This window comes from Mytilus edulis, chromosome 5, assembly GCF_963676685.1.
Source record: "Mytilus edulis chromosome 5, xbMytEdul2.2, whole genome shotgun sequence".
Taxonomy (NCBI): domain Eukaryota; kingdom Metazoa; phylum Mollusca; class Bivalvia; order Mytilida; family Mytilidae; genus Mytilus; species Mytilus edulis.
The window spans coordinates 92,154,723-92,298,901 of NC_092348.1; the positions used below are offsets into that span (position 1 = coordinate 92,154,723).

Sequence of the window (144,179 nt, forward strand, 5' to 3'; positions counted from 1 at the left end):
CCATGATAACACGATTAGACGACTATTCTGAAATCTAAAATCTAAAGATTTCAGACGGCGAAAACAATTCACTAGTGAGTTGTGGAGGCAAATATATCATATCCATAGGCGGATCCAGGGGAGGGGGGGCTGGGGGGCTGGGGGGCCCGGGCCCCCCTTTCGTGGGAAAAATTTGGTTGATTATATAGGGAATCACTGAAGCATGACTGGAGCCCCCCCCCCTTAGGTCAGTCAGCGGGCCCCCCCTTAGGCAAAGTTCTGGATCCACCACTGATATCGGTCAACCAATTCATGCTGGCTACCGTAAAACTTTTGACTTGTCGATTTAAGTTTTTTCTTCCTCATAACTTTTGGAGCATTTTTGTGTAAGGATTACACTCGTGCAAGTAAAGTCTGTGTAGCTTCAATCATATTTTTTTTAATCAAAAAACGCTACTCAGTGACCTGTGGAAGTGTGTATGTGCTTCTTTCGAGCGTAGGTTCAACTTTCTAAACTCGATGCATAATCATTATATCACGTCTTGGCGACTTATGACTTTAAATAACTAGCTTTCAAATGAAACGGCATTGATTAAACAGAACAATTGTAAACTTCAATAACCGTACATAGCGTATGTTTAATAAAATGTTCTCCAGTGGAGCAGGGTCTGGCATTTTTTTTTTACCTATGATGTCCATTTGTTTTGTGTACGCATCATTGTCAATATAATTGAATTTTATGCGACTGTCGTACAAGTGCGAGGTTTAGCTAGATATAAAACCAGATGTTAACCACCATTTTCTACATAATAAAATACCTGTACCAAGTACGGAATAAGACAGCTATTATCTATTTGTTTGATGTGTTTGGGCTTTTGATTTTGCCATTTGATTAGGGACCTTCCGTTTTAAATTTCCATCAGAGTTCGGGTTTTTTGTTATTCTACTCTTTTGCCATTTTGGAGCACCTAAAGGTTTTTTGTGCTTATTCTTTAATTTTCTGTGTAGTGTTTTTAAGACTTTAGTTCATTTTCATTGAACTATGAAATGTTCTTTTCTTTTAGTTATCATTTTTCTTTTTATACACATATTTTATTTCAGCTATGTCTTACTTGTCAGTTTAGTCGAGTCAATTTCCTCCTTCCATGGATAAAGTATTATGTAAATCCAAATAGTTATGACGTCGTCACAGCATTTATTTTTCTATACCCTTTCAATACCGTCATAAGCATGATAATTATTTGGACTAGTATTGTTAAAATAATTGTATGATTTCAAGATTATATATTCGTTACAAAAATACTTCTTGTTTGTGATTCCTGTGCTGTCGTTAATAGAAGATGTTTGTTATTATGCGGTTTACTGGTTGTAACGACAATCATATTATTTAAGTGTACTTTTATCTGTGCTGAGTGTTCTTGCGATTGTTTGTGCTGTATTTCTGTCATGTAGTGATATCATTTTAGTGATATTTTGTAACGCTACATAAGTAGGAGGTTTGGCTAGCAATAAAACCAGGCTCAACCCATCATTTTTTTCCTAAATCGTCCTGTACATGATCAAGTCAGACAGTTGTTATCAAATAGTTAGTTTCTTCTGTATGTATGTTGGCGTTTGTTGCATTTTAGTGTTTCTGTTGTTCTGTTGTTTACCTATTATGTTAATGTTAGCTTGGTTTTAGTTTGTATAATTCGTATTTGTGTTCTCTCAAACGATATATGACTTTTGAACAGCGGTATACTACAGTTACTGTTGTCTTTATTTATCCAGATGCGATTCATGCATTCACAATGCAGGCGCGGATCCAGAGGGGGGGTTCCGGGGGTTGGAACCCCCCCTTTTTTTGGACCGATCAATGCATTTGAATGGGAGCATATAGCTGGAACCCCCCCCCCCCCTTTTACTCTGGGTTGGGAACCGGCCCCCTTTTTAAAATGGCTGGATCCGCCCCTGCAATGAATATGAACAAATGTACATTACTCAAGAGTGTCGTCGGTTAAAGTAAAAAATAACCTGATTGTTACAAAAATTTGCAACTTTCAATGCAAAATTTGTTCTTCGTATCTTTATTACGAATATTCACTTTGAATAAAAATTGATAATCAGGAATTACTTTTCTGACTGTTTGTGCACTTTCAATCACTAATAATCCAATAAAACAAACAACTAGAAAAAACTACTAAAGTTTAACTAATGTTTAGGATTTTATTGTGATTTACGGTGGGTCATTTGGAAAAAAAGTGGTATACAATCATGTGATAATCATATCATGACACAAAAACCCTAATCCATAACCCCCCCCCCCCCCCCCCCCCTTTCACCACTTCACCAAAGGCAAAATATCATTTCGTCACAGTGTTAATGAATTCCAATAAACAATGGATAAAAGCTCTCCAGCAGAGACAACATTTGTCATTCTGGGTAACAAACTCTTGGTAATGTAACTTCGGATTATGATTTAATACATTAATCCAAACTTAAATGTTCTATTGAAATTTAAAGTTATACGTCATCGAAAACGTCAAAATATGAAAAGACATTTAATGGAAATATATGTCGACATTTGACTGCAAAATGTGCAATTCTTATATTTAAACGTCCTCACGAAAGGACAAAGAAACACGATAATTTTAGACTCTATATTTCATGGTCAGGTTGAAGAATCAAATATTGACACATCATATATACGTCATAACAAAAGGTCAACAAACAGATCTCTGACGTCGCTCCACATATCACCCAAGTTCATCGTCCTTCACATGTGTCCATGCTTTTTCTTATAGTTTATCTTCGAAGAACATTACATGCAAAATGGAAGCTTTAATCATGGTGCTAAATAACAAAAGATATATCAATGTTTAGCCAGTGTTTTATAGTGATTGCAAAAGCCCTCTTAAAAATTAACCTTTTATTTCAGTAACAAACAAGAATGTGTCCTCAGTACACGAATGCCCCACTCGCACTATCATTTTCTATGTTCAGTGGACCGTGAAATTGGGGTAAAATCTCTAATTTGGCATTAAAATTAGAAAGATCATATCATAGGGAACATGTGTACCAAGTTTGAAGTCGATTGGACTTCAACTTCATCAAAAACTACCTCGACCAAAAACTTTAACCTGAAGCGGGACAGACGGACGAACGAACGGACGGACGAACGAACGAACGGACGCACAGACCAGAAAACATAATGCCCCTCTACTATCGTAGGTGGGGCATAAAAATTATCAAAGTAATACTAAAAAAAAAACATCAACGGGAATTATCTGCAACTATTTGTCAGTAGATATATTTCACAAAACGTAGTATAAGCCTACTTTTATGAAAATCAGAAGAAAAATAATGAAGTATCAAACACCGTGGCTAAGTCAGTTGAGTCAATCAGATTTATAAGAGTAGTATCACACTCAGTAAGGTGATAAAAAGCAATCAGCGAGTAGCATATTATATCACATGGTATACCTTCAACTGGTATGTAATATCAGGGTTTTCAAATCCAAATCTTTAAAGTTAATTTAAGATCATCCGAAGATAAATAAGGTATTGAAACAAAATAGTCAAAATTCGTATAGTACGGTTGACTTTGGCCGTTTGGGTGGGAGTTTTAACTTTACTCTAAAGATAATTTAATACTTTAATATATCATTAAACATAGATGAAAAGTCATAGGTAGTGGGTATGTGTTGTCTACATGGAAGCTCAGCTTGGAAGATGGTATCATGTATATATCATATAGAAGAAGAAGAAGAAGATGCTTTATTTCCATAAAATGGGCTCACAAGGAGCATAATATAATATCATTGTAATATAATATTCTTTTACAAATATAATAAACAACACATAGTTACAAACACAAATAAGAAACAACAGTTAACACATATTAGTATATATATAAAACCTTTGTCTCAGGCACACCTCTGGAAAGTAACAAAAAAGAATACTGTGAGTAGGCTAAATATATCTAGCTGAACTGCAAGAGGCACCTAGGGACAATGCTATATATATATATATATATACCATTTCAAGGAACTTCCAGTGGTACTGGTTCAGCTCAGTGTAATACTAACGGCACTTCATTTCTATCTACCAAAAACGAATCAAGGAACATAATACACTACAACTGCATTGAATATTAATCTTTTTCCATAAAGAATAAATGAAATCGAGACACTATCTCGAAAACTGTACCGTCAGGCTATGTCATGGAACTATTCAGTATCATTTACTAATTTCTAGAGTCTTTATACGCAAATAATGATCATTATGATGTAGATGTACATGTACATCTATACGGACTCTGATGTACAGTAGTTGTCGTTTGTTTATGTAATATATACGTGTTTCTCGTTTCTCGTTTTGTTTATATAGATTAGACCGTTGGTTTTCCCGTTTGAATGGTTTTATACTAGTAATTTTGGGGCCCTTTATAGCTTGTTGTTCGGTGTGAGCCAAGGCTCCGTGTTGAAGGCCGTACTTTAACCTATAATGGTTTACTTTTTTAAATTGTTATTTGGATGGAGAGTTGTCTCATTGGCACTCACACCACATCTGCCTTTATCTACTTAATCATAAAAATAAAATTGTTTAATTATCATTCATCCCCCCACCCCCAATTTGGAAAAAAAACCAACATAAAATAACAAAGACCTTAAATTTCCTTAAATTATTCAGTTTTGGGAAAAGTTTGTATCAAGTTGCTGATTTTTAAATTTACAAATATTCCCAGCAAATATTTTGTCAACGAAACGAAACGGAAACGTATAAACCAAATAGTAATAGGTCTACGATCTAAATATTCCTGTATTTTCTATTGCACAATGTAAGCTTAAGACTAATCGACATACTGAAATATCTTTAACTAATAAATGAAATAAAATTGAACCAGATTACAGACATTCAACAGTGACGAATAAATTATGACAAAAAAATGTAATTTATCTATAATTAGCGTTGTTCAAATTTTGCAACACCACATCATATTTTATAATAAATATTTGTGATTCACTACCAGCTAAGACCACTTTGTTCAATACGTCATTCGAAGAAGCTACCTTAGCAACAAAGGATACGAAACTATCGTTCAAAGAAAACCGGTCAATATCTAACCAGATTTACGTCAGCGCTTACGTCACAGACCCGGTCTCGCACTTATTACCGCCATGCGAGTTACAGAAGGATTGTACAAGATTTATGAAACACTGGATAACATTTCGAATGCATATGAAAATCAAAAGGAATTTAAAAATAAAAATTAAAAGATGGTCATGGCGGAGAGACCCAAGGGACAAATACGGGTGGGGTTTTATGACATCGAGAAAACGATAGGAAAAGGAAACTTCGCTGTTGTGAAACTAGGAAGACACAGGATAACAAAAAGTGAGGTGAGTGTTCTAATCCACAGGGTAAAGCAGATGAAAAGAATGCATTAAACAATTCTAACAGAACCGATTGCATGAAAATGTATTGACTATTGTGCAAACAAATTTGGGTAAAGTTAGCAGAGATGCCATTATTTCTGCCAACTGCTGACACAGAGAAGTTGTGACGTCACTAATGTCAAAGCTGGTAGAGTAACTTTGCTTGATTTAAACCAATTAAAACTTAAAAAAATCTACAATTAAAATAAATTTCCTGATGTGGACATGCAGTTCTTGAAAAAGTCTTGTAAAATAATGTAAACAAACATTAATTAAGATAATTTGTCATATTTGTGGATAATATATAAGAAATTAAGATAACTAGGTAAATCTGTAATGTCACACTGCAAGTATTTATGCTTAATCACAAGTCCTATGGCATTGACTGGAAAAATTGATTTCAGGCTTGTTCAAATCTTCTCTACAAGCCAACAGAATCCAACTTAAATTTTCCAAAAATTTAGCTTCCGCCTTGTGGACTCAAAAAAGTTAGACGTGAATGCTGCTGACTACCGTTATACACCTTACCGCTATATATCTGCCATTACTAGACATTGCACAGGTTCTAAAGTTTTACGTCATAATACAAAATATCCGTCCCCACAATGCAAAAGTGATTGTTGTATATATGACATCAATAGTTCAAGTGGGACAGATTCTAGGGTCAGCCGGGAATAGCGATAAGGTCTTGCACCAATACACCTTATCGCTATTAGCCTTATCGGCTGACTGACTCGGCCGCTTGAACTTTTGATGCATACAACCATCACTTTTCCATTGTGGCGTCAGATATTTTGTTTTATGACGTCAAAATTTTATGGGAACCTGTGTGATATCCAGTAATGTCGGACAAATAGCAATAAGGTGTATGCATGATCTCTTAGAGACTTAACATTTCATATTTTTATGATTTGACATATTGGGCATGGCTAAATATTTTAAAATACTAATATAGACACAAATTAAAGTGTCCACAGTATAAACTAATAGATGCTGTTACTGGAAATAATCACTATGTACTATAATGTAAATAGGGATTCTTTTGTACATTTACATCTTAAACACAGAAAAGAAACATTTTTTTAAGTCATTGATAAACATTAGTGAAAAAACTGTCCAAGTACGGTCCCATTAAACAGTAACTCATGACAATTCCTTTTACCCGAGAATCTGTCCCACTTGAACTAAAGTTATTAAATTTAAGTAATACATGTACAGTAATTAAAACATTTATTTATGGTGCAGTACACAGTGCCAAAAATAACACTTACATGTACATTTGTGCATGAAATGATGTACATGTACGTTACATTTTTTTGTACATTGTTTGTGTCAGAAATAAAAGTGTATTTTATTGTAAAAAAAATTACACAACAGTACACACTACATTGTTGTACTAAAGGGAATTTGGCAAAACAAAAATACAGACAAAATTGATGTTGCATAATGTTTTAATGTTAGCCTATCTTCAAAATGACAACATTGCACACTGTAACAGAAAAACTGCATACTGTACATGTACATTATCTATTACTGCTATTGCAGTTGTAACAAGAACTACTGATTTATGGTGCAAGACAGTAATTTTTGGCATAAAACTATGGTTTATGGCTACTTTAGTGCAAAGTTGGCCACTAGTCCATGCCCCAGACAAGTAAAATTTCATTTGGACTAGTAAGTTTATGGTGCAGACTGTATTTGACTGCTACTTCATTTGCTACTACTACATGTATTGGACCAGGAAGTTATTAAACTTTTAATCAATGAATTATTTAGGGTATTTTATGGAAGTTCTCTCTCCGGTCAAACTTTTTTGTAATTTTGATTATATCTGCCTTCCTGTTAAAAGCAATGAAATCCACTGATAAAAACAATTTATTCAAGATAAGTCATAATTTAAATTTACAAATGTACATGTTTCCATTGAAAGGAAATTTAAGGTCATAGAATATGATTCTTTCATTCTCTAATCATGCTAACGCGCTAAGCCTTTAATAATCAGGGATTTTATTAGCATTATCTCGTGATGAAAATAAATGCAGATTATTAATGCAAGCATGATAAAAAAAAAATTCTCTCAGGAAATTTATTGATTGAACCTTTTTTTATGTCAAAAATATAACTAATTCATATTAGTTCACATGTCCTAACTGGCCATATAATTTTTTTTAGATTAAATGTAAAATATAAAAGTATTATAACAGAAGAATAACATTCCTAATGAACATTGTAGAAATGTGTGTTTCAAGATACATTTAGTTGAAAATGTACAATGTACTTTGAACAGGCTTAGGCCACACTTAAAATATTTTGGTTTGCCCAAACCCTACCCAAAGGTTGAGACAGTGGGTAGGTAGGTAGGCATTTTCTTTTTTTTTTCAAAAAAAGAAATTGAAGTATTCTTCATGCCTATTTGATTAAAAAAAACCTTCTTCAAATCAGGACAATAAAAGAATTTGAGTAGGCAGCTTTTTTCTGGGTAGGTAGCGTTTGGGCAAACAAACCTATTATTTATTATGGCCTTAGTGGTCTGAGTGAAATTGGAACCTTGAAATTTATGTATTCCCAGGAAAAAGTTTGGATCAGTTTTTCTTGTACATTTTACATGTATATTATACTATATAAGTTTTAGTTTGTTTATCTACATGTACATGATCTATACAAGTCACTATATATATAAAAATGTACATGATTTTTCCAAAAATTTTTCATCATGTAGTCTAAAATTATAATACCATTTTTATTATACATTCTATTATAAAATCTTTTTTCGATTCATGTAAATCCCTGGAAGAGATATTGCACCATGATAAATTTGTACATGTACTGTTGTGATAAAAGGCCCTGGGAAGGACACTACCATGTACATATTTTGTACATGTAAGATTTAACAGAGTATACTATATGTATAGACCAATACAGGATTTTCTTGTTGTGTTGAAGACCCATTAGTGGCCTTCAGCTGTTTTCTGATCTTTGGTTGGGTTGTTGTCTCTTTGACATAATCTCCATTTTCATTCTCAATTTTATGTGTATATTAATATTTATAGGCAAAAACTAGTTGAATGTTGTAACCACAATTGGGTCTCTGTTTCAAGAAGTATCTCTAATTGTCCGAGTACAATAACTGTACATGTGAGCAGGTACTTGTAAACAAATTTTGACTGACTATATACATGTACAATGTACGTCATGTACTACATGTATATAACATACCAAAGTGTTATCATGCTTGAACTCCTGAGGTTTAATTTTGTCGATTGATGTATGAGATATAGTACAAAAACCTATGTTAGGCTTCACTATTTGACAGGTGTATGATAGTACTTTTAAAGACAATTGATTGGTTGATATTTTAATGAACGAATACAATGTATGTTAAGAATTAATAAACATGTGTGGTTGTCAGTACCGGAAGAAACAATGTACTTTATATACATTGTATATATATATGTCTGTAGAATTAATGAAGGAAACTGACTTGCATTTTTTAATATTGATATTTATTGATAAATAAAAAAAAATGTTTTTAAGGAAATGTTAATTGCGTAAATAAGCATATTATGTTTCCGGTAGAAAACAATCCCTATGAATGGTTTACAATGCACAACACAATACTAGAAAATGTGTAAGGAAACTTCATATATATGACAATTCAAAAATACCAATCACATTGTTCATGTACATGTGACTTGCAGAAAGAAAAAAAATAGTCAAAAGAAATTTATACAAAAACATTTTTTGGTACATGTACCCTAGGTTAATTTCTTAAAGTGTAGTGTAAAGAAATTGCATGACAAGTAACTTTATTCTTTAAAAACTTTTCAACAATTCTGATTTAAATATAGAGCTTTAATTCAATTATGTAGAAAAAATATTTGTTATTTTAAGTTAAACTTCTGCTTAATTAACTTTATACTTTAATTTAGTCAATAGCATTACTTCAGTCAAAAGAAAAGTTTGGTATTCCATAAATTATACTTTAAATATGAATTGATATTTTAAAAGAATGACCCACATGTACATGTACTTTCAAGTACATTTGTACTATAAATAAAAAAAATGACCTAAATTGTTTGAAAAATATTCTGGAATACTTGGTTGATTCCTTTGTGATTTTGCCGTACTTTCATCAAGAAGTTTCTGTTGAAAATTCATCTACTTTTAACCACATTTACTTAACATTAAACTCTTGAATCTTAATAAAATACAAGTAAGCAGGGATAAAGATTTAGTATTTTCCCTGAATTAGCAAGCTGGACTATAGCTAGTTTTAATCATTTTTTTTGTAGCCCATAGTGTAGGCCAAAAAATCTATGTAGCCAACAGACATGTAGCAAAGAAGAATTTTCTGGTTCCTATATAGACTATTAAAGCATGAGATTTGTCATTAGCCCATACTGAAATTAGGGACTTGGGCTACTTAGCTTAGTCACTGGTAATTTGCATCCTTGATACCTAAGACATTTCTATGTTGAAAAACCATGATTTTGTGAGTTTCAAAACCACTGCATATATACATGTATATATGACCTTTGTCTGATTAGGGATGGCATCAAAAGTTCATTGTAGGATTAAAAACTTAATTTTTGATAAACAAAACAAATTTTTACCCCCAAACTATTTGAATTAAGTTTTTTATCCTTCATTGATTTTTTATATTCCTCATAAATTTAGCAGAATTTATGACTTGCAAGCAAGCAATAGTCTTGACAGTGTGTTTATTTATATATTTTATACTTTATTTTCAGGTTGCTATCAAGATAATAGATAAAACACAATTAAATGAAGATAACTTAACCAAAGTATACAGGGAAGTCCAGATCCTAAAAATGGTCAATCACCAAAATATCATTAAACTCTATCAGGTAAGGTTATCGTCCAATCAAATACTTTCTTTTCTCTGTTGCTAGTAGAATAGATGCATGACGTATCCTGACATATTTTGGGGGGGATTAACCGTTACATTATATTGCAGACAGTATTTTTCTTGTAAAATGATCAACCATCAGGGTACCTGCAACTCTAGTGTTAAAATGTGTATTTCCATCAGGATACTAGGTACATTGATAGTTTCAATTACCTATGTGCATGTGTTATCAGCTGGCTATGGGTCAATGACAAACAAAACATGCCATCTCATTCTGGACATAAACATTTCCACTCTTTTATTGCCAACCTTATACATTAAATTTCATGTTATGTCTTATGTGATATCATATGTACATGTACAACCAGTTGGATGTTATTTTGATACATGTATTTTATGGATGTTCTTGTCTATATATGTTATACATTATTCTAAATTAAGGGAATGTTTAGCACTTCCTCTTTTGTTGTAACTCATCTGCATAGGTGCAAAGTAAAGCCCGACCGATGGGTTAACTGAGATAGTCTGTAGATTTGTCATCCCTGGGTCAATTGCTAGCTCAAAGTGGGGCCTCTATTTGGCTGTTCATGGTGTATTAATTATTCCCAAGATTATCAGATCTGAATGGGGACCTTAAATCTAATGGTTTGTTAAGGTGGTATGCTTCACTCTTCACAAATCAGGTTACCCTTTCAACAAGTCTATGGAGTCTGTAAATGGCTTGCAGCAATTTCTATCCTTTATATATCCAACAGTATCATTTTACTTATATTCTATCCAAATAATTTTCTTTGAATTTTTTGAAATTTAGTTGTTTATACTCTATTCTCAATTATGATGTGCAAAAAAGTTGCATTTAATTGGACTCTGGAACAGTATAATTACTGGTACTCATTGCATAATATACACATATGTACATGTACATGTATTTTAGACTTTCAGGAGATGCACCAGTTGACTGCACAATATCCACATAGTTTCATAGGTTTATTATCATGATTATAAATAAACAAGTACCTTGTATTTGATATACAATTACGTTGTACTTCCTAACATTTCTGCACCTGCATTGTTCATGAATATACAGAAGATATGCATGTTACATCAGTGTTGTTATTTTAAGAAGTGAATAGTAGAATATTATTGTTTGAAGAAAAAAAGATATATTGAAATTTTCAATTTTTTTGTTTCTGTATGCAGGTTATGGAAACAAAGAACATGTTGTATTTAGTATCAGAATATGCTCCAAATGGAGAAATATTTGGTAGGTACAAATAAGCTTTATAGCTAAGGCCAGACTTAAAATATTTGCTTGCCATAGTAGGCTGAACAAAGGAATCAATAGATTTGGATTTTTTTTAATTTTTAAAAAATTGGAAAGCTCTATAATGTAAAAAAACCCAACTTTACCATAATTCTGTAGAGTAAGGCTGATTATTAATAAAATTTTAAGTAAAAAAAGCTTTATTAAGGGTCCTGGTGTCACCCTGGCTATGGCAAGTAATCTTAATTTGAATAAAAGTAGCTCTTTTTCATGCAGAGTATACACACATATATATACATATTAATTTAGATCTTTAACTTATTTAACTGGCTAAAAGAAATGGAAAAAAGTTAAGTTATACATTGAACTTTTAGTCCATACAGCATGCACGTTATCACCAACATGTTATAAGTGTTTGAACTTAAATTTTGCATTCACTAAATACATTGAATACTCTCAGTGTTTTCCTAAGAAATCAGATTTAAACAGCCTTCTGCTTAGTGATTTTCATAATGTATATACCTACCTTTCTGTCAATTGCAGAAGTTGTCATAAAAAACTTTTTAATGCAGACCTTTTTAGAAACTTTTTAAAATGAGCCTACTGATTAAAAATTTAGTATTGCCATTATTGTAATGATATAAATGAAATTCACTAATCCACACATTTGTAGAAAGTAGAAGTAAACTGCTTTATTAAAGAACCAGTAAGAGCTACACAATTGTTCATTTAAGAAACATTTGAATGTCTGAACTTTATCTACATCATAGAAAGATAATTTATAAAACAGTCTTTCCACATTACAATTTTCTAATAAAATTAATTACTTCTGAAAATATCTTTAGAATATTGATAGTTACATCAGATCTTATATTGTGATTTATTTTCCATCTTTAAATGATTTATAATTGTATTTGCAGATTTTATAGCACAACATGGTCGTTTGTCTGAAAGGGATGCCAGGAAGAAATTCTGGCAGATAATACTGGCTGTAGACTATTGTCACACTAGACATGTTGTACATAGAGATCTTAAGGTTAGTGACACCATGTACCAAATATATCATCAAGTACAACAATCAGTTGAGGAAATTTCTCCTCATGCAATTCTGGATATTTCTGCACAGAGGCATTTGCTGTCATACTTGAAAGAATTCCTAACTTGACTTTGAGACTCAGGGAATAAGATTTAAAATTTCACTCCATGGGCCCAACTGAAAAAATATGAAAATTTTGTTACACCATATGGGAATATTCTGTTCAAAGTTTGGGGCAAAGCCAAATTTCAAGAAGTATTGACTACTGGGCTCCAGTAAATCTTATTCCCTGAGTGTACTGCATGGCTTTGAAACCTAGTACTATATAATATTGCTGAACTTTCAAGTCAAAAACATGTATGAGATTATCTTCTGACAATTATCAAAATACAATGTATGAATATAATGAACAAGATTAGTGCATTTACATATATATTTGTTATAAAATGAAAAATTCTCAAGACATCAATAACTTTCTTAAAGATATATAGTTAATTTCTTGAGTCACATATTGAACTTTGCTTTTGGTATGAAAAGAAAGAAGTAACTTTTATATCATTTCAAAATAAGTGGGTGCTAAGTTAACAGAATTTGTCCATTGTTATTTCTGAAATGATTCATATAGACATAGTTTAAAGGCAGGTAAGAATCTAGTTAAAACTGGGAATATGATCAATAAAATTTGTTTCAAATTTGCAAAAATTACAGTCATTTAAAAAACCATAAATTTGAATTGTAAAGTTGGGGATGTTTAAGGGATAGCTATATTTAGTAAAACATGTATTACTATGAGGACTGATGGGTTTAAGTAGTAATAATGATGGCTTAGAAGAGATAATATCCAGGTTGACCTGTGAAAGCTGTGTAAAGCCGCTCTTTTATTCATCAGCTATATATATGTACATTTATAAGCTCACTTCCTTATCTACTAAGAGCTCAACTTAAAACTGAATATATTTAACTTTTATATATATCAATGTGCCTTATATTACAAAACTATTTTCAACATTAGTAGAAGATAAGTCATACTGAATTAGATATATTTTGTTCTTCGTCTTTTTAAAAACTTGATATATAAGTTTGTGTCATTAAAATTCCAATATTTCTGCAAAGTAAGTACCTTTGATTGGGGTTCATTTGGGAAGAATGTATACTTCTATAATCAAGTGTCTATCTATCTATTAAAAGTAATATAAATATTTGAGAAAGCGATTGTGAATGAACAAAAAAATAAACTCAAAATTCCATGTCCTTTTACTAGTTTTAAATATTTACATATGTGGATCTTTTAGTTTTTATTGAATGTAGACAAAATAGATATACATGTCTGACTGACGAGTGTATATAAATATAAATCAAGATTCAGCATGAGGGAATAAAAGATAAACACTAGTTTACATTTCTTGGAGTAATTTCAATAAAAAGTCTTAAACTGTTATTATTGATGCTTTTGTTACCTATAGTCCCTGTTTGTGCCTCAAGCCCAGTTGGTTTTAAGGTCATGAATGACGTCAATCTACTAGTTATATTATGTTGTAAACAAGAAAAATCTAATGTAATTGTCAATCAGGTTTTTGCCCATCATATTACACTGGTTATTAACTTGTGCTTTAATTAAGAATTGAACCTAAGCTATTTAAACGAACGAACGTAGAAAAAAAATGAGGTTATTTTAAATGATGTAAATGTTACCATTAAATTCCATAATGATTTGAACTGGTCATAACAATTTATTTAACATTTCTGCTTATCAGTTTAATTTTAAAGGTTTATAAAATGAAGTGAAGTCGATCAAGTGAAAAATAAATGTGGACAAAAAATTAAAGAGATTTGTAGACTTTGTAAAAGAAGGTTTTGGTTCTGTCTAAATATTTTTTAGGTTGACTTGTAGTAGGGAAGTAGTAAAAAATCTTCCTGGGGGATATCTATGACTCGGTTGATTATGTGAAGTATGATAAAAGCCACTTTAAATTGAATAATCAAATAAGGGTATGTCCTTATCCTGTACTAGATACCCCCTATAGAGGGCATTGTTTGCATTCATTACGTTCATTGTTGTCAAATATCAGATTACATGCAGGTGGATTGAATTAATCTCTAAAAAGTAAAATAATAAATACATGTGTCAAAAATCTATAGCAGAAAACAACATGTCCTCAATGAGCTATAACTTTTATGCAACAGTACCAGGTATATGTATAGTTAAAAGGTCATGTCAAATTAATTACCATAGTCTATCTATAGAGTATTGATAATTCAATAAATGTTATGAGAAAGGCACAGAAAATGACTTATTAATTTTTTGTGTTCTTTGAAATTGAGAACATCTGCTCAGTGCAAATGCACTTAAAGAACATTATCTGTTTGTTGAACTTTGTTCTAACTGTTAAATGTGTAAAAATGTATGTGAAGGCAGGAAAACTGTGATTCAAAAGGATCTTCTTTTTTTTTATCTCTCTCTCAAAACCTGGATCAGAGGATATTGTGGCCAAGGCATTAAACACAAACTTTTACGTATCCAACTCAAGCTGATGTAAGAATTTGCCATTTAAATAGTGAACTTTGATATATACATAACAAGTTTTATTTCTTCAAATAAACAATTTCTTGGTATTCGTTATATAAAGCTGTAAATTGTGTAGGAAGATATACAACTGTATATGTGTGGAGGTGGATGTAATATATAACTTGTAACTTCAAACAAGATCATTAATCCAAATTGTAGCCCTCTCTTTACATGCTTTGCATTTTAACTTTTCCCTATGTTTGTCACACTAGATCATTAAGGTGAGACGACATTAGATTTGTCATTGTTTTTCAATATTTCCAGCCAATGAATGAACAATGAAAAAGATAAAGTGTTTTTATAAACATGATAAAGATATGGAGAGAATTTTGTACAAGTAAATAGTCAATCTTCCTGATTTTTGTTATGGTTTTAATTAGTTGTTGCATGTCAGTAAATAAAGACTTGTAAATTAGAAGATCAAAGGTTAGAGAACAAAAGGTTCAATATCTGCATACAATAACTGATTTCTATGGAAACAGTCCATATGATTTGTCAGTTTTTGCATTGGTTTTCTCATTTGAAAGACCATGATTTGAATTATTTTTTACAGAAGATGCACATGTAGAAAAAGTACAATATTTTCCTTTATCAAAGCCATTGAAATATCTACATGTATGCTGCTTTAAAATTTTAGTTTCCTAAAACTTTAAATCTCACCTTCAAAGAAAATGTAAAAAGAGGTTCCTGCTATTACAGATTTGTCAATTATTGTGATTGGCAAAAGATATCTCTATGTCAACAGTTCAGTTAAAAATAATCTTTTAGCTTTACATTGGACAATTTAAGCCTAGGACTGTGGTCTTTTTTTTTTTAGCATAGTATAGATTATTAAAAGATAATAGTCTTTTGTTTCATATCCCTTTGAAATAAAAAGTATACGTCCTATAAATGAGATTGCCTGTTTAAAATACTGGGTTAAATTGTTAGGCTTACTATGATAGTGAACTAAAATTGATCCATGATGTTTACAAACATATCTTGTATAAATACTGAATCAAATATGTTGCATCCGGTGAGAGAAGTTAACATGACAAGTAGCAGCTTCAGCTAGTGCTCATTTCTAACCTTTATATGAGTGGGTTTTTGTTTTCCTTCGTATCAAATGACCTTTTGTGTTATGTTATCTATTGGGGAAAGGGGGGGGGGATATATTGAATATTTACTCTGAAACTTGAGCTGTGCAATGAGGCATTGCAACTTTGAAGCAAAAAAGATTCAAACGCTGAATTTATGAAATTCTCAGTCCAAAAAAAGGATAAATCGGAAAAATTTCCAAGAAACCTGAAATGTTCCTTCATTCATATTTTGCTATTTAAACAACTTCTCACTGTGTCCCAGTTTGATGAATGTTCCATTAAAATTCTTTAAATTCTGATTTATTCATGAAGTAAATTCTTTCATGAAAAATATCACTATTCCAGGTAAAGCCTTAAACATACATGTACTATAAAATTCTGTATTTCAAAAGCAGAAATGAAAATAACTTTTTTATAAAAAAAAAAGTTTTTGCTTTCAATAAATTATAACAGTTACGTATGCATATTTATCATTAAAATGCATTGTAACAAAGGTTATTTGTTAGTTAATGTGTTTTATAACCGACTGGAAAACATTTAGAGATTGGGGTAACATACAGGGTCGTTTTTAAACTTTGTCCCATTTTACCCTGGAATTTTGATGATATAATTATATTTTTGATTACCTTTGTACTAGTATTTATGATTACCTTTGTACTAGTATTTTTGATTACCTTTGTACTAGTATTTTTGATTACCTTTGTACTAGTTTTTTTTATTACCTTTGTACTAGTAATCTTAAAGTATTTGAAACTCTTTATACTTTACCAATACAGTTACAAAACAGTACAATTACAAGTCTAAATATGACTTCTTTTGTGTAGGTGTTCGTCGACAGCGGAAATTGGAACGAGACTGTTAGATAACAAAATTGACATCTTATTTTAGTAGACATCAATTTATTTTTGGCCAACAATAGTACACTTTATTAGTAATTCATCATTTCAGTTACTTTTTATCAGCAAAATGATCTGTTATTAATTTTACTGATCGTTTAGATTAATTTTACGAAATAATAGTTGAAATTTATTTTACAAGATAATTATATCGCCTACATCTGTACAACAGTTTTCTTACCAAGATAATTTTATTGTATCATTATACAAAAATAAACTGTATCATTTTGTTTATTTTTCTTGAATTTATATATTTTGTTTAATTTTTTAATGGTGAAGATGAGGATTTAATGTATATATAGTTATAACAAGGTCTTTAAAAATCAACCATTTCTGATCTCATGCATTACTTGTTTCTGCAAACAGTTCTAAAAATAAATTCTTAAATAGATTATATATAACTCCAGTCAGGCTTGATATATATACTTGTAAGCATTAGTCTGAAAATGAAAGGAAATACCATAGAAATGACTAATTTATTACAAATGTAGGCAGGTTATAAAATTGTTGTGGTAAAATTGAATCATTAGATTTTGGATACCATAATGTTACTTTAAGACCATCTTTTGATTCACCTGATGTTTGTGGTAAACATTTGCAGTTGATGAATTTTATACAACTGGGTGGAAACATTTAACAACCCTTATTTACCTCTTTCATTTGTAAATGTGCAATGTAATTTATTACATGCATATATACTGATAGGTAATAAATGATAATTACTAAATCAGTGAATAATGATTGCTTGTAGGTTAACATTTTTCATATAATGTTTTAATTGGTCAGTTCTATTTCATTTACTACAAGAGATATTTGAAAATAAATGCATGTTGAAAATTAAACTCCTCTTCAGTCTTGAGAAAATCTTAATTTAACTGACAAGTTGCAACGACATATAAATATGGATAAAGTTGAAGAGTATTTGCCTTGTCAGATTATTATAATTATAAGTTCGATCATATAATGCCAATTCATTGTAATGAATATTGCTAAATGGAGGGTTATTAATACCATTAATGAATTATTGACTGGTCAGCATAATGGTACTTGACCATTATTGATGACAGAAAGGTTGAATAGGTTATGGCCTTGTATCATGTGTATTATACTTTAACTCTCATTCAAATAACCTGGAAGTTATAAGGCTTACTTTGTAAATAAACCAGAAAACAATATTCCAGTTATAAATTGAGAAACAGAAATCAGTACTTTTAGTTCTATTGTTGATAATTATATAGGTTGAAAAATCAAAATTCAGTTCTGTTTGGGTCATCCATGCTCTTCAACTTTATACTTAGTTCAGCCTTTTAAACATTTTTGATGCATGCATCACTGGTCCCTCTTTTGTAGATCTAACATATGTCTGGTGTACAAAACTTTATATGGAAACTTTTTAAAATCTATATAATAAAATGCCTTCCTGAAAACACTGAAATAAAAGTATCCTGGTACCCTGATTAAACAACTATCAAAGCTTGTTGGTATGCTTTACACATTATTCTGTTAAATGCTGGTTCATTTTAACTAGGAAATTGATTTTAATGTAACATTCATAATCATTTTAAATCAATTGCTTTTTTCAGAAATAGAGAAATGTAACGTAATAACAATTGTAACCCTCTTTGATCTTTCAGGCAGAGAACTTACTGCTAGATGCCAACATGAATATAAAAATAGCAGATTTTGGTTTTGGAAATTTCTACAAAAAGAATGAACATTTGTCTACATGGTGTGGCAGTCCGCCATATGCTGCTCCTGAAGTATTTGAAGGGAAGAAATATTTAGGACCACAGATTGATATATGGGTAAGTAGTGCGTTTGACGTAATCCTGTATGTATGTACGTACTGCAGTATGATTGACAGCTCTTATTACATCACTGCTGGTGTTTAGTTTGCCTCTAGCTATGATCTGACCATTTGTAAATCGTAATTAAATAATGTTGTCACATAGTTGTCTGTGAATAAAGTTTGCATTGACCTACATTTATACATGTAATATACATTGTTATTGTTTCAACCAATTATAAACATGTCAGTCTGATAACACATCCTCTGATCAAGAAAGATTTCGAAAGGGTTGAGACTTTAATAATTTTAAATTTAAATCAGGTGTTTTGTATTACATTGTACCAATTTGTACGATATTGTACATAATGTTAAAATGTCAATATTGCACATAATAAAGAAGTGTTGCTTGATCATTTATATATATATATTTTATTTATTTTCTAGAGTTTAGGAGTAGTGCTATATGTATTGGTATGTGGTGCTTTACCATTTGATGGACAGAGTTTACAGATTTTACGTGATAGAGTGCTGTCCGGGAGATTTAGAATCCCTTATTTTATGACAACAGGTAAAGAACCAGGAATTATTATTTATTGAAATAATGCACAATTATACCCTTATGAAAACAAAGGAAAACATTATAGATATATCACAAAAAAATACAAAGACATCCATTCATATATGAACACATCATCCATCCACTCTCCTCCAAAGAATATAATACTGTACATGTACACTCCCTAGAATAAATTAAATAACTTGAAAACACAAAAGAAAAATCATCATTCATACATTCTTAAATACACGTAATAAGAATTTATTAACAGTCTATTGTAATGAAATATATGTCAAGGTCTGGACAGTTATATAACAACCGTTAACCTGTGTTGGGTGCAAGAATGTTGTAAAAGGCTATCAACTAAGATTTTATCATTTACTATTATTTATGAGCTATCATAACTGTAGATATTTCTATAGTTTGAATTTTTAAAATATGTTTTCCATCCTATTGAATCAGGTTAAAGAAATAAAATTGACTTAAATCACAAAAGAACAGTAAAATGTTATAAAACATAATAATGTACTGTAGGTAATTGATATGCTATTTATCAATGTTTTCACACGGAACACTGATTTCTATTTAGAATGTACTTTTTGAAAAAGCACATGTTTTTGATGAACTATTTATGATTATTTTACATGCAGAATTAATTACCTGGCTCTGACAACTATTTTTGGAAAAAAGGTGTAAATATTTCTTTGAACTCGTTGCTGAATTTTTCTCCTTACAATACATCATTTGCAATAGATATCAATTGATATTATTTCAGCTTGGTTGTAGATAGATGATTTCATCAATATATATTTTCATCTTTAATTAATTGAATGCAGGAAAATAAATTTGCATAAGAGGCTTAAAAGTATAACATTCAGTTATTGTCGAGCCTGCAACTTTTGTTGCAGAATGCTCGACATAGGGATAGTGATCCGGCGGCGGCGGCTACGGCGGCGGTGTTAGCTAACTTCTTAAAAGCTTTATATTTTAGAAGGTGGAAGACCTGGATGCTTCATACTTTGTATATAGATGCCTCATGTTACGAAGTTTCCGTCAGTCACATGTCCAATGTCCTTGACCTCATTTTCATGGTTCAGTGACCACTTGAAAAAAAAGTTCAGATTTTTTGTAATGTTGAATTCTCTCTTATTATAAGTAATAGGATAACTATATTTTATATGTGCGTACCTTGCAAGGTCCTCATGTCTGTCAGACAGTTTTCACTTGACCTCGACCTCATTTCATGGATCAGTAAACAAGGTTAAGTTTTGGTGGTCAAGTCCGTATCTCAGATACTATAAGCAATAGGGCTTGTATATTCGGTGTATGGAAGGACTGTAAGGTGTACATGTCCAACTGGCGGGTGTCATCTGACCTTGACCTCATTTTCATGGTTCAGTGGTTATAGTTAAATTTTTGTGTTTTGGTCTGTTTTTTTCATACTATATGCAATAGGTCTACTGTATTTGTTGTATGGAATGATTGTAAGGTGTACATGTCTAGCGGGCAGATGTCATGTGACCTTGACCTCATTTTCATGGTTCAGTGGTTATAGTTAAATTTTTGTGTTTTGGTCTGTTTTTTTCATACTATATGCAATAGGTCTACTATATTTGTTGTATGGAATGATTGTAAGGTGTACATGTCTAGCGGGCAGATGTCATGTGACCTTGACGTCATTTTCATGGTTCAGTGGTCAAAGTTAAGTTTTTGAGTTTTGGTCTATTTATCTAATACTATATGCCATAGGTCAACTATATTTGGTGTATGGAAATATTTTATGATCTTTATGTCAGTAGGGCAGGTTTCTTTTGACCATGACCTCATTTTCACGGTTCATTGCACAGTGTTAATTTTTTGTGTTTTGGTCAATTTTTCTTAAACTATAAGTAATAGGTCAACTATATATGTTGTATAGAAGCATTGTTAGCTGTACATGTCTGCCTGGCATGGTTCATCTGACCTTGACCTCATTTTCATGGTTCATTGGTCTTTGTTTAGTTATTTTGGTTAATGTTAAGTTAATGAGACAGTTGTAATAAAGCTTTATACTTAGGACTATCAACATAATATCAATGATTAATATAGAAGGCGAGACATTTCAGCGTGTGCACTCTTGTATTTCATATTAATATTTACATTTTTTGCAACCTGTATTCTAACATATGCAATTAAATATTTATTGCTATATTTTCATGAATTTCAGATTGTGAGAATTTAATTAGAAGAATGTTAGTGCTGGACCCTAACAAAAGATTTTCTATTAATCAAATTAAGAAGCATAAATGGATGCAGTCTGAGGAAGGACAGCCAAAATCTACCCCTCCCAGTCCCATGTTAGGGATCAATGCAAAGTTAGGGGAGTTCAACGAACAGATACTTAGACTTATGCAGAGTTTAGGTATTGATCAACAGAAAACAAAAGAGGTATGGTTAACATGAACTTTATCACACATTTATAATTGCTGGTAAAGGGTGAGGTGATAGTTATCCTAAAATTGATTATTTACATGTTTATGTATACTGATGCAACATAATAAATTGCTGAAGTGTGGAATACATTCCTCTTCAAGGTACATGCTCCTCAAAGGAAAGAACACATGGTTAGCTGCAGTCACATTTGATACTACAACTTCTGGAAAATTAATAATATCAAATGTATAATGAAGAGAAAACAATATCACACACAATTCTGTCAATAGAGAAAATGAAACTTTGCAATACAAAGTACATTGTGTATCCAAGAATCAATATTTTAAGCATTTGTCTAAGTAAAATGACCTGATTTATTTTTAGTCATTGCATGATAACATTGACAGGAACTTTAGAAGCAGTGTGTGTGTGTGTGTAATAGATATTATGAACACGTTTTGTGTTACTTGATACAAACTGTATCATATAGATGTAAACGGAAATAGATTCATATTTTCTATAATATATTGGAAATTTTCATCAAAGAACATTAAAATGTGAAAATATAGAAGGTTAGACATTAAAACTTATGTAAAAATTACAGCACATTCAAAAGATGAAATGGATTTGATGTTGCTGAACATGTGTACAAATTCTTTTTAAAAAATAGATTTAACTTTGCAATAGTATTAACAAAGAGTTATAATTACTTTTGTAATATGAACTACATATTTATTATACAATAATAAATTTATTTTTACTTTTTTCAGGCATTAGAGAAGGACTCTTATGACCATTACACAGCAATATATTATCTTCTTATGGATAGATTAAAACAACATCGAAGTAGTTTTCCTCCTGAAAACAAAATAGACGCTCGTCAGAGGCGACCTAGCACTATTGCAGAACAAGCTATGTCAAGAGTGGTTCCTTCTAGTCAAACCGGTGTTCAAACAACAGAGACTGAAGCACAGAACACAGCTAGTTCTTGGCGGCCGCAGCCTAATCCATATGAAAATACTTTTAATCGTGAAATGGACGTTCCAACGCCTCACGGTGTAACAGGCTGCATGGTTGACACATTACCTCAGCCATGTGTGAAATCATACATATCGGGTCACATGATAACTACATCGATAGACGAAGGAGTTGAAGCAGACATTTTAGAGGATGACGATGACTCGAGTAAGGATCAGTTTGTACCTGATGGATTTGGGATTGGTCTGATTCCTAGTTCAGCTTACGGTGATTTGTCTCAGACTCCCACGTCCAATCAAACTAACACTAGTGGTTCTCCGTTTGCAAGTTTTGATTCCTCATTAGGATCGGATATTATGTCTAGTTTACAATCATGTGCACAGGCCAGTGGTACTGTTAAACAGGAGAATGAATTATCAAATGGAAGTGAAGAAGAACAAACTGGAGAAGATCGTAGTCAAACAAAATCTCCTGTACACTTTCGTGAAGGGAGAAGGGCTTCTGATGGACTTGTTGCACAGGGTATGTTTGCATTCAGACAGTTAAGACAGGGCATGCGAGCCCCAGGAATGGTGGACATACAACAGGAACAAATTCATGTACAGAACATGTACGAGCAGTACAATATCCCGCAATCTCAGCAAGAACAATCAATAGATGGTGCTAAACCTAGTCAAATTGTACGGCCCCGTCCACTGATGAAAAGAATGAGTCTACCATCAGAGACATTTGACATTCAGCCTCATAGGTTGTTAGCTCTAAAGCAGTCTCTTCAAGTAGAAAGGCAGATTGACGGGTTCAGTAACAAGCCTTTACAACAACAATTACTTCAACATAGATTTCAACAGCAACTTCACTGTCCGTTACAAAATCAATTTCAGCAATTACAGATTGATTCTCAGTATGCACAAGGTGACCAGCAACAAACTCTTACCTATATGCCTGTATCTATGCCTCAGAGGTTGACCACCAGTGAATTAAATCAACTAGGTCGACCTCAAGTCATCAGGAAAATATCTTACAAACTTGCACAACAGCAGCCATTTGATCCTCCGAGTGAAGAAGTGAAACAGGCAGTGGAGCACAAACTGTCCTTTAGTTCTGCACCTACCTATCAGACCTCATCCTGTCCAACTACTCCTAGTCGTAAAAATGCTTTTATTCCCCAAGGTGTAGACATAGCCGTGTTACAGCATCAGTTATTGATGCAGCACGAACAGAACAAACAGTTTAATGAACAGAAACATGGGGATTCTCAGATGGATTCCTCCTTTGACTCCTCCTCCTCTCAGTATAATCCGGCCTATAATTATGTTCCTCAAGGACTAGAATATCAGATCACTCCTCAGGAGAATCAGTCCGTCATGGGAGGCCACTCTGATCCTAGTCAAATGGCTTACGTGGAAGAAGACATGGATATGTCTTAGCTTTGTCTCCTCATTTTGTAAATTTTCATTATTCATTAAGATCAAAAAGTAAAATATTAAATTGTTTTCCTAAACCTGTACTAAACGTTTAGATCTACTATCCTGTACCTAATTATTGTTTAACATAAATTATGATCATAGGCAATCCAAGCTAAAAATATTGACATATTTTATAGAAAAGAAAGGAAAATTTAGCTGATACGATTTCACATTGTTCAAAGATCTGAATTTTAAAATGTTTCCCTAATATTTTGCCAGACTTAAATTATTTGTCTTATGAAACTATGTTTTTCACTATTGTGAAATATCCTCAGAAAGAAAAGAGTTGGAATTTTGCTAAACTTGGTCAGGAAATGGAAAACAATGATTGTTTTATTTAAAGTAATTTATCATTCAAAATCTTCATTTGTTGTCATTAATCATTATCATAAGAAGTTTTCATATTTTTCAAACTCATGTTGTTATGGATACCACAATCAGATGGATTTGTTGACAGGATATTTTGTATGATTTGAAGAGTTAAGACATTTGTTAATTATGTTGACAGCGTGCCTCCTATAATTGGTTTCAATCTAATCAAACTCTTTTTTTCCACTTCTTACAAATTCAAATAAGTCCTAGCTATACGAAATCTTTTATATTTTTTCCTATTTGTTTTTTTTTTCTCCTCTAATTTTTAACTGGCCGCTTTTTTTTTCAATCATTAGGGGGTTATAATTAAACAAAATTGCATTAACAGAAGAATTAAAAGTCCATTTCTTTAAATGAAGACATACCTTCATTACATGTACAAGAAACTTGTTGCCCCTAATAATTGTTAAGTGTTTTGTTTGAGTTTTTTTTTTTTTTTTTTTTTTAAACTTGGAAACAATTGAGGAAAAAAATGTTTTAATATGTCTAATTGGTGTAATATGAAAATTGAGGGAGGGTCTTGCCACATGTATAGTGAGAACTTTTATGATTGAATTTGATTGGTATTTCTTTTGTATTTAGAATACTAATGTAAGTTGTATGAAATTATCTGACTAAGTGACTCCATGGTAAATGTTGGTCACAAATGAAATTTGTGGTTCTAGTCATGTCGAACTCATTGACTGCTCTTATAGAAAAACTTTGCTATTTGTTGAATATTATTTTGTTCTATTTAATGTTAGTAGTCATTCCGTTGTTGTAATATTAGTTCAATAAATGTTCATGTATTTTGTATATTTTTGTTATAATTTATGAATCAAAAGCATTTTACTTAATTGTATTTTTGTAATGATTTTGGCTCTTTTATCTGTTGCTGTTGAACAGAATGAGAAATGTATAATTGAATTTTTGCATGGTCAATAGGAACTTTAATGATTTAAGACTGATATAATAAGAAATTGTTTTTCTTTATTAGAATTCAGTATTAAATGATTATTCATTTCTTTTCTTTTAATCTAGAATTGGTCTTTTTTATTATATACCATTTTTGGCAATAAAAAGGTTTTAACAAATTAAGGATTGTTAAAGTCGGTAAATTTTCAATATTTTTTTTTAACGTTTTTGAGAGATACATGTGTTTCTCTACAGTTTTTACGTTCTTTAAGAGATTTTAAGTGGCTCACTTTTGTAAAAGAAAATTAAAATGATCTATTTAAGTATGAAATTCTGACATAGATTGGCTGTTGATGCACTGTGTTGTTTTGTTATAGTTATCCATGATATGAAGAATGTTATGGAATTGTGAGGACATGTTTATATGAAAACAATATATAAACATTGAGTTTCATTAAGCCATTCTAGGTAAAAGATTTCAATTGGTTTGTAAAACAAACAAAAAACTATAGGGAAAAATAATGAAGCACTTTACTCGTAAATACCCTTTGTGAAGTGAAATAAATTGGAAAAAAATAAAAAATGTGGCATCACAAAGCTGTTCAAAACTGGCATTAAATATTATTCAGAATTTTACTTCTAAAGTTGAAATCCATTTCATTTTCTTTTTAACTTACAAAAAAGGACGTTTTCTTTAAATTTTTGCACAAATGTTTAACAAAGATCAAGGAAATCTATGATGATGAATCTGACGTCATCCTTTATGCAAATAATTTAGACGATTCTGCAATGGTTTTATAATTCTGTGTAAAATCTGTCAATAATTTTTTTTTCAGATAAGTATAACAAAATGTTATTAGTTTTTAAATATTGATGCTTTTAAATGCCATACACAAATGTATGTATTGAAAAAAGTTTTTAAAAAATCCCATTTTGCACATATTATTATATCAGTTATTGAACCATTTTTATGTTTGTGTCTAAAGTATTTAAACTTGTATTAAATTTCCTGTCTGACACAAGGGAAGTAATAACTAAAAACAAATACATTACTTTTGGTTCAATTTTTCATCAATTTTACATGAAGAATGCCTTTCAGAAAAAAAGGTTTGCATATTTATTTATAAAAGTTTGTAAATTATTTTGTAGCCATTCCATTATTTATTGATGTTTCATCAGGGATAAAAACAATGTTTAACAGCTTTAAAATTCTTTCTATGTAGAATATATACACTCAATAATACACAGTATTGTTTTCAAAGTGCCTAAATGGTGTGACCTTATCAAGAGATGTGTTTATCTTTAAATGCATGTTAAAAACAAAACAGAGAATGTAAAAAATGGTAATGAAAATATATATTTTTTATTCTAGACCATACATCTTTTATTTTTATCCTTGTGTTAAAATGCACGTTAAGCAACATCTGAGAGAGAACAGGCTGATTAAAATTTCTATGAAGAATAAAATTTTTGAAAAATTTGTTAAGCAATTGATTGAAATCTGAGTCTTTTATTTAAATTAACATTATTGTTGCAGAAAAATAAGTGGAATTTTAATCATGAGATTAACTGAAGTGTATCAACTTGCATACAGATCAGAAAATTTATTATTCCTTCCTGGTCTTGTACAAAAGTTAATTGGTCTTGTACAAAAGTTAATTGGTCTTGTACAAAAGTTAATTGTTTAGAGGTTTAAGCAATATAACAATATTTTGTTTTTTCAATTGGTCTGCCCTTAATTTAACAGAGATAAACCTGTATTAACCACTTATTTTTCTACTCTTGTTTGAATGAATGGTGTGATTGAAGGGGTAAATTGGTGCATATTCATTTTAGTGTGTTACAAGATTGATATTTGCTATATGTTATTCTTTGATAGTTTCTTACATGGCTTTAACCTTTAATAATTACTGAATTTATAACTTAGTAATACCTCTAACATTTTATGATCCATTTTGCAGCAAATTTTAGTTGATTTCATTTAATTTTGTTTGTTTTAAGATTCAATTCCTTGGTGAATATTTTATACCTGTTTTACTCAGATAACTCTTTCAATTCGATAGTGAATATTTTTCCAGTTTTATGGAGGAAAGAATCAAGCAAAATTTTGGAAGTATTTTAAGTATTACAGAATGATTTTTTATGGAGGATATAAGCAAAAGGGAGTCATACATATGAACATATATCTTGGTTCCAATAGTAGTACAATGATAATCATAATTTGTTGTGTTGCTTTAGAGGGGTTGTATCCCCTTAAATGTAAATTTATTATTGTTGATGCACAAAATTATGGCAAATAAATTTATCATGCAATGTATTGTTGCAGGAATAAAATGTTGAATATAAATTTGTTAGTATTTATAGTATGTTCTCTGTAGTCTAGGAAACAAAATAATATAAAACTGAGAAAAACACATTAACTATAAGAGGAAAACAATGGAAGAACAAAAGCAAACGCCGACATACATAGAAATGGATTGTCTAATAGCAATTTTTATATTCTTGAGTTGATACAAGACATTTAAAGAAAAAAATGGTAGGTTGAAAATGATTTTATTGGCAGCCAAACCTTCCGCTTATATGGAAATGTTAAAAATACCACAATAGTAAAAACCTTGAACTTGATGACTCAATGAATTTTAACCCTTTAACTTGTTGACTGAACTTAAAACCTCAAACTTGTTGACTGACCTTTAAACCTGTAACTTGTTGACTGATCTTAAAACCTTCAACTTGTTGATGGATTGATCTGTAATCCTTGAAGTTGTTTACATCAGTCTTGTAGAAAAGTGCAGAGTGTTGCTGTTGTTTCAGTAACATTTTGTATTCAGACATTGTCAAAACATGAACAAGAAATATCTACAAAGTGCAATATTTCCCCAATCCATAATCATAAATGAATCCATAGTTGGTATCCACCAAAGACACAAAAACAAGGCTGTAAACGTCTTTGATGGTCTAGAGAAAACAAAAATATAAAAAAATTATTCACTGAACGTGCACCATCTCTTTACAATGTCAGGTTTTGGTTTGAACAGGGATTTGGCAGAGGAAATAAAAATTACCATTGAGTTCAATTGATAAAGAGTTGATTGAACATTGAAGTAGAGGATTGCCAACACTCAACTATTGCTTACATTCTCATTTTGATTTGTGAATAATTCACAAATAATTACAACATCAGTCAAATGGTCTTCATTCATTCATGTCTTTATTTCCACATAATTGAGATACAATGAATACATACAATTAACTAAATATCAGACAACAAAAAAAAAAAAATAAACGAAATAGGTACACAACAGTTTTTCTCATATACAGACAAATATATACACTTTGGTCTCTCAGAATTAAGGCCTTCTATAATCTCGATTGATGACATATCATGTATTGCATAGCCTGACACAACGGCCATATAATGCTAAGCACTGAACCACATGGGCGTGACATAGTCTCTCAAACTCAGAATGTTCAACACTTAAATTTAATGGAATTCTTCCGAGCAAAATTTGATATATCTCCTCATCGTCATATTCACTTAGCTCAGAATAAAGTTGTAGCGGAAAATTCTCGATGATAATACACCACCACAATTCGCGCAGCTCTAAAGTGCAAATGCAGGAACAGCATGCATGTACATATACATCACTAAAGTCATTTTCGCATTCGACGCACTTATCTCCTGATGAATTTGGTATATCAGCTAACAGTTTTGTAATAAAATATGAATTTCGTATTTCTGCAAACGATTGTGCTTTTTTCCAGAAGTTTGTCATAGAAACTGTTTTATGAATATTTCTAAAACGCATAAAATTGTCATCTAACGCAATACGGTTTACCCAGTTGACTGACTGTTGTTCGTTAACTGTTTTGTGAACAATCGATTTCCACTGACTTTTTGATGGGAAACTACCAGTATCAATATATTCAGTAAGATACTGAATAAGTCCATATATTACGGATTACAAATGTGTCGAGGTTTCTGATTGGATAACAACACAGAGATGTCAGTATATATTCAGGAAACTGCCGGGGTATATACGACGTTTTTATCCCCAATTGGAAACTCAAAAACGTCATCATAACACCGGTTACTATGTGGCGTAGTCATAAGCTATCAGACTGTCAGAGGTTCACAGAGGGAAAATAATGACGTGCTTCAGTCAATAATACATTTTTGATACAAAATCAAGCAATTAACACTTTTAATACTTTAATTTGATGTTAAAAGTGTTATTATAAATTATTACATACACGATAAAATTATGTTCACAGCAAATTAGAAAATCCTTCACGTATGCCGAACATATCAGGTTGGGTTTTTCAATATATATGTGTTGTCAACAAATACCTGCACTGGAAAATAACATTAAGTCAGGGGTAATCCGTAATATATGTGTAATTCAGGTCTCAGAAAGGGTATATACTGTGACATTCCCGGCTTAGGGCTTATATCCCCTTCGCCTTCGGCTCAGGGGATATAAACTCTAAGCCGGGAATGTCAAAGTATATACCCTGTCTGAGACCTGAATAACATATAATGTTCTTAGAATGTCAATAATATCCGGGATGTATCCATAGTGACGGCGGTGAGGGTCTATGAGGAATGAAAATAGACGAATCAAAAATATTCTTTTTGAAAAAAGAACAGTTTTCTTTTGTGAATAAAACTCATAATCGGATGAATTCCAATAATGCTCTCGCACATATCAGATCTGGTAGAAGTTTTTAAAGCTAAAATGTGTTTGACAATGAAGTGCTGAAAACAATTAAGCGTCGTTATATCAAAGGATTTGAGGTTACACCATGTTTCACAGCCATAAAGAACGCTTGGTAAGACAACAGTTTTGTACAATTTAACTAATACAGACGGATTAGTTGCTCTTGACATTACTCCTTTCAATGCGAAGAATGCGTTTTTACCTTTTCTACAAGCATTTATAGTTCTGTTCTTTGTTTTGAATCGAGAATTAAGTTCAATACCTAAATGTGTATAGTTGTTAGATAATGGAATATTCTTATTTCCAATACACCAGTGGAAGTTAACATTGTTTTCTCTCGTATTTATGGAGAATTGTATAATACTTGATTTGCTTGCGTTAAAACCGAACCGCCAGTTTCTAGAGTACTCGAAACACACATCAAGCATGCGTTGGAGAGACAGTGGGGTCGTGGCAATACATGATATGTCATCGGCAAGAGCAGGTGCACCACAATTGATACTGTATATACCTGTGTTTTGATTGCATTTCTCAATTTCACATATTAAATCATTAATAAAAATTAAATACAGTAAACCAGACAGCACACTGCCTTGTCTTACACCTTCTAACACTGGGAAAAAATTTGACTGGTGCTGGTTAACAACTATAGCACTCTTTGTATTTGTATGAAAGTCATTTACTATTACCCATAATTTATTGTTAACACCTAGTTGAAACAATTTGTACATAAGACCAAGTCTCCAGACTGTGTCAAATACTTTCCTACTATCAAGAAAAGCTACAAAAATTTTACTACAAAATTCAAGATTATGAAAAATGGTCTCATGTAGATTAAAGGAAGCTGTCAGGCAACCGAGGTTCTTCTGAAATCCTTGTTGTTGACAGTTAGGGAAGTTTATGTTTTCCAATATGATTAGCAAACGGTTTTTTATAACATGCTCAAAGACCTTTGAAACACACGGCAAAAGTGTAATCGGACGGTAGCTGTCAGGAGATGTTTTAGGTTTATTGTTTCCTTTAAAAAGTGGTACCAGTAAACCAAACTTCCAGTCATAAGGAACACGACCTTTCTTCACTATGAGATTAAAAAATGAAGTAAGGCAACGGATAAGAACTTCTCCGCCGTATATTAAATGTTCGTTTTGAATTTTATCGTGGCCGCTGGCTTTTTTACGCATCAATGATTTGACAATATCGCGTACTTCACTTTCTTTGATGACTCCACCAGGTAGGTTCTCGTTGGAGTTACAGCAGGTGTTTAAAATCTCTGAATACGCACTGTCAATAAATTGTTTCTTTGACGCATCAAAAGTATCAGTATTGTTTGTTGTACAAATGTTTGAAAAATAGTCCATAAAGGCAGTTTGAGTGCTTTCTGTAAAATGGTCTCAGCAGGTGTTCAAAAGATGTTATTACATTAAGTCTTCTAACTCTGGTGAAGATGGTTATATCGCAATAGTGTTACAGTATGGTTGACATCAAATGACAGCAAACAATAATATTAAGTATCAAAGCTCTCTGTTGAATAATATGGGAGTGGGAGTAGTTGCTTCCATATCTATTATTGTCTAAATGGTTCCCACAACAAGGGTACAAATGTATAAGGTATATTATTGTATAGCAATATAATATTGCCCACAGAACGTAACCAAAAGTTAGCGTGCAATAAATTCTAATATTGCACTAGTGCAATAAATTTCAAAATTCATGACGTCATCAACGCTTAAATCTTAGTTTAAACCAATTTTTACTGTCAAATATTATATTGCTATACAATAAAAGGGTTATTGCATGAATATTGGGGAATATTGTCCCTTGTAGAACATATATTGCACTCGCAAGCTGATGCAATATAAAATTCTACTTGGTACAATATTCCCCAATATTCATGCAATAACCCTATAATATTGTCAACTACGGTACTCGTAATGGCAACTTAAATTACCAAGTATGAGAGCTTTCTGTTAAATTGTCTTGAGGTGTTGTGTTCACAGGGTGTTATTTTCACAATACTAATAAAATGTTTACAAGTATTATAACTCTTGTAAACATCAGTGTTATTCCAATGATAGCACAGTATTGTTATCTACACATGATGGCAAACTTTTTTACCAAAAATGAGAGCTTTGAGGAAGAGCATTTGTGTACACCAAAAAATGGTCAAAATGCAATAAAATTGTCAAATCAAACTGAGGATAGAAAAAAAATAATTCTACCCAGCATGTCTCAAGAGTATTTGTGTTTTGGATGCATGGTTGAAGACCCCCTCACAGGCAAATAAACAGGGGACAAAAGTTTACCAATTAAGGAGATTTTATCTCAAAAAGCAACAAATTCTCAATCTGTAATGATTTCACATATTAAAAAATTTGAACTTTCCCTGAATAATTCATCCTTCCTAGATACATACCTTATCTAGAAGCATGAACATGATGACTTATGACATGTCAGACAATTACAACTTATTCACATAATAATATTAAACGTAAACCTACTTAGTACTGACTTTCAGAAAAATTTACAAGACAATGGGACATAAAATAGAGGACAAGGCTTTATAAAATATTACAGACTTATATGTAAACAGTGTTACCTTTTTTAAATAGGTCAAGCTGGAAATAAAAAGCATTTATCTCCAAAGTTAGTCTTAACAGACGTCTGTCTGCTGTACTGTTATACTGTATATATTACTGTGGCAGTGACAACATTAACTATTTGTACAAAGCTTTATATTAGGTAGAAGATCTGGATGCTTCATACTTTGTAGCTAAGTTGTCATGCCGTAAGTTCATTGACCTTGACCTCAATGGTTCATTGCTTGCATGAAAAAGTTATTTTGTTATTTGAAATATGTATACTACCAGTATATTTAGTACATGGGTTCTTTGCCTGGTCTGCATGTCCGCCAGCAAGGGTTCACCTGACCTCAAGACCCCATATCATGGATTAGTGATCATGTTTACGTTTTTTGTGGTTACTATAAGGAATAGGTCAACTATATAGGTGTATGGAGTGATCCTAAGTGTACATGTCCAGCTGGAAGGTTTCGTCTGACCTTTATCTCATTTTCAAGGTTTATTGGACAATGTTTAGTTTTTTTCGGTTTGGTCTATTTTCAGATATTATAAGCAATAGGGCCACTATATTTAGTCACTTTTGGTGTATTTAATGATTGTAAAATGTACTTGTCCGACTGGAAGGTTCCATCTGACCTTGATCTCATTTTGTTTATTGGTATATGTGAAGTTATCATTATTTTGTCAGTTCATTAGATACTATAGGCAATAGGTCAATTATATTTGGTGTAAATATTGGTTGTATGATGTACATGTATGTCTGGCAGGATTCATATGACCTTCAAATCATTTTCAAGGTTTGTTTTTCAATGTTTATTTTTTGTAGTTTGGTCTGTTTCTCATATACTTTAAGTCATATGACAAGTATATTTGATGTATTGCATGATTGTAAGGTATACATGTCTATCTGGCATGGTTCATCTGACCTTGACTACATTTTCACAGATTATTAATATAATGTTGATGTTATACTTGAAGTAAAACCTCCATATTGCAGACTTTCTCAACATAAATTCAATCATTAGATAAGCCAGACATTTCAGCGTGAACAACTTGTGTAGTTTAAAAATTCTTGATTATGCAATGAGTAAAAGAAAAAAAGAAAGATTTTTCACATTTAATGTTATCAGTAAGAAAAATATTGCCAATAAACAATCATACAACTTCTTCACCTTGGGTGAAACACTATCAGATTCAAACAAAATGCATACATTTCATGTTTGTACATTACTTATAATCAAATATATAAAATAAGCACAAATTTGTACCACTGCAACCAAATATCCATTTTAAATGCACTGCATACAAACTTTTAACTGCTTATTCTTCAAGCATTTGGACAGACTTTCCCAATAATGCCCATTGCTCAAAGATTTTTGAGAATTATTTAATTTTCTTCTATATCACACATGAGAATTCAACTTACATAATAGCAGTAGATGAGATTCAATTGAAAATCCTGTATTTATAAAAAATAATAATATATAGATATATATATACAGCTGCATCTGAATCAAAGTGCCATACCCAAAGCTTTTTTGGAATTATCCTGCTAGCAAGGGAGACTTTTTTGGCCCAAAATTACTAGTTGTCCTCAAGAATCAAAATGAAACAATCAGATTTAACCACAAAAATTGTCAAAGTACCCTTTTTTTTATCTAGAAGAAAAGGGTGAAGTTTACAGGAGCAGTCTTAATATTTATTTTGAAGTATGATTCTACATCAATAAACCTTATCACAGATATACTGTAATACGACATAGAAGTACTACACAAACTGCTAGAGTAATATATCAATAATCTAATCAGTATTTGACGATTAAAATGAGACTAAAAGGAACTAAAAAGGAAAGCTTAATCAATCAAACTTTGCTGGAGAAAGTTGGAACCTAAGCTTCTTGATATTTTCTAAATTCAACAGCTGATTTCTAACATAAAGTATGAACTGTTACTTATTTTTTCTTCAATGATAACTGCATAATATATAATTTTATCAATATATATATATATATAAAGGGAAATAACCCCAGAATGGCATATGTCTGCAATGTGATATTTATGCACCATAATAGTAATTCAAACCATATTTTATGTGTAAGAAATTGATTAAAATATATTTCAGTCTAATTCCACCACTTGTTTTAATCCAATAAGTGACATTAAGTAATTAAAAGGTTTGATGTAGAAAAAACTCCTGGAAAACAAAAAAATGGACTAGAAGGCAAGCTTTCAAATGTAAAGTTTTCTATACTGTACCAAAAGCTTGAAGAATCAGCACATATTTCATTGTAATAAACAATGATGTTCAATAATAAATACTTTAAAATTAAAGAATCTTTTGATATTGTACAAGCACAAAAATTCTATAACAATATATATCAAAACAATTTACATAAAAATAGTAAAAGTTTAACAATAACAAATATGCATACTTGACACCACTCACACATAAATAACTAAGGATATGGGTAGCACTAATAATTTACCAGTTGTGGACATTCATTCACAAAATCAGTTTTTAGTCCATTATTTCTTGTTCATCATTTTACTTTTTATGCATTTTTATATAAAAAATTAAGCTTAAAACCACTTCTCCAGCACTGAAGCTAAACTATCAAATAATATTTGACTTGTCCATTTCATGAATGTTGTAGTAAATGTAGACAACTAAACTTATACACTTACAAATTTAGTTTTTACTCCATGATTCAAAAATACTACTTTTCAATGTGGGCCTCTATTTTCTTCTTGATCATTGGGCTTAACAACAAAATTCTTAAAAAGTTCTAAAAAGAAAAGCAAAATAACTTACTTTCAAGGAGCTTAAATGGCTTACCTGGCTAATATTACTATCAAAATTTAAAATGTGATCTTTTATTATTGCCATAGTTATCCTGTAACAATCAAAGTATTGGAACTACTGCACTGTTTTTGTAGTGTTCCTAGTGCATAAATGCATTTTTTAATATCTCATTCCTTACACATAATATTAGTATGTCAATCATCAGGACTGTAGCTAGGAATTTCCAAGGGGGGTTCGATACAATCATCAGGACTGTAGCTAGGAATTTCCAAGGAGGTTCGATACAATCATACTCAACTTTAACAGTTACAATTCAAACAGAATGTCAACTTTAACAGTGCTTTTTTGTTTTCAAGGGGGGTTCGTACAAACCCCTTGAACCCCCGAGCTTCCAATATGATCATCATGTTGGTTGTTGTCAAGATACAGTTCCAATCAAAAAATAATCATCACCAGGATGATTGTGATCTACTTAGCTTCCCATTTACCAAGTGGCTTTTTGAAAGAGTTTACAACAGAGAAACAATGGACAACAAGAGATGAAAAACCTTTGACTAGGATAAGTGAGCTAAAATGTTTAAAAGCAAAAATTTCAATTTTTAATAAAAAAAAATTTCAACTACTGAACAGCTGGTAGTACTGATATTTTCAACATTACAAGAACTTTGCATAAAATCCACTGATAAATATCCATAATGTGACTATATATGTAAGAAAACTGTCCATTCTTTGACCACTCATTTGTGCTTTTATTATCAGTCTCTAGATACATCAAATCAAATAGAATCCTCACAAGTAATATCAGTCTAAAAGTAGACAGTCCAAAATTTTGATTTGAGTTGTGTGACAATTTGAGTATGAGGTAACAAGAGTCTACTGTATTTTAAAGCTGACATCATATAACACTTCTATTCATCATGTTCACAAAGTTCACATTCACACTGAGAAAGACAATAGTACAATAAAACATACATCACATATACAAGATTAATAGTGGTACAACCATGACCATTGTCAACGATCAGATCTGACTACGTAGAGAATCATAACACAATTGTTCTTTGTCCGTAAAAAAACAATGGAAAAAAAAAGAAAAGCAACCTTTGAAAAAAATATGTTGTAATTTATTCAATATCATATGAAACACTCATTTACAAAACTTCTTGTATTTTATCACACAAGTGTTAAAGCAGTTAGTGAAGATACAACCCATCACAGTTGTTAGCTGAACAGGGAACTAGAAACATGTTACAGACCAAATCATTCAAAAATAATGCCTTAGTAAACAAGGGTAAAACTTAGCGCTCCCTCCGCTACGACAGGGGGATAAAAATATAAATTGATAAAGATCAGACCGTTATGAAACTGTAGTAATAAACAATGAGGGGGAATTTATTAAACAAACTTTGTAGAGTGAAAAATGGAATGTTTAACATACATATGTATGTAGCAGTGTTAGCAAACACTAGATGGAGCTGTTTTGCAGTTATTTATTTGACATATGCTAGATCTATTATATAATGATTTGTATTAAGTACACCAGTCATAGACAAAAATTACCTGAGCAAGCCACATAAAGTGCATAAAAGCCTCTTCATATCAGAAAATATATCAACACAACAGTCTTTACCTAACAATCTTCAATGTTAAGATATGAAAATATAAGAAAGTAATTTTTGGTTAACTCGTCAATAACTTTTGAATAATTCTGAACACTGTTTAATCTTGATATTTCAAAACTGAAAACTTTTGTTTACAAAATTAACACAAAACAAAACCCAGAAAAACAAACAAACAATTTAATTTTTAAACACTATTTTTGAAAAAGAAAGAATGATTCAGAGGCATGTCACATGAAAATTATTAAAATATGTCTCAACTTTATGATATTTACAAAGAATTTTGATGTTAACATTTTATGGAAAATTTTGGCTTAATTGAGATCAAAATTAAATTCATAATGGAAATTAGAATATTAATTTTTCTAACTTATGTATGGTTGCTAAACTCAGGATAAGATCTGTATAACTTTGAATGAGTTCCAGAAGTTTTAGTTCTTTCTATTAGTTTAAATTGCTTTAAATAATAAAGGAAAATACTGGACTAAAAGATCAAAAATTCAAATACAAAAAATCAGATATAGAGTAACTGGTATAGACAAATATTGAATGCTGATGTACAACTTTATATTTATTCTTTAGAGAAAAGGAAATAGAGATTTATATGGAACTTTGAGACTAATTCCAATTTTTGTGAACCACCTTTTAATGATGACAGAAAAAAATGTTTAACCTTTTGTTTTCAAAATAGTTAAGCACACTACTGACATTGATAAAACAAAAATGTAACAGTTGTACGGATACATGATTTGTGTGCTGTATACTGTTATAATTCATTAAATGATTTAGTTATACATGTATATTACTGTTATAAGTTGATGCCAGACAATAATTCTTCACAAAGCTGAGTGTATTGTCCTTTATCGCCAGAGATCCGTCGTACCTGTAATCCATTATATGTAACCCCCTCACAAACCTCTAATTCTAATTCTACGTCAGAGTTTTCCACTTTGTAAACAGTGTCTGAACATTGATAGACTCGCTCGCGTTCTCGTTCTATGACTCGTTCTCGTTTTAATAAGATTCTTTTAATTTCTAACTGAATGTCTTCTACAGTTCGAGTTGAAGTCAAATTAATGTTTGAATTTGATTTGATACTTGGTTCTTGGGAATGAAGGCGATGAACTAAATCTCCATTGTAAAACTGATTCATTTGAAACTGTACAAAATTATTGGCATCAATATATGGTGAATGCTGTAGTTGCTGGAGATATGCTATTTGAGTGTTGTCCCAAACCGGTTCTGTGGCAGGGATGTTTGCCAAGTTTGTATTTACAATATTACCAAATACACGACAGTTTAAAGGTACCGACTGCTGGAATGTTTGATAATGCCCTGTGCGTTGATCGGATGCTTGCTGAGCGGGAGTACTATGCACAGTTGTTGCCTGTTGATGAGATCTACTCTGTGTTGTTGTATAGGGCTGATGTTGTGAGCTGTGTTGTGTTGTGTACGGCTGATGCTGTGAGCTGCAAGTTGTTGTCGTGGTAAACTGTCCTTCAGGTGAACTATGTGACGTGTCCGTGTGAGAATCTGAGTCCTCCATTGAAGGATCACTATCAGATGTCACATCAGTCACATGACCTTGTGTATCGGTAATACTGATTTGCGGCTTTTGTGTAAATTTTTGCTGTTTTTTATCACAGATATTATCTTGAACTTGCATTTCATCCTCACTTTCACATTGAGGCGACTCATCAGCATGATCCTGTGAATCTTCACGAATAGATTGCAGATTCTGGAAATTAGCTAAGTTTGGTGGTGGACTGCTCCTCTGGTGAGCTGGCTGTGGAAAGACTTGGAAGAGTTGATTATAACTCTGAGGTGGAGAGTCTGCTGTCCTCTGATTGGCTGAGGGTGGACTATTCCGATTAGGATTTTGTAGATGCAGTCTCTGTAGATGTTGATATAGTTCTTGACTAGGTTGATTGTGTCGCTGAAAACTGGGAGACCCAGGCACTAATGGGGGTGAGGGTATAGGGGAATGCTGTATTGATGAACCCTGAAAAGAAACAGATAGAATTTTATTACAGATTTTTTCAATATAAATATTTACAAAATGTTCAAAGTTTTTTCGTTTCTGCTAAATGCTCTACCTTATTCTGTGTTTACATAAGATAAAGTTATTCAAATAACTAACATATCTGTCTTGGATTACCTCCACTAAATCTGATCACATTTATCTCACTATCAGAGAACAAAAATTGTATTTTTATGTGACAAAAACAAACTAAATAACTTCCATAAACTGTGAAGCTATATGAAGCAAAACAAAAAAGAGCACATGACATTTTATGGTAGTCTGTGTAATTAACCTTCTATACTTGTACAATCCTAAAAGCAATAACTGAATTGATACAACTGCAACTATAGGAAAAGCTTGAGTAATACAGGTGTGTATAGATACTATATATATAAACAAGTGGTGTCATAAAGGACAGCAAACTAGGTTTTAATTACATTTTGTTGGTATCTCTGTAATTACTTCTCAATAACAAAAGTTATATTTTCAATATCAAACTTGACCTTCAACTTGTCATATATGTTAGGGACAACATCAAATGTTCAATGTAACCCCCCCCCCCTCTTAACTTAAGTTGGGAAAAATTGATTTACCAAAAGGGATATATGTAAAAATTGATTTTAGATATACAAAACTTGCAGAATTTTAACACCCCACCCCCAAACTTTTGATTTAAGTTTTTTATCCTACATCGATCTTTTGATATCATCCCTTACAACATACTACAATTTGATAAGCATTGGTTAAAGTCACCAATATTGAAACTGACCTTAATTTGAAGACCAGTTTAAAAGTTACATCATATAAAAAATTTTGAAAGCCGGAAATCACATATTATATCCTTAAAAAAAATTGCAAAATCAATGAAAACTGCTACCAAAGAAAATAAATGATTCTGCTAATATACTGCTGAAAGGTATCTCCTTGTTCCAAGTAAAGAATAACTTTTAAGATTTTGACATTCCTGAAATTCCTTGACGAAATATAATGTAATAACTGTCCATGTCTAAATAATCAAAAGAAAAGCAAACTTCTAAAGCATATCTTGCCTAACTTGAGTATAAAATAAAATAATAAAAAATTCACGCAAAAGTCATGCACATTTATTTTAAAGGCATGCCATAGATATTCCACAACATAAATGTATCTACCATATAAATCTAAAGTATGACTTGTTTATTCTTAAAAGCTTTTCTATTGAATATTTAAAAGCTTTTACTCTATCAATTACCCAAATATTGTGTGTACTGCTTTCAAATACTGCTTTTTGGCACAGTCTACAAGCAAATGAAAATTGTTGTTTTTTTAAAAGGATAATTCTTATTTGCCTTGCATCTAAAGACAAGTTAGTGCATCTACATCCCTCCAGAGTCTGGTAAAATTTTTAATTTACACATCCATAGACAAAAAAGTGATCTAATTTTAAATGTTCTCAAGCATGAAATTTAGGTCAAGGTGAACTCAAGTAAGTCTTGAGTAAATATTAAAGAACTGACTGAAACAACAGAAAATGACAAACAGAATGTAAGTATTCAAATTGATGAAACTGGATGGATGAATAGATTGGTGTTTAACATCTAGTGGCAAATATTTCATGCAAATCAGAACAAGAAGTTGATAAAAAGATGATTTGATATGAATCTGCAAACCCATTTAGCAAAACCTACACACCGAGCAAAAATTGTGTATGTGTTTGTTCACAAAGAAAAGAGAATGCAGGGAGATACATCACCAAAACGAATAGGAATCTCAAAGGTTTATCATTTTGAAAAAAACTCAATTCTTCCACAAATTTGACCCCAAGAATCGTCTTGAAAAAGGATACCATACCTATATATCAATGTTCATTTAAATCCTTGTAGAAGATGAAATTTCTTAAAGATGTAAGGTGAGGTTTTGGAATAAGTGTCAAACTCCTCAGTGTTTTTCCACACGATACAAGGTAAAATATTTTGCACCATAACACCTATTTATCATAAGACTTAATCATGTCAATAGCTCATAAAAGGTCATTTGACAAAATATAAGCAGATTCTTATTCTTGAAGTTGAAGGACGCCTCCGGGTGCGGGAATTTCTCGCTACATTGAAGACCTGTTGGTGACCTTCTGCTGTTGTTTTTTTCTATGGTCAGGTTGTTGTCTCTTTGGCACATTCCCCATTTCCATTCTCAATTTTATATCTTGATTTTCTTTCTTTTGATTTTAGACCCAATTAATACCAATGCAAATATAAGGTAAAAGTCTGAGTCAGCCTTTTGCTGCCATATTTAATAAATCAAATATCTCGAAAAGGAGCTCCATGACCTATCAACATTTTTAGCTTATGTCTATCCTTAAATTATACTCTTCCAGCTTAAAGTATCAATTTTGAATTCTTGATTTATTTAATTCACCCTTCGATCACCTAAGTACATCCTTAAAATCAATTTTGGTTTACCTATTTATCAATCATAGTTGAAATTCAAGTACAAAAATATATTTCTCAGTTTTGTGAGAGCACAACCTGATAAGTCTTATCTGCATTACTTATTATGATTGAATTTATGCTGCAAATGTAATATGAAAGTTTCCATTAAAATTAACATTATCAATAATCAATGTAGTTAACCAATTGTGTATGGTATAAGAAAAAGAACTTATTACTAAAATTAAACATTGAACGAAAGTTACCTCCTTTTATTGGTGTTCAACCCTACGATAAAAATATATGAAACTGTTGAGGTAATCTTGACTTATGGTACAACATAGACATGCTAAGGTAAGAACAGATAGACAGATAATCAAATAAACCGAGTGAATACAGGCACGGTCTAATAATGTCACATGACTTAAAAGGAAAATGCAAGGGTAGAAACTGATGATGAAATAGACTGGAAATTTTACCATGAGAAGAACATATTTAATGAAAACTTTAATGAAGTAAAGAATATGAATTGTAATGTCATCCTCTTTCTACAAAATTCAATACAATATTTTGGTTCTGGTCAAGAATAAGTGTGACCAATGATGTGAATGAATAATGACTTTCATCTTATTTTTAATGCATAATGTTTATAATTGCTGAGGGTCCTGTAAACCAAAGAGTTCATACATGTCTACACAATTCCCAAGTATAAATATTTTAGGCGGAGATGTCTTGTTAGGAATAATACCACATCGTCTTACATCTATAATTAATATATGAACTCTAAACAATCATTTCTGTAGGTGATATGATTCTATTAGTATTAATTCTTTTTTTGATGACATAATTTTTTTTGCATTCTATTGTAATTGAAACTAATAATGGTTTTTTTCCAAATATTTTATTTATGTGTATCCATGTCCTTTCACTAAAACCCTTGAGTCTGTGAGTCAGCACATAACAATACACTAATAAACTTATTCAAAGTAACCATTTCGATGTATTATTAAATATTATAATAAAGAGCTGCGACATGAGTGCATGATAAGCTCATCACTTTTTCAAAGACTAAAAATCCATAACTTTTCAGTGTGATCTCAGAAATATAAAAAAAAAAGGGGAGCTCACATCAATAGATATAAATAGTTCACCAAAGTTTCATTAAAAATTATCAAAGTACTTTTCATTTATTGTCCTAAAACTTGAAATCCCCATTTTAAATGAATAAAACCCCATAACTCAAAAATATAAGATCTCAAATTTATAAAAATCGAATGAGAGCTCACAGTGGTGGATATAAACAAATCACCAAGGTTTCATGTAAATTAGTTAAAATGTTTTATAGGTATTGTCCGTGACAATGGACAGACAATGGTATACCATATATGGGTGTGTAATGTCAACATTTTATGAAAAGACTGATGCTAAAATAGAAAGAAATAACATAGTGTTGGTCATTTTAGTAACTCGCATGTGACAGTGAAAAGTAGAGGCATAACAATAGATTATAACTAAAATGTTTTAACCCAAAGTTATTTATAAAGGACCTTCACCCATGCATAACTCCATTACCATAACCATACTGTGAAACAACAAGTTTTTCTGGACCAATTGGCATGCACATAATTACCAAAGAAATAGTCTTTCTTACGATATCTTATAAAATACCTTCCCATACATAAATGCAGTGAAATATTTACAACATGCCTTTCCAATGAACATGCTTAAAGCATAGTTTTATTATATTGCATTCTGGAACCTGATTATTTTGGGGAATAAAATCATTAATGGTATGCAAAGTGGTAACTTTCTACCTCAACAAACTGATATTTATCTAAGCTTTCTGGCTTTTAAATTCTATGTTGTCTTCTTATATTTCTGTTTCCTTAAAACAAATATCTACATAGCTTGAGATATTTTATATCATAACACAATGACAATGTGTGTGTGCTTAAAAGACCTGACCTGTACAAACACATCTTTGGCAATATCTTATAACAGTAATTGAATTAACTTTCAGTGTGCTTGGTTTGACAATGTTATTGGTGTCTAGAAAAATTTTAACCTCATGAAAAGTAAACATTAAATATTCTGCCGACATTGAGTTTAGACATTTTGTGTATCATCAAAAAGGATGTAACAGCTAGCACTTGTAAGACTGCTACTCTATTTTTAATTTGAAATTTGTTTACCAGAAAACAACACAATCTTCATGCTAACAACTAAAATTGTTTATTCTGAAATTTATTTGAGAGATATTTATATCTTTAAATGTATAAATGTTTAAGTTATAAAAATCACATTTTAATCTTAAATTGCAATGTGTTGTTGGTACAACCATATTTATTAAAAGAAAACAAACTACTTTTCAGGGACATACAGTTTTATCTACAAGCTATACTTACTAAGAATGAATTTCTATGTAAGATTTTAAGATAAGTATGATTTTAAGATAAGTACGATTTTAAGATAAGAGATGTTTCTACAGAATGGTGATGACACATAAAAATGTCACAAAGGATATTTATTGACAGGAAGCAATCAATTTACTTTTCTAAACAATACAAAGATTAGAAATATAATGCAAATATATTTTTTTTGTAGATTACATACATTTTAAGTTAAGATATTGAGTCAAGTTAAAGATTGACACGTTCCAGAATGCAATATAAATAGACGGGAGACGACGAAACACAAACCTGTGTCACAAATACTTAGGATAAGACTTTTGGTTGATTGATTCATAGTCCTTAAAACAAAAGATAATAATGCACACAAAAAACTAAAAAAATAAATGCATACAAATTATGAAAATATAATACACAGAAAATAATATTAGAACATTACTAGAAAACACATGATGCAATATCTATATATATATATCCTGAAATTAAATAATCATTTAAACATTTGTATGTTTTAAGGCTTGTCTCGGATAAACTTTACTACCACTTTGGCAAGCTAGAGCAAAGAGGCGTATTTTCACAATAAATCTAAAGCAGAAACTGATTATTTTTTTCTATTGCTAACTACTAGATTTTAAAAAATTAAAGTTTAAAAATATAGACTATTTTCTATAAATGAGAAATCATTTGATACCTAGAAAAAATTATGGCATTTTTTTTTTCATTTTCATTTTACATTTCTCTAGACATATATTGGATTAATAGTTGTGATGGTGGACAAGTCATTTACTCAGGTGTCTTTAAGATATTCCAAACTTAACAAATTATCTTTAAAATAAATGGAGAAGGAGCTTGTATATAATGTTATAAAGGGACATAACGAGCTAACTGTAAAAGTGAAGACACCCAAATTTAAACTTGATCTATGTTTTATGGTAACAAGAGTGCACATGCTGAAATGTCACGCCTTCTTTACTAATCATTGATATTATGTTGATAGTCCGAAATATAAAGCTTTATTACAATTTAAACATAAACTAATTATTAACCCAGAAAACTAAAAATTGACCACTGAACCATGAAAATGAGGTCAAGGTGAGATGAACCATGCCAGGCACACATGTACAGCTAACAATTCTTCCATACAACAAATATAGTTGACCTGTTGCTTAAAGTTTAAAAAAACGGACCAAAACACAAAAACTTAACACTGAGCAATGAACTATGAAAATGAGTTCAAGGTCAAACTCAATCTGAGCGACTGACATAAAGATCATAAAATATTTCCATACACCAAATATAGTTGACCTATGGCAATGGCATATAGTATTAGATAAAAAGACCAAAACTCAAAAACTTAACTTTGACAACTGAACCATGAAAATGAGGTAAAGGTCAGATGACACATACCAGCTAGACATGTACACCTTACAATCATTCCATACACCAAATATAGTAGACCTATTGCATACAGTATATGAAAAACAGACAAAAACACAAAAACTTAACTAAAACCACTGAACCATGAAAATGAGGTCAAGGTCAGATGACACCTGCCAGTTGGACATGTAAACCTTACAGTCCTTTCATACACTGAATATACTAGACCTATTGCTTATAGTATCTGAGATATGGACTTGACCACTAAAACTTAACCTTGTTCACTGATCCATGAAATGAGGTCAAGGTCAAGTTAAAACTGTATGACAGGCATGAGGACCTTGCAAGGTACGCACATACCAAATATAGTTATCCTATTACTTATAATAAGAGAGAATTTCACATTAAAAAAAATCAGTTTTTTTCAAGTAGTCACTGAACCATGAAAATGAGGTCAAGGATATTGGACATGCAACTGACGGAAACTTGGTAACATGAGGCATCTATATACATAGTATGAAGCATCCAGGTCTTACGCCTTCTAATATATAAAGCTTTTAAGAAGTTAGCTAACGCCGCCACCACCACTGGAACACTATCCCTATGTCGAGCTATATGCAACAAAAGTTGCAGGCTCGACAATAAGATTGTGTATAAGTTTCATTATATTTGGTTGAGACAAACTAAGTTACAGAACAAAAACTAATCTTATTCCGACTGGTTTAGTGGCTTTAGAGGAGATTTTCAATAACAAGTGCCATACTACAGGCCAGGTCAGCTTACTAATATGATTATCTAAAGTTTCAAGATGTTAAAAACTGGGAATGTTGAGGTGGGGAAATTTACTGATCTATTTTCTTGACGCTTTTTAAATCTAGTTCCTGTGTAATAGATTTATATGATTTTTTTTATGTTTCATGTTTGGAAAATTCTATATAAAACTTATGGTGAAATCAGTAGGAAAAAACCTTAACAAACACAAACTTATTGTGCAGAGTGCAGTTTAATTGCCTGTTTGTTTTTGGTGTAATCCCTTTTGCAAGACCACCATGACAAAATATATCTATAATGCTTCTAAAGATGACACAAAAGATGACATTGAAGCTTAAGTATAATCCACACATATGTACACACCTGTAATGATTGATGAAATCTGTGTAATGAGTGCTGTTGCTGAAGTTCTGATTCTTTCATTGGATCACGATTCCCTACATTATTCTGAAAAATAAACGATCAAGAAGGTTAACCAAATTTTTTTTAGAATTTACAGCCGATTATATTGAGTGTAGGTAAAAGTAATATATTTGGTTAGCTTGCTTGCTAGCTGAACCTAGAAGTTATTATTAAGTAAGGTAAGGTATAAATTTGCAAGTGTGTGGAAAAGAATTTAATTTTTTGAAGGCATCTCAACTAATTGAAAGGGAGATGGAGATGATAAATATTTTTTTCATACTTCAGGAAAAACATACATTTACAGTTTATTGAGTAAATCGTTTTATCTGTAAATGTATGTTTTTCCTGGAGCATGATATTAAAATGATTTGCTAAAATGAATCAATATTTGTTTTCCATCTTGATTGATTGGTTGATTGATTGGTGTTAAATGCCACTTTCAATATTATTTTACTATCCATAGCATTCAGGGTTTTTTTATGGAGCGAGCTAAAGAACTACCAACCTTGGGTAGGAAAACAAACAATCCTAGTCAATTAAAATTGGAGTTGAGTACATCTGTCCTATGTGGGATTCAAAATATTAATCTTGAAATATCAAATATGCAGGGCGCATGATGTAACAGGCTGTGTTTACCTGCAACTTTTATTTTAACATCTGTATGATCTTGTATATATTACTGTTCATATTTTGTTATCAAACATTTATAATGATCTGACCATTAAAAATATTTTAATTTACAAATAAGATGTTATACTTGTAATTCTTGGCATTCATGTTGTAACTGTTTAAGACTAGTTGAACTGTTATTTCTAGATGTAGACTGTAACGTCTGATTGTAGATCTTTTCTAAATGAAGTGACTGGAACTTGCTGAGATTCTGTAGACCATCACTAGCTCGCCGTACTGGAGAAAATCTCTCGGATGGTAAATGCAACGAATTTATTGGTTCTCTTAATGTACTACATGTAGGAGCTGCAATAAATTGACAAATATTTTAAAGATTTATCAATTTAAAATCAGATTTTATATGTCAATTATCAATAAACGAAAACAAAACTTTCAAAGTTTTTTTTTCTAATCTACATGAAATGTTATAAATTTTACCAAGCACGCTTAAAATTGATAGTGCATACCCTCATTAAATCAATGCATCTCCCTTTAGTGCTATACCTATGTGCTTTCTTTAAGTGCTAACACCCTTGTTAATATAAAAATTTCAAGCTTGAAAACTGTGGTAGGTTTTACCAAAATATTACAATATTCAACAACATGTTATTCATTGAAAACTCAAAGAAATTCAAAATTTTGACAAAATGCACACCTTAAGTTTATCTACTCACACCCTCATAAACAGTGTTCTCCCAAGAAATTTTTGAAGGAGCAAAATTCATAGCCCATAACCATTTATGTTGAGTAATTGTGAGGCAACGAAATGCTTCAGAAAAACATTATACATTTAAAAGCTGTATGACAGTCTAGGTGTTTTGGTATGTACAATGGTTATAAATTATTATAAAATAAAATATAAACAATTTACAAATCTAGTAAATTCAAGAGAATATTCTCCTGTTCCTTTGAGGGTACCAGTGCCAAACAGCTTTAGATATGAATTTATCAAAAATGTTAGTATTTTACTTTTTTTCCCCCTGTAAAACATCTTCCATTCATGAATTTCTCAGTTGTGTATTGCAAAGTTACCACTTGTTTTCGTCATGTTCATTGGTCAAATTAAGTTACAGATATAATTTGATATTTAATTCAGCAACCAATCAGGAAAGCCATGCATAAAAACATTTCATAATTCAATTTAAATCTTTTCACTTAATTGCAACCCTGAAACACTGAACAAAAGTATTCAAGAAAATATAATTACACTAGATGTATGTTTCATTATAATACGTTATTCTGATTGGCTACACTGCAATCTTGCGTTATTCCTTAAAAGCAACTTCATTACACAATAAAATTTATCATTCATGACCCAATAAAGTGCATAGGTATATTAAATAAAAACTTGATAAAAACTGTGTTTTCCTGATCCTAGCTAAAAAGCGTAATTATAAGTATTGAATGCTTCTTTTTGTAACTTCATAGGGGTGTGAAAGCGTTGACTGTGCGCACATTTTTAGAATGAAGCGCAGAAAAATGTACTTCGGTCAACGCTTTTACACTCCAATGAAGTTACAAAAAGAAGCATTCAATTCTTAAATACACAATGCATGATTATCTTTTAAGGCAATGAAAGTGTTGTGAGACAACAAAAATAGTTGGAATGCACTGCAGGACTGCATCTTCAAATCAGCATGGGGAGAACACTGATTAATATACAAGTTCTAGCATAAAAACTGTAGGAGATGTTAGCTGGAAAAATAAAATTCAGTCAAAACAGCAACACTGCACCATTATAGATATTCAACCAACTTATGTGCATGTTAGTTTTTTAAGCACTCACATTAATAAGCACTCTTACTTACAAGGAGCCCTGCCATTTCTGAGCACTGTAAGAAATATCATAATAATTGAAACATGTCCTGAACTTAAATTTTAGACTGTTTATTCTCTGTTATATTATGTTTATATAAAGAAGTAGGATGTGAAGAAATGGTGTTGGCAAGAATTAGTTGTCATGATGATGTTCACAAATACTTTGAGTTAGAAAATCATATGATATTATGTAATTCAATCTCTGCTTTTTAAATATGAGTCAAAATATAATTGAATGATTCTGATAAACAATTTTTTTTTTAACACCTTATGCAATTCAAGATACTGTCTCATCACCTTTCTATATTTATAATCTCTATGAAAATCTTGACTCTAGATATTGCAGCAACTGAAGAAAAAAAAGAACTATTCCATAAAAACATACATGAGACACAGAAGAGCACCCGATTTGTATTGACAATGGCAAATGTAAGATGGTCTCCATAATTTCTTTTTAGGGAGGCTACTCTATTTTCAAAGGGTCTTCTCTGTGAACCATATATATTTTTATTCCGGATTGTGGTACTGTTTAGACTCACCAGCCTGATCATACAGCTGCTTGTCTCTCTATTAAATGACTTCCCCTCCTGGGGTGGGGTGGGGGTGGGGGTATTATACACAGATATAGATGGTTTATGGTACCACTTAGACTTACCAGCCTGATCATACATACCAACAGCTGCTTGTCTCTCTATTAAGTGACTTCCCCTCCTAGGGTGGGGTGGGGTGGGGGTGGGGGTATTATACACAGATATAGATGGTTTATGGTACCACTTAGACTCACCAGCCTGATCATACATACCAACAGCTGCTTGTCTCTCTATTAAATGACTTCCCCTCCTGGGGTGGGGTGGGGGTGGGGGTATTATACACAGATATAGATGGTTTATGGTACCACTTAAGACTCACCAGCCTGATCATACATACCAACAGCTGCTTGTCTCTCTATTAAGTGACTACCTCTCCGGGGGGTGGGATGGGGTGGGGTAGGTATTATACACAGATATAGACGGTTTATGGTACCACTTAGACTCACCAGCCTGATCATACATACCAACAGCTGCTTGTCTCTCTATTAAGTGACTTCCCCTCCGACCTGAACGTAACGGTTGCTGTAGAGATAATTTTTTTTGTAATTCCTCAGGTATTTCACTCATAGGGTTAGACATTGCAAGTGTATGTCTCTGCCGGTGTCCTCTGTTTTGCAGATATCTACAAAAGATTTTGAAACATATGAAATTATCATTTCACTCTTTTCTATCAGAAAATAAATACATGAAATATGTATGTTTTCCTCACAAACTATCATTCCTAATACCATTTTAGTAAGAAACAAAAATTTAAGAGTGTAAGAAGAGATAATGTCAAAACACATATTTAAATTTGTCCAATTTTCTAAGCTTTCTCAGCAGATACAGTATACTGTTAAATTATTATGTGAGGTTTTTATAATTGCAAATAATGCAACTTGGTGAGTATGGCAAAAATAAGAACTCACATTCTGATAACTGATATATAGACTGCTATGCACGTTTTTTTTTTAAATTGCAACAATAAATGCACACAATATTTTCTGAATAAAACAACACCAAATATCAAATCAATATCTTCAAACATGAAGAGAAAATGTCTGGAAAACTGATAAGCCGGCCTGACGGATGGAAAGATGGACCGACAGACAGAGTGCAAACCTAAAGTCCCCTTTGACTTTGTCCGTATTAAAAAGTCTTTATTTTCATTGTTCTTATCTCCCCACCACTATAATAGTGAATATTGCTACCTCAACATTGTCACTTCAATTATTTCTGGTTGTATTGTGTTGCTGGGTTGCTGTCTCTTTCCACAGACCTCTAAATTATTAGATTCTAAAAGCTCATTCTGGGAGGGTGTATAATGATTCAAAACCAGAGTTCTAAAAATACATTTGTCACAAAGCTACTTTAAAAATGTCTTGTTGCACCAAAACAAAATTTATTTTTACTATAAATTAAAGATGTCTACAACTGATTTTCCTTGACTTCTATACAACATACCTTTGAACTGCTTCAGGATCTGGTTCCTGGTCTGACCCTTCTTCCTCCTCTACTGTTATTGAGCCATGCAGTGGAGGCGTAGGTAGATGTAAACCAGAGGGTGACAATGGAGACTGTAAAACCGATACATTCATATAGTATAAGTTACTTCATTAGTGTAATCAACCACAATATCATCAAATCATTGACGTGCTATACAATTGGAATCATAATTTTATATAACTTATAAAAACATAATTGTCCATTTTGTAAATAATAATATTTATTCTTGATTTCTGATAGTTAATAGAATTGTCAATTTTACAATGAATTATAATAGTTTTTGGTATCCGATGGATATGAGAATTGTCCATTTTACAATGAATTATAATAATTCTTGGTGTCCAATAGATATGAGAATTGTTATTAAATTCTAAATTTAATTTCAGAATTCATTACATAAACTTGTGTAATTATGCCAATTAGGGCATACATGAATTTCAAACAGGATATTGAATTTAATCATTATAATGGCGAGTTTATTATTACTATTTAAATTAAATAACTGGAGTTGAAATCAAGCTATATCCAATTTTCATCAGTTATTTCTCTTATGTTCATCACTCTCAATGATTAAATTTCAAATTCCCCTAAATGTAGATCTAGTCTTTAGTGCATTCCTGTATGTCATATGTCCTTTTCCAGTGTCAAACTTTAATACGAGACATTTTAGAAGTTTTTGTAAGCATTCAGAATGTGATAAAATTTTACAACCAGATGCTCCGCAGGGCGTAGCTTTATACGACCGCAGAGGTTGAACCCTGAACAGTTGGGGCAAGTATGGACACAACATTCAAGCTGGATTCAGCTCTAAATTTGGATTGTGATTAAATAGTTGACACAGCATAGGTTTCTGACACAGAATGAATGTGTTCTAATGAACTTAAAATTTTTGTTTTCTCTTAGAGCAATTCACTATGCTGTTGAATATTAATCCTCTCAAAAAAATGTTTGAAGAAATTTTCTTTTTTATTTATGAAATTTCAAATGAGAAAAATTGAACCCAATTTTTTTAATCACATCCCCCTTTCCCTTATTCCAAAACTAATCTCAATTAAAATTTCTAATGGAGTTTGCAACAATAACTACTCATTTAAATACATCATAAAATATTAAGATGTAAAAAAACTGCTTGTTATCACTGAATGGTAAAGATTATTTTAATTTATCAGTTGGTAGTAAAAAGTGAATATACATTGTATATTGTATATAACAAAGATTTAAGTTGATTCTGGACAAAGAAAGATAACTCCAATTAAAAAAAAATCTTGCTATTGCACAATATTTTGCAATTAGATATTTCTTGCTTACTATTCTGGACAAAGAAAGATAACTCTAATTAAACAAAAATTTGCTATTTCACAATATTGTGCAATTAGATATTTCTTGCCATTGCCCAATACTGTGCAATTGAAAAGACTTGCTATTGCACAATACTTAATATAATAATAATCTACATACACAGTTAGATTTGGTATATCAAAGAACCCCATTTATTCAATTTTTGATGAAATCAAACAAAGTTTAATTTTGGACCCCGATTTGGACCAACTTGAAAACTGGGCCAATAATCAAGAATCTAAGTACATTTTTAGATTCAGCATATCAAAGAACCTAACTGATTCATTTTTTGTCAAAATCAAACTAAGTTTAATTTTGGACCCTTTGGACCTTAATGTAGACCAATTAGAAAACGGGACCAAAAGTTAAGAATCTACATACACAGTCATGACAGTTAGATTCGGCATATCAAAGAACCCCAATTATTCAATTTTGATGAAATCAAACAAAGTTTAATTTTGGACCCTTTGGGCCCCTTATTCTGTTGGGACCAAAACTCCCAAAATCAATACCAACCTTCCTTTTATGGTCATAAACCTTGTGTTTAAATTTCATAGATTTCTATTTACTTATACTAACGTTATGGTGCGAAAACCAAGAAAAATGCTTATTTGGGTCCCTTTTTGGCCCCTAATTCCTAAACTGTTGGGACCTAAACTCCCAAAATCAATATCAACCTTCCTTTTGTAGTCATTAACATTGTGTTTAAATTTCATTGATTTCTATTTACTTAAACTAAAGTTATTGTGCGAAAACCAAGAATAATGCTTATTTGGGACCTTTTTTGGCCCTTAATTCCTAAACTGTTGAAACCAAAACTCCCAAAATCAATCCCAACCGTTCTTTTGTGGTCATAAACCTTGTGTCAAAATTTCATAGATTTCTATTAACTTAAACTAAAGTTATAGTGCGAAAACCAAAAAAATGCTTATTTGGGCCCTTTTTGGCCCCTAATTCCTAAAATGTTGGGACCAAAACTCCCAAAATCAATACCAACCCTCCTTTTGTGGTCATAAACCTTGTGTTAAAATTTCATAGATTTCCATTCACTTTTACTAAAGTTAGAGTGCGAAAACTAAAAGTATTCGGATGACGACGACGACGACGACGACGACGACGACGACGACGACGACGACGACGACGCCGACGACGACGACGCCAATGTGATAGCAATATACGACGAAAATTTTTTCAAATTTTGCGGTCGTATAAAAAAGAAGATTGTCAAGTGTTTTGTATGTTATTGAAGAAATCCCATATGTCTGTTGTTATGGACAAAATGTACATCGTTTTAACCTTTGAAAGTCATAAATGACCTAACAAATAGCCAATTGAAATGCTGTTATGTTTTCTTGTAAGCCAATCAAATTTACACAGATTTTGGTATTACTTTTTTGTATGACACTCCGTGTAGTGTGGTACGAGAAATATCTATTAATGCAAGAAATAGATAACAGGTCACAACCATAAGAGAAATTAAAATACAGTATAATTAAGAAAAGTTTATTACCCCCACCGTAGCCAGTGTTTCTTGACTTCCCGGACTTCCAGGTAAACTGTTACCATACATCTGACGATTAAATAAATGTATGTTAGCACCACCATCTGAAGCCCTCCGACCACCAAGTCCTGAAATAAAACAAAAAGGAACATGAAGTAATATATTGTACTTATCTTCATTAAAAGGGTAACCCTTCATCTTAACAACAAGAACTAAGTTGATATTTGATAGAGATAACAATTTATCATGTTAGAGAAAGGGATTTATATAAGAGCACTGCTATTGTTTCCTTATCCCAATTATTGAATCTTTAGTATATTTTCGTATTTATGTTTTTACTCTTGTAGCTATATATATATATATATCATATATTTAGTAGTAAATACAGCAGTTTTGAATATTTGATAAATAGCCTGCTGTTTAATCCGTATCGTGCAACTTTTATGTGCACCCTTTATCATACCCTTTATCGCACCCTTTATCACACCCCTACTTTTTTTTTTTTTTTTTTAAATGATTTCTTTAATAAAATATGTTAACAGTAATTTATCAAGTAACATTTCTACAATAAATATGGTTTCGTACTTATATTCATCTATTACTGAACCACCCCTCAAATACATACCTGTCAAGTGACCCGTATTCTGCGGGTGTGAGCCGAGATTTTCACAATTCTGAGGGATCACCCGGAACACCCGCCGGGTCATTGAAATAACCCGGGAATTCCGAAAATGACCCGATTCACCCGTATTTCTTAGCCTTGAGATTGATTTCATAAGTAATATTCCTTTGAAATACCGGCAAATTCGTAATTCTTCCATGAACAGGAAGTTCATCTAGCTATGTAAACTGTCAAATTAAGTGACCCATTAAGTACATGGCTTCACTTGACAGCTTTGGTGTCAAACACACTGTTAATTAACACCAATTACCTTAGCTTTAGGTCGTAAATAAATTGCACCATCGGTTACAAACTGAACTAGAGTTACTTCCCCTTATTTATCACCATTAAAAATTATTCCTTATATTTACGTTTTATGGGTGAAAAAGATTAAATCATTCAAAATATAAAATTCAAATACATATTAAAAATTACTATTCATTATTTTTATACCTTTATACAATTTTTAAAAAAAAGTTTGAAAATTATTTTTTACATTTATACTTCCTTCAACTGTATTACTATATTTTATCATAGTATAATTTCCTTGTAAAACAAAAGATATTAAGTTAAAGGCTACATAGTGAATAGTCTCAAACATTTAAGAATTACATTAAATTCTAGTGTTTGATGATTGTATTATTTTTACTCAAAAAGTAAAGCACATAAGACTGAGTTACTCAAATTTATAAAAATCTTTAAAAGTGCAATGAAATAATATTTAATAAGATTTAAAATGACTTAACAAAGTGAACATGCATTGATGTTTTGGTATCTTTGATATACATTATAAGAAAATGTACCATAAATACTGAAATTCAGCTCGAAAAAGTTCGTACGCGTTATGACCTGAGATTTGATTCTTCAATGCAGGTCATGACCTGCATTTTCATCGTCACAGGTTGACAGGTATGCAAATAGTAAAAGTCAGGAATATTACAGTTGTTATCAGTCTGTTTCTATGTATGTTAGAGTTTGTTTGTTTTTTAACAGTTTAGTGTTTTGTGTTTGGTTGTTTTCCTCTTAAATTTGATGTGTAAAGAAAATACATGACAAAAACCTACACAAACGAACAGGTGAAAAATGTTAAGGTAATATACATCATAATATATTCAATTATTTTATTTTGAAAATCTTACACTGAATGCTACTTCAAGTAGGTTATAATTTAAAATCCTATGAATTTACACTAATTCTCTATCAATGAAAATTGATATCCATGAAGTATAGTATTCAAGTTAAAAATTTCAGTAAAAACCAATACCTTTGAGGGATATAACCTTGATCAATGTTTATTTCAACCAATCATTAACCTGTGAATGAGGGATATAACCTTGATCAATGTTTATTTCAACCAATCACTAACCTGTGAATGAGGGATATAACCTTGATCAATGTTTATTTCAACCAATCATTAACCTGTGAATGAGGGATATAACCTTGATCAATGTTTATTTCAACCAATCACTAACCTGTGAATGAGGGATATAACCTTGATCAATGTTTATTTCAACCAATCATTAACCTGTGAATGAGGGATATAACCTTGATCAATGTTTATTTCAACCAATCACTAACCTGTGAATGTTTATTTCAACCAATCACTAACCTGTGAATGTTTATATCAACCAATCACTAACCTGTGAATGTTTATTTCAACCAATCACTAACCTGTGAATGCCGGTGGCTGTAATAAATGTTGTTCACCTATGCCTTGATAATTCTGCATTTGTTCATTCTGTACATACGGCAAATTGGTCTGTGGCAAATTGATATGTGGCAAGAAACTAAATGGCATGAGTAGATTGGGTTGAGGCATTGCAATAATGGGCTGATGATTGGCAAGTTTTAATCGTTCATTTTCTGGAACTTCATGTCGTGTATCACCTACGCCTACTGTATGTCTTCTCATTGCTAGATATCTTGCTAATGCTTCAGGTGATGGCTCCTCTGCCTCAGAATCAGAGTTCTGACTGTTACTGTCTTCAGACTAAAATAGTAATATATTTATCTATTATGGTGGTACCCAACACTTTCACTAAAATTAATTTGGCTCGTTTAATTTTCATAAAATTTTGACAAAGTATTTACTTTGACCCTTTGACAAAAATATAAAAATTTAACAAATTTTGAAGCAAACGTTTTGTCAGAAAAATTACACTGGTTATATAGCAATTTGACAAACACCAATTTTGATCATTGAGAAGCTTAATAGTCCTTTTACAACACAACGTAATTAAAACGTTTAGCTGACTTTACAGAGTAATCTCCCTGTAGTGTAAGGTACCACCTTAATTTCAATTGTTGATCAACCAGCAGAAAAATGTTTAACAATGCCGCTCCTAGTTAGGAGCCTGTAATTCAGCAGTTGTAGCTGTATAGGGTATTTGTTTTATTCTTGTTTATTGTTTTGTACATGAATCACGCTGTGAGTTTTCTCAAAACAACTGTTTAACATTTGTTATTTTTAGGGCCATTTATATCTTGCTATACAGTATGGGTATTACAGTAAGGTGGTACGATGAACTATAGGTGCTAGCCTTATACATGTCTCACTTAGAGAGTAGTCTCATTGGCAATCATACCACATCTCCTTATCTTTATATTAAATCACTTGGAGAGTAGTCTCATTGGCAGTCATACCACATCTCCTTATCTTTATATTAAATCACTTGGAGAGTAGTCTCATTGGCAGTCATACCACATCTCCTTATCTTTATATTAAATCACTTGGAGAGTAGTCTCATTGGCAGTCATACCACATCTCCTTATCTTTATATTAAATCACTTGGAGAGTAGTCTCATTGACAGTCATACCACATCTCCTTATCTTTATATTGTCTCACTTGGAGAGTAGTCTCATTGACAGTCATACCACATCTCCTTATCTTTATATTGTCTCACTTGGAGAGTAGTCTCATTGGCAGTCATACCACATCTCCTTATCTTTATATTAAATCACTTGGAGAGTAGTCTCATTGGCAGTCATACCACATCTCCTTATCTTTATATTAAATCACTTGGAGAGTAGTCTCATTGGCAGTCATACCACATCTCCTTATCTTTATATTGTCTCACTTGGAGAGTAGTCTCATTGACAGTCATACCACATCTCCTTATCTTTATATTGTCTCACTTGGAGAGTAGTCTCATTGACAGTCATACCACATCTCCTTATCTTTATATTGTCTCACTTGGAGAGTAGTCTCATTGACAGTCATACCACATCTCCTTATCTTTATATTGTCTCACTTGGAGAGTAGTCTCATTGGCAGTCATACCACATCTCCTTATCTTTATATTAAATCACTTGGAGAGTAGTCTCATTGGCAGTCATACCACATCTCCTTATCTTTATATTAAATCACTTGGAGAGTAGTCTCATTGGCAGTCATACCACATCTCCTTATCTTTATATTAAATCACTTGGAGAGTAGTCTCATTGGCAGTCATACCACATCTCCTTATCTTTATATTAAATCACTTGGAGAGTAGTCTCATTGGCAGTCATACCACATCTCCTTATCTTTATATTAAATCACTTGGAGAGTAGTCTCATTGGCAGTCATACCACATCTCCTTATCTTTATATTAAATCACTTGGAGAGTAGTCTCATTGGCAGTCATACCACATCTCCTTATCTTTATATTAAATCACTTGGAGAGTAGTCTTATTGGCAGTCATATCACATCTCCTTATCTTTATATTAAATCACTTGGAGAGTAGTCTTATTGGCAGTCATATCACATCTCCTTATCTTTATATTAAATCACTTGGAGAGTAGTCTTATTGGCAGTCATATCACATCTCCTTATCTTTATATTAAATCACTTGGAGAGTAGTCTTATTGGCAATCATACCACATCTCCTTATCTTTATATTGTCTCACTTGGAGAGTAGTCTCATTGGCAGTCATACCACATCTCCTTATCTTTATATTAACTATTGAGATTATAGATATTCTGCATACACATCAGGTTATCAGAATTTCACACACATGAGTTCTAAATCAAACCAAACCCATCACATCACATAATTATCAAACCAAGGACAAATACCTTGAAAAATTTCTTTTCAATAATCAGAATTTTGATGCTAAATGGTACAGTTTGAGCAAACCATGTTATCAACATCTGCTTTACCTTCTCATTTCAAAGGAAAATATAATACTGTGTTAATTCAATGATCTTTTTTTTCAGAGATAAACATTTAAGAAACAAGAATTTGTCCACAGTACATAGATGCCCCATTCGCATTATTATTTTCTATCTACAGTGGACTGTGAAATTGGGATCAAAACTCTAATTTGGCATTAAAATTTGAAAGATTATACCATAGGGAACATGTGAAGTTTCAAGTTGATTGGACTTCAACTTCATTAAAAATCACCTTGACAAAAGCTTTAACCTGAAAAACTTTAACCTGAAGAAGGACAAATGGACGAATGGACAGATGAACGGATGCACAGACTGAAAAAAATATTTCCCATAAATTGGGCATATAAAATTATGTTAATTTTCAATATTTTCATTTTTGTATAGCAAATTTCAATCATAATGAACTCTTTTGGAAAGATTCTTAAAAAGCTAAGTAACCTTATAAATTCAACTTTGCATTTGATACAGTATAATCACATTTATCTGGGAAATTACGATTTTTTTCTTTCAGCCTTATCAAATGGCTTTTTGTAGATCTCAAATTGCTGATTATTTATTGCTGCTTACAGTTCTTATCTGTTGGTTATAATCTTGATATAACTGGCAAAAACATAAAATACATCAAAAAAAGTTATTTAGAACAGTTAATGGTTGGTCATTTTGGACTTATTGTAGGTTTTGTATTGGTGGAAATTTAGTCATTAACAGTTACAACCTAATCATAATTTTTGGAATAATTGGCTAAAAAATGACAATTCGTCAAAATCATACCTCACTAACACAACTATCTTCTGTCCGTGTGTAAAATGGTAGTTGTGCTGGAATGGAGGGAAACGTTGTAGGTTTGGTATCTTTAACATCAGTGGCTGAGAACTCTGGTATCACTAAAATAATTATAATTACAAACATTCTATTATTTAATCAAGTATAAAGTATCAATATCAAACATTAATTGGGAGATAACTGTGTTGTATTTTAAGCTTATCCTGTGAAAAACAAAGATTTTAGTGTTGCAAATTGAGTTTACCTAGCGACGTGTAGCAGAGCTCAGTAATACTGTATACTGATGATGTCAAACATAAACACGAAGACGTTTTTATACCTTTTGTACGCTTCAAATTGGTTTTAACGTTGACAAAAAGAGGATTTTGAGACTCAAAATGTGACTTTCATGTTTATTTTGTAAGATTTCACATACCAAAAAAAATGGAATTCCAAATGGTGGCTTTGGTAGAATGTGGAATTTACCCCTCCAAAATATTTGTCAACGTTCAATGAAAACTACCGTTACAAACATTTTTTGAGGTATAATTATTTGACAAACATTTCTTGGGGTAAATTATTTGACAAACATTTCTTGGGGTAAATTATTTGACAAACATTTCTTGAGGTATAATTATTTGACAAACATTTCTTGGGGTAAATTATTTGACAAACATTTCTTGGGGTAAATTATTTGACAAACATTTCTTGGGGTAAATTATTTGACAAACATTTCTTGGGGTAAATTATTTGACAATTCATTTCTTGAGGTATAATTTTTTGACAAACATTTCTTGGGGTAAATTATTTGACAAACATTTCTTGAGGTATAATTATTTGACAAACATTTCTTGGGGTAAATTATTTGACAAACATTTCTTGGGGTAAATTATTTGACAATTTATGTGTTTTGCCTCACATATTGATTTTCATTATTCATATTAAATTTCTTGTAATTAAGCAGTTATACAGAAAATATGTTTATTTTAACAACTTTTTGGTTGCAACAATTTCAGTATCTTCCTAGATCGTCAATTTGAAATTATTAATAATCTGGAAAATGAAAACCTTCAATTTTTTTCTTTGATACTTTGTTCCTCCTAAATTGTGCAATTTTACAGCCATGAAAACTGTTCTATAAGGTTTTAAAGTATAATGATACATACCTATACCGGTAGTAATACTGGACCGTCTTTCTGTGGACACCACCGCTAATGGCAGATTTTGTGGAACAATCGTCTTTTGTATTGTCTTTGGATGTTTTTTATATTTGTCTTGTAATAAGTGATATATTGCACTATGGTAATCATAAGCCTGCTCTTTCACAGACTGAAATAAAAGTGTCAAAGAAATGAAAACATGAAATGTAACTTTCATATAATGTAAGCATTTAGTTTTTTCTTTATTTCTTTAATTTTTCCTTTTTTTTGATAGGCATAGGTTTTATATATACTTTTAATTCTGTTACATATATGTTTTCATAATCTATCCTCTTAATTAGAAAATTAAAAGAAAAGTTTAACTCTTTGCCAGCTGAAAATACATGTAGTAAGCTAAAATAAACCAAACCCAATTTTTGAATTCCTTCATATATTTTTGTATGATTACATTTATATGTATAGGAGCTATTTTGTTTTAAATACATGTACTACTCTCCAGTATGTTCCTTTTTGACGGGGACAAATTTGGTGGTGTTACATCGTACAAAGTTAATCAAACATTTAGCAAAGAATTCCACTCAAATCAGTGTTAGGGGGCCTTCTAAAACTTGCAGCATGGTTAGAGTTTTTATGGGTTTTTTTATCTGCTTTGAAGCCTCACTTTGACTTTGAAATCAAGACCAGCACTAAAAGTGCCGTTCCTTTGTTTTACTGTATGTTTTTTGTTGTGCATGTACGATTTTTAGTCATGAATTAATACCCCATCCTTTCTTTTCTATCATATTGGCCTACCCTTATTGCTATATGCCTGTTATTACCGGACATCACTGACATTCCATTATAAATCTAACGTCACAAGCAAATGTCTGATGCTTAAAGCAAAAGGCCTTTAAAGGGATTGTTGCATGTCAATAGTTCAAGCAGATTACAAAATAGTTCTATCTAATGAACACTGTAAATTAATAAAATATTGCAACAAATGCAAATATAAATGTGAATAATGAGTTAGGGTAACTATACCAATAAAGAACACATATTCTGATAATTGATACATTTAACTAAAAGGATATTTTCCTAAAATCGCAATATTTTGTCTCACTTATTAGTCCACTTTTCAAAATTGGAAATAATAAATGCAAGCAAAATATCTCAATAAATAGTATATAAGAACAAGACAAAGGTCAACTGTGTTCTGAATTGTCAATTTGGTGATACAATTTCTCACAAGTGACAACTTCAAAATATATCTTGTGTAATGTGTAATTATATAAAATATAAATAGAAACAATTGTAGATGACAATATGTTATGTCCATACACTGTACTTGGACAGAAACAAATGTGTTTTATTACCTTAAAAATTTGTTCTCTATTTAGATCTATACTTTCCATATGAGCTATGATATGTTCATTAAGATTTTCTAAGTCAGGATCAACATCTGATGGACGATTATTTTCTAATATTAAAGCGTCAAAGTCATTATCTTCACCAGCAAGTATCGTCCATTTATGTTTAATAATTTGCTCCATTGTTATTCTTTTGATAGGATCAACAGTTAACATCTGTTTAATTAATTGTTCACATTCTGAAATAATAATCAATAAATTAATTATAATTAAACAAGAATTCAAAATGTCAAAGGTCTGAAATTCATTTTCATATAACAAATTATCATGGCAATGCACAAGGTAGCTTAGGTCTGGTTAGAAAACAGATTCTACATGAGTTAATAGGAATTTTTAAATTTAAACTAATTTCCAATGCCCTTTGTGTTGCACATTTATTTTGTCTATCTAAGGGTAATTCCTAGTGTTTTGTTTTTTTGTTGTTTTTTTTGTTGTTTTTGTTTTTGTTTTTGTTTTTTTTTTGGGGGGGGGGAGGGGGGATGTCTTTAGGAAAAAATAGGCTTAAATTCATTTATCTGTTTTTTAACATCTCAATAGACATGACATACAAGTGTGAAATGTATAGTTCCATTTTGGCTGTCTGTTTTACCATAGTAACCAATGTATCATTTTTCATATGTTAGTCCTCCCGATACGGTTGTGTCTAATAACAAGGCCTTCCACACGTTATTGTTGGTTATTGAACACTGTTATGTATGTAATATCTGTCCTTCTCTACTTATATGTTTGAACTTAATAAATGACAGGTGTTCATTTCTTACATTAGTATTTTAACATAATATCTATTTGTTTTGGCTCTAGCAGAATTACATGACCTTGAACTAACTGAAGTATAAAACTCAATATCAGACACCAAAGCCAACAAAAAGCAGAAGGAAACAAGCCACCAGTGGAACAGAGAGTCTGGAAAACAAGAAACTTTTTGCTATCTGATATACTGTTTCTTGTGAAGTTTTGGTTTATACCATGATTTTTTTTTGTAAATTAATAAACATGATTTTTGTTTTGTAAATTAATAAACATGATTTTTTTTTGTAAATTAATAAACATGATTTACGTGGATTTGTAATTTCACAATTATAAAAAAAAATCCTTTTGAGTTCTTTGGTTAGAGATTAACTGAATTTAACAGTTCTTTAGTTAGAGATTAGTTGAGTTTTACAGAGTTAACAGTTTAAACATATAGATTACTGCTTTTGTAAACCATTAAACCATTATCACTACAAACCGATATCTAATAATGATTGACAGTTAAACTGTATGAGTGATAATGTTTCCAGGATAAAAGTGATGTAAAAAAATTATCTTTCAATCCTTTTACGCAAGCTGTCATGAAAATCAATCAGTTTACATGTGCAACACCTTTTGAAAATGCTTCCTTCTTTAACAAATAACCTTACTAAATTGAACAATAATTCCCAACAGAATAGACAAATATGTTGTATAACTTTTGTGTAATCATCATAGCGGGACAAAAACCACATAATATTTAGCTAACATAATAAATAACATTACAAATAAGACCCTATACTGCGGTATATCAATCTTTACCCACTGTTGCAATATAACTGTTACAATTTCAATTACAGTTTTTATAATATAATCGTTCCTTTTAGTCCTGTAAAATTTCAAATTTATAAAAACTTCAGCATGGAAAATAATTCTATTATATCTGTTCAAAAAACTGCACACCGGGAGACCAAAACTATACAGAGATGTATTAAAATATTATGTAACTTTTAGGAAGCTCAGTAAAATGATAAAACAGCTATATATGTACATAGACCTAACCAGATTAACTGATAATGGATCCCTGTTTACCATTTACAATAATAGGTTATCGATGACAATGTTTCACTTGTTAAGGATGAAATTGTCACCTCTTTCTATAGATTTTCAACATGTTTTTTATTGTCAATCAATACATCAATGGCTTTACATGTGATATATAAAAATAAGAACATGTGATATTATCAGATTATTACATGGCATTTTTCATATCACATGTATTATCATCCCTAGGTTCAATATCAGCCCAAGAGCCGCATGTTGTCTATATATTCAAACTGTGAAGTTATCAAATATGGACGACAATACAATTTTTCCTCAATCCACAAAAAACTGACATCCACAGTATTATTTATTAAAACAATACATAAATATAGCTTCACCAATCTTTTTTTGTTAATGGCATGTTTATTTGAAGGCAGTAATTACAAATTTTAAAGTTTTCAATGTATAAAATCCACAAAATACAACAAATGGGGCAAGCATTCTACAACAAGAACTAATTAGGACGCTGACTGCTCAACCATGTCTCCTAAATGCAGGAAAGAACCACTGAGCTTCTACACAAAACTAGCAATCTCTGTCAATTCTTTAAAATACATCATCCAATCAAAACTGGTGTAACATAAGAATAATCCATCTCATTTAGCCCTGGCTTGTGGTTCACTTAAAGTACACCCTTTTTCTAATTTTAATTCAGAATTAACACAGAACTGGCCATCTTGGATGATGGATCGGCTACAAAGTAACAACACTTGGTCAGCATCTCATCAGGAACATTCATGCTATGTTTGGTTTTATTCCATTCAGTGGTTCTCTAAAAGAAGAAATTTGTATGTATTTCCCATAGGGTACTATGTTAAACTTTAGTCCCCCCACTGGCGGCCATCTAGGACGTTGGATTGGCGTCAAAGTAACAACACTTGGTCAGCATATCATTAGGAACATTCATGCTATGTTTGGTTTCATTCCATTCAGTGGTTCTCTGAAAGAGGACATTTGTATGTATTTCCCATAGGGTACTATGTTAAACCAAGTCCCCTGCCGCCAGTGGCCATCTTGGATGACAGATTGGCTATAAAGTAACAACATTTGGTCAGCATTTCATCAGGAACATTCATGCTATGTTTGGTTTCATTCCATTCAGTGGTTCTCTGAAAGAGGACATTTGTATGTATTTCCCATAGGGTCCTATGTTAAACCAAGTCCCCTGCCGCCAGTGGCCATCTTGGATGACAGATTGGCTATAAAGTAACAACATTTGGTCAGCATATCATTAGGAACATTCATGCTATGTTTGGTTTCATTCCATTCAGTGGTTCTCTGAAAGAGGACATTTGTATGTATTTCCCATAGGGTCCTATGTTAAACCAAGTCCCCTGCCGCCAGTGGCCATCTTGGATGACAGATTGGCTATAAAGTAACAACATTTGGTCAGCATTTCATCAGGAACATTCATGCTATGTTTGGTTTCATTCCATTCAGTGGTTCTCTGAAAGAGGACATTTGTATGTATTTCCCATAGGGTCCTATGTTAAACCAAGTCCCCTGCCGCCAGTGGCCATCTTGGATGACAGATTGGCTATAAAGTAACAACATTTGGTCAGCATTTCATCAGGAACATTCATGCTATGTTTGGTTTCATTCCATTCAGTGGTTCTCTGAAAGAGGACATTTGTATGTATTTCCCATAGGGTCCTATGTTAAACCAAGTCCCCTGCCGCCAGTGGCCATCTTTGATGATGGATCGTCTACAAAGTCACAACACTTGGTTAGCACCTCATAAGGAACATTCATACTATGTTTGGTTTCATTCCATTCAGTGGTTCTCTAAAAGAAGTCATTTGTATGCAGTTCCCATAGGGTCCTATGTTAAACTAAGTTCCCCGCTGACGGCCATCTTGGATGATGGATCGGCTACAAAGTAACAACACTTGGTCAGCACCTCATAAGGATCAATCATGCCATGTTTGGTTTCATTCCATTCAGTGGTTCTCTAGAAGAAGGTCCAAATGTAAAAAGTTCATGCAGACGACGACGGACGACGGACGCCAAGTGATGAGAAAAGCTCACTTGGCCCTTTGAGCCAGGTGAGCTAAAAAGACTGACACAATTCTGGAATAGAGGAGTTAAAATAATTCTCCCACTTATCAATGTGGCATCAGTCAAACAAAGATAAGGTATTTCTTATCTTAAGATGAAAATTGTAAATAACAAATTGTCTTGTCCATGTTCTTTGTTAGTCTTATATTTTGCTTCAAGCAGACATGCAATTTTAAAATTTGATATCAGGAATTAAATCTTTATGAAACATTTTATCTGGAAGCATAAAGAAATGTGTGAGTATCTAGATCAGTAAATATTTGACTTATTTACTGCATATGAATGCTATAATGTCATTCCATTATATCTCTGTCCTTGAAAACTTGCACATCATCCAGATCAATAGAAAACATGACGTCTGTTTGCTGTTCATTGTTGCAGTTAAGATTTTAACATTTTCTAACTTTTTAGTCTGTTATTCAGTACAACAGTGCACAATATATGCAAACAGATTATTTTGTTTATTGACAAATCAAAATTATCATTCATAGTCTGAGAACATCTTGTTGGAGATCAGATATCTTATCAATAGATGCAGATAGCATTTTTCCAAAGAAATAGGTGATATAAAATCATTCTTTTGCATTATTTTTCAATTAATCAATTTTTTTTAATAATTGATTAAAGTCTGCCTTAATCATAAAATTATTGTAAAATTAAGTCAAACCTAACCCCTTTATGAGTATTACAATTTTGTATTTATTTTTTTATTATTGCTTTATTCTTTTTGTCTGTTTTTGTTTGTTTGTTCTTTCAACTGAAGGTCTATGTATATAGGTTGTGAGAGCTCAACTGCCATCCAATAAACATATTAATTAAAATTTCCTCTTTTTTCTGTTTACAAAAACTAATGTATACTACAGCATCTATTTAAGATTTAGCTAATGTTAGAAAACATAATTGTGTCATTTTCTATGATTTCATCATAAGTTAGAAATCTATCTATCTATCTGTTTAAAGAACTATTATGGTTGAGCAATGAAGACCAGATGTAGGATGATTTCTTATATGAAATGCCATATATGTTACAACTGTTATGTAATTTTATTGTGAATGTGTTAATTCTATGCAAGAATTTCAGATTACATACTGGTATTTACTATATAAAATACTGTTTGACACTGACCCATAGCTGAGATTTCAAAAAGTCCTATTTATGTTTTTAATTTTTTCCCCATTTCATATCCAATTTCATATTGTAAAATTTTATATCAAACATCCAAAATTTTAAATGTAGACAAAAACCAGATGCTCCGCAGGGCGTAGCTTTATACGACAGCAGAGGTTGAACCCTGAACGGTTGGGGCAAGTATGGACACAACATTCAAGCTGGATTCAGCTCTAAATTTGGATTGTGATTAAATAGTTGACACAGCATTGGTTTCTGACACAGAATGAATGTGTTCTAATGAACTTAAAATTTTTGTTTTCTCTTAGAGCAATTCACTATGCTGTTGAATATTAATCCTCTCAAAAAAATGTTTGAAGAAATTTTCTTTTTTATTTATGAAATTTCAAATGAGAAAAATTGAACCCAATTTTTTTAATCACATCCCCCTTTCCCTTATTCCAAAACTAATCTCAATTAAAATTTCTAATGGAGTTTGCAACAATAACTACTCATTTAAATACATCATAAAATATTAAGATGTAAAAAAACTGCTTGTTATCACTGAATGGTAAAGATTATTTTAATTTATCAGTTGGCAGTAAAAAGTGAATATATATTGTATATTGTATATAACAAAGATTTAAGTTGATTCTGGACAAAGAAAGATAACTCCAATTAAAAAAAAATCTTGCTATTGCACAATATTTTGCAATTAGATATTTCTTGCTTACTATTCTGGACAAAGAAAGATAACTCTAATTAAAAAAAAATTTGCTATTTCACAATATTGTGCAATTAGATATTTCTTGCCATTGCGCAATACTGTGCAATTGAAAAGACTTGCTATTGCACAATACTTAATATAATAATTTTAGATCCTGATTTGGACCAACTTGAAAACTGGGCCCATAATAAAAAATCTAAGTACATTTTTGGATTCAGCATATCAAAGAACCCCAAGATTTCAATTTTTGTTAAAATCAGACTAAGTTTAATTTTTGACCCTTTGGACTTTAGTGTAGACCAATTTGAAGACAGGACCAAAAATGAAGAATCTACATACACAGTTAGATTTGGTATATCAAAGAACCCCATTTATTCAATTTTTGATGAAATCAAACAAAGTTTAATTTTGGACCCCGATTTGGACCAACTTGAAAACTGGGCCAATAATCAAGAATCTAAGTACATTTTTAGATTCAGCATATCAAAGAACCTAACTGATTCATTTTTTGTCAAAATCAAACTAAGTTTAATTTTGGACCCTTTGGACCTTAATGTAGACCAATTTGAAAACGGGACCAAAAGTTAAGAATTTACATACACAGTCATGACAGTTAGATTCGGCATATCAAAGAACCCCAATTATTCAATTTTGATGAAATCAAACAAAGTTTAATTTTGGACCCTTTGGGCCCCTTATTATGTTGGGACCAAAACTCCCAAAATCAATACCAACCTTCCTTTTATGGTCATAAACCTTGTGTTTAAATTTCATAGATTTCTATTTACTTATAGTAACGTTATGGTGCGAAAACCAAGAAAAATGCTTATTTGGGTCCCTTTTTGGCCCCTAATTCCTAAACTGTTGGGACCTAAACTCCCAAAATCAATACCAACCTTCCTTTTGTAGTCATTAACATTGTGTTTAAATTTCATTGATTTCTATTTACTTAAACTAAAGTTATTGTACGAAAACCAAGAATAATGCTTATTTGGGCCCTTTTTTGGCCCCTAATTCCTAAACTGTTGAAACCAAAACTCCCAAAATCAATCCCAACCGTTCTTTTGTGGTCATAAACCTTGTGTCAAAATTTCATAGATTTCTATTAACTTAAACTAAAGTTATAGTGCGAAAACCAAGAAAATGCTTATTTGGGCCCTTTTTGGCCCATAATTCCTAAAATGTTGGGACCAAAACTCCCAAAATCAATACCAACCTTCCTTTTGTGGTCATAAACCTTGTGTTAAAATTTCATAGATTTCCATTCACTTTTACTAAAGTTAGAGTGCGAAAACTAAAAGTATTCGGACGACGACGCCAACGTGATAGCAATATACGACGAAAATTTTTTCAAATTTTGCGGTCGTATAAAAATGGTACTCTAAATTTACCTGTAGACATGAAAAATGGTACTTTAAATTTACCTGTAGACATGAAAAATGGTACTCTAAATTTGCCACTTAAGACACGACTCCGTAGACTCTGTAATGTACTGCCATCAAATGGAAGAGCACCACACACTAACACATATAATACTACACCCAAACTCTGAAAATAACACAATATAAATAACAATTATTATTCTGAAAATCAAATGGAAGAGCACCACACACTAACACAATGTATGGACACAAAATTCAAGCTTGATACAGCTCTGAATTCGGATTGTGATTAAATAGTTGACACAGCATCGGTTTCTGACACAGAATGAATGTGGTCTAATGAACTTAAAATTTATTTTTTTTGCTATTGAGCATTACACTATGCTGTCGAATATTAATCCCCTCAAAAAAAAATATTTGTAAAAAAAATTCCTTTAAATTTCTGAAATCTGACATGAGAAAAATTTTACACCCTAACCCCCCCCCCCCCCCCACACATTTTTTTCCCCTCCTAGTTTCCTTATTAAAAAATAATATTAATTCAAATTTCTAATGGAGTTGGCAACAATAACTACTCATTTTTAAAAGTACATCATAAAATATTAAAATATAAAATGACATATATACTGTGAAAGTACTTTAATTTGTGGGTATCAATTTTCGTGGTTTGAGCAATATTTACATGTTCGTGGGTTTTTAAATTCGTGGATTTTAGTTTTCTAAAAAAAATAAAATTGAAAAATTGAAGCCTTTAGAAACAAGGGTTACAAATAGTCTAGATTGAAGGAAATTGCAAAGTAAACATTGTAAATCGTAGTGATAACACTAATTAACCCATGATAAAGTGATCAACAGATTAAAGACCATCAAAGGTGTTAATTAGGCCATTAACATGTCACCTAAAGAAAACAGTAACATAAACAAATGCTATGAATTGCCAAATAATTCTTATCAAAATCAAGACCAGCATAATTTTTTTATTTCTTCTATGTACGAGAACTATGAGGATATAAAATGAACACTTTATCATACTAGCATATCAATACCAGAAATCTGACTTCCATTGATCAAAAACAAAAGTTGAACATTTTAGGTTATTAAAGATTAAATGGGTATAATCCTGCATGCGGTTGTAGTTCTGTGACTGCTATTAAAGTATTCTCAGAGTTGGTGCTATTCAATATCTTCTCTTAGACTAGATCATACATGTCATATCAGTAGTCAAACCTACCGATTGGAATCTTTCCAGGTCTTGATTTAGACAATGGTTATTTTATTTCGTTGGACACTTAAATTTGTGGATAAAGTCATCCACGAAAACCACGAAAATTGGTACCCCACGAATAAAAGTACTTTCACAGTATGCATACAGTCATGGTAAAAATTAATATTAATAAACAGTAACTTCTAAATATAAATTTACAGCTAATCATCTCAAGACAATCATCATTTCTTAATACACAATTTTCAAGCAATGTAAAGGGGTAATCAAGTAGCAGTGTTCTTTAAAATTTCATTGAATTACCTCCCCTACACTGCTTTTGAATTTAACCAGAAAAGCCCTTGTTTCCCCCCTTTTTTGTCCATAATTGCTTGATGATTTGAACCATACCCCTCCCCCCTAGCCATCTCTTTGAAGTATGAAAACTTGTGGTATAATTTCAGAGAGATTTATACACTTAAACACAAGTTATTGACTGAAAACTAAAAAAAAAATCTTATTTTGGCCCCTTTTTTGGACCCTAATTCCTACACATTTGGGACCATAACCCCCAAAATCAATCCAAACCTTCTACCTGTGGTATTAAACATTGTGGTACAATTTCAGAGAAATTGAAATGCTTATACACCAGTTGATATCCTGAAAGTAGAAAAATGCTTGCTTTGGGCCCTTATTCCAAAACAGTAAGAACCATCATCCCCAAAATCAATCTCAACCTTCCTTTTGAGGTATTGAACCTTTTTATTAAATTTTATTGAGATCCATTCACTTTTTTTTTTAAACTTAAGTTATTGTCCGGACACCAAATGTGTCTTCGGACGATGAAGCAGACGACATCATACCATTTTTGCGGTCGTATAAAAACCACAAAATATATATATATATAACAATCCTTTTTCAGTAAGTTGAATTACATTAACAAAAAAAACTTTAACCTGAAACTCCCACTTTCATTTTCTATGTTCAGTGGACCGTGAAATTGGGGTCAAAAGTCTAATTTGGCTTTAAAATTAGAAAGATCATATCATAAGCAACAAGTGTACTAAGTTTCAAGTTGATTGGACTTCAGCTTCATCAAAAACTACCTCGACCAAAAACTTTAACCTGAAACTCCCACTTTCATTTTCTATGTTCAGTGGACCATGAAATTGGGGTCAAAAGTCTAATTTGGCTTTAAAATTAGAAAGATCATATCATAAGCAACAAGTGTACTAAGTTTCAAGTTGATTGGACTTCAGCTTCATCAAAAACTACCTTGACCAAAAACTTTAACCTGAATGGACGGACGGACGGACGGACGCACAGACGAACGGAGGCACAGACCAGAAAACATAATGCCCCTCTACTATCGTAGGTGGGGCATAACAACTTGTACCAATAAATAAATTTCAAGACTTTTCCAGATGGCATTGGTTGGTGAAACAGCTTCTACTGTAAATGATTCTGTAGATTATACATTGTAGGAAACACCTTGTCAACTATCAAAGTAACAAATGTTGACAATAGTTAGCTTACTTGATGTACTGCTCAAACCTGGTTTAATTCACCAAACACCAAAAGGAGAGATTTAAAGTGAGAGTCCCTACAATCTGTGAGACATCAAAGTATTTATCTTTAAAAAAAAAAAAACTTTTCTCTGCCCCAAGAGAAATGGTAGTCATAAAGATTTTAATTCTCTTTCAAAATAAAATTTAATAAAATTTTTGAGTTGTGACTGTTGTCATTTTTAATACTCCTATAATCCCATGATAGGACATAAGTCTGTGCCAAGTCATCAATGATACAATTAACTGACTGCAGATAACACCAATACATCAAAAGATCAATTCAAGTTTAAATAAGTTTTGTTAGAAAGAAGCTGCATATTTCTTCTGCAGAAACTGTCCTGAATGTGCATGAAATTATTAACACTGGGTTATTACGCAAGCAACAAATGAATAAATTCTCTGCAAGAAACAACCTTCAACAACTATGTCAAAGAAACAGTTGGTGTTTTTAAACTATATACCTTTTAGGACCAAAAGTTTTCCCCAAAAGATACCTAAATGTGTCAAAATATATTTCTTTCAATTTTCACTACCCCTAACTATTCTAATTTTCAAGGGCTAAGGCTATTTTTTTTAAAGACTGCAGAAACCAAATCAGTTTTAAAATTTCATGAAAAAATGTAGTGAAAAGGTATTATACCTTTCAATTGATTGTGCATTGTGCATAATTTTTTTTTTTTTTTTTAATATTTCAATATGCAAAGAATCATAACCAAAGAACCATGTTGTATTAACTTCTAATGCCTTCTTAAATTTGGTATTAAATTGCAACCATAATGGAATTGGTTAGAAATGGCACAATGGGAGTGTCCCCGTAAATAAGTTTGATAAACTTCAATATACTTGTCGACAAATCTCAATGCGTTTATCACATATATGGTTTCTCCAGACAAAAGTGAAGTTTTTTTCAATCAAATTTTGTATGACTTTGACTGGTCACAAGAACATATAACAACTACATTTAATCTGGTTTATCCACACATGTCAAGGTCGTTTATCCACACATGTTAAGGTCGTTTATCCACACATGTCAAGGTCAATAATGTTCATGAACAAACAATGATACTTACATGACTTATACAATATGTAATCACCTTCCTGATAGTTATATAACACGGTATCTAACTGACCAGAAAAAAACCTCATTTCTGTACTAAAACTGTTTCTTCAATTCTTTTCTCATGTTTTTTAAAGACAAAAAAGCATATCTGATGTCCTTTTTTCTGTGTACTTTTTGATGTCAGTACATTTATTCAACCAGCTTTTTCTGAACAGAAAAATTTTTATTGTAAGTTTTTAACATGAAAAATGTAATTTTAATTCCTTTTGACCATAAGCATGATAAGTAAGAAAATTGGAGATTAAATGAATGAATTACCCATATATCCACTTTAGGAGCACTGTATTCTTTCCCTTCAAAGAGCTCTGGAGCTGCATATGGTGGACTACCACACCAAGTCTTTAAACAACAATTGTTGTTATAGTAATTACTGAAACCAAAATCTGAAACAAAAAATACACCAAGTCTTTAAACAACAATTCTGATTATAGTAACTACTGAAACCAAAATCTGAAACGAAAAATCCACCAAGTCTTTAAACAACAATTCTGATTAAAGTAATTACTGAAACCAAAATCTGAAAGAAAAATACAAACATTTTAATAATAAAACTTCCATGATATAGCGACTCTTAAGGGATCCGTAAGGATTGAGATTTTGTACATTTTAAAGTGGCTGTAGGGATTGACATTTCGTACACCATAAAGTGGCTGCAAGGTACAAGATTTTGTATATTTTAAAGTGGCTGCAAGGTACAAGATTTTGTACATTTTAAAGTGGCTGCAAGGTACAAGATTTTGTACATTTTAAAGTGGCTGCAAGGTACAAGATTTTGTACATTTTAAAGTGGCTGTAAGGTGTGAGATTTTGTATATCACAAAGTGGCTGCAAGGTATGAGATTATGTACATTTTAAAGTGGCTGTAAGGTGTGAGATTTTGTACATTTTAAAGTGGCTGTAAGGTATGAAATTTTGTACATCACAAAGTGGCTGTAAAGTATGAGATTTCGACATCACAAAGTGGCTGTAAGGTATGAGATTTTGTACATTTTAAAGTGGCTGTAAGGTTCAAGATTTTGCCCCTTACAAAATGGCTATAAGGTATTAGATTTTTACCACCTTAAAGCGGCTGCAATGTATAAAATTTTGTATGTCTAGATCTTATAAAAGCCTTAGCACTTAGCTATATAGGTCCTTAAATAGTTCCAAAATATCATTAGGGCCTAAGAGCTATGGTTCCACAGCTAATAATACCTGTAAGGAATTAGATTTTGTATATCTTCTTATGCCTGTAATGTATGAAATGTTACGCATCTTAAAATGTCTTTTTTTATAATTCAATGGATATTTAAATCAGCTAAGGTAGAACAGTATAGTTATGTGATTCTGTAAAACGTCTGCACCTAAAACCTGTTGCAAACTCCTATTTTTTATAATGATTAAGACAAGTATACATGTACATGTATGACCATGAACTGCATTACAACCTTCTGATTTCACCGAGAAAAATAAAAGATTACGTAAAGGAAGTATTTTTTTCACCAGTACGAAAAACTAAGCTGTACTTTAAACTTATTATTTAAAGAAGGTTTGACCCTATAAAACATAAAACAATAAAAAGCAGATTTACGGAATGTAATGTATTTAATAATACATGTAGACACGCCACATAAAATCATAATGCTTTATTATATATATTGTTCAATAGTCTTTTGAATGTGAGCCAACGTGAATGTCATTTCCTTAACCATAGTTTATTTTTTATTGATATAGCTTAAATTGTATCATCAATCTGTCACAGTTCCTCACAAAGTATAGGATATAAAATTCAATGTCAACACGGGGTAGAATTACTCCAGACAATTACTTGAGAGAATTACCGATTCCTCAGAGTTTCCCCACAATGTGGTTTTGTATAGTCATAAGATCTGTGTCAACACGATTTTCTAATGAAATCATTGCACTGTAGTACATTTATCCCTGACCTGGTTGTGGAATCAATACTACGATTGTCTGAGAACCTTGACTGATATTTACTGTCAAAACAAATCCATGATCCTTTCATTGTTTAATACAGGCCACAGCTATAGAGAATGCATCTGTGCTTACAAAAGCTATGATTATTAATTGCATATTTACTCAGTATTATCTTTCTTTATTATAACTGACTTTTTAATGGGAAAATAAATTTAACACTGTAGAACAGGTAAATGAAAAGAAAACAATTTTTTTTATTACAATGGTTTTTAAAAGTTGTTTAGCACTTGTGAACTTATTTTATAAGACTGACCTAGAATTTCAACATGTTATGCATATTTGATTAATTTTATAACACACATCTTTTCTTCAGACTATAATCTACTGCTCTAAATGCACCAGTTTCCTTTGAAGATAACTAGATGCAGATTTGACAAAGAATCTTTACACATATGTAACAAATTGTGTGCAGATGTTTATTACAAGGTTAGGGTCAACACTTTTGTTCCAGACAATTACTTTACATTTTAATGTATCAAAACACATTATTTTCATACTTCACATTTATTGCTATACATTTGTAAAACATATGTGAAGTGCATAAAGCATATAGTTAATTTTGGGTCATTGGGTAAGGATCAATATGTAAAACAAGATTATTTAGTGAAATACTGATTTTCTTTGATTTCTTGGGTAACCATATTATTTGTGAAATACCAATTTTTTGTTGATTTCTAGGGTAAAAGGTAACCATATTTAAAATGTTCAACTAAACAGAATCTTTTCATAGGTATATATCCAAATTTTGTTAAAACCATGAAAATAAAAATCCACCAAATTAATTTCACGAAAAATTGGTACCCACAAAAATGGATGAATCTGTAATATGAACATGAATATAATACCAGACAATTTATTCACAACCAAAACTTCAGTTATCAGTTCTGATTTAATGCTTGAAAAAAACTTCTGCTCAACAAATACATGTACACCAATCTAAATTAAAAAACATTCTTAGGAAAAATGTCATATATACACCAAACATTTTATGAACTTTTTTAAAGGGGCACTAGCTGTCAAATTCATGTTCACCGATTTCAATCAAATTCTCATATTAGATTTATTATAATGTAAAACATTTATCCAAACTTTTAAAAGTTTAAAATAAACAATTAACAGGGCACGGGCATGAAAATGCGTAACTTCATTTCGGATGTAATTTAGTCTAAATGCTATCTAATTAATTATCGAGTTGACCTCTAAATCATCCGATGACCATATAAGCGATGTAAACATAAATAGATATATATATAGATTAAGCAAACTTGTGCTGTTGGATTATTCTAGGTCTATTTAATTTCATATTATAGATGAATAATAAATGTTTATCATTGTTTTTACCTTTATAAGAATGATTTTTTTGTTGATCGAATCAGTCAATCAAATGATTTACCTTTGTTACACTTTCCTGTTGACATTCTTTTCCTTTGAATAACTTTACACATACAATTCACTTGTTATCCCTCTCAAGCTAAGTAATTAAATTGAAGTTCACATGAATACGGATTCAATGAGGTCGAATTATTCACTTGCAAGTGAATAAATCATTTTCAATTGTTTATAAGCTTATTTTGGCAAAATTAAACCATACTATCTGCTAAAAGCGAATTATTATTCCACTGTTTGCATTTTATTATTGATTGAGACAAAAAAATAATACATTAGATTTGTTTATATATTTCGTAGCTAGTGCCCCTTTAAGATGGGCAATTGTTTATCAATGGCATGCCAAATTCATCTTCACCAATGGCATAAAAGGAATGAGCCAATCACGAAGGCCTAAATTTGGCCCTTAGATTTTCATATTTTAAATCAGGCAAAAATATACCACATTTCACATAGAAATAGTTGTGATAATATTTTTGATAGAAAATAACTTCTTTTTGGCACCTCACAAATAATAAATGACAAAGCTTTGACATCTTAGTTATGTATTATTCATATTGTAACGTCAGTCTAGGTTCAATTTTTCCACAACTTGTATCCCAAAAATGCTCAAATTCATAGATATTAAAGTTTTATTCTGCTAGATCTTGTCAATCGTAGGGTTGTTTTATCCGACTAACTAACTTGATACAGAAAATGTTATTAACTTTTAAACAACTGTGGTCTGTCATTTTCGAACTGTTTATATTGGAATTAGTTAAAAAGTCAAAGTTGAAATCATAAATAAGTGTTCCGAGAAAATTGTTTTCGAAAATCTAATTTGTTCATAGTTCTTTTATGTGATTAACTTGATTTTAATAATTTCGGACCTTCCCTTATCTGATCACCAGCATGGCAAAAGGTATTATACTCCCAAAGGTATTGTGAGGTGACACGTCCAGGTATTCAAGCGATTTCCTGTCAGACTTGCAAGTTCATGCATGGTTTCACTGCTCAGTTCTGAGGGTATTGAGGAGTGTACACGGCTGATAACTTGCAACTTTCTATTTTGAATGGTCTTGCGTGTCCGAAAGTGATATACTAGTCATTACTAAACACATACGCTTGTTTATAAATAACATTTCTGGTGTTAAGAATATTATTTATAAAAATCTAAATAATACCCCCCAAAAAATGTAGAAAAATGATAAAATAAAAATCTATTTACATATTTTTTCCAAAGGTAAATTTGGGAAAATGTGAGTACAAAAACTAGAGGCTCTAAAGAGCCTGTGTCGCTCACCTTGGTCTATGTGCATATTAAACAAAGGACACAAATGGATTCATGACAAAATTGTATTTTGGTGATGGTGATGTGTTTGAAGTTCTTACTTTACTGAACGATTTTGCTTCTTACAATTATATCTATAATGAACTTTGCCCATTAGTAACAGAGAACTATATTTGGTAAAAATTTACATAAATTTACCAAATTAATGAAAATTGTTAAAAATTGACTATAAAGGGCAATAACTCCTTAAGGGGTCAATTGACCATTTAGGTCATGTTGACTTATTTGTAGATCTTACTTTGCTGAACATTATTGCTGTTTACAGTTTATCGCTATCTATAATAGTATTCAAGATAACCAAAAACGGCAAAATTTCTTTAAAAATTACCAATTGGAGGGCAGCAACCCAACAACCAGTTGTCCAATTCATCTGAAAAATTCAGGGCAGATAGATATTGACTTGATTAACAATTTAACTTCTTGTCAGATTTGCTCTAGATGCTTTGAATTCATAGTTATAAGCCAAAAACTGCATTTTACCCCTATGTTCTATTTTTAGCCGTGGCGGCCATCTTGGTTGAATGGCCAGGTCATCGAACACATTTTTCAAACTAGATACCCCAAAGATGATTGTGGCCTAGTAGTTTCAGTGGAGATTTTGTAAAAGATTACTTAGATTTATGAAAAATGGTTAAAGATTGACTATAAAGGGCAATAACTCCTAAAGGGGTCAACTGACCATTTTGGTCATGTTGACTTATTTGTAGATCTTACTTTGCTGAACATTATTGCTGTTTACAATTTATCTCTATCTATAATAATATTCAAGATAATAACCAAAAACAGCAAAATTTCCTCAAAATTACCAATTCAGGGGCAGCAACCCAACAACCGATTGACCGATTCATCTGAAAATTTCAGGGCAGATAGATCTTGACCTGATAAACATTTTTATCCCGCCAGATTTCCTCAAAATGCTTTGGTTTTTGAGTTATAAGCCAAAAACTGCATTTTACCCCTTTGTTCTATTTTTAGCCGTGGCGGCCATCTTGGTTGGTTGACCAGGTCACGCCACACATTTTTTAAACTAGATACCCCAAAGATGATTGTCGCCAAGTTTGGATTAATTTGGCCCAGTAGTTTCAGAGGAGAAGATTTTTGTAAAAGATTACTTTAATTAACGAAAAATGGTTAAAAATTGACTATAAAGGGCAATAACTCCTAAACGGGTCAACTGACCATTTTGGTCATGTTGACTTATTTGTAGATCTTACTTGCTGAACATTATTGCTGTTTACAGTTTATCTCTATCTATAATAATATTCAAGATAATAACCAAAAACAGCAAAATTTTCTCAAAATTACCAATTCAGGGGCAGCAACCCAACAACCGATTGACCGATTCATCTGAAAATTTCAGGGCAGATAGATCTTGACCTGATAAACATTTTTACCCCTGTCAGATTTGCTCTAAATGCTTTGGTTTTTGAGTTATAAGCCAAAAACTGCATTTTACCCCTATGTTCTATTTTTAGCCGTGGCGGCCATCTTGGTTGGTTGACCAGGTCACGTCACACATTTTTTAAACTAGATACCCCAATGATGATTGTGGCCAAGTTTGGTTTGATTTGGCCCAGTAGTTTCAGAGGAGAAGATTTTTGAAAAAGTTAACGACGACGGACGACGACGGACGACGGACGCCAAGTGATGAGAAAAGCTCACTTGGCCCTTCGGGCCAGGTGAGCTAAAAATGTATATACTTTGAAAGACATACCATTGGAATATACCAGAAATATTTAAAAAAAAAAAAATTTACTCACTTGTGGACCCTTTGTTTATACGCCTGGATAGAAAGTTACGGAACTATAGCGCAATTTCAAATATATACATTGTACATGTATATATTGAATATAAGTAAGAAACATACATTTTGAGTGAATTAGGGTAAAAGTTTTGTAAATAGCCAAGTCCACGTATGCCACCAGTATGTAATCATCGAATGTCCATAGACTATTGTATACCAAAAGAAGAAGAAGAGAACAATTTTGATTTAAAAACAGGTCGATTGACGAAGTTATGAACATAGTAAAAATTCAATTAGATTGTTCTCCAATAAAGGAAGAAATTCGTCATCACCACAATTGTTCTGACATGCATGTAATATATATGCAACTGGACGTACACTAATTATCCCTAAGGGATGTGAATATTTTCCAGGAAAACTATTGTGTATCAAAGTTTCAAATCAATTTCAGGATTTATTTTCTTTCTTGATATTTAATAACAGAAATTTAAAGACTAATCTGCTTGTCTGTTTAAGGGGTTTTCTTGACAGTTAAAACAGGCTTATAATTACATTCAGAAATTGGGAAAGATGACATTAAATTCGTTGTCTTTTTTTTAAAACATTGAGGTAAAATAGCTAAAGTATAATACATTGCGAGACAAAGACTATTTTAATAAGGACATTCCCGATTATAAAATTGAGAAAGGAAATGGTGAATATGTCAAAGCGACAACCACCCGACCATAGAGCAAACAACAGCCGAAGGCAACCAATGGGTCTTCAATGTAGCGAGAATTCCCGCACCCGTAGGTGTCCTTCAGCTGGCCCCTAAAATATGCATAATAGTACAGTGATAATGGACGTCATACTAAACTCCGAATTATACACAAGAAACTAAAATTTAAAATCATACAAGACTAACAAAGGCCAGAGGCTCCTGACTTGGGACAGGCGCAAAATTGCGGCGGGGTTAAACATGTTTATGAGATCTCAACCCTCCCCCTATACCTCTAGCCAATGTAGAAAAGTAAAAGAATAACAATACGCACATTAAAATTCAGTTCAAGAGAAGTCCGAGTCTGATGTCAAAAGATGTAACAAAAGAAAATAAATAAAATGACAATAATACATAAATAACAACAGACTACTAGCAGTTAACTGACATGCCAGCTCCAGACCTCAATTAAACTGATTGAAAGATTATGTCTTCATCATATGAATATCAGGTACAATCCCTCCCGTTAGGGGTTTAGTATCATACTATCATAAAATATATGAGAAGAACATAACCCGTGTCATGCCAACAACTGTTTTTTTAGAAATAAATGTGTTTAGTGCCGATGCAAAGACCCTATCAGTGAATCAATGTTAAAGCCAAAATATGCAATCTTTAATGACCTGACAACAGTATCGTAACTATATCCCCTTTTAATAAGTCTATTTAAAGGTGATGTATAAATTCTGTTGATGTTTTTCACACTTGAAAAGAATATCTGTTCTTAATTTTTCAATTCCATTCCAAGAAAATCATTAAAGGAGTAGGTCCAGTAAGACCCCTTTTTGGCCCCAAAATATAGCAGTTTTACAAAATTGTTAAAATGTAAACTTTTAGTCATTTATTGGATAGTAGAAAGGTTCTGTTATATAAATATGGGCTCTTTTTGACAATACAATGCACATATATTGAGAACTAGCACCCTTAATTCATGCTAAATTACTGAAATCTTCACAATTCCAGCATTTTAGTTAAATTTTAGACGGTTTCCGTGTAAAACGAGGTGGCCGCATTCGTGTTCATCCAAAATATTGAAATGGAAGTTGTATTTGATGATAATACATAACATATATAAAAATTGAGGATGAACACGGATGCGGCCACTTTCGTTTTTGACAAAAACCATCTGAAAAGTGACATTTTTTCGCATATTTGGTAGATTTCTCATATTTGAGCCTGAATCAGATCGTTTTTAATGACTAAATAAGTTAAAATCTTTCACATAAATTAATTGCATCATATGAAATTGAAACTTAAGTGTTTAAAAAGTGGTCAAGATCTTTCGTCAGATGAAACTGAAATTTGAGGCCAAAATCGGTCCTTTCTTGTCAAATTTTTAAACATTGTTTTTTTTTCAAATAGCTGAAGTATTTGTGCGTTGTGAGATTTAAAAATATTTTGATGAGAACATTTATTACTGAACATGTTAATAAAGATCGCTTTGGATGGACTAATTATCTGTTTCAAATATTAAAGGTTACCGATTCTAATTTAAAATATTACAATTTTTAGTTCATGCACTGCTGTTTAGATGGCTATTATTATTTATTAATTTAATCAATTAAACTAATTCAGTATTTAATCGTTACAAAAGTAATCAGAAGTCATAATTCATTTAAAAGTGAGCTTATCAGTTGCAAAATATAAAAATATACAACGGCTATACAGTTATTATGAGACCTTATTACTCCCCTAAATTAATTTTAATTCTTTTTTTACATTTCTGTGTCTAAAATTATGACTACTGTTTATCATTCATACAAAATGTTGCCTGGAACGGTGAACCATGACGGCTAAAATCACGACTTTTCCCTTTAAGAACCAGATTGTGACTTTTTTTATATTTTATGATAGAGTTTCAAGGCCATATTTTGCCAAAAGTGAACATTGCCATTTGCAGAAACAATAAAAAAAAAAACTTGCTTCATCTTGAGGAAAGTGAGGGGCAAAGTAGCAACTATGATTCAACTTTGATGGCTCCCCTGAAATTACAAAAAATGCACTTGTTTTTAATTCATGCTATTTCTTTTTGATGATCTTTAGACACTTTAGAGTAAAAGGTCAGTGAAATGGTCTAAGATGTCATGAACATGCGGATGTGAACATGTTTGACCTAAACCTGACCGTTTCACACATCCTTTTTCACAAAATTAGTGTTGAGCAACAAACAAAGATATTACTGTGGATTCATTAATATTCATTGAATACAAATATTCGTGAATTTCGTGGGAACGAAAGAACCACGAATTTAGATGTTCAACGAATAACACACTTTCTAAACGAATTAATGCAGACTTTGCCACAACAACGAAACTAAATATCCACGAATATGCAAGATTTCCTCAAACCACGAAAGTTGGTATCCACTAAAATAAATGAATTCACAGTATACCAAATTAACACCTTTGAAAGATGTTGTTATATGTACATATGTAGGTCAATATAAGAAATAGAAAGTAGAATTATATCTTTTTTGGTTTACAGATTTGACTTTTATCTGAATATTTTTCAGAATCTCATAATAAGGCTTTTCATCATTCTGCCATTTTGAATTAATACATTGAAAGAACTTTGAAGCTCTTAAAAATATACATAAGTTTTATGGGCTGCTGTTGTCAGTTTTATTTTTTCCTGTAATATTAATGGGTTGGTACATTTTTCTGGGGACAATTTTCTTGGTTATTGATTATATCTTGGTATCTTTTCCCTGTTTTTACCTCAGTTAAATTGTGTACCAATTTATAATCATTGAAATTGACAAACTTTGTCAATCATGAAAGGTTTCTTTGTCTTGTTTGGTTTTTTTGAACGACATATATACCATTTTTTTTTAATAAATTTCTCAATGAAATGCCAAGAACTAATTGCCTCTTAGAAAGTTCTTCAACACAATCATCAAAATTTAGAATGACGTTGAGATTTTATCACCAGAAATGTCAACCAGTTAAAAGAGCTTGAAAATTTGATTTTCGGAGACATAATTGTAAATAGAAAAAGTAATTTGTTTATAAAATGTCTATTATAAATGTTTAAACTCCCAAATGCCTTCAGAATATTGACAAATGAAAGTTTACGGCAAAACTGTGTGACGCGACTTGATTAGATTTAACTTTTAAGCTTGGGACTTTCTAAACTAAAAAACACTTGGAATCCAATTGAATATTGTATTTGTAAAATGAAATTTACACAAGACTGTGTTACTTCTAACTTATCTGAAATATCAAGGTTGGTAGATGATGTAATTCTATTGATTCTTAACATCGGATGTATAGATGGAAACTAACTTCTCCTTCTATCACAAATATCAAACTTGATTTGTAGTGGATTGTTTTGTCGGTCTTAAACACCACATAATAATTAATTTACATCACCTCCTACAACTGATATTTATAAAATATCGGACATTCATCAACAATCCATCAATTGTAGAGAGAAAAAAACTTTCTTCAATATTGATTCAGCCAAAACTAAGCATTGTTCAGAATATCAAATAACTAAATGTCCAAACATCAAGGGTCATATGGAAATCGCAATTGTATTGTCAACTTGAGGCTTGCTGATTGTTTCTGGTTAAGGTCAAATGAAGAGAGATTTCATTTTGCCAGGAAACATTTAGGATTTTTGTAAAGTTGCTTATTCTTTGAAGAGTTTTAATTTTACGATTTTTAGGGTCAAAACAGCTCGCAAGATTTTTGTTTTTTGCATTTTTCTTGTCTCTGATTTTCAGCTTCCATTAAAGTATAGATCAATTTTTTGGAAAATATTATTTCCAAGTTTCTATCTTAATTTGAATTGAAACCTTTATTACACCCCTCACAAAAATTTGCAATTTGTGTCTGGAATATTAAGTAACTCTACCGTCTGTTCTTTCTTAGATTTGCCCATTGTTAATAAAAGTTGTGTGTAGGAAAGCTACCAGCCTTGATAATTCTTTTCATAATTCATTTGTCTTAAGGAAGAATAAATACTTCCTAGAATGTTTGTTGTATATTAAGAGCCGTGGGATTGATTTATCAAAGAAGACTGCCTTCCTGTTATGGAAATAATATATTCCAATGATGGTTTGACATTTAAGTCTTCAGTTCTAAACTATGCAAATTATATTCCACCTTCAAGGACTATAGCACAGAACATGATTATATACTACAGCATTTTATATAGATAAAAGACTAGTCGAGCAGAAACTGGGAAAAACAAGATTCAGTACATATAGATCACAAAATTTCCATCAAGTAATCTAGCGAAACCAACTAATGAAACATTTGGTCACAAATAAAAAAGAAAGTACACAATATTATTTTTCACTGTATAATGTGTAAGATAAATAAACATGGGAATTAATTCAATAGTTTAAGAGTTATAAAAGTGCCACTGTGGGTAGGTGTGTTTTGGGTTGCCAACTCTTATATTTACCAAATTAGGCAACAGATTAGCCCAATAAACAATGATGAACAAAATGAATGTAATCATTTTACATATTTAAAATTTCAGGTGGGATTGCCTACCTAATCTTAATCTTCTATGAAGAAATTGGCAAAGTCAATATTGTGTTGTGGCCAACTTGAACATGTAGAAGTTTCTGAAAAATTCCCATTCAATTGGTAGACAGATAATGTCTTAATAGTTTTATTACATTTAGTTCAAACATTATTTGTCATTTTTTGAAACCCAAACTGCAGCATTTAGTTCAAATATTTTTTGTAATTTTTTTAAACCCAACCTGCAGCAGGACAAGTTTAAAAAAAACTTAACAGATTTTCTCTACCCAGTAAGTCAGACAAGGGAGGGAATTTCCCTAATAATAATTATTTCAAACTTTTAACTATCCAAGAGCCAAGAGATATCTTTAAATTGCCAAAGAGATATTGAGCTGTAAAAGAGTTATCTTATATATGTCTGAAATATCGTATTACTTTTTTGTACTTAGGTGTTTATATACCAGCTACTAATAGAGATTTATTAAACAATCTATACATGTATAACACCAATACTTGTCTTCTTTCACTATACTATATGTCAACAGTAGATAAACTGTTGTTATTTATTGAACACAGATAATAGAATATAAAGGATTCAATATCTCACTCAACTTTTTCCTATCAAAGCCAAAGGATTATCATGTCATCTGTAACAGTTATATTTTTTCAAATTTGAGAAAACTGATGTTAGTTACATTTGTAGTAAGATGAACCAAAAACCCAAAAATGACTCCTAAGGAATATCAAAGTAGGAAATTATTGACAATTCTATAATATTTATATAAAAAAATAAAAAGTCATCATCAACACCTATCATTTTTTCAGGAAAATAATTTAGCATTTAGCACTATTGATTTGTAGGAGGAAAGCTGGCAATGCCATGTGTTGTGTTAACTGATGGTGTCCAGTTATCGCCCAGTAAATCACTAATAAACTTGACTGTCAACTCAATGTGTCAAATCTACATCTGCTAGTAAAAAAAAAACACAAACAAGAGAATTTCTACTATCCAGATAAAGTAATTATATAACCTGAATAAGGTGATCTGTCCGTAATATTGTTTCTAATCATTGTCGATATTAACTTTGGTATAAAGACACAAAGGAAAATATACTTTCAAATTATGTACTTAAAATGGAGATGATTGCGTAGTTTTTAGTAAGGGTTTTGTACTTTTCTATATGTTAAAATTACAAAAATGCAAGATGATTAAATGAGTTCTGATAGATGAGTCAATCATAATGATATTGTATTAGTACTTAATCAAACTAGGCAGCAAATAGCTAGTCCAAACTAATGACATTCATAACTGCTCTAAATTAAACAATATAACAAGACCTTCATCTGACAATGCATATTTACATAGACACGAGAAGTATTGGGAACTATATTTCAGTGTGTAGAGATTTAGTGGTCAACCTGGTTCCATCTTAGTGGAAGATGACAAGGCCTTAGGAAAGAATTGGGACTTAATACATGTACTTCCAATCTTTACAAAATAAAAGAATAAGTAATAGTGAAGGTATAATAATCATCTTTCATTGGTTCATGAAGTTTATCATGAATAATAAGAATAATTCATCAACACTTTCAAAATCATAACAAAAAAAATCAAGGGCAATTACTCCTATACCGGGATAATTGATGATTTTTCAATGTTGACTTATTTGTAAATTTAGATCATATACTTTGTAGAACATTTTTGCACTTTCAATGGCATTCTTAAACATGTTTTTCAAAACAATGTTATAAACTTACCAGCTATTTTTATGTTAAGACTGGCATCCAGCAATAAATTTTCTGCTTTTAAATCCCGATGTACAATTTGACGACTATGGCAATATGATACTGCTGCAATGATTTGTTTAAATTTCTTTCTTGCTTCTCTTTCATTCATTCTACCATGTGCCACCAAATGATCTGCAAAATTGTAAAAGCGGTCCTGATAAAAACTTGACCCATGGGACATCAGACTGTACTTTCTATTAATAATTTGTATGTCTTAGATCGGTACGATGTGTCCTTTGTCTTCATTTTAGGGTTTTTGGGGTAATTTTTACCTTTCTGATGAGTCAAGTCATTTCCCACTGATTTTAATGCTTTGTTCTAATTCCCCACTTTGCCAGTTTAGGGGAAGGTTGAGCCCTCATAAACATGTTAAACCCCACCACATTCTTAAAATACCTGTCCCAAGTCTGGGGACTTTAATTGAGTGAGTGTCATTGAACATTAATTCAAGTCTGTCATATTTGTTCAATTGTTTTGTCAATAATCAGACTTCCACTTTTTTCAATTGAATTTTACATTCTATTATGTCAGTGCATTATAAAACTGAATATATGGTACAGGTCTTGCTCATTGTTGAAAGTCATACAGTGACCTAAAACTACTTACATCAACCTTTGTTGGACTATCATGGATAAATAGTTGTCTCATCATAATCATACTACATCCCCTTACTTTAAATTTGCACGAGGTTGCCACTGTTGGTTTTTTTTTTACTTTTTCTTCTTTTTGTATATCCTTGTGGTTTGAAAAGAACATTTAGTTTATGCCACATATACCATTTCCAAATTGATCCTTTTCAATTCCTTTTAAGAAAAAAAAGTTAAAATTTCCCAATTTGTGTATAGAAAATATTCTCATTGAATGTGACTAAGGTAGAAGGTCTAGGGCTCTTTAAAAAGATGTGTTGTGATATAAATTAACTCATCACTGAAACCAGATTAAATTTTGTATTTACGCCAAGATGCATGTTTTGTCTACAAAAGACTCATCAGAGACGGTCTAATACAAAAAAGTTAAAAAGGCCAAATATAGACTAGTACTAAGTTGAAGAGCAAATACAGCTAAGGTAATCTATTCCTGAGGTAGAAAAGCCTTAGTATTTTAAAATTCAAAAGTTTTGTTAACAGGTAATTTATAAATATGACCATATCAATGATAAATCATGTCAGCACAGGCCACAGCAGTGCTGAATACTGGGGTGGTGATGTCTTCGGGGAATTAAAACTCACCAACGGTGGCATCGACCCAGTGGTTGTAAATTAACTCATCATATAGATACATTGTGTATGACCCTGTTAAGGATTTCATCATCCTCTTTATAAGTTATCTCCCTTTTATTGTTTTTTTTTCAACACGGCACCCCCTCGTTGTTTTTTAAGATATCATGACATTATTTGGACAATAGGTAGATCTCATCATGATGAATTACCATAAGAGGATGAATAGGATTGCATCCTCCCCTATGAGAGTTATATCCCCTTGAAGCAATTTCTTTCCTTTGCATTTTTCTCAAAAAGTATTAGAGATAGAATCGGTTTGAAAACGGCAACATGTACAGGAACAGATGGTAATGTCAATGAACTTATACAATTATTTTGTTATCAACCCTTAAAGGGAGTTATTTCTCTTAAGGGGGTTCGCGGGTCTTAATCATTTATATAGGATTTCTCTATATTTTTCTATAAATGAACTTTATCTTATAGGTAATAGAAAAATAAAATAAAAAAGTGGGGTCACCGTTCATTTTCGCTCACAATCTGCCTTCGAAAGAAGCATACATTTTTGTAAAGGTGTTTTTTTTCTGTTGAAGTACTAGAAGAAATAAAGGTAATATCGAAATAAAAAAAAGAAATTTATTACAGAAATCGCTAAAATTTTACAATAATTTAGTTTAAGTACAGCTTATATGGAAATTATATGAAAAAAGATAGGTCACCAATGAGTTGAAAAAGATATTTCAATTTTAGAGCCAAAAAATGGCATTTTTCCACCAAAGGGAGATAATTTGGAACTTTATCAATGATGTATACATTTTGAAAGTCATCTGGGGCCGACACAAATTGATTGTGTTGAATGATTTTTGTACCATATGATAAAGTAACAACTACAAAAGGAAATAAATAAAATTTGTAATGAAAAACAAATGTTTGATTTTTTTCTGAAATTTTTATACCCTTGAGCCTCCTTAAAATACTATACATAAATTTAAAAAAAATTCTAATTCTGGGACCAAAAGTCGTAGAGACTTGGAACCTTCACCAATAAAAAATCTTTAGTTCATGTGACCTTTAATTTGCACCCAAGGTCAAAGGTCACAGAGTACAAAATAAAATTCCGCTGCAATTTCAAGCTTACATATTAGAAAAACGATAAGACTTTGCTGCATACATACATCGAATAAAATGTTCCTCTCGACGAGCTCTACATTTTATATAATAAGCCCAAAAATGTCCGACCGTCTGTTCAAAAGTTACAACGGGATGATTCTTAAAAGTATAGTATTTTGTGTGTATCTTTTTAAAGGTAACAGATATCAACCTACTATAAACTGCAAAGATGATCAGTAATTCAAGACCTTCAATTTGAGGTCAATGTCAGGTCATGATGAAATTTCACCTTGACCTTCACATTATACTATGACCTTGACCTTGTGATATTTGAAAGGTCTAGTGGTCCTGAGTTGAATGGTTATAGTCCCATGTCTCAACGACTTCCGGTTCTCAAGTTTGTTATTGCATCATATATTTGATGATTAATTGTGACCTTGGAGAATTTTGAAATTGTCCCAATTCTTTTTCTATAATGTTGTCCTTTAACTGTAGATCATTTACCATTTAACAGATTTGAGATATATCTATAGGTTTGACCAAATACCGAAAACATTCCATGGAAAAAAACACCAAAAAATCATTTTAAAATTTTCATGTTTTGCATTGACTTTGTAAGTTTCATAACTTCTATTTATATCGTTGATATTGCATCATTTTTGGCACTTTGTCAATTGGGGTCATCTGATATATCAAATTGAAGGTCTCAATAAACTCTACTTAAAAATGAAAATTTTAAACCTATTATTCATCCCAGGGGGAAGGGTGGGGTCATTTAGTGCAAAAATTCAAATTTCTCAGATGGTAAGGTTGTCGCATATCTAATGAAAGAACATAAAGCCTACATTTCAAATTTCAAATTGACGTCCCCCAAAAATTGGTTGGATGGGGTCATTGAGTGCAAAAAACAAAACAAAAAAATCTTTTACGATAGGGTTGTTGTATATCAAATGAAAGGTGATGATGTGTACATTTTAAATATCAAATTCTTGACCCCTAAAAATTAGTTGAATGGGGTTATTAAGTGCAAAAATCCAACTTTCTAGAACATGACGTTGTCGCATATCAAATGAAAGCTCATCTAGTCTATTTTAAATATATCATACTTCCGATCCCGAAAATGTAGGCGGATGAGGTCATTAAGTGTTAACAGCGCAAAGTTTCAGAAGGTATGCTTGTCGTTTATCAAACGAAGGTCGTTCAAAGTACATTACGAAAACATACCCTTAACAGGAAAGACCTTTCAATTTTTTTACAAACAATTGAGATACTAGTATTGTGGACACATTTATGAGTTAACAACACACCAATATATATGTATGACTTACCAAATATTTCACCACCACTGGCATATTCTGTTACTAAGTATAACATTCTCTCTGTTTCTATTACCTATGGAAATAAGAAAATAAGACGGTCAAAAAATCAAATTTTCTACTAAAAACAATAATGCATATCTAATAATATTTATAATGGAGGAAGAAAGGCCTATAGCAAGAGTCATTATTCACTCAAGAAGAGTCTGACTCTGTATTGAAAGAAAAAGAAGAAAGGCCTAAGAGCAAGAGTCATTATTCACTCAAGAAGAGTCTGACTCTGTATTGAAAGAAAAAGAAGAAACATATCAGCCGAAAATGTCAATGTCACATTTCAAAGAAGCAGTTTTATCCATAAAATGTTTAATTTTAATACAATGTTGACTGATTTCATAGCTCATGAGCTGGAAATTGTATGTCTAACATTCAAACTTATTTTTTATAACCCCCTGGTGCCTAAAGTAAACATGCGTCTTCCAGACTTAACTCATGTGGTAAGATGAATGCTGATGAGGGGAAGTTAGCTTATCTGTGCAAGTTGAAGCAAGTAAGTATCAGAAATGTGTAAATATTTAATCTGGTGTTCAGTACATGTATGAAAAAATATTTAAATTGATTGTTGGTTGCTTAACGTCCAGTGGCAAATATTTCATGCATGTTCAGGACGAGAAAATATCTAGAACCTTGCCATCTGTAAGTTCAAGGATCCTTGAAACACCAATCTGAGTGTATCATGTATGTGACATGTGACAAGGCAGGTGTCTAATTCTAAATGGCATTTCAAATTCCTGTTCATTAACTATATTAACCCATGGTCACTGACTGAGAACATATCTTATTCATTGGAAGAGATCTAGAACCTTGCCAAGGATCCTTGAAACACCAATCTGAGTGTATGTGACATGTTACAAGGCAGGTCTCTAATTCTAAATGGCATTTCAGATTCCTATTCATTAACAATGTTAACCCACTGACAGAGATCATACCTAATTTATTACTTTGTACTCATCCTGATAAAGAAGGAGATATTTGCCACTTGATATTAAGCAAACAAAAATCAATCAATTTCTTCCCTCACATTTTTGTATGAACAATGATGGAAGGACATTACATGGATAATCTATGATCATGATAAAGTTTTATGGCCATCAAATCAAGTGCAACTATCGACAAATGATCCCAAATGAATCTTTTGTTTATTTTATCCACAAAGGAAGCTGTGAGACTTCTTTGTAAAAAAGCCTCAAAAGCTATATTTTGTATTAGAAAACTGTTATTTTCTGAAGATATCAATGTATTACCTCACTTAAAGCTTTTTGATGCTTGTGTTAAACCTATAATTCTTTACTGTAGTGAAGTTTTGTCTCTGTATATGATAAAAGATAATACAAATCTAGAGTCAAAATATTGGTCATTGGCTACCATCAAAGTACAAATTAGATTTGCAAAAACTTTAATTGGAGTAAATAAATCAGCTGTCAATTTAGCAGTACTAGCTGAACTTAGTATGTATCCAGTTTTTATAGAAGCTTTAAAACTGTCAATTGGCTTCTAGTTGCATGTGATCAAATCTGATAACAATTGTTTACTAAAAGATGTATATTTTTCCAACCTGCAATTAACCAATGGATTTGCTAAAAAGATTGAACAGTTACTTGCTACATTAAATTTTTCACATGTTTGGAAAAATCATGATACTATTTCAAAAAGGCGTTTATTATATGCAATTCATACCAAACTTAATGATAGATATCTTAATTATTGGAAAGAAAATATATTTTGTGATAATAAATCAGTACATGGTAATAAGCTGAGAACATATAGACAGCTTAAAGAAAATTATAAATTGGAAACCTATTTATTGGTAAATATAGACAGAAAAGTAATAGGGCATTTTGCTAAAATTCGTATTAGTAATATAGTGTTCTTAGAATTGAACAAGGACGTCACACTAAAATCCCTGTAGAAGAAAGAATTTGTCATTTGAGCCTCTTAGAAGTAGAAGATGAATTTCATTTCACTTTAAAATGTACAAAACTAAATATAATTAGAGACCAACTGTTTTCCAAAATTAGTGAAATAGTTCCCTCTTTTTTAAATATGACTAATGAAGCAAGATTTAAATTTTTGTATACGTGTGTTGAGACTGATATAATAAGAATTATTGTTAAATTTATAAGCAACATGTACATTTCTAGATATGCTTTATTAAGCACTAAATAACTTTGTGGTACCACCTCCTCATATAATGTTTATGAAATTGGTATGATATATATATGTTTGTATGTTTGTGTATAACAAATTTGTATTGTCTTGGTATCAATCCTATAATTTTGGATTTTAAACCAATAAAAATTACTTACTTACTTACTTACAAAGGATTTAATGCTTCAAATTATATATATTTTGTAGCACATGTCATTTGCTAGTCATCATGTACACTCAAAATTGGATAAAAAAATTAAAATGGAAATCTCAGTGAAACAGGCTAAAATTCCTCAAATTTCTGCATGAAACAATCAATTAATCTTTTTTGAAATCAATCACCTCTAATATAATTCAGGAACATGACAAAAAGGAAGTTTATCCTAATGTGTTTTGTGCTTATAATTTTCCTTGCATACATTTATTAGTGACAAAAAATTATTGCTGTCCAAGTTTGGCACTAACTGCAGTTTTTCTATACAAATTTTATTAAAGCATATGCATCCTGGCCATGGTACATGTACACAGGGAATTTTGTAATACCATCTTGTTTCTAGAAAGTATAGCATCACATATGTATAACAAAATCTATCAGAAAATCATTTCAGATAGCATCACATTCGATGTACATGTAAAATAGCAATAATACTCTTTAACAAGTTAGAGAAACAAATTTAAACCAATAAGTATAACTAAAGTCTAGATTATTTTTTTTGCTTTAATACCGATTAAAAAATAGCAAGTAGATGTATTATTGCCAATGAGACAATTTTCCAGACCAAATGACACATATTCGTGTCAGATCTAGAATCATTTTTATGATATTATATTACTACTTATACATGCATTGGCAAATAAGAACACTAGAGAATCAATTTACACATACACGGTGTACATAAATAGCTTTTAAATAAAAAAGCATTAGCCTCTGTAAAGTGTAAAGATATGTAATTTGTATAAATTTACACTTTCAGACAAAAAGTATGTGATAATCACTCTACAAATAGACCATCAGCACAATGAACGTGTAAATACTAAGGTCTTGTCATTTAAAACCAAACAACAGATATGACATCAAATTCTACACTACATTTTAACTGTTGTTTGGAAGGGGCTTTAAACCTACAAGTTTTGAAAAAATCATATCAATACAAACGCATATACAATGTATTCCAGACAACAGATATGACATCAAATTCTACACTACATTTTCACTGTTGTTTGGAAGGGGCTTTAAACCTACAAGTTTTGAAAAAATCATATCAATACAAACGCATATACAATGTATTCTCTGAACTCAAAATGAGCCCAACATTGTCAAAGTACATGTTACAAATGTATTAATGTGTTTTAAAACAATATGCATGCTTGTTTGAATGATTGTATCATACATACAATGTATATATATATATAGACATTTTAAGGACAACAGAACCATGAAGCAGCAGCAATTTTCTAGAAACTAGTGTGTTGTAACTTGCAACAATACCAAACCAGACTGTAAGAAATCTGTGAGTGAGAAGAACCTGTTACCTAAATCTAAAGTTGGTCCTTATGAATTTGCATAAAGAAAACAATTAAATTAACTGGTAATTAACCCATGCAATAAGCTTAAAACAGCTTTGTTATGCACATGACAAATTTACTATTAAAGTCATTGACTCTAAAGTATGAAAATCCCTTTGCATGACCAGTAAATGAGTTATATAAAACGTAACATGCTGCACTTGGTTTATGAGAGGATGAAAATGTGAAATAGTTAACAATTGATACAGTGACATAATAAATTCGAATGACCCAATTGGAAGGATATATGACCTTCTTCAACATTTTTTCGACTTGATCATGGAACAATATGTTTAAAAGGTTTTACATGTTATGACCTATGCTGATATAAAAAAAAAAAGATATTCCAATGAGACAACGCTCCACAAAAGACCAAAATGACACAGAAATTAACAACTGTTGGTCACCGTACGGCTTTCAACAATAAACAAAGCCCATACAGCATTATTAAGTCAGCTCTCATTCATTTTGAAATTTGTACTCTGTTTATGACAAAGCCTGTGTCCTAATAACTACTTTTACTGTAATCCTGTTACAGCAACCTGTATTTACCATGTTACCAGGAAAACATTTCTAATATACACTGTAACAGTGTTTTTAATAATTGCAGCTGTATGGAATATATGTGTCTGCATACATGTCAACCTCTGACAATGGGAAATCATGTCATGACATGACATGATATGTCAAAAAGCGTGTGAAAACACGTGACGTAGATGTGGACTTGTTAATATGAATGTGGTAATGTTCATAATTTCATACAAATTTGTGAATATAAAAAAACAATATATATATTCTACTGTGAACTTTTATCTTAATAAACAGGGGTCTGTTATGTTGCTTTTAAAGCACCACCACTAGGCACATATTCAAAACAACTGCCAGTTTCAAGTTTAGTTACATTTATTTGATAACAGCACACAATACAAATGTAACATAGTCAAGTTCTCATCAGAATTCAGTGTCAATTTCTTTATAATTGAAAAGGCTCTCCCACAGTAGGAATTGATATTTGACTGAATTAGCTTCATAAAGATTTGAAAGAATGTCATGGGTTTTTTTTGGCAATGTAAAATGTCATCTATTATCTCTGCCATTGCTCCCATTGCTATTGCCTGGTTAAAACTGGATAGTTCATCAGAAGAAAGCTGGTACTATGAGAGCTGATCCAACAGTTCTGTGATATTTCTATCCCCATGGCCTGTAGAAATCTGTTGCCGTGTTGGCTAGATTTGAAACTGAAATTGAAAAAGAAAAATGTTTTATAAATTTGATTTCCATTAGATAAACATGTTAAATGCTTATTCAAATAGCTACATTGTATTTCTCCTCTCACATGTATTGTTTTTTTTATCATTGCAACATAGAATGCACAAAATATGCGTTCTTTGTCACTCGATCATTTAAACTCGAACTCCAAAATATAATTTATAAATCTTGAATCTTGCCGTACACATCGTTTGAGCTTAACGATTGGCACTTTAGACGACGGTAAAGGCCCTGAAAGTGACCTATTTCTGTGCACATTTCCCCTATAAAGTGAATTTGAAAGAAAGTCACAAAATCGTTAAAACTAATAACAAACTACTTACCTTTTACTGTTTGTCCATATAGAAAAACAAACAATGTGGCAGCCAAACAATTACTTCGAATTTTTTGGTATTTATCGCCGAATAAGGAAAAAAACCGAGAATAGCGATATCACTAACGACCAAAAATGAAAAGAACGAAAAAGCGTGTAATTGCATGTAAAGTGGTGAAAAGCGTGTACACGCCATGTGACAAAATCCTCACGAGTAAACCGTTGACAAAGCGTGTATTACACGTGAATATCATGTCACTTGACATGTATGTGTGTCTGTTGTTGTTTGCACAATTTCTCAATTACAATGTAGTAACAAATTTTATGTGTAAAATCTCAATAATTAGGAGCTAAAAAAAAGGGTCTTCAAAAGTGAAAATTAGAGCCAGGATATGCCCAGCTTGCAGAATTCTTTAGCTTTTACCCCAGAACTTCTGGCACATGAAACCTTGCTGAAATAGGACAGTTCTATGCAAAGTACCAAATGCTTTGCTAGTTCAATGAGTTTTCCACCTAATACTATTATATGATTTTCCAGTTATATTAAGTCTTTTGAAGTTCTGACATTTATTTCTCTTTTTAAATTCTTATACCAGTATAAGGAGATGTAGAGTTGTTATTTATAAAAATATAACATTCACCAACCAGTGTTCTCCCCAGAATTATCAAACAGCACCATGGAAATTAACATAGCAATGGTTTTCCAAAAAATATAGAACCATGGCCACTATATACATTCTGTTATAAAATCATCCAAGATACAACCATGGTAGAAAATATAGCACCAGGGTGACACAGTGCCTTATATTTAAGGCCCTAACAGTAACAGTGACTCAACAACAACACAGTGCAATAGTACAGGGTCAGGGATGTATTTGTTGGATGCATATATATATATAGTTTACATGATAATTGGAAGCATTTACATATGTACATGATGTAGTTTACCTGATAAAGTCTGATGATGTGAGGATGTTTCAACATTTTCATAATTTGTATTTCTCTGTAAATTTTCTTCATGTTATCATCGTCAAGCTGTGTTTTATCTATTATCTTAATGGCAACCTGCAAGGAAAACACAGCTACATTTGTATACAGATACATATGCTTATTCAGTTTTCAAGATCAAATCAAATGCAAAAAGAAAGTTTTGTATAAGCCCATCATAATCATGATAAATACCTGTTTAACATGGTGTTAACTTATTGTTACATTAAATAAGCCATTTTATGTGGCAATACAGCTGCCTTGCATGACACTTGGGGAGTACATTATAAGAATACATTGAAGAAATAATCTTTTAGTTATAATTTCTATTTAGTATGAAAAAAAAATTGTCTTTATCATGAAGCTTTGCAGACGACTTTCTAAAACTAGCAAAAAAGTAATTTGTATAGATGACAACCGGTCTCCTCTGGCATATATTTTTTTAATTTTCTTAATATTTCTGGGGGAATAATTGATTGATGATTTATTGTTGGTTGATTTATGTCCAGTGGCAAATATTTCATGCATGTTCAGGATGAGAACAAGTTAATAGAGAGGCCTAGACCATCAAGGATGATGGTCTGGGAAATTTGGACTGCCACTTGAAAATTAGAATTTAGTGAATAGACACAGAAATTTTGCCCTACAACAGGCCACCTCATGGAGTTGTTGCAAAAGTTATTAACGTGCAATGAGCGTGGCACTCTCTTCACATGAGGCATCCAAATTAAACTTTACCATTCTGACTGGACGTGGCTGCAAATTTGTACATCCCGCAGAGCCAAACAGACCCCCAACTTTGACAAGCGTTTTATTACTGGGTGGAAGAAGACCAAGTTACCATATTTCTTAGGGGTGTAAGGGTTGGTGCCTTTGCTCATTGTATATGGCGGCACCACTCTCCAAGGATAAGGGGGAGGGTTTGGCACCCACTAACATGTTTTACCCTGCCACATTCTGTACGTGTCTGTGCGAAGTTAGGAGCCTGTTATTCAGTAGTTGTCATTTGTTGCTGTGTTATATATTTGTATTTCATTCATTATTTTGTACATAAATTAGGCTGTTAGTCTTCTCATTTGAATTGTTTTACATGTCATTTCAGGGACTTTTATAGGTGACTATGTGATATATGGGCTTTGTTCATTGTATAAGGATGTAAGGTGACCGTGACCTATACATGTACATGCAGTTGTTAATTTCTGTGTCATTTGGTATCTTGTGAAGAGTTGTCTCATTAGCAATCATACCACATCTTCTTTTTTATTTGTCAAGTATATATACAAAAGTATGCACATTACTAATAATATCCTGTTTAGCAAAGAGATATATTTGAATTCCTTTGGTCCAACTTTGGAATCTGAATAAATCTGCTGGTCAATTTACTCAGCCCATTGGGGTCAAGTTGTCTTTGAACAATTGATCATGAAGATCTACTGCAGTGATTAATAGCCAGAAAAATTTGGTTGATTATATAGGGAATCATTGAAGCATGACTGGAGCCCCACCCCTAGGAAAAGTTCTGGATCCGCCACTGCAGATAACAATACTTGTTAGACAGTCAAGGTTCTAAAATGGGTCCGAGAACCTGGTGAGAAATTTAATGACACTGTAGTTGTCATTCACTGAATAATATTTACAATAGAATGAAATAATTTCTGACAATACATGTATACAATGTACATGTACCACAAATATAAACCTACAACGATTCTCAAATTTTAAGAAAAAATCAGTGGAAAAGATAATAAATTTTTGTTGAAAGTTTTTACCATTAATTCTCATGCTTCACATGACAAAGAAAATTTGATTTGGTGATAGAAAATATTCAGATTGTGAAAAAAACACTACCCCTTGATTGGTTGATGTTGAAACTTACATGGTCAATTTCCCTAAACTTGTGATCTACATTGTTTAGGGAAATTAGCCTATTATATCAACATTTAATAGTTTCCATTCAAATCAATATGACATATGTCTCTGTCATCTTCATACTGCAAAAAATAAGACTACAACATGAACAATTGTTTCAGTTGTCAATCATAAGTAAACAATATTCTGTCTCAGCCCCATGGCAAGTGGGTTGTCGACCTTTTTAGATTTTGAAGTCTTCGTGCTCTGGTTATAAAATTTGTAATATCTTGGTTGTACTCTGTAGAGTTTTCTTTAAAAATGCTAGGCTTATCAATTGTAAAATTCGCCAAATGACACTTAACAACGCATCAAAACGTGTGTATATGAACCTTCTCCAATGACTGAGCAGTGATGTTATTCTAACTGTTTTATGTGTATCAATATATTGTTTACTGAGTAACGCCTTATCTTACCTTTGTTTTAGTGTACATATGAGTAGCCAATTTGACGACGGCGAAATTTCCTTTTCCAATGGTTCTATCAATTTCGTAACATCCTATTCTAACGATTCCCCCGTGGGGTTGCGACTTTCCCTTCACCGTCGCCATTTTGTTTACAATATAGATCCACGCATGCGTTAAGTCTCCAAAAGCAATACACAACGAACTTCTTCGGTTGAGTACACACCATTGACACACATTCAACACAAGTAGGTCAATCGAAACTTTAGCGACGAACTGCGGTTAAGAGTACATATTGAAATAAAAATGTAACTATCAAATCTTTTAAATAACAGATGAGAGACATTTATAGTGTGTATGAAAAGAATTAGAATCAATATATAATTGCAACTAAGAAGAAAGTGTGGACTCACACATATGTTTTGTTTAACGAGATCGAATTCATGTGTACGTGATCATAGGAATACTATATTTTAATATCCTACTCCCAACTTTAAAAGTCTTGAACCAATATAAGGGTCTGAGACTTTGGGCACCCCATTATTCACCATTGTACTCTTTATTATTTGGACATTTTTTCTTTCTTTTCAACACCTCCCTTGTTATCTGATCTGTTAATCCCATCCTTACCCCATAGATAAAAGGGCTTGCAACTTATATTGTTTTCAATATCACTGTCCAGCTAAAAATACCTGTAAATTTCTGTGTTTGGGGACTTATTTAACTCCTATTAGGATTGCTCATTTATTTCTAATATAAAACATATATGACTGGTTGTATGGTGTCTATATAGCAGTTTTACTTCCACAATCTATATAAAATGGTTCAGATTTCCAAAGTTGGAGAATTTTAATTTTCAAATCAAATCACAGTCTTCAAATCTTTTAATTTAGAAGATGCAATTAATTATTTTTACTTGGTTGGATAGAGGAATTTTCAAAGGGTGGTGTAGAAGAGAGGCGAAGGATACCAAAGGGACATTTAAACTCATAAGTCAAAAATAAACTCACAACGCCATGGCTATAATGAAAAGGACAAACAGACAAACAATAGTACACAAAACACAACATGGAAAACTAAAGACTGAGCGACACGAACCCGTAGTGTATACTTTTATTCATTTTTAGCATGAAATCATTAATTATTTTTTTTATTAAAAACTGTATTTCGAGCATCCAAATATAAAAGTACCAATATATACTGTTGAAAAAGACGAAGATACGAAATTCAAACTTCTTTTTGCTGAGTGTAGTCTTAGACCAAATAAAAAGTATACTGATTACAGAAACTTTGGAGAACACTGTCCAAAATACAGTTATCTTGTAATTACAGAATATCCATTATTTTTAAAGTTAAAGAATCATGAGCGAAAAAATCAAAGAAAACAGAAATGAAGTACCACCCATCGATACCCTAATACATGATTGTCTAGGGGTCTACCAAAGCCGGCCTCCTATGTGGGATAACATCGCTGCGTTGAAGACCAATTGGTGACCTTGGACTGTTTCTGCTCTTTGACTGTGCTTATTATTTGCTTATTTTATGTGAATGTGTATGTGTATTTTATTTCTTTGTTCATTATTCCTTGTATTTGCTCTTGTACATATTTGAGAGTATACCCTGCTTGCACTGAAGTACTGAAGTGCCTGGATGTATTAGTCTACCAACATATACTTTTGTTGTTATGTTCCATTACATTTAGTGTGAACGGTTTGTTGTTCGGTCTTGCCGGACTACTGAAATACAAATTTAAAGAGCAAAATATTTCTTCTTGATTTCATATAGTCGAAACGCCATCTTAACTGGCTATATATTACTTTAAGACAAATGTCTTTGATATTACTGGTAAATCATATTAAGTCAACGCTTTCGTTAACACAAGTTACTTATAACCTTTAATAAAATTAATAAATGATGGTATGATACTAAACCCCTAACGGGAAGGATTGTGCCTGATGTTCATATGATGAAATCATAATCTTTCAGTCAGTTTAATTGAAGTCTGGAGCTGGCATGTCAGTTAACTGCTAGTAGTCTGTTGTTATTTATGTATTATTGTCCTTTTGTTTATTTTCTTTGGTTACATCTTCTGACATCAGACTCGGACTTCTCTTGAACTGAATTTTAATGTGCGTATTGTTATGCGTTTACTTTTCTACATTGGCTAGAGGTATAGGGGGAGGGGGGAGATCTTACAAACATGTTTAACCCCGCCGCATTTTTGCGCCTGTCCCAAGTCAGGAGCCTCTGGCCTTTGTTAGTCTTGTATTATTTTAATTTTAGTTTCTTGTGTACAATTTGGAAATTAGTATGACGTTCATTATCACTGAACTAGTATATATTTGTTTAGGGGCCAGTTGAAGGACGCCTCCGGGTGCGGGAATTTCTCGCTACATTGAAGACCTGTTGGTGACCTTCTGCTGTTGTTTTTTTCTATGGTCGGGTTGTTGTCTCTTTGGCACATTCCCCATTTCCATTCTCAATTTTATTCCAAATACACAGACTTGGTTTAGAAGTTAGCTAAAGGCTTCAAACCGAAAAACACATCCTTAATTTTACGATGATGTTGTTTACCGAGCCAGTAACTTTAGATATAAGCCGGGTTAACTAATCGATCCTTTAAATTAACTTATTTTACAATGTTACCAATTCAATACTGTAAGTATATCTTTGAATATCGTTTTATCGGTATAAATATTGTTTTGGTTATCAGAAAAAAAAAACAAAAAAAACTAACATTATTTTTGTATGCATATATATATATATATATATATGCATATTCACAGTATTTTGGCATTGGATAAGGTCATGTTTTTGGTTAATGACGTGTTTGCACTAAATCCATTGGATGGTGGGTGTGTACTGATTGATATTTTAGTCTACGTAAGTTAAATGTTTTATTACAGTTGTTATTTGCTTTGTACTAGTTGTCAGTAACTGCGAGTATTCTCAGAATTGTACTTTGTGTCATTTTTTCTGTTGCTGGTACCTTTACTTGTACAGTGTATCGATCTGATGAGTTAAGCTCATTTCAACTGATTTTTATAGTGCTTTATTAGACTCATTTTCTGTAATAAATCCTGAAGGTTTGAAAAATGTATCTGCATTGCAGTTCTAGACATTATGTGCATTGCAGTTCTAGACAGTATGTGCTTAGTACATATCTCATGATTCTTGAAAATATTATAAGCAAACTGACAATTCCATGGAAAAAAATAAAACAAAAAACGACAAAAAGTAAAAGAAAAGTACACAAAATACAACATAGAAAACCAAAGACCAACCAACCCCATAAAAAACCGGAGATGCTCTCTCGTGCTCCGGATGGGTAGGCAGATTTTTCTCACTATGTCATCACGTTCAAACCCGGTTAAAATCATATAAGGTACAGTTAATTAGTTAGACTAAATTTTAAACTAACCTGTGGGCCAAACTTATTGATCTGTATTGATATAATTCCCCTTACAGAGTATAACAGGAAATATCATACAGAATATTCAAACTTATAAGGGGAAGAAAATCATTTAGCCATACGAATGGATTTTCTTGATCTGCTAGTTTTAGTACATGACCAGCGCATAGATATAAGAAGTGATATGAGTGCCAATGCGACAACTCTCCATTCATTTCACAATTTGTAATAGTAAAACATTCAAGTTAGGTAAAAGTACGGTCTTGGCTCACACAAAACAGCAAGCTATAAAGGGCCCCAAAATGACTAGTGTAAAACCATTCAAACAGGAAAACCAACAGTCTAATCTATATAAAAACAAACGAGTAACGAGAAACATGTACCACATCAACATACGACAACCATTGAACATCAGGTTCCTGACTTAGGACAGGTGCAAACAAATGCAGCGGGTAGTATTGTTTTAATATGCACCACATTCACCCTTATCTAAAGCAATATTGTAATATCACAACATAGAATGACACAATATCACGGTCGCGAAACACGCGACTTAAATATCAATTGAAATGGCTTCACTCAATCAAAAGACATATTAACAGAAGTGAACATACAATGAACGAATAAATTTGATCTAAGACACAATGTAAACGAGACAATATCTGAAAAAGCCTAATTTTTTGGCAATTAGAAAAATCAAAATAAATGTCTTTAGACCCGCTATTTTGATAGCACAAATCGAACAACACACATTGAGGATCTAGGAACTGTTGTCTGTAATTCAAACAATTGTTAAAAGTGACAACTAACAATAACAATTTTAAAAATGTTACAAAAAATCCAGTTCTTTCCTGTTACCAAAGTGAATCAACTTTAAAAAGTTTCTAACGGGAATACGGAATAAGTTTAAGACACTATTTGTGGTCTACCAGTATATCCTGCAATAGTTTATCAAATGCCAATTATTGATTTTAGCATTTGCAATACATAAGGTTTAGAAATATACTAAAATATAGAAAGATATGTCGGTAACATGAAAGAATCTTGAGTAACAGGACAACGGTAACAGGACAGAGTTGGTAATAGAAAGGTTTTTTTTTCTCTCAAAAAAATGCTTTATTTTATAGTTTAAGAAAAATACATCATTTCAGATTGGTAACAATTGGAAGATAACAGCAAACAATGTCATTTATACTTTAAAACTGTATTAGCAAGATGAAAAATCTGCCTAGGTAATGAAAAATTCTAAAATAAATTCCTTTCTGTTACTATCTACTATACTAGATTTGCACAATGTTCTCTGCTGTTATCAAAAGCAAAAAAAAACTATTTTTTCATTCAATATACTGTATATTATTTTGAAATTTATTTGATATTGTAATGATAACTTATATTAAATGAAATAGTTGGCATGTAGTAGATTAACTTTTTGATTCATCAGTGAAATGGTCTTGAACATCCTTCCTGTTACTGATTATGGTTATATATGCTGTTACTTTTTATCAGGTAAGCCTCATGGTGTCCTGGGGTACTTCAGGGTGTTAAAATATCCATATCTACGGATATGAACGTAGATAACTTATAATATAAACACATGTACTGTTATAGTATTGACAATGAAATATTCTCAGAAGATACACAAAAGGCTGTTACAGGAGGGAACAACAAAATTATTTTTTCTCAAAATTCTGATCTTTGGGGAGTTCAGATTTTTCAAACTGGCTGCTATTCACCTAAACATATGGAGTCATACACTCAGGAAATTTTGCTCTTCACATTGCACTACAAGAAATACATTTTTGGTCCTTCAAACGTGTCCACAGGTGGAAAAAAAAACTGGGGACAACATTAAAAAGACCCTTAAAATGAAAAATGTTCTTACATGCTTTAGTTATAACAAAATAAGACCAGTAATGGAGAATTTTTTTATATAATCTATCAGATTTGTGAAAATTGGAAGGCTTAATTTAAATATTCTTTGAATGAATTAATTTTCAGAAAAAAACAGCCTGGGACAACATAATTTTTTTGAGGGGTGACCATTTAAATTATAATATTTTATCAGAAGAAATATTAAAAAGAATGTTTAATTGCATGGGTGCAGTTGGTGCATTATATACTCTAGTTAATACTGAAACTTAAAATTTTTCAAAGAGATACCTGAAAAAAATAATTGCTGGTGAAAGACGGGACATGGAAATTAGGGTGAACTGGTTCATTCTCATTTATCCAACTTTTAAAATTATAGATAGTAAAGGTAAAAAAAAAAGTTGGATAGATGAGATCAAAGGTATTCAAGAACAAAGAGTTTTTCAATTAGAATTAGGGTTGAATGACAGGTGAAAAATAAGACTGAAAATTATACCCGGATTAAATTTTCTGTAGTATCATTTGGCATATATATATATAGCATGTTAAAATGTGCAACTGACATTTGGTTAATGAATTATAAATCCTTTGAAAGTATTTCAAGTTTTTTAACCGTTAGTTAAAATATGAATTGGATAGAAAAATATCAGTTGCATTTTTATTCATGAAGAGATTTGTCAACGAGATTGAGCTTTTTTTTTGTGCAATAGACCCTCTTCGTTCATTTTTTTCTGTTCTTCTGACTAAATGATCCAAATAAGACAAAATATAAGTTGAATACGTTTAAGTACACAAAGACTGAACAGAACAAAAGTCACACAACATATAATACATATATATATATTATATATATATAAAGAAAAGCAATGCAAGCGCAATGATTAAAAACGTAGCACAGAAATATCCATAGCAAACACTAAAGGAATGTTCAGTAGATCTTCATCCTAGTTTAAGTAGGTGGGATACTGCATCGGTGTAGTGATATTCGTTGATCTGTCCTTGCTGTAGTCTATCCTTAAGTTGGGTCAGTCTGTTGTCTGTGTACATGTATGTTTAGGAGCGTTTCTAGGATATTTGAAAGAGGGGGTGGAGAATGAAAAAATTTTGGACCTTATTTTTGCCAAAAAACATAAAATAAATATGTAATGCACTAATGTAACGGTTCCTGATTTGGAGCATGTATATTTTATAGTGAAAATGTCAGAGTTTTACATTTTTTATGCCGAACTCTCTCCATTAATTGTCTATTGTATGTTAAAATGATTGGATGGATCTTAACAGCAGAACACCAATAACGAGAAATTCCATATCATACGGTATAAGGGGTTACTAAACATTTCAATAGTCTTAGGCCAGGATTTTATGAACGAAAGGCGTAATAACGGTTGCCCTGGTAAAGGGTCCATGGGAAAGCTCAGAAGCTCCTGGGTTTCAACAATTTAGCATCAAATTATGAAGAAGCCAGACTTATAAATATCTCTCTATTGGTTTCTCTGAGCAACACATGATACAAGACAAACAAACACTGAAGTATAAAGTTCGTTCGTTTTAAATATTGTAGGCTTTAATGTGGAATACATGATTGAATATGGAAAATTGACTTTATTGTACAACAGTGCTAAATTAAAGCAATCATGTCACTGTCTAGTTCCGATAGGTGGCATTTGGTACATGGATGAATATGGTGCTTGAACTTGATGGCAAAATGTAGGTCCGATGATGTGACTGAGTTACTAACTAATGGATATTGAAACAATATGATACTACCAAAGGCTATCCAGATTGGGAAGTAAAAATGCTATACCAATTATAAATGTTACTACCTAATATAAATGCAAATAAACACAAAACCTCAAACGAACAAATATCACTGATTTGTGGGTTTCTTCTGTATAAATTTATGAAACATTTATTTATTATTTGAAATATACCAAATTTTATTTAAAAATAAAATGTAACAAGTTTTGCTTTCGCCTATGTTATATATATTTCTTGAATAATATAAAAACATACAGGAACAAATTTACTGTCAAATTTTAGAAAGACACCTTATTATTACTAAACAAACAACCCAATATGTAACAAAAATAAAAAGTTGGCTGAATGAGATTACCTTATTTTTAAAAGTTGGATAAATGAGAAGACACCGAAATTAGACTTTTTCAGATATTGTCTCAAATACAATTGTTGATCATTAAATGTTTTGTTATTGTTTCCCAAATACTGTTGTTTGAGTAATAATTTGTCTATAGAAATTAATTAACTATACTTGATTAGATCATTGCCAGATTACATAAATAAAATAATAAATATTAATAAATAATAATAAAAAAAAACCAACATAATTAGTACATGTAGTATAAGAGCTATTTCTTATGGTATAAACTTCCTTGGACTATTATCTTGTCCTAGGTAATAATAATGAGGGTTTTACGTTCATAACATGCATCAGACAAACGACTTATTATTTTGTGTTTCCATTTAGTAAATGTTAACCAAACGATTATTCGAGTATCGCTCGGCAAATCCAACGAGTAATCGATTAGTAAATCTTCACCGAGTTGACATCCCTAGAAAGAACCCATCGCCTCATCAAATGATAAAATCAGATTAAAAGTTAGCTGGTACATAACTTCATGTCCCACCTAAAGAAGAAGCAGCGGAAATTTCCAACGAAATTCCGTCAATTTGTTTTCAAGGAGTTGGTATAAAAAAGGTAGATATGGTATGATTGCCAATGGGACAACTCTCGACAAGAGACCAAAACGACACAGAGATTAACAACTATAGGTCCCCATACGGCCTTTAACAATACGCTAGACCAATATCGATATAACAGGCACCAAAGTGACAAATGTATATAAAACAATTCAAACGAGAAAACCTACGACCTAGTTTATTTACAAAATGATTGAATAAAACATAGATATGTAACAGATGGATGCAGATAGAAATACATGTAACAAAAACACAGAGTGAACGTGGCCGGGTACTTGTACGTCTCAACAACAGAAAGACACTACGTACAGATCTGAGAGTACTTGCAGTTTCTGACAGCTAGTTCAGAGCCAATAACAAATTTAAAAAAAAACATGCATCTAAGACTAAATTGAGCCAATCGGTAGTCACAAGCAAATCTAGAGGTTCTAACTAACAGAGGTCTAAAGTATTATGGCGAAAACTTAGTAATTTTTTTTATTAAAATCAATGATATCCATATAAAACGGAACATGCGATTGCAAAAACTGGATTTTTATATTGCGTACTGGACATGAGGTATACTGAATTGACAGTGTGATTCCTGCATCCCTCTGTCTGTCACAGAATCAATGTCAGTTTTTCTCAGTCTAAATTCTATAATAACAAATAATAAAATTATGTTTCTTTATCAATTATCTGATCGTTCATGCCAAACAGGCAGTTTAGGTACACGATTGCATTTCTTTTTGGTTAAAGAACGCAGATTGTTCTTTTATCTTGATAAAAATACAGATCATGTGACCACACTTTGCTAGAAATTATCCCTCGTAACCCTAGCGTGGTCACATGACTAATTTTACAAAACAGATCATATGTGACCACACTTTGCTAGAACTGATCCCCTAGCGTGGTCACATGACCAGTATTTCACTACAGATCATGTGACCACACCTTTCTAGAAATGAACCCTTGTAAGCCTAGCGTGGTCACATGATCAGTATTACAAAACAGATCATGTGACCATACTTTGTTAGAAATGATCCCTCGTAAGCCTAGCGTAGTCACATGACCAGTATTACACTGCAGATCATGTGACCATACTTTGCTAGAAATTATCCCTCTTAAGCCTAGCGTAGTCACATGACCAGTATTACACTGCAGATCATGTGACCATACTTTGCTAGAAATGATCCCTCGTAAGCCTAGCGTGGTCACATGACCAGTATTACACTACAGACCATGTTACTACACCTTTCTAGAACTGACCCCTTGTAAGCAAAGCGATAACACATAGCCAGTATTTCAATCGGATTCAGCGACTCATTTCACAAGCAATCTTACGAGGAAAGGTATTCGTAAGTCATGACCATTTTAGTATAACTTACGATCAATTCTTATCGTAAGATTTTTTGTGAAAAGAGCCCCAGATCAGCCAAAATCTCATACCATGTCAAACCTGCTTCAGAGACCACCTGTCTTAAGAGACCATTTTTTTCTCTCTCTGATTTGGCAAAACTTTTAGGAATTTTGGTCCTCAATGCTCTTCAACTTCGTAATTTATTTGGCCTTTTTAACTTTTTTGGATTCGAGCGTCACTGATGAGTCTTTTGTAGACGAAACACGCGTCTGGCGTATATACAAAATTTAGTCCTGGTATCTATGATGAGTTTATTAAGTGGTCACTTTGCACTATCTAGAAAAAAAAAATGATATAGAAGGATTGTTATTACTAGTAGATTTTGAAAAAGCCTTAGATTCTATAGAATGGGATTTTTTAAAGCAGGCTTTGATTAGTTTTAATTTTGGCCCTTCATTTTGTAAATGGTTTGATGTGCTTTATGCAGATGCTAAGAGCTGTGTAATTAATAATGGTAATATGTCCCAATTTTTCAACCTTGAAAGAGGCTGTCGCCAGGGGGACCGTTATCTCCCTATTTGTTTATTATTTGGGTGGAAGTACTTGCCATACAACTAAACGGGAATCCAAAAATAAAAGGGGTGAATATAAATGGGAATTTGCCACTCATTAGTCAGTATGCAGATGATACGTTTCTTACATTGGATGAAAGTGAAGATTTATTAAAAGAGACCCTTTCTTGTTTTGATAACTCTCACAGTCTTAGGATTAAAGATGAATACAACTAAAACAAAAGTTGTTTGGATTGGAAGTAAGAGATATTCTGACTTGGTTTTATGTCCTGAAACAAATCTAAGCTGGTCTTGTTCAAACTTTAAGGTTTTAGGATTAAATTTTTCTTTAGATCTAGTTTAAATATCAGAGCAAAAATCATTGATATTTCAAAATTGTTGAAAAGTTGGCAGCATAGGAAGCTAACACTTCTTGGCAAGGTTACTGTTATTAAGACTCTTGCACTTCCGAAATTGATTCATTTACTTACATCTTTACCTAATATATGTCAATCCATGTTGAATGAAATCAACAGATTATTCTTTAATTTTATATGGGATGGAAAAACAGAAAAAATCAAACGTAATACACTGATTGCAGATAAAAAGGAGGGAGGTTTGAAAATGGTTCATTTACAATCTTTCAACTTTTATCTTAAGGTCGGTTGGGTGAGGCGATTTTTTTTCAAATTTGAATGGGGACTGGCAAAATATTCTTAAGTTGATATTGAAAAAATTTGGAGGTGCAAGATCTTTTTCTTTACAAAACTTCAAATTTTTGGAGATTGGAAATAAACTCAGCAATCCTTTTTGGAAAGATGTTTTTCAAGCTTCACACTAATCTAAACCACATGTTAAAACTGATGTCAAGGAGACATATCTTGAATTTTGTGAAAACAGAAGATTTCCCATTATATAACAGATGGGGAGTTGCTGGTGTGCATTTTTGACCATCAAAGAAGAGATTTTTTTCACATTTGATCAGATTAAACAAAAAGTTCAGACAAATAATTATATGCACTATTACAGTTTAATATCAAATATCCCTATGGAGGTAAAACAGTGTATTAGGGAAAACACTGATACTGACTTGGAAAATTTTACTTCGCAGGAAAAAAATTTGGAGAAAATTACTAGCAGTTAAAATATCAAATTAATATATAATAATCTTATTGTAAAATGTGCATATCCTCCAGTTGTAAAATTTTCAAAATGGGAGGATGAGCTGCATTCTAACATTAAAGACTGGAAGAAATACTTTTGTATACTTCAGAAATGTTGTAGAGATACATATTTATATAATTTCCAATATAAGTTTTTACATAGGACTATTCCTACAAATACATTTTTATATAAGATTAAAATCAAAGATACAAAGTTATGTTCTTTTTGTAGATGTGAAGATGAAACTATTGGAAATTTATTTTATGATTGTCAAGTGACATCAAATTTTTTAATGTTTTGTGCTTGTCTGAAAAATTTCTATGTTAACATTGATTTTAACAAAAAATACTTTTGTCTTGGTTTTGTAGAAAAAAGCTTATTTTTAATTTTCTTGTAATTTTTGCCAAAAAAATACATATATAAATGCAAGCTAGAAGAAAAACTTCCAAATGCAATTGAATTAAAAAATAGACTGAAAAACTTTTATTTCTTAGAGTTATATACAGCAAGAAAATACAAAAAAGTTTTTGAACTTGAAAAAATTTGGGCCCTATGCTAATTATTTATCCTGAATGGTAATCTAACAACCACATTTATACCAATATATATATCTTTTTGACCTATTTATGGAACAGAGCAAACAACATGTAATATATGCATAGCACATGTAAACTGTTTTCTTCTTCTATTAAATAATCTATAGATATTTCTTTATGAAGAGATTGTGAAAAAAGAGAGAAAGAGAGAGTGAAAAAGAAGGAGAGAGAGAAAGTGAAAGAGAGAGAAAAAAAAAGAGATTTTCATAAAAAAAAATTAGTTAGTGTAAATCTTGATAAAACAATAGTCTTTTGTTGTTATATATTTGAAACCCTGTAACACCTTAGTCAGGTGGTGCTGTAAGGGTGATGTTAAATCCTGACTATTGACAAAACAAAAAAATTAAAAAAAAAAAATGATGAGTTTATTAAGTGGTATCTTTAAACATGTTTGACTGTATCTTCATGATTTAAATAACATAGGAACCATTGCATTTCGTCGTGAGTCTTGAAGTGTTATATGTACACTTTTGATAAAAATGGTGTTTGCTATCTAGGTGCAATGGTTCACTCAGACCACTATACCATTATACCATGCACACTACCAGATTTTCTCATTCTAAGAGTTTAATTTTACCAGATGCAGAGTCTTTAAATATTTTATACGCATGCCTTTTGAATATGTTTGTCAAGTTTAAAAATGCTTTGACGTCTGTCGACCTTTTTGGGATTAACAAGTGCCATGGCCTTTTCTAATTTTGATCTGCTGGAGTTAAAACAAAACTTCTCCAGAACAATGATTAAGGGCTGAATGAATTTATATCAAGGTGGACACATAAAAATTATGTGTCTGTGTTCCATAATATCATTAACAAGTGTTGTTACTTTGTTGCCGATCAGACGCACAAAATGGCTGCCAGTGGATATGAAAGTTCACATTGAAACCCTGTATGAAATAACTTTCCAGATATATATATATCGTACATGTAAATAAAAGGTACTTTGATTCTGATGAAAGTTTGATATTTAGGCCAAAACAATCTCAATGAATTTAATGAGCAATTAGGCTCGCTTGGAACCATTAGTTCTATTACTGACATATATTTATGAGTAAAAATAAAAAAAAAGAGGTGTGTATATACATTGACAGAAATAACAGAGACCCACAGAAGTAATGATACAGTTTCAATGCCTATAAAGAAGAAGATGTGGTATGAGTGCCAATGAGACAACTCTCTATTCAAATCACAATGTGCAAAAAGTAAACAATTATAGGCCAAAGTACGGCCTTCAACACAGCGCCTTGGCTCACACCGAACAGCAAGCTACAAAGGGCCCCCAAAATGACTAGTGTAAAACAATTCAAACAGGAAAACCAAATGTTTAATCTATATAAAAAAAAAACGAGAAAAAAGAAACACTTAAGAACCACACCAACAAACGACAACCACTGAACAACAGGCTCCTGGCTTAGGAAAGGTGCATACAAATGCAGTGGGTTTAAACGTTTTAAAAGGTGTCAACCTTCACCTTAACCTGTAACAATAGTGTAACATAACAACATAAAAAGACACACTATAAAACATTAATTGAAATGGCTTAACTCGATCAAAAAAGACATATAAAAAAACCAGGCATGCAAACATACACTGAACGGATTAAGTTTGATCTATAACACAATGAAAATACAATATTAACCAAAAAAAATGTTTTGTGTGATGTATGGTTTTTATTGTGTGATGTATGGTTTTTATTGTGTGATGTATGGTTTTATTGTGTGATGTATGGTTTTTATTGTGTGATGTCCCACGAGATATCTATGCCGAAAGAATATCTTCCATCAGGTTTGAACAACAGAAAGTCATCGAACAGAATGGCGAAAAGTATAACCGCTCAAAACTGATCAGACAAGAAATTTCCAATGAATATTTCAAACACGATAAAGGTATTCCATTTTAGAAAACATGTCATATATATATCTTTCATCGAACACCAAGGGTTGTGTCACAGTGAAAAATGGACAAAATTTGATTTTAAGACATTTCGGACATTAATAACATAATTTCGTAAAATCAATGTTTTTCTTGTATTTGCAATAGTTCACTTACAGATTTTGTTATTTTTTTTTTTATTGTGAAAGGTTTATGTCAAGGTTAGAAGATTAAGCTATCATTTCGATATGGAGATTGGATTAAGTATTACACTGAGCAGTTCCATCTCTGTACAATTGTATTCCATGCTGAACTATGAAATTAAACATCGCCCTTACTAGAGTCGTCTTTTGTTGTAAGAGTTACATGTAGTCCCAGAGTCATAGTCGGTGCAGACTGGTCGTATCGTTTATTATGTGTGTGTGGTTCCAGGCCAACACAGAACCCAGTCACAATACACCCAGTTTCTTGACTACAATGTAGGGTACAGAAATATGGATTGGTCATCTCCGGACTTCTCCCATCCAAGCTGTTTAACTATACCTAAAGTGGGGCATCAACACCGGTGTAATATTCCGTACACCCGTGATTACACCCAGATAACTAATATGATTTCCATTCGGCATATACGCCTATCTACAAAAATTGAACATGAGCTATGGACGTCAAGTTGGTTACCTATTCCCTATTCCCTATTCGTTACCTATTCCCTATTCCCTATTCGTTACCTATTCGTTACCTATTCCCTATTCCCTATTCGTTACCTATTCGTTACCTATTCCCTATTCGTTACCTATTCCCTATTCCCTATTCGTTACCTATTCCCTATTCCCTTTTCGTTACCTATTCGTTACTTATTCCCTATTCCCTATCGTTACCTATGCGTTACTTATTCGATTTTTAATATCCTTCCCCCTTTTTAATTAATTATTATTCTTCTTCCTCTTCTTCCTCTTCTTCTTCCGCCACTTTAAAAATGAACTTGTCCGCAGCATTTCTCCAAAACTACTTGTCAGATTTACTTAGGGTTTCATAAAATGTTAGACTAATATGTCTAGGTGAGCCATCAATCGCTCATTTGTGCATTGGGGTCTATAAAGGGGTATTTTGGGGGGCAGACAGAAGGGAGGGGTTTACTATAGAACCCTATGGGATTTTATTTTCTAAAATTTTCAAATGAATATAACTTGAAAACTGTAAGTGATAGATACATGCAGTCTTCAGAAATGATTAAAGGACAATAAAACAAATCACATGAAATATAGGGGAGTCCCTGGGGGGGTCATCCCTACCCCCTTCAATTCGAGAATATGCTTTTAACTTGTAAACGGTCCAGATCCCCACCCCTAAACCATATATATTCTTGTATGGGACAATAAAACTAATCAAATGAAATTAAATAAAAGTTCCTGGGGGTCACCACACCCCGTTCAATTTGAGAATGTACTATTATCTTGTAAACGGTCCAGATCCCCACCCCTAAACCATATATGTTCTTGAATAGGACGATAAAACAAATCAAATGAAATTAAATGGAAGTCCCCGGGGGTCATCCCCACCCCGTTCAATTTTAGAATGTGCTATTATCTTGTAAACGGTCCAGATCATCACCCCAAAACCATATATATTCTTGTAGGGGACAATAAAACTAATCAAATGAAATTAAATGGAAAATCCTGGGGGTCACCCCCATCCCGTTCAATTGGAGAATGTACTATTATCTTGTAAATGGTCCAGATCCCCACCCCTAAACCATATATTTTCTTGTAGGGGACAATAAAACAAATGAAATGAAATAAAAGGAAAGTCCCTAGGGGGTCACCCCACCCCCTCTTGTTTGAAAACTTATAAATGGTCAACATCCCCACGCCGAAACTATATATATTCTTGTAAGGGACAATAAAACTAATCAAATGAAATTAAATGGAAGTTCCTGGGGGTCACCCCCACCCCGTTCAATTTGAGAATGTACTATTATCTTGTAAATGGTCCAGATCCCCACCCCTAAACCATATATATTCTTGTAGGGGACAATAAAACAAATGAAATGAAATAAAAGGAAAGTCCCTAGGGAGTCACCCCACCCCCTCTTGTTTGAAAACTTATAAACGGTCAACATCCCCACCCCTAAACTATATATATTCTTGTAAGAGACAATAAAACTAATCAAATGAAATTAAATGGAAGTTCCTTGGGGTCACCCCTACCCCGTTCAATTTGAGAATGTACTATTATCTTGTAAATGGTCCAGATCCCCACCCCTTAACCATATATAATCTTGTAGGCGACAATAAAACAAATAAAATGAGATAAAAGGGAAGTCCTGAGGGGGTCATCCCACCCCCTCTTGTTTGAAAACTTGTAAACGGTTAACATTACCACCCCTAAACCATATATATTCTTGTAGGGGACAATAAAACAAATAAAATGAAATGTAGGTAAAGTCCCTGGGGGTCACCACCACCCCCTCCTGTTTGAATACTTGTAAATGGTGGAGATCCCCACCAGTAAGCCATATATATTCTTGTATGGGACAAAAAATCAAATCAAATGAACATGGAACCATATGAATTGCGAGTTATGGGAGCTTTGTTTGGGAGACTTCGTAACAGCATCCTGTTACAATTACTTCTTGTTGTTTATACTCTTATATCTGGTACTAGTTCTAAATTTGTTGAGGTAAAATGATCTTTTTATGACCTATCTATATGTGTTTGTGCTCAACCGATTCTTTTACTTTATGTTCGATACTCATTTGTTCCTTATTTGATTTTTATACGTTCTACCTTTTAACTGCTTTATGTCCGTATGTTTGAAGATGGATCTTGGTTCGAAGGGATGAAATCAACGTGTTAGCGCTTGCATAAAAAAAAAGATGTGGTATAAATGCCAATGAGACAACAACCCACAATAGACCAAAATGACACAGAAACTATCAACTATTGGTCAATGTACGGCCTTCAACAATGAGCATAGCCCAAACCGTGCAGTCACCTATAAAAGGCCCAGATATGACAATTTCAAACAATTCAAACAACAAAACTAACGGCCGTATTTCATATACAAAAAAATAACGGAAAACGTGTATCATACGTTGCACCTTTTAAAACATGATTTTCAATTGTTTAGTTGTCTCTGGCGATAGATTTGGGTTCTTAGAGGTGATATAACTCTATAAGCGCATATGTACCCGTTACAGCGCTCGGATAATACCCTCTTACTTATTCGTTCCTTATTCGCTTTTAATGCGCGGGGTAAGTATACGTTGCACCTTGAAATAAATCGTTTTTTAATTGTGTTCATGTCTCTGGTGGTAACAATGTGTTCTTAGAGAAGAAATGACCCTATTAGAGCGCATGTACCCGTTCCAGCGCTCGGTTAATACCCTGTTACCTATTCGTTACCTATTCACTTATAATACGTTTGTTGTACGTTGCACCTTTGAGAAAAGGATTTTCACTTGTGTTCATGTCTCTGGTGGTAACAATGTGTAATAAGAGATGACATGACCCTATTTGCGTGCATGTACCCGTTCCAGCGCTCGGTTATTACCCTGTTACCTATTCGTTACCTATTCACTTATAATACGTTTGTTGTACGTTGCACCTTTTAGAAAAGGATTTTCAATTGTGTCCATGTCTCTGGTGGTAACAATGTGTTCTTAGAGATGAAATGACCCTATAAGCGTGCATGTACCCGTTCCAGCGCTCGGTTAATACCCTGTTACCTATTCGTTACCTATTCACTTATAATACGTTTGTTGTACGTTGCACCTTTTAGAAAAGGATTTTCAATTGTGTTCATGTCTCTGGTGGTAACAATGTGTTCTTAGAGATGAAATGACCCTATAAGCGCATATGTACCCGTTCCAGCGAACGCTTAATATCTTGTTACCTATTCGTTTCCTATTCGTTACTTATTCGCTTTAAATACGTTTGTTGTACTTTGCACCTTTAAGAAAAGGATTTTCACTTGTGTTCATGTCTCTGGTGGTAACAATGTGTAATTAGAGATTAAATGACCCTATTAGCGTGCATGTACCCGCTCCAGCGCTCGGTTAATACCCTGTTACCTATTCGTTACCTATTCGTTACCTATTCACTTATGATACGTTTGTTGTACGTTGCACCTTTCAGAAAAGAATTTTCAATTGTTTTCATGTCTCCGGTGGTAATAATGTGTTCTTATAGATAAAATACCCCTATTAGCACGTGTGTACCCGTTCCAGCGCTCGGATAATACCCGGTTACTTATTCCTTACTTATTCGCTTAAATGCGCAGGGTATATATACGTTGCACCTTGAAATAAATTGTTTTTTAATTGTGTTCATGTCTCTGGTGGTAACAATATGTTCTTAGAGATGAAACGACCCTATTAGCGCGCATGTACCCGTTCCAGCGCTCGTTTAATACCCTGTTACCTATTCGTTACCTATTCACTTATAATACGTTTGTTGTACGTTGCACCTTTTAGAAAAGGATTTTTACTTGTGTTCATGTCTCTGGTGGTAACAATGTGTAATTAGAGATGAAAATGACCCTATTAGCTTGCATGTACCCGTTCCAGCGCTCGGTTAATACACTGTTACCTATTCGTTACCTATTCGTTACCTATTCACTTATAATACGTTTGATGTACGTTGCACCTTTTAGAAAAGGATTTTCAATTGTGTCCATGTCTCTGGTGGTAACAATGTGTTCTTAGAGATGAAATGACCCTATTAGCGCGCATGTACCCGTTCCATCGCTCGGTTAATACCCTGTTACCTATTCGTTACCTATTCGTTACCTATTCACTTATAATACGTTTGATGTACGTTGCACCTTTAAGAAAAGGATTTTCAATTGTGTCCATGTCTCTGGTGGTAACAATGTGTTCTTAGAGATGAAATGACCTTATTAGCGCGCATGTACCCGTTCCACCGCTCGGTTAATACCCGGGAGTGTTACCTATTCGTTACCTATTCGTTACCTATTCACTTATAATACGTTTGTTGTACGTTGCACCTTTTAGAAAAGAATTTATAATTGTGTTCATGTCTCTGGTGGTAACAATGTGTTCTTAGAGATGAAATGGCCCTATTAGCGCATATGTACCCGTTCCAGGGCTCGGTTAATACCCTGTTACCTATTTGTTACCTATTCGTTACTTATTCGCTTTATATACGTTTGTTGTACGTTGCACTTTTTAGAAAAGGATTTTTACTTGTGTTCATGTCTCTGGTGGTAACAATGTGTAATTAGAGATTAAATGACCCTATTAGCGTGCATGTACCCGTTCCAGCGCTCGGTTAATACCCTGTTACCTATTCCTTACCTATTCGTTACCTATTCACTTATAATACGTTTGATGTACGTTGCACCTTTTAGAAAAGGATTTTCAATTGTGTCCATGTGTCTGGTGGTAACAATGTGTTCTTAGAGATGAAATGACCCTATTAGCGCGCATGTACCCGTTCCACCGCTCGGTTAATACCCTGTTACCTATTCGTTACCTATTCGTTACCTATTCATTTATAATACGTTTGTTGTACGTTGCACCTTTTGGAAAAGGATTTTCAATTGTGTTCATGTCTCTGGTGGTAACAATGTGTTTTTAGAGATGAAATGACACTATTAGCGCGCATGTACCCGTTCCAGCGCTCGGTTAATACCCTGTTACCTATTCGTTACCTATTCACTTATAATACATTTTTTGTACGTTGCACCTTTTAGAAAAGGATTTCCACTTGTGTTCATGTCTCTGGAGGTAACAATGTGTAATTAGAGATGAAAAGACCCTATTAGCGTGCATTTACCCGTTCCAGCGCTCGGATAATACCCTGTTACTTATTCGATCCTTATTCGCTTTTAATGCGCGGGGTAAGTATACGTTACACCTTGAAATAAATCTTTTTTTAATTGTGTTCATGTCTCTGGTGGTAACAATGTGTTCTTAGAGACGAAATGACCCTATTAGAGTGCATGTACCCGTTCCAGCGCTCGGTTAATACCCTGTTACCTATTCGTTACCTATTCGTTACTTATTCGCTTTAAATACTTTTGTTGTACGTTGCACCTTTTAGAAAAGGATTTTCACTTGTGTTCATGTCTCTGGTGGTAACAATGTGTAATAAGAGATGAAATGACCCTATTAACGTGCATTTACCCGTTCCAGCGCTCGGTTATTACCCTGTTACCTATTCGTTACCTATTCACTTATAATACGTTTGTTGTACGTTGCACCTTTTAGAAAAGGATTTTTAATTGTGTCCATGTCTCTGGTGGTAACAATGTGTTCTAAGAGATGAAATGACCCTATTAGCGCATATGTACCCGTTCCATTGCTCGGTTAATACCCTGTTACCTATTCGTTACCTATTCGTTACTTATTCGCTTTAAATACGTTTGTTGTACGTTGCACCTTTTAGAAAAGGATTTTCACTTGTGTTCATGTCTCTGGTGGTAACAATGTGTAATAAGAGATGAAATGACCCTATTTGCGTGCATGTACCCGTTCCAGCGCTCGGTTATTACCCTGTTACCTATTCGTTACCTTTTCACTTATAATACGTTTGTTGTACGTTGCACCTTTTAGAAAAGGATTTTCAATTGTGTCCATGTCTCTGGTGGTAACAATATGTTCTTAGAGATGAAATGACACTATTAGCGTGCATGTACCCGTTCCAGCGCTCGGTTAATACCCTGTTACCTATTCGTTACCTATTCGTTACCTATTCGTTACCTATTCACTTATAATACGTTTGTTGTACGTTGCACCTTTTAGAAAAGGATTTTCAATTGTGTTCATGTCTCTGGTGGTAACAATGTGTTCTTAGAGATGAAATGACGCTATAAGCGCATATGTACCCGTTCCAGCGAACGGTTAATATCTTGTTACCTATTCGTTTCCTATTCGTTACTTATTCGCTTTAAATACGTTTGTTGTACTTTGCACCTTTAAGAAAAGGATTTTCACTTGTGTTCATGTCTCTGGTGGTAACAATGTGTAATTAGAGATGAAAGGACCCTATTAGCGTGCATGTACCCGCTCCAGCGCTCGGTTAATACCCTGTTACCTATTCGTTACCTATTCGTTACCTATTCACTTATAATACGTTTGTTGTACGTTGCACCTTTCAGAAAAGAATTTTCAATTGTTTTCATGTCTCTGGTGGTAATAATGTGTTCTTATAGATAAAATACCCCTATTAGCACGTGTGTACCCGTTCCAGCGCTCGGATAATACCCGGTTACTTATTCGTTACTTATTCGCTTAAATGCGCAGGGTATATATACGTTGCACCTTGAAATAAATTGTTTTTTAATTGTGTTCATGTCTCTGGTGGTAACAATATGTTCTTAGAGATGAAACGACCCTATTAGCGCGCATGTACCCGTTCCAGCGCTCGGTTAATACCCTGTTACCTATTCGTTACCTATTCACTTATAATACGTTTGTTGTACGTTGCACCTTTTAGAAAAGGATTTTTACTTGTGTTCATGTCTCTGGTGGTAACAATGTGTAATTAGAGATGAAATGACCCTATTAGCGTGCATGTACCCGTTCCAGCGCTCGGTTAATACCCTGTTACCTATTCGTTACCTATTCACTTATAATACGTTTGATGTACGTTGCACCTTTTAGAAAAGGATTTTCAATTGTGTCCATGTCTCTGGTGGTAACAATGTGTTCTTAGAGATGAAATGACCCTATTAGCGCGCATGTACCCGTTCCACCGCTCGGTTAATACCCTGTTACCTATTCGTTACCTATTCGTTACTTATTCACTTATAATACGTTTCATGTACGTTGCACCTTTTAGAAAAGGATTTTCAATTGTGTCCATGTCTCTGGTGGTAACAATGTGTTCTTAGAGATAAAATGGCCTTATTAGCGCGCATGTACCCGTTCCACCGCTCGGTTAATACCCTGTTACCTATTCGTTACCTATTCGTTACCTATTCACTTATAATACGTTTGTTGTACGTTGCACCTTTTAGAAAAGAATTTTCAATTGTGTTCATGTCTCTGGTGGTAACAATATGTTCTTAGAGATGAAACGACCCTATTAGCGCGCATGTACCCGTTCCAGCGCTCGGTTAATACCCTGTTACCTATTCGTTACCTATTCACTTATAATACGTTTGTTGTACGTTGCACCTTTTAGAAAAGGATTTTTACTTGTGTTCATGTCTTTGGTGGTAACAATGTGTAATTAGAGATGAAATAAGCCTATTAGCGTGCATGTACCCGTTCCAGCGCTCGGTTAATATCCTGTTACCTATTCGTTACCTATTCACTTATAATACGTTTGATGTACGTTGCACCTTTTAGAAAAGGATTTTCAATTGTGTCCATGTCTCTGGTGGTAACAATGTGTTCTTAGAGATGAAATGACCCTATTAGCGCGCATGTACCCGTTTCACCGCTCGGTTAATACCCTGTTACCTCTTCGTTACCTATTCGTTACCTATTCACTTATAATACGTTTGATGTACGTTGCACCTTTTAGAAAAGGATTTTCAATTGTGTCCATGTCTCTGATGGTAACAATGTGTTCTTAGAGATGAAATGGCCTTATTAGCGCGCATGTACCCGTTCCACCGCTCGGTTAATACCCTGTTACCTATTCGTTACCTATTCGTTACCTATTCACTTATAATACGTTTGTTGTACGTTGCACCTTTTAGAAAAGAATTTTCAATTGTGTTCATGTCTCTGGTGGTAACAATGTGTTCTTAGAGATGAAATGACCCTATTAGCGCATATGTACTCGTTCCAGCGCTCGGTTAATATTCTGTTACCTATTCGTTACCTATTCGTTACTTAGTCGCTTTAAATACGTTTGTTGTACTTTGCACCTTTTAGAAAAGGATTTTCACTTGTGTTCATGTCTCTGGTGGTAACAATGTGTTCTTAGAGATGAAATGACCCTATTAGCGTGCATGTACCCGTTCCAGCGCTCGGTTAATACCCTGTTACCTATTCGTTACCTATTCGTTATTTATTCGCTTTTAATACGTTTGTTGTACGTTGCACCTTTTAGAAAAGGATTTTCAATTGTGTTCATGTCTCTGGTGGTAACAAGGTGTTCTTAGAGATGAAATGACCCTATAAGCGCATATGTACCCGTTCCAGCGAACAGTTAATATCTTGTTACCTATTCGTTACCTATTCGTTACTTATTCGCTTTAAATACGTTTGTTGTACTTTGCACCTTTAAGAAAAGGATTTTCACTTGTGTTCATGTCTCTGGTGGTAACACTGTGTAATTAGAGATGAAACGACCCTATTTTCGCGCATGTACTCGTTCCAGCGCTCGGTTGATACCCTATTACATATTCGTTACCTATTCGTTACTTATTTGCTTATAATACGTTTGTTGTACGTTGCACCTTTTAGAAAAAGATTTTCATTTGTGTTCATGTCTCTGGTGGTAACAATGTGTTCTTAGAGATGAAATAACCCTTTTAGCGCGTATGTACCCGTTCCAGCGTTCGGCTTATACCTTGTTACCTATTTGTTACTTCTTATTTCAAGGTGCAACGCATAGCACGCGTATTTAAAGCGAATAAGGAACGAATAAGTAACAGGGTATTAGTCGAGCGCTGAAACGGGTACATATGTTCGATTAAGGTTATTTCTCCTCTAAGAACCGAAAGTTACCACCAGAGACACAAAAATATTTCTTTTTAAAGTGCAACGCATTACACACGTTTTAAAAGCGAATAAGGAAAGAATAAGTAACAGGGTATCACTGAGCGGTGAAATGGGTATATATGCGCTAATAGGGTTTTTTCAACTCAGATCACAGAACACATAATTACCACCAGAGACGTGAAAGCAATCGATAATCGATTTATTTCAAGGTACAACGTATACCACGCGTATTTAAAGCGAATAAGGAACGAATAAGTTACAGGGTATCAGTCGAGCGCTGAAACGGGTACATATGTTCTATTAGGGTTATTTCACCTCTAAAAACCGACAGTTACCACCAAAGACACAAACATATTTCTTTTTTTCAAGAGCAAACGCATAACACACGTTTTATTTTTTAATTTAAATATATTTATTTATAGTGGATTGGGAAACAAGTCTTGCAACTTATATTTACCCCTTTCAACTTTTCGGGTGCGAGTGCTGCCTCTAAGAACACATTGTTACCACCAGAGACATGAACACAAATGAAAATCTTTTTCTAAAAGGTGCAACGTACAACAAACGTATTATAAGCGAATAAGTAACGAATAGGTAACGAATAGGTAACAGGGTATTAACTGAGCGCTGGAACGGGTACATGCGCGCTAATAGGGTCGTTTCATCTCTAAGAACACATTGTTACCACCAGAGACATGAACACAATTAAAAAACAATTTATTTCAAGGTGCAACGTATATATACCCTGCGCATTTAAGCGAATAAGTAACGAATAAGTAACCGGGTATTATCCGAGCGCTGGAACGGGTACACACGCGCTAATAGGGGAATTTTATCTATAAGAACACATTATTACCACCGGAGACATGAAAACAACTGAAAATTCTTTTCTGAAAGGTGCAACGTACAACAAACGTATTATAAGTGAATAGGTAACGAATAGGTAACAGGGTATTAACCGAGCGCTGGAACGGGTACATGCACGCTAATAGAGTCATTTCATCTCTAAAAAGACATTGTTACCACCAGAGACATGGACTTAATTGAAAATCCTTTTCTAAAAGGTGCAACGTACAACAAACGTATTAAAATCGAATAAATAACGACTAGGTAACAGGGTATTAACCGAGCGCTGGAACGGGTACATGCGCGCTAATAGCGTCATTTAATCTCTAAGAACACATTGTTACCATCAGAGACATGGACACAATTGAAAATCCTTTTCTAAAAGGTGCAACGTACAACAAACGTATTATAAGTGAATAGGTAACGAATAGGTAACGAATAGGTAACAGGGTATTAACCGACCGCTGGAGCGGGTACATGCACGCTAATAGGGTCATTTCATCTCTAATAACACATTGTTACCACCAGAGACATGAACACAAGTGAAAATCCTTTTCTAAAAGGTGCAAAGTACAACAAACGTATTTAAAGCGAATAAGTAACGAATAGGTAACGAATAGGTAACAAGATATTAACCGAGCGCTGGAACGGGTACATATGCGCTAATAGGGTCATTTCATCTCTAAGAACACATTGTTACCACCAGAGACATGAACACAATTGAAAATCCTTTTCTAAAAGGTGCAACGTACAACAAACGTATTATAAGTGAATAGGTAACGAATTGGTAACGAATAGGTAACGAAAAGGTAACAGGGTATTAACCGAGCGCTGGAACGGGTACATGCGCGCTAATAGTGTCATTTCATCTCTAAGAACACATTGTTACCACCAGAGACATGGACACAATTAAAAAACGATTTATTTCAAGGTGTAACGTATACTTACCCCGCGCATTAAAAGCGAATAAGGAACGAATAAGTAACAGGGTATTATCCGAGCGCTGGAACGGGTACATGCACGCTAATAGGGTCATTTCATCTCTAATTACACATTGTTACCTCCAGAGACATGAACACAAGTGGAAATCCTTTTCTAAAAGGTGCAACGTACAACAAATGTATTATAAGTGAATAGGTAACGAATAGGTAACAGGGTATTAACCGAGCGCTGGAACGGGTACATGCGCGCTTATAGTGTCATTTCATCTCTAAAAACACATTGTTACCACCAGAGACATGAACACAATTGAAAATCCTTTTCCAAAAGGTGCAACGTACAACAAACGTATTATAAATGAATAGGTAACGAATAGGTAACGAATAGGTAACAGGGTATTAACCGAGCGCTGGAACGGGTACATGCATGCTAATAGGGTCATTTCATCTCTAATTACACATTGTTACCACCAGAGACATGAACACAAGTGAAAATCCTTTTCTCAAAGGTGCAACGTACAACAAACGTATTATATGTGAATAGGTAACGAATAGGTAACGAATAGGTAACAGGGTATTAACCGAGCGCTGGAACGGGTACATGCGCTCTAATAGGGTCATTTCTTCTCTAAGAACACATTGTTACCACCAGAGACATGAACACAATTAAAAAACAATTTATTTCAAGGTGCAACGTATACTTACCCCGCGCATTAAAAGCGTATAAGGAACGAATAAGTAACAGGGTATTATCCGAGCGCTGGAACGGGTACATGCATGCTAATAGGGTCATTTCATCTCTAATTACACATTGTTACCACCAGAGACATGAACACAAGTGAAAATCCTTTTCTAAAAGATGCAACGTACAACAAACGTATTATAAGTGAATAGGTAACGAATAGGTAACAGGGTATTAACCGAGCGCTGGAACGGGTACATGCGCTCTAATGGGGTCATTTCTTCTCTAAGAACACATTGTTACCACCAGAGACATGAACACAAGTGAAAATCCTTTTCTCAAAGGTGCAACGTACAACAAACGTATTATAAGTTAATAGGTAACGAATAGGTAACGAATAGGTAACGAATAGGTCACAGGGTATTAACCGAGTGCTGGAACGGGTACATGCGCTCTAATAGGGTCATTTCTTCTCTAAGAACATATTGTTACCACCAGAAACATTAACACAATTAAAAAACGATTTATTTCAAGGTGCAACGTATACTTACCCCGCGCATTAAAAGCGAATAAGGAACGAAGAAGTAACAGGGTATTATCCGAGCGCTGGAACGGGTACATGCATGCTAATATTGACATTTCATCTCTAATTACACATTGTTACCACCAGAGACATGAACACAAGTGAAAATCCTTTTCTAAAAGGTGCAACGTACAACAAACGTATTATAAGTGAATAGGTAACGAATAGGTAACAGGGTATTAACCGAGCGCTGGAACGGGTACATGCGCTCTAATAGGGTCATTTCTTCTTTAAGAACACATTGTTACAACCAGAGACATGAACACAAGTGAAAATCCTTTTCTCAAAGGTGCAACGTACAACAAACGTATTATAAGTTAATAGGTCACGAATAGGTAACGAATAGGTAACGAATAGGTCACAGGGTATTAACCGAGCGCTGGAACGGGTACATGCGCGCTAATAGCGTCATTTAATCTCTAAGAACACATTGTTACCATCAGAGACATGGACACAATTGAAAATCCTTTTCTAAAAGGTGCAACGTACAACAAATGTATTATAAGTGAATAGGTAACGAATAGGTAACGAATAGGTAACAGGGTATTAACCGACCGCTGGAGCGGGTACATGCACGCTAATAGGGTCATTTCATCTCTAATAACACATTGTTACCACCAGAGACATGAACACAAGTGAAAATCCTTTTCTAAAAGGTGCAAAGTACAACAAACGTATTTAAAGCGAATAAGTAACGAATAGGTAACGAATAGGTAACAAGATATTAACCGAGCGCTGGAACGGGTACATATGCGCTAATAGGGTCATTTCATCTCTAAGAACACATTGTTACCACCAGAGACATGAACACAATTGAAAATCCTTTTCTAAAAGGTGCAACGTACAACAAACGTATTATAAGTGAATAGGTAACGAATTGGTAACGAATAGGTAACGAATAGGTAACAGGGTATTAACCGAGCGCTGGAACGGGTACATGCGCGCTAATAGTGTCATTTCATCTCTAAGAACACATTGTTACCACCAGAGACATGGACACAATTAAAAAACGATTTATTTCAAGGTGTAACGTATACTTACCCCGCGCATTAAAAGCGAATAAGGAACGAAGAAGTAACAGGGTATTATCCGAGCGCTGGAACGGGTACATGCATGCTAATATTGACATTTCATCTCTAATTACACATTGTTACCACCAGAGACATGAACACAAGTGAAAATCCTTTTCTAAAAGGTGCAACGTACAACAAACGTATTATAAGTGAATAGGTAACGAATAGGTAACAGGGTATTAACCGAGCGCTGGAACGGGTACATGCGCTCTAATAGGGTCATTTCTTCTTTAAGAACACATTGTTACAACCAGAGACATGAACACAAGTGAAAATCCTTTTCTCAAAGGTGCAACGTACAACAAACGTATTATAAGTTAATAGGTAACGAATAGGTAACGAATAGGTAACGAATAGGTCACAGGGTATTAACCGAGCGCTGGAACGGGTACATGCGCGCTAATAGCGTCATTTAATCTCTAAGAACACATTGTTACCATCAGAGACATGGACACAATTGAAAATCCTTTTCTAAAAGGTGCAACGTACAACAAACGTATTATAAGTGAATAGGTAACGAATAGGTAACGAATAGGTAACAGGGTATTAACCGACCGCTGGAGCGGGTACATGCACGCTAATAGGGTCATTTCATCTCTAATAACACATTGTTACCACCAGAGACATGAACACAAGTGAAAATCCTTTTCTAAAAGGTGCAAAGTACAACAAACGTATTTAAAGCGAATAAGTAACGAATAGGTAACGAATAGGTAACAAGATATTAACCGAGCGCTGGAACGGGTACATATGCGCTAATAGGGTCATTTCATCTCTAAGAACACATTGTTACCACCAGAGACATGAACACAATTGAAAATCCTTTTCTAAAAGGTGCAACGTACAACAAACGTATTATAAGTGAATAGGTAACGAATTGGTAACGAATAGGTAACGAATAGGTAACAGGGTATTAACCGAGCGCTGGAACGGGTACATGCGCGCTAATAGTGTCATTTCATCTCTAAGAACACATTGTTACCACCAGAGACATGGACACAATTAAAAAACGATTTATTTCAAGGTGTAACGTATACTTACCCCGCGCATTAAAAGCGAATAAGGAACGAATAAGTAACAGGGTATTATCCGAGCGCTGGAACGGGTACATGCACGCTAATAGGGTCATTTCATCTCTAATTACACATTGTTACCTCCAGAGACATGAACACAAGTGGAAATCCTTTTCTAAAAGGTGCAACGTACAACAAATGTATTATAAGTGAATAGGTAACGAATAGGTAACAGGGTATTAACCGAGCGCTGGAACGGGTACATGCGCGCTTATAGTGTCATTTCATCTCTAAAAACACATTGTTACCACCAGAGACATGAACACAATTGAAAATCCTTTTCCAAAAGGTGCAACGTACAACAAACGTATTATAAATGAATAGGTAACGAATAGGTAACGAATAGGTAACAGGGTATTAACCGAGCGCTGGAACGGGTACATGCATGCTAATAGGGTCATTTCATCTCTAATTACACATTGTTACCACCAGAGACATGAACACAAGTGAAAATCCTTTTCTCAAAGGTGCAACGTACAACAAACGTATTATATGTGAATAGGTAACGAATAGGTAACGAATAGGTAACAGGGTATTAACCGAGCGCTGGAACGGGTACATGCGCTCTAATAGGGTCATTTCTTCTCTAAGAACACATTGTTACCACCAGAGACATGAACACAATTAAAAAACAATTTATTTCAAGGTGCAACGTATACTTACCCCGCGCATTAAAAGCGAATAAGGAACGAATAAGTAACAGGGTATTATCCGAGCGCTGGAACGGGTACATGCATGCTAATAGGGTCATTTCATCTCTAATTACACATTGTTACCACCAGAGACATGAACACAAGTGAAAATCCTTTTCTAAAAGATGCAACGTACAACAAACGTATTATAAGTGAATAGGTAACGAATAGGTAACAGGGTATTAACCGAGCGCTGGAACGGGTACATGCGCTCTAATGGGGTCATTTCTTCTCTAAGAACACATTGTTACCACCAGAGACATGAACACAAGTGAAAATCCTTTTCTCAAAGGTGCAACGTACAACAAACGTATTATAAGTTAATAGGTAACGAATAGGTAACGAATAGGTCACAGGGTATTAACCGAGTGCTGGAACGGGTACATGCGCTCTAATAGGGTCATTTCTTCTCTAAGAACATATTGTTACCACCAGAAACATTAACACAATTAAAAAACGATTTATTTCAAGGTGCAACGTATACTTACCCCGCGCATTAAAAGCGAATAAGGAACGAAGAAGTAACAGGGTATTATCCGAGCGCTGGAACGGGTACATGCATGCTAATATTGACATTTCATCTCTAATTACACATTGTTACCACCAGAGACATGAACACAAGTGAAAATCCTTTTCTAAAAGGTGCAACGTACAACAAACGTATTATAAGTGAATAGGTAACGAATAGGTAACAGGGTATTAACCGAGCGCTGGAACGGGTACATGCGCTCTAATAGGGTCATTTCTTCTTTAAGAACACATTGTTACAACCAGAGACATGAACACAAGTGAAAATCCTTTTCTCAAAGGTGCAACGTACAACAAACGTATTATAAGTTAATAGGTAACGAATAGGTAACGAATAGGTAACGAATAGGTCACAGGGTATTAACCGAGTGCTGGAACGGGTACATGCGCTCTAATAGGGTCATTTCTTCTCTAAGAACATATTGTTACCACCAGAAACATTAACACAATTAAAAAACGATTTATTTCAAGGTGCAACGTATACTTACCCCGCGCATTAAAAGCGAATAAGGAACGAAGAAGTAACAGGGTATTATCCGAGCGCAGGAACGGGTACATGCATGCTAATATTGACATTTCATCTCTAATTACACATTGTTACCACCAGAGACATGAACACAAGTGAAAATCCTTTTCTAAAAGGTGCAACGTACAACAAACGTATTATAAGTGAATAGGTAACGAATAGGTAACAGGGTATTAACCGAGCGCTGGAACGGGTACATGCGCTCTAATAGGGTCATTTCTTCTTTAAGAACACATTGTTACAACCAGAGACATGAACACAAGTGAAAATCCTTTTCTCAAAGGTGCAACGTACAACAAACGTATTATAAGTGAATAGGTAACGAATAGGTAACAGGGTATTAACCGAGCGCTGGAACGGGTACATGCGCTCTAATAGGGTCATTTCTTCTCTAAGAACACATTGTTACCACCAGAGACATGAACACAATTAAAAAACGATTTATTTCAAGGTGCAACGTATACTTACCCCGGGAATTAAAAGCGAATAAGGAACGAATAAGTAACAGGGTATTATCCGAGCGCTCGAACGGGTACATATGCGCTTATAGAGTTATATCACCTCTAAGAACCCAAATCTACCACCAGAGACAACAAAACAATTGAAAATCATGTTTTACCACATGAAAGGTGCAACGTATGATACACGTATTATAAGCGAATTATAACGAGTGATGGAACGAATTAAACAAGGTAATAGCATGCTCCGAAACGATGTACACCCTGCTAACATGTTTAACCCCACCACATTATGTTAGTATGTGCCTCTACCTAGACAAGAGCCTGAAATTAAGTAGTTATCGTTTGTTTCTGTGTTACATATTTGTTTTCCGTTATTTTTTTGTATATGAAATACGGCCGTTAGTTTTGTTGTTTGAATTGTTTGAAATTGTCATATCTGGGCCTTTTATAGGTGACTGCACGGTTTGGGCTATGCTCATTGTTGAAGGCCGTACATTGACCTATAGTTGATAGTTTCTGTGTCATTTTGGTCTATTGTGGGTTGTTGTCTCATTGGCATTTATACCACATCTTTTTTTTTATGCAAGCGCTAACACGTTGATTTCATCCCTTCGAACCAAGATCCATCTTCAAACATACGGACATAAAGCAGTTAAAAGGTAGAACGTATAAAAATCAAATAAGGAACAAATGAGTATCGAACATAAAGTAAAAGAATCGGTTGAGCACAAACACATATAGATAGGTCATAAAAAGATCATTTTACCTCAACAAATTTAGAACTAGTACCAGATATAAGAGTATAAACAACAAGAAGTAATTGTAACAGGATGCTGTTACGAAGTCTCCCAAACAAAGCTCCCATAACTCGCAATTCATATGGTCCCATGTTCATTTGATTTGATTTTTTGTACCATACAAGAATATATATGGCTTACTGGTGGGGATCTCCACCATTTACAAGTATTCAAACAGGAGGGGTGGTGGTGACCCCCAGGGACTTTACCTACATTTATTTTATTTGTTTTATTGTCCCCTACAAGAATATATATGGTTTAGGGGTGGAGATGTTGACCGTTTACAAGTTTTCAAACAAGAGGGGGTGGGATGACCCCCTCAGGACTTCCCTTTTATCTCATTTTATTTGTTTTATTGTCCCCTACAAGAACATATATGGTTTAGGGGTGGGGATCTGGACCATTTACAAGATAATAGTACATTCTCAAATTGAACGGGGTGGGGGTGACCCCAAGGAACTTCCATTTAATTTCATTTGATTAGTTTTATTGTCTCTTACAAGAAGTTTAGGGGTGGGGATGTTGACCGTTTACAAGTTTTCAAACAAGAGGGGGTGGGCTGACCCCCTAGGGACTTTCCTTTTATTTCATTTCATTTGTTTTATTGTCCCCTACAAGAATATATATGGTTTAGGGGTGGGGATCTGGACCATTTACAAGATAATAGTACATTCTCAAATTGAACGGGGTGGGGGTGACCCCCAGGAACTTCCATTTAATTTCATTTGATTAGTTTTATTGTCCCTTACAAGAATATATATAGTTTCGAGGTGGGGATGTTGACCGTTTATAAGTTTTCAAACAAGAGGGGGTGGGGTGACTCCCTAGGGACTTCCCTTTTATTTCATTTCATTTGTTTTATTGTCCCCTACAAGAAAATATATGGTTTAGGGGTGGGGATCTGGACCATTTACAAGATAATAGTACATTCTCAAATTGAACGGGATGGGGGTGACCCCCAGGATTTTCCATTTAATTTCATTTGATTAGTTTTATTGTCCCCTCCAAGAATATATATGGTTTTGGGGTGGGGATCTGGACCGTTTACAAGATAATAGCACATTCTAAAATTGAACGGGGTGGGAATGACCCCCGGGGACTTCCATTTAATTTCATTTGATTTGTTTTATCGTCCTATTCAAGAACATATATGGTTTAGGGGTGGGGATCTGGACCGTTTACAAGATAATAGTACATTCTCAAATTGAACGGGGTGGGGTGACCCCCAGGAACTTTTATTTAATTTCATTTGATTAGTTTTATTGTCCCATACAAGAATATATATGGTTTAGGGGTGGGGATCTGGACCGTTTACAATTTAAAAGCATATTCTCGAATTGAAGGGGGTAGGGATGACACCCCCAGGGACTCCCCTATATTTCATGTGATTTGTTTTATTGTCCTTTAATCATTTCTGAAGACTGCATGTATCTATGACTTACAGTTTTCAAGTTATATTCATTTAAAAATTTTAGAAAATAAAATCCCATAGGGTTCTATAGTAAACCCCTCCCTTCTTTCTGCCCCCCCCCCAAAAAAAATACCCCTTAATAGACCCCAATGCACAAATGAGCGATTGATGGCTCACCTAGACATATTAGTCGAACATTTTATGAAACCCTAAGTAAATCTGACAAGTAGTTTTGGAGAAATGCTGCGGACAAGTTCATTTTTAAAGTGGCGGAAGAAGAAGAGGAAGAAGAGGAAGAAGAAGAATAATAATTAATTAAAAAGGGGGAAGGATATTAAAAAACGAATAAGTAACGAATGGGTAACGATAGGGAATAGGGAATAAGTAACGAATAGGTAACGAATAGGGAATAGGGAATAGGTAACGAATAGGTAACGAATAGGGAATAGGGAATAGGTAACGAATAGGTAACGAATAGGTAACGAATAGGTAATAGGGAATAGGTAACGAATAGGGAATAGGGAATAGGTAACGAATAGGTAACGAATAGGGAATAGGGAATAGGTAACGAATAGGTAACGAATAGGGAATAGGGAATAGGTAACGAATAGGGAATAGGGAATAGGTAACCAACTTGACGTCCATACATGAGCTTCGATTAATAATTTGATATTATAAACATATACAGGTGTCTTTTGCATTTTACATCTATATTAGCAAATAATAAAGTAGAACACGGAAGACATGCGACTGCATGCTGAAGGCTTTAAAAAATAAATAAAATATAGGTATAAAAGAAGATGACACCGATGATTTCTGAGTTGCTGTCTGGTGCAGAATGATTCGGGCTTTTCAGGTCGGTTATTCTATTTTATTTTATATGCATACACTGTATTTTATCAGTCAATTTGTTTAGGTTTGTATTTATTAGTTGTTATAGCTAAATTTCAGTGTGAAATATTTAAGCAGTGACCATTCATCTTATGTGGAGAAGGGTTGACATACTTTTTTTCTTTATATATATATAAATCACTTGATTCTTAATTTCTTGAAAAACAAATGTTTTAGAAAGCAAGTAAAACAAAATGTTTCCAGTTTTATCAAAGTCGAAAAACATTGTTATATAATGTGAAAATGACTCCCACAAAACCTAAATGGTTGGTGGCTTCGTGCAAGATCTTATAAAACAAGGACAAGACAATGAGCGCAGCACTTGAGAATAAGGGCATATTTGGTAACGTCAGATATTTGTATCTGCAACAGGCGAACTAGACTCTAGAGAATAAAATAACACTTCATATAATTCGCCGTTTCAGAATCTAATGCATTCTGGGTAATATTTCCAAAAGCGTATATCAAAACGTTCTGATTGGGGAAATATGTGATAAACGATAGAAATCCAACCAATAACGTAACGTGTTTTTCATTTTGGTGTACGAACAATGAGATTATCCATAGTCCTATAGATTCTGAAACGGCGAATTAGTGCGTCCGAAGAACTTTCGTGATCTACCTTGATTCAGAGACTTACTTCACATTGCTGTTCGCGTCCGAAGAACTTTCGTGATCTACCTTGATTCAGAGACTTACTACACATCATCCGGGTTGAAACCTCCCCTTTTTTTGAGACGATTACTGCATTTGAATGGGAGCATATAGTTGGACCCCCCCCTTTTTACTTTGGGTTGGGACCTCCCCCCTTTTTAAAATGGCTGGATCCGCCCCTGCACATTGCTGTTCAATGACTATTTTTCTATAAGTAACGTTTTCAATATTAGCTATGACGTCGCGTACGGTGTTGGTGATAATACGGGGTTTGCTTTCCAGTTCGCCTTTATTGATTTTTACTGATTTTAAAAGGTAATTCAAATAGATTATTCCGAAAATGATATATCTTTTTATTCCGTATATAATAAGGAAAAATAATAAAAAGTTCTGTTACAACATTTCAAAAGATCATGGCAGAATTAATGATTTTTTTGAAATTTGCATTTCTGTCACAAAACCCAAATCTCGCATTTTTTTTTTTTGGAGCTCATCAAAATTCGAACGATTGCTGCAGATCCAAACCACAATTTACATATCCACCCTTCCTGTGTCAAAATTATACAATACATATACAACTTTCTATGTCTTCAATTAGTAAGTATTGTTTAAATTAAGTCCTGAATTGTTCATTTTATTAAATCCGTTGAGATGTCACACTCGCCATTTTCTGACGTTTTGGCGTATTTGTTAAGTGTCTTATGGAAAGTAATAGGCAGTTGCAGTCTTTTCTACGATATGAAGTTTTATTCAAACGTGAAAACTTTTTTTTTTAAAGTGTATGAAAAAAAATTGTGCCGAAGTTTTAAGAGAAAATATTGAAAAAAAAAAAATAAACGCGATCTTTTTGTTTTTGTCTAGTCAAAATGTCACAAAACGCCGTTTTCTACATTTTTGTTACAAGTATGATAAGTCATATTGGACGGGAAATTTTAAATTACAATAACATAAAAAATACTATGATATAACATTAAAATCTATATTTCAGGGATTTATTTGAACCCATTTTCGATCACATGTCGAAAGTATTAACGACACAGTCAGCGACTACTTTTGTCTAGTCATAATGTCACACCATGCTTTTTTACTCGTTTTGACGTTACGTTCTGTAAAACTTGACATGTGTAGTGCCTAACGTCGCAAATATTACGGAAGCCTTTCGTGACGTACCATTCTAATTATCTTTTTCCAATTTGATATAACAAATTATCAATTTGATATAACATACAAGCGTTAGCCTTTCAAAAAGGCTATTCGACTCTTAGCTGATGAAAATGGAAAGTGCTCTCGCTTTGTAGATTAATTTATTTACTAGAATAGCCACGTGCATCAATCAGCAAATTTTACCATACACGTGAGGTCACACGCTATGAATTATTATCGTTTAACGTGTTGTTTACTCCAGAAGATTCGACTATTTATAGATAAAGGTTACCTGTGTAAAATCTAATTGCTAAAATAGAGAGGACAAATCCGATACTCTACGGGAGTCGAGAATTAGCCTATCAATTTGATATAACAAATTATTAATTTGATCTAACATTTTTTTCTTATTTGATATAACAGATTATCAATTTGATATAACAAATTATTAATTTGATCTAACATTTTTTTCTTATTTGATATAACAGATTATCAATTTGATATAACAAATTATCAATTTGATATAACAAATTATCAATTTGATATAACAAATTATCAATTTGATATAACAAATTATCAATTTGATATAACAAATTATCAATTTGATATAACAAATTATCAATTAGAAAATAACAAATTGTCAATTTGATTTAAAAAATTGTGAATTACACTACCAATAATATGAATTAATCATAATAATGAGATTGATTGAAACATTGCGAAACCAAAATTGGCGCATTTTTTTTTTTTTTTTGGGGGGGGGGGGTATTGATTGATTGTTCATCTGACGTTCAGCGACAAATATGTCATTGAATACTTATTTAAAACTTTCTAAACAGGTTAAATGTTTCTCCTTCCCCTTTTATCTATTATTTGAGGCAGTTTTGGGACTAGTTTGAAAATTCTATACTCAGTACATGGGACCTGGTTATGGCAAGCCGTCAAAACTATGTTTAAACCCTTTTTTCGAAAAAAAAATACACATTGAGATTTAAAAACCTAAAATAACACACTGAGAAATCGAAATTACACACTGAGATTTGAAAAAAAAAAATAAACACACACTGAGAATTCAAAATTACACACTGATATTTTAAAAAGACACACTGAGATGAAATAAATTGAAAAACACACACTGAGAATTGTTAATTACACACTGAGATTTCAAAAATACACACTGAGATTAATATGCAAATTACTAATGAATATTCATGAGATGAATAATTCAAGATTAATATCTTGATCTCAAGAACTCTTGTCATTATAATGAAATGCGATTCCTTCAACCAACATTCGTAATAAATTTCAAGACTTAACATCGCTCATATTCATAAGTTTGTTGCCTATAATTCAGATCATTACTACCAGTGTATCGGGATGATTTTTTTAACTTAAAACCGTGGGTCCCTTTTCAAAAGTCTTCAAACTGTTTCCCTGATTTCGCTAGTTAATCTTTTATATTTTTGTTACCTTTATATGCTATAAGAGACACTTGAGTAAAACTTTAACTGCATTCTTTTGCAGATTGTTCCAATGTTTTCTTATAATTTTAATAAAGTTTTTCACCATTTGGTTATATTTTGTAATAAGAGTAAGTGGGTATTTTTATTTTTCTTGTATTTCTAAAGTTTATTTTATTAATAATTTGGAACCAAATCGAAGGACTAACGAGTTCTGTCCCCTTGTTGTTTTAAGCTTGTAATATATTCAGATTAAGTATGCTAATAAGATATGTGCGCATAAAAAGTGCGCACAAATCTCAGTGTGTAATTTTAAATTCTCAGTGTGTAATTTCAAATTCTCAGTGTGTGTTTTCAGTTTATTTATTCTCAGTGTGTCTTTTTGAAATCTCAGTGTGTAATTTTCAATTCTCAGTGTGTAATTTTCAATTCTCAGTGTGCGTTTTTCATTTTTGTAATCTCAGTGCGTCTTTATGAAATCTCAGTGTGTAATTTTCAATTCTCAGTGTGTAATTTTAAAATCTCAGTGTGCTTTGTTGTAATTCTCAGTGTGTAAATTTTTCGAAAAATGGTTTAAACATAGTTTTGACCAGAACGGCTTGCCATACCTGGTGTCTTAGAACGAACGATTATAATAATAAAAAAATGATCCATTTATATTGCACATTTTCAAGTCAGAACGTCATGGATAGTTCTATTGAGATATTTGTGTTTCTAGGAACATAGGAACTTGCATGAATAAAAAATCTTCCTTTTCGTCAAATAGTCTGGCATGTTTCTTTATCAATTTCGATGGGCACATGCAAGGCATGATTAATGAAACATCCTAACATTCATCCTTGCATTTTTCTTTATATATTTGTTTCAATATTTATATTGTTTGGACACATTTTATTCAAAACAAAGACCCATGCCCGAGATCTACAAGGGAAAACCCATGCATAATCAGTGCGAAAGGGATTTGATATATCAAATTTATAAATTTTTATAGCCGATTTTGTCTAGTCAGATTACAATCGTGCCTATTTCGTGCATGACAGATTCTGCTGTATCGGATCAAAATCCTAACAATGTTCTGTGTATTCTGGACGGTGTCCTGTGGAACGGGAATGATCTGGAGAAATTTTTCATTGCTATTTTTTCTGCCGATTGAGTCCAGATTGCATCCAGATCTTGTCAATTGCGAACCGTTTTTGCCGAAACCGTTCTAGAATAGTCCCGTTATTAATACAAAATTCGTCAAAGATACCCACGTCAGAGTCCTGACAATTACAGAATACAATACGACTGAGACCAGACAAAGCCGTTTGCAATGCGATAGAGCGGACCGTGATAGGGTTACGTTCAGACAGTACCTGATCATCCCGAATATGCCGACAGTTTTCGAACGGATAATTTCCGTCAGAGTCGGTTCACTGTCTGGTCACTGTCTGATCTCTGTCGGAATACATTCGGTAGAATCGGGACGCAGTCGTGACAGACTTGGTCGAATTTTACCAGGCGAAAGATACAAATTGAATTAGAAGCGGATTCAGAACGGGATTATCGGGATAAATTCGCTTGGAAACGGTTGAATATCGACGCTTCCTGGACAATATCTGATTGTTGTCGTGATTAAATCATTTGTTTTACAAATTTTAATTCAAGTTTAATTTCCATCCACGATTCACAGGATCTTGATCAGACTTTGGACAAATTTTAATCGGAATGGTCCTGTCAAGGACGGCAGTAAAAATCATGAATGTGTGACCCCAGCTTAAAATGGGCTCTAATGTCTTCGCTAAAATGTCCCTAGTAGTTTAACATTTTTCGTTAAAATTATCTGCGCCCATCTGTGTTCTTGTTCATAGTTGAAATTTAATTTCCGAGTGTTTATGCAATCGTCAAATTTGATTAAATTATTTTTTTTGTTGTTAATTTTGTATTTATTCTTTTAACATTTTTAAAATACAAGTGATAAAACAAACTATTCAACTAATAAAACTTTTATTCAGAAATTATCAAAAGCGGATAAACTGAGAATAAGCCCTTAACAACATTTGCGAGTATGGTCTTTTTAAACAATGATAGTCTGTCTGAAAGGGACGATAGATGGCTGACCCGTGTTAAGCGAGAGCAATATCTGTTGCACGTAAAAGACACCTTGTAGATTTGGAAAAGAGCAGGTTTAAGGCTTCGAGGAAGCACTCACACCCTTAAAGTGGAAACGGATCCTTATAAGTTGCAATAACTTGTTTCCGAATCCAATATAAATAAATATGTTAACCCTAAAAGAAAAAGCAGCAGAAAAGACAGCGGTGTAAACTTTTTTTTAATTATCCTATTACAATCAAAAAGAAAGAGTAAATGTCTTGCTCTAAGGGGATACTATATTTAAAAGTAAATAATTTTCCGTTTTAATTTTACTTTACTTAAAAAATATGTGCCGCTTTTCGTGTCTGTTCTATACGTAGCAAGTCAAGCGAACCGGTCATATAAATTATGCTGTATGATTGAACTGCACGAAATGAAAAAAGTACGACGTTATTTATACAATGCATGAAAAATAACGTCAAACTAACGTTACCAAAACTAACACCAACACCGTACGCGACGTCTATATATATGTAACTGCGAAGAATTCAACTTCTATCACATTAGAACCTTTTTAACACGATGGGTGCCACATGTGGAACAATATATTCCAATCCTTCCGGAGCACCTGAGATCATCCTTTGGTTTATGTGGGGTTCGTATTGCTCAGTCTTTTGTTTTCCATGTTATATGTTTTGTAAAAGAGGGACGAAAGATACCAAAGGGACAGTCAAACTCATAAATGATCACAAATCGAAAATAAACTGACAACGCCATGGCTTAAAATGAAAAAGATAAACAGACAAACAATAGTACACATGACACAACATAGAAAACTGAAGAATAAGCAACACGAACCCCACCAAAAACTAGGGGTGATCTCAGGTGCTCCGGGAGGGTTAGCAGATCCAGCTGCACATGTGGCACCCGTCGTGTTGCTTATGTGATAACAAATCCGGTAAATAGTCTAATTCGGTAGGTCACATTCATAAAAGGGAAGGAGATTGTAGTTACGACGTAAGAAACATATCCGATATCATTTGTGAAACGGTAATTCCATAACGGTCAACCAACTCGTGATGGCGTTCGTAAAATTTACGAAGGGATGATTTCAACTTCACCATTTGGAACTCTTGGTTTAATAGCTTTCTTGTGAGCAGCAACCCTCTATCAAGAAAATCATGATAGGAAATGCAAGCACGGGAATATTGTGTCAATTTGGATATATATACCCCGTATGCAGGTGCTGCTGAAATGTTGCTACTTAGAAATGGAAAGTTCACAATTGGAAAGCTGAAATCATCTCTTTTGTCGTTAAGTTTTGTTTTCAACCGACCCTCATTGTCAATTTTTAGATGTAAGTCAAGTTGCAAACTGTTGCTTGTTTTAAAATTTTGCTTTTTTTCGTTTTGTTTATGCCATGGCGTTGTCAGTTTATTTTCGACTTACTAGTTTGTCCCTTTGGTATCTGTTGTTATCTAAGTTTGTTTTTGTGTACGGTGTACAGCAACTTAACTATGCACCGTACAGAAAGATTTATGTGGTCAGCTAAACACCGTACACAATGCTTCTTATCTGAATAAAACATCGAAAAAAACATATGCATGAAAGAATGCAATACCAATTATTGATACAACTATACTTATTACACACACACAGTGGCTTTCTATAAGAAAAAGAGTTGCAATTAATATAGAATTATATCGGATGAGACGAGTGCCAACTTCTTTGACAAGTATTTGCACATGTTTTTAGTAATGGTTCTTGTTTTGGGTAAATAATTAGACATTTCTAATCATCAACCTACGACCAAATCATTTCTTAAAACAACAATTGTGTTTAGATTGAGGTACACATTGATATTATGTGAACAACACACAGATTTTCGTTACCGTGTGAGCACAGGCACTTGTTTCTGTCAATGTGGGGTTTACTATCCATACCAGTACAAAAAAACACATATTCGATATTCAATATCCAACTGGCTGCTAGCAGTCGGTTCGATATTCAAATTTAGTTGAAATCATAAAACATTAAAATATTTGATAACATTAAAAGCATGATTTTCATAGTTGAAAGGAGTGAAAAGATACGTTTTATGACCCCTTCAGGCTGTCTTAAACTCTCGTTGTTCTCGAAAATAAACCCTTACCAATGCTTATGTAAGTTGCATATTTGTCTTTATGCAATATAGAATTACATCTTTGATGTCGTTTTATTAATTAAAATCTATATTACATAAAAACAAATATGGAACTTACATAAGGGTTTATATTCGATACAACGAGAATTTACGACAGCTTGAAGGGGTCATAAAACGATTTCCTACGTATATTTTCACTCCTCCTAACTATGAAAATCATGCTTTTAATATTATCAAATATTTTTTTTTTTTTATGATTTTCAACTTAATTTGAATATCGAATATTGATTAACGAACCGGCCGCTAACTTCACATACATACTGAATTTTCTCACTGAAACTTTACGATCGTCAACATTGGTTCTATAATTTTCTTAAAATTCATCATAATCACCAGAAACTCGTTTCATTAGACTTTCAGTTAACCTGTAACCAATGAATGCATTTCAATGGCATTTTTAAACGTAGTGCATCACTGAATTTGCTAGAGGGAGTGCTTATGACCGACGACAATGGCAATCGGCTACATTCGGCAGATTCCGCTACCCTACATCTGGTTAGATTGGTAGATCTGCCGAGGTGTGCCGAATGCGACAAAAGTTATGTTTTTATTTCTTTTCAAAGCACCGACTGATCTTCCTGTCAGTATTACTAGGCATACTCCTCCTTAAGACTTCTTTTGTCAGCGGTTTTATAGATGATCCAGCGCCATCAACCCAAATTTTCCAGTTGAGAGATAATGAAGAGAATACGGATGAAGGTTAACAATGGATTACTATGATATTATTGCTTTTGGGGTGTTCATTTCTTTATATTCTTTAATTTTTGAAGGTCATGTTCACTTTTCTTTAATCTTTTATGCTAATTATTCACTCATCTTTATATTTGAACACTCCATTATTACTTTTCTTAATTATTTTACTTATTTTTCTTTATTCTTTATCTTTTAACTTTTGTATATAATTTTTTTCTTTATTTCTATTTTTTCTGCTTTTTGTTCAAATTGTTTGCACATCATTTTCTGTTTTTTTTCTTCTTCAAATCCCACGATGACCCTCAATTATGACTTCTTTTCTGCAAAAGCGATAGATTCTATCAATAGCTACAATAACACATCTTGTTGCTCTATTATAAAGTGGGATACTAATGGGGAAATTCAAAACCGGAAGTCGAAATCAAACCCGAACAAAAAATAGCGATTTACAAAACACTACACAGAAAACTAAAGATTAAGCAAAACGAATTTAAATTGTGTTTAATAAAAACAATACATTTTGTGCTAATTAGAACACGGCTTTGTTTACAAATATTAATGAGGACGTCATATTAGAATGATTTATAGTGTTACATAAACAACACTATCATCTATATATTTATTGTTTACTTAGGTTTATCAGGTTTATCAGGCATTCTTGGACTTTTTGTTTCACTGCTGATTGTTTCATCGTTGTTGGGGTCTTCTTCACGTAAGTAAATATGTAGGATCTGATAACACTTATATCAACCAATGAAATGTCTGCCAACACATTTTTAAAGGTGTTTATCATTACGATTAAACCTGAGGATCCCGAAAGATCGTTTAAATAGAAAGTAAAATAAGCGACGCGCGGAAACATGATCTTTTAACACATTATGTCCCTTATCACTATATTTGAATGTCTTTAACCTTGCTGTAACTGAATTGATGTGTCTGCCCTAAAAAAGCATTTAAAAATTACACTAAATTAAGAAAATGCAACTGTGAACATACATTTTATGAGACTGAAACCCAAAAAACATAAAACAAACAATTCGTTAAAAAAGATTTCGTATTATAAACATTCCAAATAATAAAATCTTGTTCAATCTTTCTGTTGGCATTCTTAAGGAAAAATACAATAAAGCAACGAAAAAAATATATTTCAACGGTATTTCAAAACGGAGTATATTGTCATATGATTTTTACTTTAGCTACAACAGTTGGAGGTGCAGATGGGGGTGCAGTTGGAGGTGCAGTTGTGGGTGCAGATGGAGTTGCAGTTGGGGGTGCCGATTGTCCAGCAGTAACGTGTCCAGTTGGTTATTCGAAGCTTGATGACCAACAAATCAGTCCGAACTGTTACTTGTTTGGTGGACTAAACGATATAAGGAATTGGCAGTCTGCTGATGTATAAGATATTTCTTTCTGTTGATACATGTTTGGGTGGTGTTATTTTTGAGAGAAGGGAATGATAGCCGAATGGTCCACATTATGTCATAGTTCCTTACAGTGATCATACTTGTTTGGATGGGGTTATTTTTTAGAGCCGGGAGGGGACGATTGCCGAGTGTTCAACATAGTTCCTTTACAGTGATCATACTTGTTTGGGTGGGGTTATTTTTGAGAGGAGGGGACGATGGCCGAGTTGTCAACATAGTTCCTTTACAGTGAGCAATGGCAGCATGTCCTCTCAGATCCTCATTCACAAAGATGCTCACTTTTCTTTACCGAATATTGGTGATTTTTCTCTAGGTTGCCTTGGCTCTCTCCACCAACACATCAATTGATTGATTGGTTGTTGATTAACGCCACTTTCAGCACTATTGTGCTATTTCGTGGCGGTCAGTTTTTATTGGTGGATGAATCCGGAATGCCCAGAGAGAACCACGTGTAGGTTACAAGCCCACGACCTGGCTAGCAATACAGTAGTTTGACTACTTAGACCACTTGGCCACCGAGGCCCCTACAAAACAGCCGCCATAACACTTAGACCACTTGGCCACCGAGGCCCCTACAAAACAGCCGCCATAACACAATTAAGGTCGTTACAGTGCATGCTATTGTTGTAGTCTTAAGATAAAACATTTGAATTAGACAGTTTGTGACAAATTACAAATTGCATCATACAAAAACATTAACAAATATTATAATCCTATGTTTCAAAACAATATGTTCATCAAGACGCTCTTGTCCTATCTTCCATTGGCCGTACTTAGTTGTAAAAAAAGAACCTAGACTTTCTACCACGCAGTTGAAAGTTATATAGATTAAAATGTTTGTTGATATTTTTTTTATAAATTGATTGTTGCTTGCAAATCGACCAGCGTCAAAAAAACTTCCTGGACCTATACAGAGGTAAGGGAACGGCCATTTAACTTCAATGTAGGGGGGGGGGGGGTGAGGGTCCCATGGGATCAACCTGGGATTTTGGGTACAGTTGTGCAGCTGGGATTTAACCCCCCACCCCCCATATATATATTGAATAATTGTGAAATCCCTACCAATACATAACCCATTCATATATTTATCAGCTCAAATAGTACCTATATGCATAATTATACAATCTTATAGAACGATGTGTTTTTTTCTAAAATATTCTGGTCAAGCAGATGAAAAAAAATAATATTCTGAATCCAGATTTTACCCATACCTTTATATAGTGTTAAATATTGAAAAAAAAAATTTGATTGATATCATAGCGTTGAAAAACTAAAAAAAAATAATCTGACTCAAGACAAAAAACCATACCCCCTTGAAGTTAAATGGTTGCTCCCTAAGTATATTGAGGATGCAGTGATTGCCAAGTGATGCAACTATCTATCATGTAGAGAGACCAAATGACGTGAACTTTACCAACTCTATTAAAGGATGTTTGCTCCCCTTATTATGATTTTTTTGCCAGATATTCGAAATCCTCTGGTTTTATCCATGTAGTGCCATTAAAAATTTTGCCCACTAACCCCTACTTTCCTTTCCATAATTTGATTACATACAGTAGAGAGAAGTATTTCCCGTCAAATTTTCAATGGCTTATATCTCGAAAACAAGCACACGAACCTTCATTTTTTTCTGCTTTATTAGTTTCTTTATTTAAATACTTTCAATGTATTACAGTCTTTTAAAAAGCTTGTTATTTTGAAACAGAGTACCGAACATCCTTAAATCACCGCACGTTCTTCAACTATGAGCAAAACCTATAATGTATAGTAACAAGTAAGTTATAAAAGGCCCTGACAGGGTTCAATGTAAATTAATTCAAACGAGAGAAAGTTTAAAGTACATTTTAGTCTGTTAAAATTAGTTTGCATGAGTTGAATTGAACT

At 32.8% G+C, this 144,179-nt stretch overlaps 2 protein-coding genes and 2 long non-coding RNA genes across 12 annotated transcripts in view; 3 read left to right on the forward strand and 1 right to left on the reverse strand.

The window, feature by feature from the left end:
• The first annotated feature begins 4,992 nt into the window (after positions 1-4,992).
• On the forward strand, positions 4,993-27,921 carry LOC139525546 (serine/threonine-protein kinase SIK2-like). 2 transcript variants are annotated; one of them, XM_071320970.1, is made up of 9 exons: positions 4,993-5,360; positions 10,148-10,264; positions 11,467-11,530; positions 12,451-12,566; positions 18,742-18,912; positions 19,341-19,464; positions 21,659-21,879; positions 22,635-27,220; positions 27,263-27,921. In XM_071320970.1, the coding sequence occupies exons 1-8, from the start codon at positions 5,238-5,240 to the stop codon at positions 24,267-24,269; spliced, it is 2,571 nt and encodes an 856-aa protein (XP_071177071.1). In that variant the 5' UTR covers positions 4,993-5,237; the 3' UTR covers positions 24,270-27,220; positions 27,263-27,921. The 2 variants fall into 2 exon arrangements, with proteins under 2 accessions (XP_071177071.1, XP_071177072.1); XM_071320971.1 differs by lacking the exon at positions 11,467-11,530 and having other exon boundaries at positions 4,995-5,360.
• Positions 27,922-35,805: 7,884 nt separating this feature from the next.
• On the forward strand, positions 35,806-36,104 carry LOC139525549 (uncharacterized). Its single transcript, XR_011664924.1, has 2 exons — positions 35,806-35,908; positions 35,953-36,104. It is a non-coding gene; the product is annotated as an uncharacterized lncRNA (long non-coding RNA).
• A 185-nt stretch (positions 36,105-36,289) lies between these two features.
• LOC139525545 (serine/threonine-protein kinase SIK3-like) lies at positions 36,290-99,178 on the reverse strand. Of its 8 annotated transcripts, none has more exons than XM_071320965.1 (18): positions 98,994-99,164; positions 96,631-96,747; positions 90,342-90,405; positions 86,657-86,818; positions 73,485-73,609; positions 69,380-69,503; positions 62,176-62,408; positions 60,830-60,992; positions 59,673-59,785; positions 56,415-56,733; positions 54,092-54,210; positions 51,202-51,314; positions 50,205-50,380; positions 49,159-49,182; positions 47,439-47,656; positions 46,643-46,726; positions 44,423-44,472; positions 36,290-39,297 (listed from the first exon to the last, which is right to left on the reverse strand). In XM_071320965.1, exons 1-17 carry the CDS (start codon positions 99,126-99,128, stop codon positions 44,428-44,430), a joined length of 2,334 nt encoding a protein of 777 aa, XP_071177066.1. In that variant the 5' UTR covers positions 99,129-99,164; the 3' UTR covers positions 36,290-39,297; positions 44,423-44,427. The 8 variants fall into 8 exon arrangements, with proteins under 8 accessions (XP_071177066.1, XP_071177063.1, XP_071177069.1 ...); XM_071320967.1 differs by lacking the exon at positions 44,423-44,472 and adding an exon at positions 40,550-40,595 and having other exon boundaries at positions 39,163-39,297; XM_071320962.1 differs by lacking the exon at positions 44,423-44,472 and having other exon boundaries at positions 50,223-50,380.
• A 44,896-nt stretch (positions 99,179-144,074) lies between these two features.
• LOC139524822 (uncharacterized) overlaps positions 144,075-144,179 on the forward strand; it is a 10,465-nt gene continuing 10,360 nt past the window's right edge. Inside the window, exon 1 of the long non-coding RNA XR_011664868.1 lies at positions 144,075-144,179. This exon is cut by the window's right edge and continues 103 nt beyond it. This is a non-coding gene — a long non-coding RNA (uncharacterized lncRNA).

Coding starts and splice junctions, on each gene's coding strand:
- LOC139525546 (XM_071320970.1), top strand. CDS start 5,238: ATGGTCATGGCGGAGAGACCCAAGGGACAAATACGGGTGGGGTTTTAT. Junction 5,361..10,147: donor ACAGGATAACAAAAAGTGAG/GTGAGTGTTCTA, acceptor CTTTATTTTCAG/GTTGCTATCAAGATAATAGA. Junction 21,880..22,634: donor ATCAACAGAAAACAAAAGAG/GTATGGTTAACA, acceptor TACTTTTTTCAG/GCATTAGAGAAGGACTCTTA.
- LOC139525545 (XM_071320961.1), bottom strand. CDS start 99,128: ATGGCGACGGTGAAGGGAAAGTCGCAACCCCACGGGGGAATCGTTAGA. Junction 69,504..73,484: donor CTCCTAAAGTGGATATATGG/GTAATTCATTCA, acceptor TGTTATTTTCAG/AGTTTGGGTGTAGTATTATA. Junction 39,298..46,642: donor GATTTCATCAATCATTACAG/GTGTGTACATAT, acceptor GTTTCTTTTCAG/GGTTCATCAATACAGCATTC.